General features: G+C 37.9%; 6 protein-coding genes across 7 annotated transcripts in view; 3 read left to right on the top strand and 3 right to left on the bottom strand.

The window, feature by feature from the left end:
- rnf180a (ring finger protein 180a) overlaps positions 1-877 on the top strand; it is a 4,865-nt gene extending 3,988 nt beyond the window's left edge. The window contains exons 3-4 of the mRNA XM_084138751.1: positions 243-368; positions 539-877. Of these exons, the coding sequence (XP_083994877.1) occupies positions 243-368; positions 539-741 (329 nt within the window). The 3' untranslated portion in view covers positions 742-877. The remainder of the gene's footprint in view (positions 1-242; positions 369-538) is intronic.
- Positions 878-2,041: 1,164 nt separating this feature from the next.
- Positions 2,042-8,600, top strand: rgs7bpa (regulator of G protein signaling 7 binding protein a). 2 transcript variants are annotated; one of them, XR_014609487.1, is made up of 7 exons: positions 2,326-2,617; positions 4,210-4,376; positions 5,763-5,893; positions 6,172-6,316; positions 6,624-6,694; positions 7,631-7,829; positions 8,277-8,404. XR_014609487.1 is itself a non-coding variant. In XM_084138672.1 (6 exons), the coding sequence occupies exons 1-6, from the start codon at positions 2,477-2,479 to the stop codon at positions 7,720-7,722; spliced, it is 747 nt and encodes a 248-aa protein (XP_083994798.1). In that variant the 5' UTR covers positions 2,042-2,476; the 3' UTR covers positions 7,723-8,600. The 2 variants fall into 2 exon arrangements, 1 of the variants encoding a protein (XP_083994798.1); XM_084138672.1 differs by having other exon boundaries at positions 2,042-2,617; positions 7,631-8,600.
- Positions 8,601-9,996: 1,396 nt separating this feature from the next.
- On the bottom strand, positions 9,997-23,933 carry c7a (complement component 7a). Its single transcript, XM_084138671.1, has 18 exons — positions 23,809-23,933; positions 23,555-23,613; positions 22,738-22,846; positions 18,111-18,252; positions 17,886-18,021; positions 17,626-17,764; positions 17,324-17,467; positions 16,089-16,332; positions 15,875-15,991; positions 15,522-15,688; positions 15,107-15,335; positions 13,995-14,166; positions 13,790-13,877; positions 13,558-13,690; positions 12,431-12,619; positions 12,204-12,294; positions 11,870-12,054; positions 9,997-10,656 (listed from the first exon to the last, which is right to left on the bottom strand). Exons 1-18 carry the CDS (start codon positions 23,812-23,814, stop codon positions 10,472-10,474), a joined length of 2,535 nt encoding a protein of 844 aa, XP_083994797.1. The 5' UTR covers positions 23,815-23,933; the 3' UTR covers positions 9,997-10,471.
- Positions 23,934-28,195: 4,262 nt separating this feature from the next.
- On the bottom strand, positions 28,196-46,803 carry plcxd3 (phosphatidylinositol-specific phospholipase C, X domain containing 3). Its single transcript, XM_084087451.1, has 3 exons — positions 46,457-46,803; positions 35,644-36,352; positions 28,196-30,938 (listed from the first exon to the last, which is right to left on the bottom strand). The coding sequence occupies exons 1-3, from the start codon at positions 46,557-46,559 to the stop codon at positions 30,782-30,784; spliced, it is 969 nt and encodes a 322-aa protein (XP_083943577.1). The 5' UTR covers positions 46,560-46,803; the 3' UTR covers positions 28,196-30,781.
- Positions 46,804-49,975: 3,172 nt separating this feature from the next.
- Positions 49,976-107,366, bottom strand: oxct1a (3-oxoacid CoA transferase 1a). Its single transcript, XM_084087452.1, has 17 exons — positions 107,100-107,366; positions 105,769-105,877; positions 105,002-105,092; positions 91,211-91,346; positions 90,899-91,048; positions 90,640-90,746; positions 88,345-88,409; positions 78,838-78,941; positions 78,624-78,738; positions 73,986-74,080; positions 73,475-73,523; positions 73,264-73,336; positions 70,317-70,392; positions 60,332-60,421; positions 54,915-54,995; positions 50,662-50,763; positions 49,976-50,466 (listed from the first exon to the last, which is right to left on the bottom strand). The coding sequence occupies exons 1-17, from the start codon at positions 107,196-107,198 to the stop codon at positions 50,431-50,433; spliced, it is 1,578 nt and encodes a 525-aa protein (XP_083943578.1). The 5' UTR covers positions 107,199-107,366; the 3' UTR covers positions 49,976-50,430.
- A 750-nt stretch (positions 107,367-108,116) lies between these two features.
- On the top strand, positions 108,117-115,896 carry rimoc1 (rab7a interacting mon1-ccz1 complex subunit 1). Its single transcript, XM_084087453.1, has 6 exons — positions 108,117-108,427; positions 110,008-110,117; positions 113,714-113,860; positions 114,125-114,256; positions 114,342-114,456; positions 115,015-115,896. Exons 1-6 carry the CDS (start codon positions 108,337-108,339, stop codon positions 115,248-115,250), a joined length of 831 nt encoding a protein of 276 aa, XP_083943579.1. The 5' UTR covers positions 108,117-108,336; the 3' UTR covers positions 115,251-115,896.
- The last annotated feature ends 822 nt before the right edge of the window (positions 115,897-116,718 follow it).

The raw sequence follows: 116,718 nt of genomic DNA on the forward strand, positions 1-116,718 counted from the left end.
ATAGTTTTGCAAGGTAGTGCAATGAAAAGTAAGGACAATTCCTTTGTTAACTCAGTGTGTGCTTTTTGACAGTGATTGAACAGAAAAGGCTCTTATTGATTGTCAAACTAAACGTGACATAAAATATAGCAGACAGGATCTGATCTGAGAGACAACTTATGAGATAGATATAATAAATATAAAATCATTGAGAGCATTAATGATTCACAGATAAATAAATTCACACATCCCACTCTTCACAGAACTGAACCATACAGCTCGTACGTTCTTCCCGAAGGAATACCTGTCTCGGAAGCAGAATTTCCAGAAAGCGTGCTGTGCAAAATGGCCTCTTCCGAGCTGCCGTAAACTGTTTCGCATTTTCGGAGGTAAAAACATGTCTTAATCTATTTCACCGAATTCCACCATAAATAAACTCTGCAGATTCAGTTGTTATTCTTCATATGGTATAATGTTCATTGTAATAGTCATTGTGCTTTGTCTTGCTCTCTGTCTTTCTTCCTCTCTCCCACTCTTTATCTATATCTGTCTTTCTTAGGCTTTCAAAGGCAGGCAAGTCCAATTGGCAGACGCCAGTTCCCTCACGGGGGCTACAGGCTTGATTCCTTCAACTTTGAGGATGATTCGCATGGCTGGCGATTTGACATGGACATGGTGATCATCTATATATACTCCGTCAACTGGGTCATTGGCTTCATTATCTTCTGCTTCTTCTGCTATTTCTTCTTCCTCTCTTTTTAAAGAGAAAGCGCGAGAAGCTGTCTGCAGTGTTTCTGAACTCTTAGGACAATAGAAAAAAGGAATCGTACTACAGCTGCTTCTGGACTATAGCCTACGTGTAGGAAACGCCAACCGATCATCACAGAGCAAAATTAATCCATGCATTGCAAAGCTTGATGATCTGTTTACCACAAAGATGATTAATGATTTTAATGAGTTTGTGGTTTGCCTAACATCTGTTTGCTTTCAATCCGAATTTTAGCCAACTGTGTGCAGCTTAGCATGGATAATCACACGAGTGGACTCTTCATTTCACTTCAAGTTGTATTCACTTGCTTTATATTTAGTGAAGGGTCTTCTCTTACATCTAATTTCCAAAGTGCAGTGCTCAGGTTTGTGAACTAAACTATCCATAACTGCCAGTCAGCTTCTAAACTATCCATAGAATATGCTGAGGATTATAACATCTAATTTAAAACCGTTCTTGTTTGTTTTTACAGTAATTCTCAATTGGCCATAATGGTTCTTTGTGTGGTCTCAATAACTAATGCTCAATTTGTTGTCTTAGATAAGCAATTAGACCACTATTATGTAAAATAACAGACTTTTGCAATCCGAGATAACTTTTTTTTTATTTTATTTTTTTTTTATTAAGTTTGCATTTGACTTAAGTAACTACTTTAATTAGCTGTTATTGTCTCCTGGCCACAGATTATTTCAGAGGAAAATGATTGATGTTATTATTATTTTATATTGAGGATATAGATTTTATATTCAAGTAATACTTTTACATTTTATGTAGGCTATTTACTTAAATTAAAAATATTAAAAACAATAACATATGAAGCAGCAGAGAAATCTTTAATAGTATAAATCTTTTCCTGCACTTTGATAAATTTCATGTCAAAAGAAAGGTTTTATAATCCTTTGGAAGCTTTGTTCAGTCCTTGTTGTTTAGACATGCTATATTGTTCTATCTCAACTATCTGCAAACAACATAAAAATGACATTAGAAAATCTCAAATGCAGTGGTTTCTCTATAGTGGTTTGCCAGATAACAACACAACAACAGGCTGCCATTAGGTCTAATTGTGCTTCTAGCTTTTTACACAATTAGGATGTATTACAATAAACAGTAGCCTATGATTCAACCACTAAAAGAACATTTCCTAATAACCAACCATAAGTAGATACTTTACTTATATTAATGTTTAATAAGACTCAATTGAGATGGGTGAATCTGAGTTGGTGAGTTGGTGAATCTGTTGCATTAGTATTCTCATCCTATGAGAGTGCAGTGTGTTCATCCACGTCATGCCTCAAGCAACTGCACCTATCAAGGTTAGAATAGCGCTCTTAGATCACCTTCTGCTACCTACTCTCAATAAACGCCATATAGAGTGTATCATTTCAACTTGCGGCACATATTAGTCTATCTCATGTAGCGAGTATTGTCGCGGGGAGGTGTTATTTCTTCGTTGAAGGGCTATACGGGGCATCAAGACATGTTTGCATCTGGTTCTTTGTTATCGCATTTCTCTCTGCTGAAGAAGACGAAACCCTGCAAGGACACTTCAGCTCTCTGCAGGAGTGAATGAAGGTGACTCGGCTTCTGCATCGTGGCGATGCGGAGAGAATCCAGGAGCAAGACACGGGCAGATCGATCAATTGAGTAATACATTTTTCCAAACGAGTGGCAGTATATTGATCAGTCAGCGTTTTATATCAGGGCAGTTTCTTCACTTGATGTGTATGCATGAGTTCTGCACCGAATGGGCGCAAAAACCGCCCCAGAACTGCCGGGACCATTTTCCAGATCGGCAGTAAGCCCCCGTCCAGAGAGTCGGAGCGCCGGGAGAGCAGCGAAGCTCAGCGTGCTGTAGCGGACTGCAGAATGGTGCGTATGCCTGCGTCATGACCCACAGCATTATTCTGCTATGATTCCTGCTGATTGTTCAACCACCATTTCAAATTCACGCAGGATTCTGCAGAAGTGCCAACATCCTAAATGTATAATGCGACACTAGGGACGTGAAAAAAAAGAAAGAAAAAGAATGCTTTGGCTTTGAGGTTTAGTGACTTGTCCTATTGTGCTGCGGTAGTTCTAGCTTCCTTTTTCTAACTGATTTTCCAGAAACAACGTTTGATTTGACAGATTATGGTTTGGAGTGAGCGATAGTCTATTTTGGGTTAAACTGCAGCACATTTGTAAAGCTCGTGTGTTGTGTTTGAGGAGTCTTTGCCCCGTTAACAGGCAGAAAGCTTGTGGCAAGCCGTTTTAACATTGACCATGCAGTTGCCTTGAATTTTTGACATTGAATTCTATGTCGATCTGTGGTGCAAGATGTTCGCTTATGACTATGTCTTCCAGTTGTTTATTAAGTGCTGGTATTATTTTAAATTGACTAACTATCCTGTATAGTTACTACTCCAGCTTTAGCCTACTTGTTGGAAGTGAATTTTGACATCTGAGCAAAAATATGCAAAATGTTTCCAAGAACAATGCAAGTTACTTGTCACTTTTACTAGTAGTGAGCAAAGACTATATATATATATATACAAAGAAAACTGTGTACTCTTATTACTTATGAATGAGAGAAAGTGCTCGCGGAATAAGTCCTGCCTTCTGAATAAAATAGTCTGGACCAGCCTGAAATATAAGCTTTTTTTAATGCTATTTGAGCATAAGAAACAACATTTATGGGATGGTTTGTGTCAGATTTCACTGGTGATTTCAAATATGAAATTTACTCATAAGCTTGCTGAACAGCTTTGGAGAATTTGATGTTTCCTCATTCAAAGAGTTAGGAGCTGTACTTGCATGACTGAAATAGCTGCCCAAGAGGCGTTTCAAAGATGGCCGCCGAGTGAAATTACTTGCCTTAAAGGGACTTTAGTCGTGATTGAATAAGTGCTAGTTACTAATTGAATAGATACTAGTCAATATTTGAATAAGTAGCCTACTAATATTAAATGAATAATCACTAGTGAAATTAAATAAACATAGTAGCCTAGTCATTACAAGCAGTGTTCGAAGTGCGCTGGTACACTTCTATATTTTAATCTGTAGCGTACCCTCACTCTTTCTCTGACCGTCCCGCCTTCAGAGGGCGATTTCAACCTAGATTGAGGAATGTAATTTTTTTCACTTAGAGCACTGATTACAAGTAGTTAAAAAATAAGCATTAGTAATATATAAACAGATACTAGTTAGAGGCATAAATGTTAAAACTGCTTGCCATTGAACGCTTATCCTTTCTACCAAATATTGATAAAAATGGCATGAGCATGTCGCCTGAGGTGCTAAATTGCCTGTTTTTGTGACATTCTCTGTTCAAAATAAAAAAGTCTTGACAAGTTGGATACATGTCATTTCGTCAATGTTTAGTCATTTTATATATCTGCTTCATACATTTTCAAGGTTAAAATGGTTTTGTGAGCCCTATATTTTCTCAGTTTGTTTGCTTTTGTTTTTCTCTCTTCCATCAGGTTGTCCAGGAGTTCAATACACTTGTGGCTCTCTATAGGGAGTTGGTTATCTCTATTGGAGAGATTTCCACTGATTGTCCCTCTCTTCGTGCGGAAATGCACAAGACGCGCATAAAAGGCTGTGAGATGGCACGGACTGCACATCAAAACCTTTCTGCAATATCAGGGTAAAACATATTTATGTACAATGTCATATTTTTTTATATATATTTATACATTACATGTTAACATATTGCATTTTAATGTGAGAGGGCCAATGAGACATTTAGCTAAACTTTAGGTGCTTTAGTTTTGTCTGAAATTAATATTTTACACTTTTTCTTCATTTTTTATCAAACAGTATTGGCATGCAGTACCCATGCGGACCCCCTAGGTGTCATGGACCCCCTTTTGAAAACCTCTAGTCATTATTAACTCATTACATCTTATAAGCACGTCACGCCATTATAAATTCGTATCATATAAAATTATTTATATACACATCATTTTACTACTTTTATAGAAACAATTTTGGTATTTAAATAGATTTAGTACTGTAGTGTGTTACAGTCAATATGACAATTTACCATAGAGAGGAGGGAACAAAGAGCAAACGGTTTGCCTAATGGACACGTTACATGATTTATCTTACATGAGTTTGGTGCATCTCTCTGTTCCAGGTAATCCAAGAACAGGAAAATAAAGTATCCACCATGTTACAGCATTCCACATGGGAATTGCCGAGCAGAAATTAGAGGCGTAGGCTTCTGAGAAATGTGATTTTCTGAGAATTGTCACTGGCCACTGAGCTAATGTGTTTAGAGCTCTAGATTGTTTGTACTTCCTTGTAAACATGCTGCTCAGAAATATTCAAACATCCTATGATTTTGCTGGGATCTTGAATATTACCATGTTTTTAATGGGCTTCTTATTTGGCCATTAAGTTTCATAAAGACAGTGTCACTTTAATTAGATCCATGACAAATTAATTTAAACTGTAGCAAAATTGGTGTTAGTGCTGTGAATCAGTTCCGTTTCCATTTCAATTCATTCAAAATTCAATTTGCATTCGATTTGCCTCATCAGTGAGAAATGTTTACAGTAGTCTCCGGTTTACATTTTAAAAATATTTTGTATTGTTATATCGGTGCATATAAATGAAAATTTCCTTGTGTTAATTTAGTGTTAAAGACATGATTATTTTTACTGTATTTTACCTACTGTACATTAAAGATTTAGAATCTACTTGGCGACAATGGCTGTTTAGTTGAAATGATGGTCTTTCAGATGTTTTAAGCATGTAAATGATGAATACCAACATATTTAATAACGTCGAAAAAATGAAAAATTCCTAAATATTTGCTTTAGCTATATAGCCCAGAACTGACATCATATGTGTCTGAGACTCATGATTTCTGTCAGTGGTCACTTGTTGTGGACTGTGAGGCGTATGAATGCAAGGATACTGTATGTAACTTGTGAGAAATTAAACATGTTGAAAAGCGCAGGGAGCAGGGGGCCAAAACTCTACAGAATCCAGATCTGAGATGCATTATTGATGCTTTTTTTCACAGCCCAGAAGATGGAGAAATACATCCGGAGATCTGCCGGCTCTTCATCCAGCTGCAGTGCTGTCTGGAAATGTACCTGACGGAGATGCTGAAGTCTGTATGTCTGCTGGGATCCCTGCAGCTCCACAGAAAAGGTAATGCTGTGAGGTCACCACACCGGTCACAGGAAATTGACGTTGATGAAGCCTGGCTTGTCAAACTAAAGAACCTTCAAGTGGCTTAAAGTTTGCAGGAGTTGATACTGCTAGTTTCTGTGATTTCTACCTGATTTGAGCTTATAAGAAACCTAAAATATGGATGTTCTGGGAGCAGGTTGACTGTTGCCAAGGGGTCAAATTTTGACATGACATATTTTGACCATTTCTATTTCTCTACACAGTCTGCCAGTGATGTCTTACTGTATGTGTTCCAGGGAAACATTATGCAGGAGGTACTAAGGTAGACGGTAAGAAAGAGGACAGCTCTGACATTCCAATCTTGGAAGAAACGTCCTCCACTCCAGCGGACTGTTCGCAGACGTACGTCCTGGTGGCCACAGACATTGAGAACATTGAGAGGTGAATAGTCTGAGCTGCTTCACTGAAGGGCCGCTTCACACAGAACACGTTTTTCCATTCCACTGTGCTACTTTTCCATTGTCTTTGAACGCAAACACGTGCTAGATGGACGTCTTTAACGGTTGTGCTCACGTCTCACATCTTTTGCGAGACTTTATTCTCGACTTTTTTTGCGAGAATAAGTTCAGTTTGCGTTTTTAACCACTGAAACGTGTTCTGTGTGAATGGCCCCTGACAGGATCTTTATCTCTCAGTTTTCTTCATCGATAACTGATTGTGAATCTGAAATGGTTCCTCAATGTTCTAGGGACATGACTGAAATGAAAAATCTGCTAAGCAAACTCAGGGAGACAATGCCTTTACCACTGAAGAACCAAGGTAATATCTCAACACTTTCTCAGTGTCGGCTTTCGGATTATTTTGGATAATATTGCAGATAAATTCATTAAAAACTTGGCCATCAAGCAACATCTTTCATCAAACAAAATCTTTCAACAATAGCAAAGTCTCAAATTGTTCATTTACTAATGTTTTGTTGTTGTTGTTTTGAAAGAAGAAGAGCCTTTTGCTCACAAAGGTTGCATTTATTTAATAAAAAGAAAAAAAACTTCATATATTTTAAAATTAAATTTATTCCTGTGATGCCAAGCTGAACTTTCAGGATCATTTCTCCAGTCTTTAGTGTCACATGATCCTTCAGAAATCATTCTAATATGGTGATTTGGTGCTAAAGAAACATTTATTGTTATTAATATTTTTGTTCAAACCGTGAGACAGTACATTTTATTCAGGATTCTTTGATGAATAGAACAGTGTTAATATAACATTTTGTAACATTATAAATGTATTTACTATCACTTTTAATTTTATTAAGCATGCTAGCTGAATAAAATAATTCATTTATTTCCCCCCAAAAAACACTGACCCCAATCTTTTGAACGGTATTATTTATTTTATATAAATAATATATATTTTATATTTATTTTAGAAGATTTGCATAGTTATCTTTAGTAAGGATAACCTTACTTAATAGGATTATTTGCCAGAAAATAATAATTATTGTGCTGATACAGTGGTTTGCACAAAAAGCACAATATTTCCATTTTGTGCACATTTACAATTTATTTTTGCAATATTCTGATTTTATTCCAAAATGAAATTTGCAGCTGAGATAGAATTTTTTTTTGACACTTTTGGTAAACTTTTAACATGTGGAATTAGAAATAATGTTTAGTTAAATGAATGTAAAACGGCAGACGATTCTTTAAGGATCGCTGTATTAATCTCTATCTGTCTGTTCTTGTATTGATACAGATGACAGCAGTTTGTTGAATCTGACGCCATACCCGTTGGTCCGGCAGAGAAAGCGGCGTTTCTTTGGCCTCTGTTGTCTGGTGTCCAGCTAAAAGCTCTCTCCCAGAATCCAGTCACAAATGACTGCATTTCCTCACAATGTGTGACACTCACCAATCAACAGTACTACTGCCATTTCTCAAACCAGTGCTTTCTTTTGGTGAGTTCTGTCCAATTTCCTACTGCTATGAGAATAAATAGTAATATCTGTGTAACATCAGTAGTCATACACACACTATATAATATTTGATCAGTGCAACAGATTTTCATTATTAAATGAATGTTTGTCTACATTATGCTTAGTAAAGAAAATGGTTTGTAATATGACTACAGCTATGTTTATCCATACGATATGCTGTGCTTTTTGTCAAGACAGGTGTTGTAATGAGGCGTTCAAGAGTGCTAATTAGAGCAAAGGTTATGATGTTTAACATTTACGATGCTTATTTTTTTTAATACTGCACAACATGAGTGAATGTGGTATCTGTTGTTTCTTTCGATCTGCTTTTTTTTTTTCTTTTTTTTTTTGCTGTTACAATATTTTTACTACAGTATTATTTAGTCTTCCATAAACCGAAATCCTGTAACCTTTTTCTTTTTGTTTCAGCCTTTAGGAGTATAAAATACCTGAAGAAGCCTTTGTAAATAAAGAATATATCTATAAATTGACATTTTAGAGATGTACATATACAATGTAAACCTAGCGCTCTGAATTATTTTTCAAAACTGTGATTCCTTTAAAGAGATTGTCAGTAAAGGATGGCATGTCTGTCCATCTGGTGTGATATAAGTCCAGATTGGAGGGGCTCAGCATGGGTCTTGCTTATTAATAACAGTTCTAAATGTGTCAGGCATGGTGAAGATACTGTAGTGTTTATGAAAAGGCACAGTGTCGTTTTACATTGGTAATAAACCTTTTTTTAATGATTTAACAAAACTGGAACTTTGTGTCTCATATTAAAAATGATATTTTATTCAGCATATAATATACCATGATGAGTTAAGAAAAGATTCAGAGATCAAATCAGTGGAATAATAAAAGTCATTATGAATTTAAGTTACTCTCTTTTCAGAGAAACTGTTTGAAAAAAATGTATTTAGATAAAAACCACCTGACAGCCATGCTGTTATCCAAGATTCTCCGAACAATCTTGTGACAGGTCACAGGCTCTTATTTCAACGCACAAACAATGTCTAAAATATCATTAAATATCACTTTTGGATCTCAGTCAGTTATAGGTAATTGGATTTGTTTGCACATTAATAGGGAGGCTGTGAAATTCACCCTTTTACTTTCTCAGAGCAATGCGAAAGCAGTAATGGAGGATGCAAAAAAACAACAACAACATAAACTTTACCAGAATAGACATGGTTTTCAGGTTAATTATTTGGCTGCAATGCCTTCGCTGGACAAGCTGTTGGCGGGAATCTGGGTTGTCAGGAGTTTGGCAAGACGTCTGGATCTGGCTGAATAGGACGCTGTTCTGAGCCCAGTAGAAGTCCAGAACAGTCGCTTTAAATTGTGCAGTAATGCTTTTTTGGTAACACTTTACAATAAGGTTCTTTAGTTAACATGAACTAAGAATGAACACTACTTCTTCAGCATTTGTTAATCTTAGTTAATATTAATTTCAACATTTACTAATACATTATTAAAATCAAAGGTTGTATTTGGTAACATTAGTTAATGCACTGTGAACTAACATGAACAAACAATGAACAGCTGATTTTTTATGAACTAATATTAAGAAAGATTAATCAATACTGTTACCAATGTATTGCTCATTGTTAGTTCATATTAGTTAATACATTAACTAATGTTAACTAATGAACCTTATTATAAAGTGTTACCGCTTTTTTGCGGTAACACTGCGGTAAGGAAGTGGATTGAGGAAATGTCTGAAAATGATTCAAAAAATGAAAGTCTTGGTGAGATGCCCATCTTTAAAAAAAGAAAGCTTCAAAATCAAAATGAGAGTTTAGCCTTAAAGGAACACGCCGACTTTTTGGGACTTTAGCTTATTCACCGTATAGATAAGTCCATACATACCCTTTTCATCTCCGTGCGTGCCGTAACTCTGTCTGACGCACCCACCGCTAGCCTAGCTTAGCACAAAGACTGGAGGTAAACAGCTCCAGCTAGCATACTGCTCCCAATAAGTGACAAAATAACGCCAACATTTTCCTATTTACATGTTGTGATTTGTATAGTCAGTGTGTACAAATAACAAGAAACCCAGAAACAAGTTGAACACTGAATCATCAATGGGTTTTTTGAATGTTGTTTTGGTTAAATGCATGAAATATGGTCTGTAATGAACACAAGCTTAAGATATTTTCACATTTATTTGACATAAAATACATCAGTAATACCTTGTGATTTTTTAAAGCCATGATATAGTTTGTTTATAGCCTAGCTTTAGCTTTTTAATTCTGGTGATTATAGGAGTTTTTTTAAATTCAAAAATCAGTTTTTATTCAAGCTGTGTTCAGATTATCATTTAGCTTATAAGATTAGCTTATTTTCTGCAATTATCCAAAAGCCTATAGAAAAATCGTATTGTATTTTTGTCGAAAGAACCAGTATGATGCTAACTTACAGTCTGGCCTACAAAAACACATCTTCACTGCTGTGCTCTATTCTTTTCTCCAGCCCAAACTTCCTGTGTTAATGGAAAATATGTCAACACAACAAAAGAAAACTGCACTTGTCACTTTTCTTTTAAAAAAGAATGCAGGAATCCTTCTTAGAGTACAGTATATATGGTTACACTATATAATTAGTTTGTGAGCCTTTTAAGTTTATGACTGACAAGGTTGAATGCTGACAATGTGGACAGTCTCTCCTCTGCATTTCCTCACGCCCGCCTCACATTCTGTCATTGTCACTGGTGCAGACGCTCCTTCCTGCTGCACACACACATGGATCCAGGCGTCCAGGGATGAACATTCCTCACTTGTCTTGCAACGGCAGCTGTTCGTTTGCTCTACAACGACATGATTGTTACAACATTTTAGTCTTTAAAAATAGCACTTTCCTGACTAAGTTCAAAAAGACATTAGCAAGGAATTTTTTTTAAAGGCAGTTTTCAATTTTTGTGGCTAGCATTACTTAAAGTGACTTTCATATTTTTTTTAAAACATGCACAATGCTTTCAAAATTCATGTTTGAGTTCTGTCATCTGTGCATTGTGCATGCTTTAAAAACTTACGATGCTAGATTCATGTTTGGGTTTATGACAGTGAGTAATTTATGTTGTAAAACTAAACATGGAAGTTTTGTCGAAAGTCAGGTCGTGTTAACCACAGACTTTATTTTACCCATAAAAAAAATAAACACTACCGGTCAAAGGTTTTGTATTATTAAGATTTTTCCGTTTTTGAAAAAGTCTCTTATGCTCACCAAGGTCGCATTTATTTGATACAGTAAAAACAGTAAAAAATGTTAATACAATTACAACTGTTTTTTATTTGAAAATATTTTAAAATGTAATTTATTTCTGTGATGGCAAAGCAGAATTTTCAGCATCATTACTCCAGTCTTCAGTGTCACATGATCCTTTAGAAATCATTTTAATATGCTGATTTGCTGCTCAAGAAACATTATTATCATCAGTGTTTAAATGTTGTTTTTGAGGCTAAATATTCTTATTGAAACTGTGATACACTACTATTTAAAAGTTAGGGGTAAGTTCGATTTAAAAAAAAATAATAATAATAATATTCACCATTATTCAGTTGATCAAAAGTGACAGTAAAGACATTTTAAAGTTACAAAAGATTCATATTTCAAATAAATGCTGCTCTTTTGAACTTTCTGTTCATCAAAGAATCCTAAATTAAATGTATCATGATTTGAACAAAAATATTACGCAGCAGAAACATTAATGATAATAATAAGAACCATTGTTAATAAATGAGCACCAAATATAACTGAGCACCAAACCAGCATTATGATTTCTGATGATTTCTGAAGGATGATGTGACACTGAAGACTGGAGTAATGCTGCTAAAAATTTATTACAGGAATAAATAACATTTGAAAATATATTAAAATAGAATATATTAATATCAGTACCAGTGTAACCTGACACTCCGATTTATGTCTGCACTGTAATACTGGTGTAAGACACAATGTCATATTTACTCAAATTCAGATATGTGCACCATTATTTGATCTTGTATTGTACAACCCCTCACCATCACAACTCTCCCAGATGGTGCAGTGTGGACAAGCAGTGGATGAGCGTTGTATCCACTGGCAGGCACTGTCTTCAACAAGGGTGTACTGGTGTCCCAGACAGCGCATGGCCTGTACTTTACACAGACTCAGTCTCTGCGACCGACCGCGCTTCACATCAGTGGCACATATCTCCAATGAAGACCTGCAAAAACACAACCATTTATTAAACGGAAATGTCGAAAATTTGTGGGTTTTGGTTTCATGCTTGTGTAGAAATGCCTTTCTGACATTTGCATGTGTTTTATGTGGCATTTGTGTTGTGTAATGCTAATGGACTGTCTGGGAACATACTTGCACTCGTGGGGTACTTTACAGACACATTTATCCTCTGCCAGGTTCTCCCACGGCTGGCATTGCACTGACACAGTGGTCGATTTAATAACTAGTGAAAAAACATTATCACATTTTCAATACATTTCAATTAATCAAATGATGTCCTTGGAAGAGTTGTCCCTTCCCTTTAAAGCTAAGTAATGTGTTTATCCACATTTTCTTCACTCTGAATTACTGTACAAGACCTGTGAGACAGCTGGTTTCTTTTGGTTGTGGTGACCAGGAGAGGCCAGCGTTGCACTGAATCTCAGCCGGACCCTCTTGGACTTTCCCCTCGGGACAGGAAAGCGAGACAGCTTCACCGATGTTATAGGCAAGCTTCCATGGGCTTCCGCTGACATCTGGAGGAAGCTGAGGTCGATCACACAGTGTTTCTGCAGACATATTATAAAACATATGCACGGTTTCTTTCTCATATCTTTGAAATGTAAAATATTAAAATGTAAATAAAATTAATTGATAAAATAATAACATTTCATTCAATAATTATAAATAACAATTGCATAATATAAAAATATAGTTATATAGTATTAATGAAACATAGTTCCCTTTCAGTCGGTCAGTCTGACGTACGTATCCTACATTCTCTAAAATGTAGGCTATAAAAAAAAAGAACTTTATACATAATCATATGTTGTTTTTTTTATATTAAATTTAAATTTATATTATTTAATATTTACATGAAACACAAATAAGCTCATATAAGCTCCTCAATAATGAATGAATCATTAAGTATTTATGAAACATGGTTGTTCTAAAATGCATGCATATTTTCAATAATAATTATATACATAATATACAATACATCACATAAAAATTACCGTTATTTTAAGTAATTATTTCATCTAGTATTTATGAAACATGGTTTCCCATTCTCTAAAATGTATATTTAAAATCATTAAAACAATAATAATTATTATATACATTATATAAAATACAGCTTTCAAAACTACAGGTATTGTAAATTTATATAATTTAATATTTATACGAAATAAAAATAATCTCAAAGAATGAACAGATGATTGGCTCACTAATGAATTAATTATTAAGTATTTATGAAACATGGTGTCTGTAAAATGTATAAATAATATTTTAAATTATAATTATAGACAATTTTAAACACATAGTAGAAAAAATATAGGTATCATATCATGCATTTACAGTATATAATTTACATTTTATAGAAAATATATAAATAATGATAAAGTACATCAGTAATGCTAAACACACCATCAAAATAAAACTCAAAAGTCCACTGAAAATGGATACTAACATCAGCATTCAACAGCTCCAAAAAGTCATATACACTCACTCTTGCACTCTGTTTGATATCGTAACCACTCTAGGTTTTCTTGGCATTTTGCTATAGGATCTCCAATCAAATGATAACCTTCAATACATGTATACTCAATCTTACTGCCCACTGGATATGCATCTTTGGGGTACTGCAATTGGCAGAAGAGAATAAAATTATAACACATCCCAAATACATATTCAATCACAGTTGAGTGGAGAACACAGGTATTTCATATAATCATTATTACCAAAACAAACCCATTAGCAAGGAAGGGTGGTGTTTTACAACTTTCCCTGGGTGTGACTGAATCATCAAAGCAGTGAGGCTCCATTGTGCTGAAAATAGGTCAAAACCAATAAGTCAGGCTTCCACACAGTGGCAGTGTTGTTGCACAGTTTCATTCTCTGGGTCTCTAGCAACTTTCAGAGAACCAGGCTAGTGACCTTCCTCACCGTAGGTAATCTAATTCCTCAGCATCATCACATGCTGTCATCTCCACAGCATTCCCAATACAGTTCCTGCCGCCCGAAGGAGCCGGACGACTGCAGGAACGGCTCCGGCTTTTCTGTCCTTCCCTGCAGGTGCTCCATGAAGTCCAACAGGCCCAGTCTCCATGAATCACTCCTAAGATACAAAGATATTAACTGGACACTCAAAAATAAGTAGTGACCCCAAAAAGTATTTAGGTACTTATGCTACACTTTAAAAGGTAACAATTTATTTTGATGGTCCACTTCAGACATACCATAATAGAATAACTATAAATAAATGTGCAACTACATGTCAACCAGCCATTAGAGTATTAGTAGATGTCTGCTTAATATCTGCAGACACTTTATTTTAATGGTCCCTCAACAGACATTCTACTGACTTTGTAGCTACGTACATGTCAACTTATTTTACTAACCCTAACCTAACAGTCTACTAATACTCTAATGAGAGTTAGTTGACATGTAGTTGCAAATTTACTTATAGAATGTCTAAAGTGGACATGTTAATGTTCATTTTTACTGCACATCCAACATTATGCATCCACTAAAAATCAGAAAAAGTGTGATTATTAAAATAAATTACAATTTATAAATTAATAAAAATTAAATGTATATACATTTATTAAAAAAATATACAAAATAATCTAACCTTTCTAAAGACGATAACTCATGAAAAGAATCACAATGTTTATTTTATTCTATATTGAAAGCCATGTTTTTCTCTCTTCATGTTATACACTGAACAGTACTCTAAAGGTGGGTAGAAAAAATATACAGTAATTTAATGTAAAAAGGTCTTTATATATGAAAATATACCTCCCATTAGGGAAGTTGCAACACATACACGGCAATTCATAAATATAAAAAAAAATTGGCGAATCAGTGGCGAATTTGTATGATTTTGTACAATCTGCTTTAAGGGTGAATCTTTATGCTTACTTTTTCATCTTTTTGTATAACTCAAATTGTACAAATTCATACAAAATCACCAGCTTGTATGAGTTGGGGGTCTGTTGCATCAAAAAGTTTGAAAACCGCTGATTTATATCATTTGTATGCAATAATTTCTGTACCTGGCTGTTCATCTTCTGGAGTCCCATGCTCACACGCCTGGCCTTTGGTGCCTGGTTTACACACACACTTACAGATATCACTGTCAAGCACACGGAGCCCGTTGTTCTGGCATTCTCTGCAGTGGCATGGGTGTTTCTCGTTGAGGTAAGTCTCAATTGCACGCTTTAAGTGATGCTTTTTCACCCCTGCACACGGGACCTCTTTCACCAGCTCATGGAGAGATCTGAGCTGAACAAATCAGAAATTCACACACATAAGAATGAATGTGCTCCTTTGCAAATAGGTCCGTTTATGGCAGGCTAACAAAGGCTCCAAGTTCAATTATGTTCTATGATTAAAATAGCATTCACTCTATGTTATGATAACAAACTTTGCAGACAATAACCATATCTTAACAATCGTTTCCAAACAAACCTTCGTTTTGATGACTTTTGGAAAGTTCTTTACTGAACCCGACCACTGCGAGAAAATCCTGCCATTCTCCAGGGGTGTGTTTTTGTTTAACATTGACAATTGTGCAATATATCCAGGAGCTCCGCCAATAATATTTGTGGTCATATCATTTTTTGTTATGCTATTATCTGTTTGGGAGACATTTTAAAAACAACTGAGTATTATTGTACAGTACACTGAGTGTTTACAGAAACTAGTTTGAAAGTATCGTAGATGCATGTATAATTTAGCACCATTTTCTGCCAAAAGTGAAAGAAAGCTTCAGTTAAGCATTTATGGTTTGATTTTGCTTTTATTTTTCCTAAATGACTTACAGAAATTTTGGAAATGTTTAGGAGTATCTTCACTGCACTTTTCTGTGGTCCACCAGATGATAAACAGCACCGAATGGGACGTTTTGACACAATGTTTGTAGTCTCTTTGCTCAGTTACTAAGTAAAAAAGAAAACAACCGACAATCGTCAATGTAATGATCTTGAATGACGAATACTCTTCTCAAGTGAAATGAATATGTGACATATCACTTACGCAATTTTTGCATGACATCTTGGCTGGCCGCCATAAATAATCTAAACTGGCCCCCAAGAGTGCCTTCTGAAATATAGTGGGTCCCAAATCTCTCCAGCACTTTGTAGTAGGCAGCATAATCGTATGCGACAGGCAAGGAGCGCAGAGCTTTCCAAAACTCCTCTGAAAGTGGCAGATATTCTGGGGCCTGGTTCTGGAACTGGGCCACGTCCATATCACTCTTCATGATCAGCAGATTTTTGGACTGAAGGGTGAACAAAGTTTCATTTTTAAATATTTTGGCATGTGTTCTCATTGACTTCAAAATATTTAAAAGCCACAGCAAATTCAGAGATTGTTAGGCTTAACCTTAAATGAATGTCTAAAACCCCAGGTTGACTGGTAACCCTTAAATCTAAATATATAATTTGTTAACATTTGCTAATGCAACAAACTGTGAACAATATTTTTTTTTGTACAAAATTGATTAAACTGTTTTTAATACACAATTAACATTTGCCTAGATTAATAAATGCAAGTATTGTTTAGTTTAAGATACCTGTCTGATAACTAATGTTAATTAATCTGACCTTATTGTTAAGAGCTACCTAGCCACATTAAGGGTTAAGAAAGACTTTTGTTTTGAAAGGGGTTAACACTGTTTTTAAAGTCCCAATGAAACAGAAGTAGTGACGGATCTTTTCTTCCAAATTGTGCATAAATTTTACATACAAATTGTACATAAAAGTGTATCGGATTATCAAAAAAGAAACATGTTGAGCCAGGACTTGGTTCTACGCATTGGTTGTTGATTGGATTATAAGATGTGGATGTTGTACTCAGGTGGAGAAAGATGAACATGAGCTGGTAAGGAAGAGGTTTAAGCAGACCGAGGCTGCATCTGAAATCGCATACTTCCCTACTCTATATAGGCGAAAAGCAGCACATGTAATAAACCACAACAATCCAATCAATACTTGATGAGCAAAATCAAGTCCCGCCCTTCATTTTTTCTTGTTCAGGAAGCCATTTCACTTGGATATTCGTCACAATAGGGAAGAAAAGACAACTTTTTATTGCAACTTCTGTTACATACCGACTTTAACACGTCACATGCTCATTGCTGTACTTCGGGCCAGGATTATTTAGGATTATAAGGATAAAGTGCGAAATATGGAACATACCCAAATATTACGTTAACCCAGGGTTATGTGAAAGTCTATATTATATAGTGAATATGTTGCAGCATACAGTACCTGTGACTGAGTCAGCTCATCATGAAAGACATAATCATCATGCCCGTAATCTGTGCCTGTTGTTTTTGAATGTTTTTCTATGTGATTGAGGTAGTGCCAAGAACTGCTATAGGATTCATCTGTAAAATCACTTTTTGCTGTGACCTGGCAAAAACAAATGTAGAAACTGTGACAAAAGATTTTTCCTTTTTTTCTTGAGAAATCCCTCAATTTTTTTTCTTGCACTGGTAACATATGTTCTTCTTTTTGTATCTAATCAGACTTTTTTATGTTAGTATAGTAAATTGTGACATTTCTATTGCCTGGAAAGTGTATCTGAGGACACTTTGGGGAAGTCTATATAGGTCCATATGGTCTCCACTGAAGGTCTTTCTACACAGTCCTCCAAAGCTCTTAGTGTTGATAACTGTTCCTCTTGCCTCTCTCCTCACTGCATCAAACCTATAGTGCAAACATACACAATCATAGTGGCATTAGAGATTGGGGTGTGTGTCTGTGTTTATGTAAATGCATTATTGTATTGGATATGGAATCAAGCAGATGACAAATATCATTACATTACCCTTGACCAGTGAGCTCTACGTTTGGTGGAGGTTTTTGCAGGTCACAGATCTCTTTACTGTCACATTTCTGCTCATCTGAGCCATATTCACAGTCATGATCTCCATTGCATACCAGAGACTGGCTGATACATTTCCCTTAAGATAAATAAGTAAAAAGAGATGTCTCAAATAACTTTGTACAGACTTTTAAACAGGTAAAAGTGGAAATGTATCAAAATAATTACCGGACTGGCATCTGAACCGTTCTCCACAGCCCTCCTCTAGGGGACAGACCTTAGTCGATATGCAGGATTGTGTGCGAGTTGAGCTCCCAGTGCAAGGCTGACCACCAAACTGAGAGTAGACTGCAATGGAGCGGGTCTGTGTCTGTAATGTCCCCAGAAAGTGCCTCCAACATGTCAGTATAATAATGCATTTTATTTAAAGGCGCCTTTCATAACACCCAAGGTCACCTTACAAGCAAACAAAACAGTAAAAAAAAAACTAAAAAACAATAAACAAAACCCATTAGCATCACAAAATACAACAACATAACAGCACACATGCATCATAGATACAGTAGAATACAGTACAGGCTAATAAAAGCAGGTAATAAAAAAGCCTGGGTAAAAAGAGGCAACTTTCGTTTAAAAGCATAATTAGAATGGAAACGCCACTTTTAAGTTTGACCATATTTTCGTTTTCAGTCAAATTGCCTTTTGAATGGGAGTGCTTGGGGCACTACTATGATAGCATCAGAAATTGCTATTTTCAAAACACTAAAAAAAGTAGTGGTCGACCGATATTGGTTTTTTGATGGCCGATGCCGATATCTTAGAGAGCAGGGTGGCCGATGGCCGATATAAAGCCGATATTTTTATATATATATATATATATATATATATATATATATATATATATATATATATATTTATTTATTTATTTTAATCAATATTTAATAAATTATAAATAAATTATAAAACAAAATTTTAAAATAAACATGCTTTTATACTTTAGATGGCAACTTCTTAAATTTGCAATCCTATTACAGTATTTTTCACAAAGTAATTGTTTAGAAATATATGAATATGTGAATAAAAAGAAAGTAAACACTGTAACAGGGCTCTCAGTATTCTGGTAATTTCGTGCTGGTAATTAGCCTGGGAAAACCCAGACTACTTCCGGCGAATTTCAATTCTCTCTTCAGGATAGTCTGGAGAAGAGCCCATTCAAACTCATTACTGTGCCGCCGAAATCGCGGCACCAATCAGAAACGTTGGGGGAGGGATTTACATGATGACGACAGCGCAGCGACGCTGAAGGAGTTCTCACGCAGTGAAAAATACATTGCGGAGCAGAGAGGAGACTGACAACACGCTGGCAGACAGGACAGAGCAGGCTACTTTTCGGTTACGTTTGATATTAAACATATTAAACAAAGTCTCAGCTTTCAAATTTGTTAATTTTTTTAAAAGAAATTTAAACAATAAATACCGTTTTGTTGCTCTTTAATGTGCCGTGACAGATCGCTGTAGAGCATCAGTTAAAGCTGTTCTTGTGAACCGATCATCTCTTCCTTCTAGTTAATTTATAGCCTCAAATAAACATGAACAAACATAAGAAGGAATGTTGTTTTAACCACGGAAAGGCGTCAGTACACTCCGTTTTTCAAGCTCAAATCCTCCTATGTTAATCTACTCTCCTAACTGCTTTGTCGGACAAAATGGCGGATGGCGAAGTATGATTGGTCAGATCACCTGTCAATCAAGCTGAGCTACGTCGGTTGGTGACGCCCCTTTGGAAATGATTCGTCTACATAGCTTCCCCAGACCCTTCACTCAGTTTCAACTGAGAAGGGTCTGGTTTTTTAACCAGGCTAGCTGGTAATCATATTTTTTTCAAATAAAGACAAGGTAACGCTAATTTTACATATACAGCACAGTGAAAACGATATGAATATGACACAGTTGGCAACTGGTTATATATCAGCATATTTTCAAATGAAGGATTTAAAGTTTTTCGATCGCGTCTCCTGTGAAGCTGATCTTCTGTTCGCATTCACTCACTTCGCACGGACCGACCGTCACTCGCAGACAGTAATGCACACTTCACAAGATATCACAGTTGGATTCGATTAAATCTGCAAGGTTTGTGAAATTAAATGTTTATTAGATATTCAGAGATTTGTTTAAATGACGTAGATGCGCATTTGCTGAATGTTGACGGCAAATGAGAAAGTATTTTAGCCTGATTTTTTGCCTTTTCTGTTACAATATAAAAGCAAACGCTTTACTTAACTTGCTTCGCATAAGTTACCATTTACTTTCTTTGTTCACCAGTTCTGTCTAACAAAGTATTAGATATGACTGACAGAGATCGTAAATTAATGAAGACGGAGAATGTGAGTGAGCGCTGTTTGATCTGACATCATCTGAGGAGCTGCCGTTCTCTTCTGGCGCTGGTGTTCTCTCAGCGCCGCCCGTCAAAATAAAAGTCCGGAGCGCCGTCAAAATAAAAGTCCCGCTTCCAACACATCGGCCAATCAGAAAAACTTATCGGCCGATGCCGATATTTCAAAAATGCCAAATATCGGCCGATATATCGGCCTTGGCGATATATCGGTCGACCACTACTAAAAAGGCTCGCCACAACATGAAACTTTGCTCAAAGTATCACCAGGGGCTCTACACATTAACTTGAGCATTGAGAACATTGTTTGTGTACACAGAGTTTACTAAAAAGAAAGATTTTGAACAACTCACTGTAAGAAAAAATGAAGTGGACGTCGAAGATCTCAAAAATGAAGTTTATTACAGCAAAGTAGTAACAAAGTACAGACAGCACTTCGGATTCAGCGGAGTCATACAGAATGAATCTCATCCTCTCAGCTCAAACATTTATCCTCTATTTCGTTTGTCTTCCCCCTCTACATGTAAATTAAGCTCTGTTTTTAAGTGTAATTTAAGAATAACAGATTCGTCTTCCCTCTCAACATGAGGCTGAAACTCTGTCTTAAATGTAAATTGAGGATCTTTCCTCTGTGCCCACATCTTTGATGTTCTGTGAAGTCAGAACAGCAAAAGGTTAAGGTGATAAAATGTATCTGAAGTGGATCTTCTGTTAAAACAAAACGGTCAAATGTTTAAGGTGACAAGCTATTTGAAGTCCTTGTAATCAAGATGGTTGTTGGTTGCCCTCTCTGATACTATTTACATATTACTGAGATTAGATGTAATTGTCTCTATATGATAATTAAGCTCTTTTAAGTGAAGGAACATTTTGATATATATATTGGAGTGGAAGTTATTGGGAACAGAACATAATTTCTTATATCACTGTAGCTGTAGCCGGCATTTTGACAGTCAAAAATAGTCGATCTCCGAATGTGAATAAACTGACTCTGAATTTTAGTATTGCTTCTTATATGAGCATCCTTTTTCAAATACAAGGTCAATATTTATTTTCACTAACGACAAAACATCACATTATCCGTGAATTAATATGGAACTAAGCTTTAGGACCTTTCCATCTTTACTCTTCTCCCTGTTACGTTGCATTCGGAGATCAACTATTTTTGACTGTCAAAATGCTGGCGGACACAGCTACAGTGAGTTGTTCAAAATTGTTCTTTTTGGTAAACTCTGTGTACACAAACAATGTTCTCAATGCTCAAGTTAATGTGTAGAGCCCCTGGTGATACTTTGAGCAAAGTTTCATGTTGTGTCAAGCCTTCTTAGTGTTTTAAAAATAGCGATTTCTGATGCTATCATAGTAGTGCCCCTAGCACTCCCATTCAAAAGGCAATTTGACCGAAAACGAAAATACGGTCGAACTTAAAAGTGGCGTTTCCATCCTAATTATGCTTTTAAACTAATAGATTAACAAAAAGACCCTAGGTTGCATTTTGGCGACAGTTATCCTTTAAGATGGGATTTGAAAGTAGCAGACTGTCACTATTACGAATATCGAGGGGGAGAGAGTTCCATAGGTGAGGGGCAATATGGCTAAAAGTTCTAGCTCCCATGGTAGTTAAGCATATACGTGGTGACACAAGAGAAAGTGAGAATGAAGATCTTGAGAGCATGTGAAGGGGTATAAATATAAAGATCAGTAAGGTACGGAGGAGCGAGATTATGAAGTGCCTTGAATGTGAGAAGCAGAATTTTGATTTCAATGCTATACTTCACTGGAAGCCAGTGCAGTTGCTGCAAAATTCACGAGTTCACACTTAAGTCAGATAAATGGTATGTGTATTTGGCGTGCTGTCCGAGGAGAGGGCTCAAAGCTCTGTGTTTGGCCCGAACCCAGAGTACTCCTCCCGTAGTCCTGGCTGTGGTAGGAACAAGCTAAGAGTGAGGAGTCGGGGTGGTGGAGGGATGCTAAAAAACTGGTCAGAGTAGATATTGTGCCTACAAGTAGGACCTCGGTTTTATCACTACTGAGTTTTAAAAAGTTAGCTGAAAGCCAATCCTTAATTTCAACTAAACAGCTGGAGAAAGAAGGTGGAGGAAAAGATCCACAGGGTTTTGAAGACAGTTAGAGCTGGGTGTCATCAGCGTAGCAGTGAAAATGGATACCATATTTCCTGAAAATATGGCAGAGAGGGAGTAAATAGATAATGAATAGAAGCAGGCCCAAAACAGAAACCTGAGGAACACCAGTATTAACTGTAGATGACCTTGATCGGAATTTTTAAGTGTGCGACCAGAGAGATATGATATAAACCAAGACAGGGTTTATACAGATACTGCAACTGCATTTCAGCAAATGTATTCAGTGCACAAGACTGCATGCAGTTATTTAGTGTAAGATAAATGTACACTGTTACAATGACACATGTTAAAAAGGACAAAAACATAACACTCATCCCACCTGTGTTTTGGAGCAGCCATCGCAGGCTGACCAGCTTCCAGGGGACCAGGTTCCCCACTGGCAGTGCACAGGGTCAGACACAGACCTAATGGACCTCACTGACACTGCACTGATTCAGGAGCAAGCTCAATGTAAGTATGTCTTCAGAAACATCAAATATGGTATATATGTACAGTGGCCACAAAAGTATTTGGATAATTTAACATTACATAAAAAAATATCAAACCAAGTGGCATCTGCAAACAAATGATGCTGATGTATTTCTCAGAACTGACTTTGCTTTTCTCAATTGTTTTTGCAAATACCTTTTATCGGTAATACAATGACTTTTAAACTGGTCTCAAGTCAGTTCTCTTTAAGATCACAAGGGTGTATTACAGTAACCACATAGTAGTTCATCATGTTGACTATGTATGTCACAACACATTCAAATTCATTTATAATAAAAAAAACTATAGTTTTATCATGTAACCTTTTTTTAAATGTGTTTGTAAAACTTCCTTTCAATTAAATGTTCAGTTTGACATTTTGTTATGTTGTTATATGCAATAATATTTTTAAGTGTGTCTTCAGTGTCCAAAAACTTTTTGGGGCCTCTGTTTATGTACACATTGTATGTTGCATACTAACATTAAATCTCTAATGCATTTACTTTTAAAAGAAAATGAAATATATTGAATAGACAAAATAAATAAATAACAAATGAATAAATAACAAATGCATAAACAATTTGCATGTATGCATAATATGTTAGACGCTTTTAACTCCAGCGATTTAGATATTTGTTGTAAGGGCAAAGATGTTTTCAGTTACTTACTGTGTAATTGCAGCTGAAGACAACAGAGAGACAAGGAAGATCCCGTGCAGGAACACACACTGAGAACAAAGTTAACTTAAGTTTTCCTCCTAATAATTTTGTGTCATACAGTTAAATAAATAAAAAAAAATGCATTTGATAAGCTTGACAATTAAAGCTCATAATTTGTGTCAGTATAAACTTTAAACACCAAGCTTTAAAAATATGTTTTTAGTGGTCCATTAAAATGATGCAGAAAAATCAAGAGTGCTTACCTTCATTGTAATAATCTAAAGCAGCATGCGCATTTCTCTCCAAACTGTTTGTCTTTACTGTGTGCAAGCAGCATTGAGAAACACTCCCAGTCTGTGTCTTATCTTGCTAAAACAAGTCATGAGCGGGAAATGGTCATTTCTCTGCCAATGAATGCTTGTAACAACACAATCCTCATTTCACTGGAATGTGAGCGAGGCCTAGGAGATAGAAAGAGCACATAAATCTCTCTAATGACTCTAGAGGATTTATGGCTTATGCTAGGAATTAAACGGTCAGTTATGAATGTCCATTTGAGTACATAGACAGATTAAATCATGTTCGCTCAGGTAGTTGTCATGCTTCTAATGAAAATCAGACATCTGCATTGGATTCTCTATGTCACGGTACACACAATAAACACTTGATGGAGACAAAGCGCCATTTTACGGCCAATCCTGCTTCAAATGTGCAGTATTTAATACATACGACCAGTATGTCTCTGTTGGATATTCAGATGTCTTGTTTAGCAACTGGAAAGGTCACTGTTTTTAAAAGTCTCCTGATGTATCTCCTATAAGAAAATCACAGTGCTTTCCCAGCACGTAGTTGACTTTGTGAATAATAATGCCTTATATTGTCTCCGGGTCAGGAGTTAATCGGTATGCTTTTCCGCTCCTTAGACCTCAGGATCCACAGTTCCTCTGAGGATCTCATTTGCATAATTAAAAGGTAATTGAGTTTCTCAGTGAGCCCCTCATCAGCAAGCTGTTATTAGCAACATGTTCGGCGGGCAGGTAATGCATCATAAATTCATGTCAGAGTCGTCCGGTCACTGAGTCCTTGTCCCTGTTCACACACACAGAAATATATACAGTTCATCCAACACTCATTGTTGTCGTTCGGTGACATCCAAAGTTAGAGATCAGAAGAACATCTGATCTGACCATCTGTACAAAGAGTAATATTATCGTGGTGGCCTTGAAGTATTCATATTCATGTCATAAAGTTTCTTTTTCTTATTTTTTAAGATTTCAGTCAAATGTTGGATCCCATTTTTAATGGGGTCTAAGACTTTTGTACCCAAATATTTTGAGTCTGTTGTACGACATGTGGAAACACTACATGTAGAATACTCTACCATTCAAAAGTTTGAGGTCAGAATTTTTTTTTAAAGAAAATATTTTTATTCATCAAGTATTCAGCAATTAATTGATCGAAAGTGACAGTAAAATCATTTATAATGGTACAAAAGATTTCTATTTGAAATAAATGCTGTTCTTTTAAACTTTTTACACATCAAGACTGAAGTAATGATGCTGAAAATTCAGTTTTGCATCAGAGGAATAAATTGTATTCCTGGAATAAAAATATATTCAAATAGAAAACAGTTATTCTAAATTGAAAAAAATATTCCACAATATTACAGTTTCTACTGTATTTTGAGCAAATAAATGCAGCCTTGGTGAGCAGAAGAGACTAAAACATAAAAAAACCTTTTGAATGGTAGTGTATAAATACTTTAAAATACATTTAGGATATCATTCAATGCATGTATACAACATTATAAAATATATTAATAAGATGTGAATCAATAAGTCTGTTTATGGGTGTCTTTTAAAAACGTATACTGTATATATGTACTTCTGTCATGACAACTCTCGGAGTGATTGGCATGGTAATGGGTATGACAATGTTGTATGTTTGGTCTTGACGGAATAGATCTGCTGCTGCTGCTTTTATTGCTGCTGCGGCAGAGCAAGTACAGGACTTGCTACTACCAATACATACGACACGCTGCTGTGAACAAGACATGCTGCTGCTGTACAATATATTGTACATGAATTACCCATAGCAGATCTATACAGGTGGAGCTGGGGAAGGTGAAGGGTTTCTGAAGCGCGCTGCACTGCTAAGGCAAATGCTACCCAAATATTTGAAGGTTGAGCAGCGAGCTCATTGGCTACTTATACGGCAGGAACCAATCAGATGCACCCTTTAGATAACAATGTGATTATGAACAGGTGAGTAAAAGGACCTATTAGCCTGCACCATCTAGAGTTTCATCCCAGAACTTTGTATATATACATAAAAAAGTCAAATAATATTGTATCTTTATCTACTTTTCTTGAGTGCTTTGTAATTGGACTGGAAAGGAGTATTCGGTTTGTGGTTCTGATGAGACACAACTGAAGAATTAACTGTGTTTTCCAGCTCAGACTAAATCTCACAGTCAAGATTTGTAATGTGTGCCGGTTTGGAGAAACCATTAGATTATATAACAGGCAAACAAATTCAAGTAAGCTGCTTTAAATTGTGATGCATTTTGCATTCAATGTCTAGTATTTATTTAAATTGGTAACATCACTAAAATGTTTGACACTCCATCATTTATACAGGCTTTATACAGTTGCCTTTGACTTGTTCGACTCGATACGACTTGTAAATAGATGCTGTCAAACTAGGATGTACTACTGTCTAACAGGCTAATATTGTTCAGCTGCCTGTCTGAAAGCACGCTGGCATTAGAGAAACTCTTATCCTGCGCCAGTGCCGCTTTCAGAATAGGCCCATGCTGCTCGTAATTACACTGTGGACTGTGAATGTGAGGTTTATGCCCAACCTTATTTGGTAAATTGCTGGCAACTGTCAAACACAAACAGATTCAGTTGGCAGGAGAAAAAGCCAGTCATGTCCACTCCTAATCAGAAATGGAAACTTACTAATGATATCATGATTGCCTCCCACAACAGATTTTTATTTATGCCCAAGAGAAACATTTCTCTCTTTACTGTTATATGACCTCTAGCAATTTAATACATCTAGAACTATTGCTAATTCAAAATTCAAGCTTCCTCCAAATCACAGCTGCACTGATATTATTTATTTTGCATTTTAATAACTAACACTGAGGTGGCCATTTAGATTTAAAGAACAACAATGGCAAATTATCATTATAAATATTATTATCAGTATTAATCAATAGCAATCATATATTCTAAAATATAGATTATTTTAATATAATGTAATAATAATAATAATAACCCACATCAGTGGTTCAGTGAGATTCATAAATAATATTGCTTGGTTGAGGCAATTTTTTTATTGATCTTTTTTTCTTATCAAATTCTATATTTTGTAATGGAAAATGACAATCATCATTTTCCATTTCCATCATTTAGAAAACTAGCCAATAATAAAGGTTTTCTGTCTGTGAATCATTTTGAATGTTCAAGGGGGATTTTAATGGAGGATGTGTGGTTGAAGTTACAGCAAACTGGCTAAAATCATTTACAACAGCTTTAAGCAGCTTGCATATACTGTATAACATCTCCAAACGTCTCCAAGTGATTTTCAAAAGGTCAGTTGCATACCATGACACCGCTGAACAGCAGTTGTGCTGTAAATTAGAGAATCACAGTTACACCAACACTTCTGCGCAGCAGTTTACAAAATACAATCAGCAGACTAACAGCTTCGACTAGTAAGCTCACAATCAGAAAAGAGAGCACACAGTGCTCCGGATAAGTGAAAGAGAGGTTTTTCACAGCTGCGTAGTGCCATTGTCAAAACAAGCTGAGCGGACCTCTGCCAGCGATGAATAGCAGTAATTGAGAAAGCATGTAATGAGGCCACGGACTCTGCTCTCGGCATCACAGAGAGATAGAATTGGCAAACTGTACATCTCTGCAAATGTTATTTTTTCTATCGTTATTCAAATTAGCTTCTCATCTGCATTTCAATATATTTCAACAATCATGGATCATTGGATGGGAGATATCATAGAAGATGTAAAGCAAGAATTTCAGCACGTGCAATTTAACTGTATTTAAACTGTATCAGCTATGATTGTAAATTAAGGCAACAACCCGATCTCATGAGAAAACGTTACTATTTTAAGTTTTGGCAAATTAGTGGCAAATCCAACTGAATTTGGGTCGAAATTCAAAAACATAAGATTTTTTGGAAAAAAAAGAGAGAAAGAACTAAACATGAAGGTCCAACTATGCTTTGGAAACCGTCCATTGATTTCCATTATGTAGCCTAAATCGCAAAGGACCACGGTTTCAGCTAAAAATCTTCTTTGCTGTTCTACTGGGGAAAAAAAAGTAACCTACATCTTGGATGGCCTGAGTAAATTAACAGCAAATTTTCATTTTGGGGTGAACTAGCCTATTCCTTTAACACAGTCTTAACATAGCGGCTAAGTTTATGCAACTGGCCCCTGAACTAATCTTGCCTTGTCTTAAAAAAAGTCAGTTTATCTGAATTTAAGACTTCAGTCACAACATATGGCATAATTTCCTGTTTTATGCTTTTCCTCCCTGCCTGTCATGGAATAGTCACTGTATGTATGAATGGCATTTTTCATGTATTTTTTTTTAATACAGTAGATCGAGACAAAAAATTAGTGTTATGTCAAAGAAACACACCATGTGGTTTATATGCAGTATTTACATTTATTGTACACCAGTCAGAAATGTTAGAGTAGGACACATACCCATAGAACGTTTACGTACAATTTATCGACCTTGACGACTACATGCGATTTCATACTGTACAAAAGCATAATTAATGCATTTAGACAAGTCCATGCTCCAGGTTGGCAATGGGATTGTCACATTAAAGGTAGGGTAGGCAATTTTCAGAGAGGCTAGCAATAGCGAGCTAGCTTTGAAAGCATAAGATCCCACCCTCCCTTCAGAGCGTCTCCAAGGCCACGCCTCCTTAAAAACACATGAACGCATACAGCAGGGAGCAAACAAAAGTGCCTTGAGCGACAGTGTTAAACTACCTCATGTCTGAAAGCACATAACATTATAATAATATTAAACATAAACAACTTAAAGAACACTGACCTGTACCACCTGACTGCTGAAGATTAATTTTGATGTTGATAGTGTTGCCATTGAAACACATAAATTCGAGTCACAAACCACTCCGAATATAACGTCACGGCCAGGTTTCCATTTCTTACAAATTACGGTAGTTATGGCGTGAACGCCGCATAAGCTTGTTGTTTTGGTTCATAAGGAACTGTAAAATGGCTGCTATTTTGGTTGCGGTACTCGGTGACTGATGTCTGTCTAACTCTGCATAGCATGAAACGCACTGATGACGTGATGTCTGCGCGAGCAGGGTGCGCGGAGGTATGGAAATGCATACGTTGACAGGCAGGTAGGACATCGGACTGAATGCAATGATTGGACGAACATTTTATGGTGCTACACCTTCCACAGATGATACATATCCATATAAATACATTTAGACCACATAACTTAGTGATTGCTATCAGGATGTTAAGAGACTTTTAACCAGCATAATAAAAATAAATTCTGGAACAAATCACCTACCCTGCCTTTAATGAACAAGATTTAAACACTTTAAAGAACAAATAATGCTGCAGACTTTCTGAGCTGGTTTTCCAGTGTCACATGACCTTAATGTCGCAGCCTAATCTGAACAGGAAAGACAAAGGGACATTGTTCCATAATGTCATATATTGAACCAATTCAATTACTTGGCATCTGTGTGATTAAAACATTAGCATGGCCATTTATTCAATTAGTCTGGCTAATTAGAAAATGGTGTTATAATAAGTCTGTTCACACCCATTAAGTGAGTCCCTTGTGCGTTTCCCTATTTATGCATGTTTACAGCTGAATGCAAATTGTGCATTATTAAGTCATTATTGGAATGTATTGGGGATGTATTTTTGTCCTGCACTAGCAAACATCAATGGCCACTCTTTAACAGTCCACAGTCAGAGCAGTGCAAACGCAATGAATATTTACATTCACGGATATATACAAGTGTTCATTAGTATGGAAGCTTTTTCTGCCATGGAATAAAAAAGATTGAAAATATAATTGCGACTTTTTATCTCACAATTCTGACAATTCTGATATAAACTCGCAATTGCAAGATTTAAAGTCAGAATTGCAGGATATAAACTCACAATTCTGATTTTTTTCTCACAAATTCTGACTTTTTTCCCGCAATTGTGAGTTTATATCTCGCAATTCTGACTTCTTTTCTCAGTATTGTGAGATATAAACTTGCAATTGTGTGTAATAAAGTCAGAATTGCGAGACAAACTTTATAACTCACAATGGTAAATTTCTATCACGCAATTCTGAGAAAAAAGTAAAAATTGCGAGGTATAAACTCGCAATTGCGAGAAAAAAATCTGAATTGTAAGATAAAAAGCCACAATTACCTTTTTTAATTTTTATTCAGTGGCGGAAACAAGCTTCCATATGTTTGATAACTTGAAAGACAACTACAAAAATGTAGATACAAAGCCTCACTTCTTAGTGTTTATAATGGCAGAAAGGCAAAAATGCTGTTACATACATTTGCAATTTTTGGTTGTGAGTACAAACATCTAATAGTTCACTTCTTCAACATTGTAAGACCAGATCGAGGCCCCGAACTTAGCCTCTACTCTTGATGTATGTTCGGGCATGACTAATAGTGAGCAGTTACAATTCAATAGGTTTACAAGTATTTACAACTCCACAATCTTACAAGTTACTATGATCACTAGAAATAAACCTACTATAGATTCAGCATCACATTCACTGTACAAACAATATTTATTCCCATGAAATGAGTTAACGTTACTGTTACTTTCATCAGAAGCAGAATTTGGGAAACTTATTAAGGTTTCAAGCATGTGAATCAGTAACTAGTAGTCCAACAGATAGGAAGCAGAGAAACATGGGAAAAGGCCAGTCACCTTTTTCACCCAGAAATAAATTAAATCACCATCTGCCCCCATTCATCCTCAGACAAAACCTGAATTTATTCCACCTGACTGTGTCTGATCTCTGTGCTCATTCTCATGCTTTTCATTAGCCCTAAAAATGTCAGATGAACAGAGCTTCTCTGATCCACCCCCCAAAATAAATAAATAAGTAAAACTTAAAAATATGCCAAAGAGGAGAGGGAGCAAGTAATTGATACCACAAGTGATGTGGGAAATCTGGAGGTTCAGGTGTCGTTCTCGTCCTCATCATCCAGGTAGTAGTTGAGGGTGATAACAGCGCTGATAAATTCCCCCAGCTCCACAAAATCAGCCGTGATGATGTTTACTCCACTTTCCCCGGGTCGTTGAGAGCGGACCCACTGCATCATGCTAGGAAGAGCCCTGAAAGAACACACAGTCTGTTTCAATATAAGGGGATTTGTTCCCAAACTGAACATCTGTGAAAAAAATAGCTCAGCTTCAAAACATAGTGAACTGCCTTGCTACCTGCTGCTAACATAGGCTGCTGCCTTTTAAGGAAGCATCCTGACTGAAATGTTACTTCACAAAGTAAGTAAGTAAGTAAGTAAGTAAAACTTTATTGTCCCACGAAGGGAAATTTGTCTTGGGCCATCACCCATGCTGCCGTCAGTATACAATTAACATACAACAAATTAACAAACCAGGCAATATTAGTAATATAAATTGCATAAATTACAGCTCCATACCACCACTATTTAACATCTTTACAGACACTGGGATAAATGAGTTTTTGAATCTGTTCAATCTGCAGCGAGGAACTCTAAACCTCCTCCCAGAAGGCAGCAACTCGTACTCTGTGTACAGGATATGCGACGGATCGCACACAATCTTTTTAGCTTGCGTTAAAGTAGCCTGTTCATAGAGAGTCTGCAATGATGTCTGTTCTTTCACTCCAATAATTTTCCAAGCAGTGTGGATCATCCGTAACAGTTTAGGACCGATTTAGATCAGTCAGCAACTTTTATGTGTGCCATAAAAGTAGTGCTTCTCATGCAAAGTACACAGTAGACTCACATAGGATTTGTTGTTCGTCTTGAATCGTGATGCAATACTTTAATAAGCATATACTTAAGGCCTATTACATTTGTGTGTACTGTGTTAGACTAAACTGGGAATGGTCACAACACTTGCATATTGTTGTCCAATTGTCGTCTGCTAAATGATTAAATGTAAATTTGGATAAAAGTCTTTAATTAGTTTTAAATTACTACTTTAATTAGTTACTTTAACTAGTTTAAATTACTATGACTACTATAACTTGCAGTGGCCGCCATGTTGGATTTCCGATCAGCGAGTGTGGGGGTAGACACTTGGTTTCGAATTACGCCCGGTGCAGGGAGCCGGAGAAAGCCGAAAATGATCTCTTATAGTTGTTTACAGAATCAATTATATCACTTAGAATACTACTAAGATTCATATTACTATCACACGAGCCAATGGCAATTAAATGCACGGATAACGTTACATAGTCTGATTAATGAATGAAATACAACTGTTCACGAACAGAAGATTGTATTTGACTCATGCTGCATACGCATACGCAATGACAATTATGCCTACTGTAAATATAGTTACAACTACGATTAGAGTTGTTTGCATAAAATGCACTGTGAACATTCACACGTCTGCCCTGTGATAGGCTACAATTTATCTCCATAATACTATTTTCTCAACTCTGCGCACATATTTTCACTTACTTACATCAATTGCTCGATCAATATTATCATCACATATTTTACATTTTTAACTGTAGGTACCACAAATTTTTTAATATAGCTAAGTTTGTGTATATTTTACACGTAGTAAAATACTGTATTGTGCTGCTTATAAACACCAGATAGATAATGATTTATTAAACAGATGGTCTTTACTCATCTCACTTGCACAAAATAAATGCAGTAATAGAAAGCATAGAAACGCACAGGTGAAATACACTGAAAATTATATGCATTTTCTGCATCCACTCAGCCCGTACCGCAGCGTCAACGGGGAATGCATGAAAGCTGACTTGTTTGTTGTAACGTGACGAAACGGTACATAACGGCACACAACAATGAAGTGCTGAGGCTGTCACCCTCTGAAAGGCAAGTCGCCTCTCTTGAATCCTAAAAACACTCATTGTAAAAAAAAAAAAAAAAATCTTTCTGGTAATGGAACTCGGTCGGTGTTGTCTCTAGCTCTCGCTGTCTCCCACTCTCGCTGTCAGATCACCGGAAGTTTTCACCGGAAGTACTGGCCCACACACTCAAGTTCGAACGTCAACGGTCGCCATATTGTGCACGAAGCGAATTATATTACTATTAAATTACTATTATTTTAACTCGCTAATATATTCACAGATACTTTACAATACTGAATGAATGTTCTAATCAACATTTCTCTCACATCATCAGCCATCTTACATTCTGGGACAGCATTCTCCCTACTTTTATACTTTATTGTACATTTTGCATTCTCATTGAAATGATAAAATTTGCCTTAAAATTTGGTCAAAACAGGGTATCTCCTATGGAAGCACATTTCCACCACATAAGGGAAAAATCATGTTTGCTTAATCATAATTATAATTTACCAAACCAGATTTTTGTTTTCTTTTGTGGCGGAAATGGGCTTCCATAATAATGAGGAAGCATAAATTGTACGATTGTGATGCTATCTAGAGAGGCAGCTCACTAGGTTTTGTAAGTAACAAAAAAATGTATTGTTAGCTACATGTAGGTCTATGAGGGCTATGACTCAGGAGATCTCATGCTCTGCTGCTCACTCCGAGGTGATGCAGGGGCTAGAACACTTTATCAGCTAATAAGACGCCATGCTTGTCAGATTTCAGTGTGCTGGCAGAGATTGTATCATTTTACTCTCTGAGCCCCACATCTCCCCTCATCTATAATTCATTTGCCATCAGCAGAGTTGATGCAAAAAAATAATGACACAATCTACCAAAATATCACATTGGCTTTGGTCATAAAATGAACATTTATGACCAATGTGCACATTTTCCAAGGAAAATAAGAGATTTGATGCTTAACGTGTTACATGCTGAGATCACACTTCTGAATGAGTCTTCCAGTAACCAGGGTGACCAACGTTGGTGTCATCTCTGCCCTTTAGTTAATGTTCCAGTTACACTAAGCAGAAATAATGTGCAGCTCCTCACTAAATACCCAGGGGGCTACGCTACGTATGTGGAGCATGAAGGTGGTATCACAGGTATTATTACGGTTCAGAAAAGGTTACACTTTTTTAAATACCATAACAAAATGATGCTTGGCTCCATTAATGGAATCGCTTGAATTCTTCTACCGAGTTTCCTGCACTAATATTCAGTGATGACCCAACACCGCTATTAATTGAAAAAACTTTCAAAAGTTTGGTGTCAGTGAGTCCAATCCCAAACTTTTGAACCGTAGCATATAATGTGAAACATATAGCATGATAAGTAGGCCTATAGTCTGATTATTGAACAAACTTTCTTAGCCAGTTCTTTTTAGTGAATCAAAACCATACAGCGTGACCAGTACAGTTAAAATGATTCTCAAACAAATTAACCAGTTCTTTTTAGTGAATCAAACACACACAGATTTCAAGTTGTATTTAAACCTAATATACCCCTTTTCAAATTCTTGATTTTGTTTTTGGGGTCTACTAGAATGAGTTTTCATGCTTGAATGTTCGAAAATCAAAAGAAAATTCTCACATATTTTACATTATTGCAGCACCTCTCTTCCATGTCTGTCAGTAACGCTCTGTTTAGTTCTCTATGAAGCTCCTCTTTCTAAAATGTGCAACGTGCTCTGATTGGTTGGCTGGACCATTGTGTTGTGATTGGTCAACCCCTTAGAGCATGTTTTGGAAAGTCAAGCCCGTTACCATAACTACAGGTTTTAACACATTATTAACGCAACTCAACCAGGCCTCTGCCCTTTTTTTTTGCGTATGCCTTGAGTGGGAATTATTAAAATGAGGAATATTGTGATGTGTATGTTCTCGTAAGAACTATATACTAAGACTATACACTCTAAAGAATGCTGGGTTGTTCAACCCATGTTTGGATCAAATATGGACCAACCCATTAAATTCAATTTTAAACCCAACGGTTGGGTTTGTCCATATTTGACCCAAACATGGGTTGAAACAACCCAGCATTTTTTAGAGTGCATTGTAACTTTGCAGACCTTTTTCATGCTAAAACAAAAACATTACACACACAATAAGTTGTAAATTAAAAAAAAGCATTATAGGACCCCTTTAAGCATTGTTAGACTTCAGTATAGTAAATGACTGTTGTTCATAAGATTATGTTAAACATAAACAAAATAAATAAATGCATTAAATATGTTACCACATTTTTGTGTTTATTTAGTATTGTTATATGGCATACTGTTGGATTGCATCTGTAAATATAAAGACTACGAAGAGTCATTTGGTCTAGGTAAAAACACCTTATTGTTTCAAACATATTTTTTATCTAAATTATTTCATCATCTGGGAAAATATTTTTCTAAATAATTCTATCTCAAATATACTAAATTAACATTATTTTAAGAAACTCCTCTTAGAATCATTAAGAGAAATCAAATTATTAAATTCCATAACAATTCCAATTCCTAGATATTATGGTTGTGCTTAGCTACATGCCTAATGGCACACTATATCTCATTCCTGCTGACAGGTGAAAAAGAATAACTGAAGATGACAGACGCAGATGCCAATGTATTCAATGAGGGAAGTTGAAAGGCCCACTCCCAGTCATTTGAATGAGCAGAATATTGGTTCACTCTAGAATTAATGCACTGAATATGTCATTCTGTCATCCAGAGCCATTTCGAAATCTGCTTTCTGCCAAGAGTTTCATGTTTCTAACCAAGCCTGACAAATCCTGATCAGTGAAGCCCAAGAGACTCGGAGCAACGGCTAATAACTGTAATGAGATTAAATTGGGACTGTAAAAAATCTGCCTGGTGCTGATTTGAAGATAACGGAGAGCAAGATCTAATGAGTCAACACGTTCGTTGATGCCACACATTTCACAGAATGGATGTTGTAATGGTGTATAGTATCCTACCTCTCTGTGATGGTCTCCCTCAGACCGCTGGTGACACCCTTCATAACGGTGCTTGCTTTGGGAGTGAGAACCACCTGCGACACAAAAAAGGTGCCCTTGCGTCTCCGATCCTTTACTGAGGCTTGAAGGAACTGAATGAGTTTCTCAGGATCTGTGGTATTGGCCCAAGGAGAAGGCATCATCTGACCCGGCCACAGGAAAGGAACCTCCAGAGCCATTGGACTGTGATAGAAGACCAGCACTTGAAACTCTTTCTCCCAGAGGTACTTCAGGCTTACCTCTTGAGCAAACACTACCGGACAGAGTCGGTCTCCAAAGATGGTGCGCAACATCTGGACCAGTTTCTCGTGATGGAGGTTCTGTACGCCGTAGAAGTGGTTGAAGTCCAGGAACACGACCTCGCGAGCATGGGAGGCCAGGAAAGTGCTGATCTGCTCCAGGCCTTCACGTACAGTGGCGCTGAACAGGCCGTGTGCAAAGAAGAGCTCGTTGTCGGGGTCTCTGGGTTTGGTGGATATGCGGAGGTCAAAGAAGCGGATGCCAGCCTCCAGCTGGCTGGTGAAGTTCATGGTCTGTGTCGCCAACCACTTCCTCATCAGCTTCTTGGCCACAGTGCCAAACACAGAGACAAAGTTCTGCACTGTCTCCGGCTGCTCCGGCCCAACTGGTGAGGCTTCGTCGATGTAAAAACTAAAAGAGTCGTGGGAACCTGGATGAGAAGATTTCTGAGTTAGTGATATTCATTAAGAGAGAACATAAATATAAATGATACAATTTTATGGCTCATATCAAATATTCCAAAAGGGAACTGAATGGGTAACTCATGTGTAACAGCAAAAGTCACCGGTCTTTGAGAAATGATAAAGACAACATTCACTTTGCTATAGAGGAAATGCCACATATATAAGATCAATATCTTGTTGATGATTCGAATATGTTTGAATACAATCCCGATTATGATTCAGCCGTAGGTATTAACGTGCTGATATACAGCCATATCACATGACTACGTGATATTGCATTAATACAACAGTTTAACAGGACATGTGAGTAAATAAATAAGAAACAACAACGGATTGTTTACTATATTTATTTGCTTGGTCAGTGTCATTGTGGGTTTTGGTTCTTTTGTTGTTGTAGGCTGCAAAGACCTTTGAAATAACTGAAATTATTTGGCAAAGTGATATGGAACTGTAAGATCAAGACCTGCCTGGAACTACTTTACCGGTAGCTGTGTGTTTCCCTGAAAATAACTGCACAACTCAGAACGTTAAGATTTAAGCATTCAACAGCCCCGTAGTATAAGGCATAATCTTTATGTAAAATAATATTTATTGAACAGTAATATTTAAATGAACAAAGTAAAAGTAAAAGAGGCGCTATTTTTATATATGAGTCACATATGAGGTCTAAATAACTACATTCTTGCCTAAAAAACTCTTAAAACTACATTCCATGACACAACGACAGTAGTATTTGTAAAAAAAATATGGTGGATTTGCTTGACTGCCACGACAGTAGCTGCAAACGGAGTAATACAAACTGTGAAACGGTTCTAGTGCTGATACTGGGGGAATATCGCACGGCTTTACCATCACAGGAATAAATTGCATTTTTAAATATTTTAAAATAGAAAACAGTAATTTTACATTTTAAAAATATTTCATAATATCACTGTTTCAACTATATTTTTGATCAATGAGGCCTTGGTGACCATAAGACAAAAACATCTTTAAAAATGTTGTTCACCCAAAACTTTTGTTGTTTTGATATTCTGTTAAGTAGCTTAAATAGTTTAAGTTCAAGTTGAACTATATATTGAATATCTTGAAATTAAGAATCAAAACTGGTGCTTAATTTATTTAGTCAAAAAAAAAATGTATATATACAATAGCATAAAACTGTAGATAGCAGCTTTTCATCAACAAAATATTCAGGTTTGCATGCCCCCGAAAAATATTAAATTTGGCATCTTAATATTATGGAATAGCTCTCTTCTATGGTCTGGTGGACTTCACGGATATGCACAAGACTACGAATACACATCAAGTGTGCCATTTGGTGCGGGGCCATCTGCTCTAAAAATGAGGAGAACAGTGATTTTAAGGTTACTTGCTCTGAAAAGACTCAAATCTAATACTGCCTGACTATCTGTGGTACTTTTGTACAGCAGGAACCTGAGAATACATATAATGGCTGCTGCAATGGTTAAATAGAATAATGTAATAATGTAATAGCCAACACTTGCACCCTGACTGCAGCAGTGCAGCATGGGGGAAAAGCGTTGCCAGAGTCCACGAGCACGCTTTCAATTTAAATACAGAGCAAAGCCAGGTGCTATGTTTGATCTCAAAAATCAAAACAACTATTAAAATAGATGCATTGCTAATGTAATTAAATGAAAGCATTAAGCAGTCTATAGCCGGTGCGTGTGAGAGAGACTCTCTGAATATTATTTTTAATGAATAAACAATGCGTCTCTGCATCTGAAGGCAGCACTGTAGCCATCAACATTCACCATGGAAAAGAGCCATTAGTCAAACAGCTGTCTGCTCGGAAAAGACATCTCGGCAATCACCACTACAACAAAACCAGTGGAAATAATGGAGGCATTAGATGCTGCTTTAACAAGAAAGAAAGAAAGAAAGAAAGAAAGAAAGAAAGAAAGAAAGAAAGAGAGTGAGTGAAAGAAAGAAAGAAAGAAAGAAAGAGTGAGTGAAAGAAAGAGAGTGAGTGAGTGAGTGAGTGAGTGAAAGAAAGAGAGTGAGTGAGTGAGTGAGTGAGATAGAGAGAGAAAGAAAGAAAGAAAGAAAGAAAGAAAGAAAGAAAGAAAGAAAGAAAGAAAGGAAAATTTAGAAGAATTTGAATTACAACCCTCAGAGATTTGCTACCATTTCAGTTCAATGACAATCTGTCTCTATTATGACAATAATGTGTCATTTATCTAATGAATGTTCATTAAACAGATTGGCCTGGAAATATACAGACTTTGTTTCTGTCAAATTCAGATTAATGAGTAACAGTGAATGTCTCATTTCCCTCGACACAGGTAATGCCTTCTGGTTCGTGGAAACGGAGGGAAGTCTCCTCTAACACAATTTCCATGTATGTCTCATTGGATCAGAAACTGTGAAGGAAGGTAAGATGTCAGTGTAATGGTAAGATCAGTTTTTATGAAAATACGCAGCACAATATACATTACTATTTTAACATGGTTTTCATTCATTTTCTCCAAACACAACACCTATAACGTATGTTATAAAACATCCTCTTTTATTATATTTTTTAAACAGGAGGATCATTTTAAAATTGAATGAATAGCAACTTGTCTTTTCACCTTAACTCGTGCAAACCTTAAAGAAAACCACATCTTAAACTCTGCATGGTTGTTTAACAGAAGAAAACAAGGTGAATTTCTACAGGTCTTAACAACTTCAGCTCCATAAGGTCCCAGTGTATTTATTTAGCTTTTTAATAGCTCTTCAGCTAAATGCAAAGGAGTGTCTCCTATACGAGATCCCTGCTTTGAGATGCACTAAGCTATAAATTATTTCTGGGAAAATGGATCATTTAAAAAAATGAAAGAGACTGATTGGTCTCATGTTTCACCTCTGAACCTCAGAGAGGAGGAACATTAGAGCAGATTAAAGACTATTTTCTGTTTTTGAAACATGCAATCCAGAGATGATTATTGAAACAATAAATCTTGTTGTGTAGAGAGGACACAAACCTGTCTACAGTTGTTACTGTTTGAATATAGTGATTTTTAAATACTAAATAAAAAGCAAATGATACAGTGAGGAAAATAAGTATTTGAACACCCTGCTATTTTGCAAGTTCTCCCACTTAGAAATCATGGAGGGGTCTGAAATTGTCATCATAGGTGCATGTCCACTGTGAGAGACATAATCTAAAAAACAAAATCCAGAAATCACAATGTATGATTTTTTAACTATTTATTTGTATGATACAGCTGCAAATAAGTATTTGAACACCTGAGAAAATCAATGTTAATATTTGGTACAGTAGCCTTTGTTTGCAATTACAAAGGTCAAACGTTTCCTGTAGTTTTTCACCAGGTTTGCACACACTGCAGGAGGGATTTTGGCCCACTCCTCCACACAGATCTTCTCTAGATCAGTCAGGTTTCTGGGCTGTCGCTGAGAAACACGGAGTTTGAGCTCCCTCCAAAGATTCTCTATTGGGTTTAGGTCTGGAGACTGGCTAGGCCACGCCAGAACCTTGATATGCTTCTTACAGAGCCACTCCTTGGTTATCCTGGCTGTGTGCTTCGGGTCATTGTCATGTTGGAAGACCCAGCCTCGACCCATCTTCAATGCTCTAACTGAGGGAAGGAGGTTGTTCCCCAAAATCTCGCAATACATGGCCCCGGTCATCCTCTCCTTAATACAGTGCAGTCGCCCTGTCCCATGTGCAGAAAAACACCCCCAAAGCATGATGCTACAAAAAGTTCTATTTTGGTCTCATCTGACCACATGACTTTCTCCCATGACTCCTCTGGATCATCCAAATGGTCATTGGCAAACTTAAGACGGGCCTTGACATGTGCTGGTTTAAGCAGGGGAACCTTCCGTGCCATGCATGATTTCAAACCATGACGTCTTAGTGTATTACCAACAGTAACCTTGGAAACGGTGGTCCCAGCTCTTTTCAGGTCATTGACCAGCTCCTCCCGTGTAGTTCTGGGCTGATTTCTCACCTTTCTTAGGATCATTGAGACCCCACGAGGTGAGATCTTGCATGGAGCCCCAGTCCGAGGGAGATTGACGGTCATGTTTAGCTTCTTCCATTTTCTAATGATTGCTCCAACAGTGGACCTTTTTTCACCAAGCTGCTTGGCAATTTCCCCGTAGCCCTTTCCAGCCTTGTGGAGGTGTACAATTTTGTCTCTAGTGTCTTTGGACAGCTCTTTGGTCTTGGCCATGTTGTTGGATTCTTACTGATTGTATGGGGTGGACAGGTGTCTTTATGCAGCTAACGACCTCAAACAGGTGCATCTAATTTAGGATAATAAATGGAGTGGAGGTGGACATTTTAAAGGCAGACTAACAGGTCTTTGAGGGTCAGAATTCTAGCTGATAGACAGGTGTTCAAATACTTATTTGCAGTGGTATCATACAAATAAATAGTTAAAAAATCATATATTGTGATTTCTGGATTATTTTTTTTTACATTATGTCTCTCACAGTGGACATGCACCTACGATGACAATTTCAGACCCCTCCATGATTTCCAAGTGGGAGAACTTGCAAAATAGCAGGGTGTTCAAATACTTATTTTCCTCACTGTATAACCATACAATAAAATTCACAATATGACACAGGACATCTGTTATCAATATCACTGAATGGCACCAAGTTGCCTTGTTATATTGTCTTTATGCGGATATGGTGAAAGAAGACATGAGTTATTTTCCAATTTGATCTTTCAAAATCTCCCTGGATTGACTGTCCTACATCACATATTGCAGCCCAGTGAAATGCTATCATTCTAAAAACAAATAAAAAAATCTTACAGTAGATTATATTCAAGGGTTTACTGTGAACCTTTAGGCTGCTCTGTGAGGATGTACCTACTTATCACAAAAGATTGGCATGTCACTGTCAACCACAGTGGGCCGCCTCACAGTTCAGCGGGAAATAAAGTCATCATTACAGGAAAAAGTGCCTCTTTTTTTTGTCCAATGGTGACTGTGCTTTCATGTCTGGTCACTTAATCGTTTCCATTTATCTTGTTTATTGAGACATGGCAGGCTAAAAATCCTCTCTTTTGGGTCTAAAGTGCAGGATTAATGGATGAACAATTGGATGGATAGACAGATTTAAAGATGAATCAGACACAAGTAAACGGTGCCTTCGAGGTTTGAAGCCATTACAACTTTTCATGCCACTAGTGCAACTTTAGATAAATGAAATCATTTTGTATATGCGTCTGCGTCTGTCAGGAAATAAATAAATAATCCCTACACCTCATCACAGGAAACATTTTGGGTATGCATTTCTGACATCAAGAAAAATGCTATGAAGAAAAATGAGAGATAGGACAAACGAAAAATGGGTAATTAAAATAATTTTCAGAGAACGATTATCTGCAATAAAGATGTGCAGTGAGTTTGATGATTTTTTTGGTCTCCAGCTGAGCATGTACAATCAGTCAAAGTGAATATACTTAAAGCGTTTAGCCAATAACTGCCTATGGATGCTGTTCATGGACAGGAAAAAGACTTGGCATAGCTTGGCAGACTAGTTTCTGATGACACACTCCTGCTGCCTCAAGGTCAAATGCTAGACCTGTCAAGAACACTTCTAACATACGACTGCAGTTGGATTACAAAACCTCGGTGAATCTCATCAACAAAAAGCTGTGGTTAGTGATGTAATCCCTTATTCCATTCTTCATTAGTGAATAGGAGGGATTACACACCATGTATGAAAAATAGGGCAAGATAACTAACAGGGCTCCAGTGTCCTTCAAACATTTTTACTGTTCATACAACAACCACAGAAAGTTTGATTTTTAGCTATATTCTGATTTGTTGATATTAAAGTGATTGGTATATATCGATATCTATGTAGATATATAGATATATAGATAGCCTATATCTATCTATCTATCTATCTATCTATCTATCTATCTATCTATCTATCTATCTATCTATCTATCTATCTATCTATATAAATAATAAAAAATAAAATGCATTACATTGTGACAGTAATATAATGTTACAAAATTATTTCAAAAAAATATTACATATATATTCTGATTTGTTGATATTAAAGTGAGTGGTATATATCTATTTATATCTATATCTATATCTATATCTATATATATATATATATATATATATATATATATATATATATATATATATATATATGCATTACATTGATCAAAAGTGACAGTAATATAATGTTACAAAAATATTTCAATTTTTTTTTGGTCTTTTGAGATTTTAATTCATGAAAGAATCCTGAAAATTACATATTTTCATTGGCTGCCACTCAAAAGCTGATTACATGATTAAAGGGCAGATATGCATGAAAATATGAGAGCCATAGCATGAATCCCAATTATGGCTCTCCATAACAATCCATAACACCAGGGTTCCATGCCTATCTCTGAATTGCAACACTCTGCGTACTGCTTTCTAAGCATACAGGTGGCCGATAAAGCAGCGGTGTCCTGCTTATTCTGTGGGCTTGACACTTTAGCATAGTGCCTCTCTCAGCACTGACACAATTCCTCTGCCGCCAGTGAAGGTGACAATGGCAACTGTAACAGGGTGATGACCTCATCAAGCCAGCCATCCAGAAGAGCACAAGAGTGTAAGAGCAAGTCAAAAGAATTTTTCTAACAGGTACGTAGGTTCATTTTGTACCTAAACTCTGTTCAATGTCTACAACAAAAGGATAAATGCATTCCCTGGTGATACAAATCCGCACTGGCATTTACAATATGCGGGCAGAATATTCTGTTCAGTAAGAGACTTGTTTGCCAATAGAAGAATGATTCATGTTTTTGCAAATATGTGGAGGACGACTAGCTGACCTCCAAAATACTGCCAAAACCGATGCTACAAGTAAACAATGTTGAGTTCCAACAGGAGGATCAGTCAAATGTTTAATCTGAGGCGAGGTTTGAGAGGCTACAATGATTTCTTGAACCTCTTCGTTTGGAACGACTATAAAAAGAGTTCCGATGGAGGAAATAAAAGACACACTAGATTATCTTAGCACAAGCACTGACCTTCACGCCGCAGGAGGTGGCAGTGACAGTTTTTGAGTGGCAGTGCTTAAAAATATCAGGCTCATGGATGTCCTTATAATATGTCCACAGGCTGACTTTGATGACGTTTGAAGCAGAATCTTTCAAAAACGATTGTACGTGAAAGGAATTGATTTTAGAAATACATTTTTGGCTGAGAGTTCAAGATTTACTGATAAAGATTCAAGTCAACGTGAATGGCTATTTGTAATCCATTTTTCTATCCATTGAGAATTGATTGGATTGTGAAAAGTGGGAGTTACCAGAATGGAGCCAGACCAAACAACATGTTTGGTAGAAGGAAATTGATTTTGACGATAACTTCTAACTGTTAAAAACAGCCTGGTATTTCAACTAAAAAAAAGTAATTATTGATTAAATAATTAAACAGTGAAATTCCAGGTGAAAAACTACATTACCCATTATTCTGCATATATACCTTTAAATCAGTAGTTATGGTTATATATAGTTATATTTCTTTATTGTTTTTCATTTATGTCATTCATAATGCTTCTTGGATAGTTCGTTAAGTACACAGTCTTGTACCTTTGTTTTTTTTTGGTCTGATTTTCTAATACTTTTATGCTTGTTATACTTTTAAACAAGACCGCTAATATAGGTGGGCACTGTTGCACTCAATTGGTTAATATTTTAGAATATTTACACTCAGACTCACAATGGCATAGTGATATCAGAGGGGAAAAATATTCGGAATAACATGCACTAAAATAACACAAGAATAACACAGAAGACCAGGAACATGCATTAACAAAGTAAATAGGTTGATTTTAGTTTCATGTTGCCTGTATAATACAGGCATTATGCAAGTTTATAAAAATAAAAAAAAACTATTTTTTTCTGAATCATGCAAACCTCCAGTAGCCTGACAGTATGACAGCATGAAAGCAAAAATGCCTCAGGCTGAAATAAAACACTACTGAAATATTCATGAGACAAAGGCGAAGGATCAATGGTCATGTTTTAGGAATTGATCCTGAGGAGCTAAAATGACCATTGCTTTCTCTAATTATAAAACTGAAAAACATTATCTATATTTTGTTTTGAGTTAAGCAAAATCAAGCTTGACTAACATTATGTCAGAGCAGTTGATGAATGAATGGACGGACAAAAGCTTTATTGTGGTGTTAAATGATAGACAGACAGACAGATTTGATTTGATAGATTGCTTGATTGATTGATTGATTGATTGATTGAATACGAGCCCCTGGGCAGGGTTCAATGGATATCTTATGTCTTCAAGAGTTAATCTTAACTGTGCATTGTGAGATCAACTCAAAAGCTCACAGATTTGCAAGATATCTGTGTGGGAGTGGTACGTGTTCAGAATTTTTACTCAAGACATAATTCGTTTAGAGCCTTTTGATAAACGGCTGCTACACTACAACTTTCCATCACCCACCCACAGCCTTGCTGACAACACTGTTTTACAAAAGTTTTACAAAAGAGTGATGGGACAAGTTATCCTTATGGGAAATACTGCTTCAGTGCTAGTCCTGTAATGATGAATCCAGACCAGACCAGTATCAGTGGCATGAGGTGATTTTCTTCACTGCAGCGGTCCATACAAATGATGCAGGTAAGTTTGCTTTCATACAGTACGCTGAAGTCAGAGCACTTACTGCACAGTATGATCAATAAAGCATAATCCCAGTTGCACATGGTGGAAATCAGTGACATAGACGTTAATCAGGGTTTTAATCAGAGCTTTCTGGGCTGATTGCTCCAGCCTTTGGTGCAGTTCAACAACCCATATACCACTATATAGGCCGTAACACCAGTGCCTTACAACAGCAAAATATTCAAACTTGTTCCATGTTTTAAAATGCCTTTGTATGGTGTGAAAAGCCTGCATGAAGGTTCAAACAGATTTCTGCAAGTATTAAGAATTCAATCACGATTAGTCTCAACAGAAAATATTGACATACACTCAACAAGTGATGAATCATTATTGGTTGTACCATGAACATGGGCAACGCCTGTATGCAAACACATCTTGCATCCTCTGAGTCCAACATGCATTCCAACATGTTTTTATTGCTCTACACTTCAGGACAGCGTCAACAATCACAGTTCCTATATAGTCATAACATACATGCCATTTAGAAGTTACTCACAATTGCAAGTTACGCACAATAAAGTGTTTTATGGAGAGTACAGCCTGTGAGAAAAGTTTAATGGTGTATGATGGAGACTGAGAGTATACTGGCATTGAATAAGGTGTTTTACTTTCTTAAAAATAAAGGTGGGGGGTTTCGCACCGAAGCCATAGAAGAACCATTTTGGTTCCCCAAAAAACCTTTCAGTGAACAGTAAAAAATAAATAAATTTTATAGGTCCCAAGGTTCTTCATGGAACCACAAATGGCAATAAAGAACCTATTTTTTAAAGAGTGTATTGTTTCATGGTATTATGGAAATTAATGCTAATGAATAAGGTGTTTAGTTTTTTTTAGACTATGCCTGTCATTAAGATGTGAAAAAAAAGAAACAAATAGTGACAAAGAAATTATTTCCTGCATTTTTTTATTGATTTATTTTGTTGATCATCTAACTACAGTATGGGTCTATACATAATCTGTGTTATTTCGTAATATTGTATCAAAGGAAGCTGTGGCACATGTGTAATGTGTCTCTTAATCCGTCGCAGAGACGGATTTCGAGCCTCGAGCAACAAGTGTCCTATTTAATTTATGCCACACGTTTTATCATTATTATAAACTCGCTGGATTGGAGCAATATTAATGTCGACAACCTATTAGTCACACAATAGCTTATGTCATAAGCAGAACCCATTTTATGTAATGAGCAGAACACTCTCACTGCGATGTGTTTTGAGCAAGACTTGACGAAAATAACATACTAAAAAAACTTTTTTAAAGGGTCAGTTAAGTCATTCAAGAACCTGACCCCAAGCGTCATATTTTCATTCATAGCCTATATCTGCAGCAATTTCTCACCGTTCACAGTTACTATAGTCTACGCGCATTTAATGGCATAACGAGGCTTACCCGGTATGGCGAGGTTGGTAAGAGGAATACCGTGCAAGGTATCCGGTAAACTTGACATCCAGTCCGCATAACGGTGCTCGCTCTTCCCCTGAGACGAAGCCATGTCGTCGGTTCTCCGGTGCTCAGTGTCCGTGCGTCGCTCGGAGTGCTCTAGTATTCAGCGCCCGCGCTCGCGTGAGTTCACAGCACGAGCATCACCACACCCCCGAGACGGCGCGCGCCGCACATGCATCACAATTTCCCCAGATTTCTGGATTTAAAGAGCGTCTTTACAAACATATATAAGCTCGTTGCATGTAACAGGTCTAAATGATTCCCTCTCATGTGTCTGCTGGCTGGGTGTGGGCGCAATTAGATAGCATGTGGCGCGCGCAAGGCTCGTGCGGATTTCATTAATTCATTTGATGTTGTTGAACAACTAATGTTTGTGTCGAGGAACAGGGCGGGCGAATCCTCCATCCGTGCATCACACACATTCACTCTTTCAAGTTTAATATCAACACAGTCGCTGTACATGTTTGCAAGACTGATTTGTGAAGCAACAAACGGTTGTGCAACAAGTGTAAACAGATGCGTCATACAAATGACAAAACAACAAGCTTAAATTGTAGAGCTTCAATACTCTCAAAAAAGATGATACAACTATTCAAATAGGCTATCCAATTTTAAGGAGATGTTAGAAAGACAGTCTCGGTCACCTTTCACTTTCATTAGGCTAAATTTAGAAAAGATGCAATGAAAGCAGGGTCAGGGTGAAGTCCCTTTTCCTTTAATGCGAACTGACAGAGAAACTTGATTATGATGAGATCATCTGTGGTTAACCAGGAGTTCCGTTGTCTCAGACTAATATTGCAGGAGGACATGTAAAGCAGGTTAATTCAATAAACAGGAATAGACATTTTATTGTTTGTCATGCACTGTTGCAATAATGCAGTAATGTTTTTACATTACTTAAAAAAAGTTGAAATCGCTTAACTTATTTTAAAGTTATATGAGATTCAACTTGATTTAAGTCAGTTTTAATATAATTTAAGTTGAAATTACTTCATTTATACTTAATTTGAAGCAGCACCATAACTTTCATAAAGTTAAGTGTAGTTATTCTTTATTCTTTAGTGTAGTTTTTTATAGGTTGTGTTTGTTTGTTGTTTTGAAATTGGATAATATTGGCTTTTCCTTCAGGCCACTTGCATTAATGGATGTGAAATGTAACAATTAGTTGAGAAAATTTACATAAGAGTATATAAAATATACTTGCATGTCCACTGTGAGAGACATAATCTAAATCTAAAAAAAATCCAGAAATCACAATATATGATTTTTTAACTATTTATTTGTATGATACAGCTGCAAATAAGTATTTGAACACCTGTCTATCAGCTAGAATTCTGAACCTCAAAGACCTGTTAGTCTGCCTTTAAAATGTCCACCTCCACTCCATTTATTATCCTAAATTAGATGCACCTGTTTGAGGTCGTTAGCTGCATAAAGACACCTGTCCACCCCATACAATCAGTAAGAATCCAACTACTAACATGGCCAAGACCAAAGAGCTGTCCAAAGACACTAGAGACAAAATTGTACACCTCCACAAGGCTGGAAAGGGCTACGGGGAAATTGCCAAGCAGCTTGGTGAAAAAAGGTCTACTGTTGGAGCAATCATTAGAAAATGGAAGAAGCTAAACATGACTGTCAATCTCCCTCGGACTGGGGCTCCATGCAAGATCTCACCTCGTGGGGTCTCAATGATCCTAAGAAAGGTGAGAAATCAGCCCAGAACTACACGGGAGGAGCTGGTCAATGACCTGAAAAGAGCTGGGACCACCGTTTCCAAGGTTACTGTTGGTAATACACTAAGACGTCATGCTTTGAAATCATGCATGGCATGGAAGGTTCCCCTGCACACCAAGGTTTAAACCAGCACATGTCAAGGCCCGTCTTAAGTTTGCCAATGACCATTTGGATGATCCAGAGGAGTCATGGGAGAAAGTCATGTGGTCAGATGAGACCAAAATAGAACTTTTTGGTCATAATTCCACTAAACGTGTTTGGAGGAAGAAGAATGATGAGTACCATCCCAAGAACACCATCCCTACTGTGAAGCATGGGGGTGGTAGCATCATGCTTTGGGGGTGTTTTTCTGCACATGGGACAGGGCGACTGCACTGTATTAAGGAGAGGATGACCAGGGCCATGTATTGCGAGATTTTGGGGAACAACCTCCTTCCCTCAGTTAGAGCATTGAAGATGGGTCGAGGTTGGGTCTTCCAACATGACAATGACCCGAAGCACACAGCCAGGATAACCAAGGAGTGGCTCTGTAAGAAGCATATCAAGGTTCTGGCGTGGCCTAGCCAGTCTCCAGACCTAAACCCAATAGAGAATCTTTGGAGGGAGCTCAAACTCGTTTCTCAGCGACAGCCCAGAAACCTGACTGATCTAGAGAAGATCTGTGTGGAGGAGTGGGCCAAAATCCCTCCTGCAGTGTGTGCAAACCTGGTGAAAAACTACAGGAAACGTTTGACCTCTGTAATTGCAAACAAAGGCTACTGTACCAAATATTAACATTGATTTTCTCAGGTGTTCAAATACTTATTTGCAGCTGTATCATACAAATAAATAGTTAAAAAATCATACATTGTGATTTCTGGATTTTTTTATTTTAGATTATGTCTCTCACAGTGGACATGCACCTACGATGACAATTTCAGACCCCTCCATGATTTCTAAGTGGGAGAACTTGCAAAATAGCAGGGTGTTCAAATACTTATTTTCCTCACTGTATATATATATCAGCAGGAACACAAATAGTTGGTACTGATTGAAACGCTGCTGTCATTCACCCATCGTGGGAGGGGCGTCGATATTGTGACGTCACAATATCAAACAGCTTGATTTGAGACAGGAGGAAACATATAAGAAGATTAAAAAAAAAACACTGGATGGATTTTTATCATTTTATGATGGTTGTGTACAGGCACTGCCAACACACATTTCAGTACAATCAACTTGTAAAAGTGCATGTACCATTATATGACCCCTTTAAACAATATTCTTGTTATTCCAAATTACAGATTTTGTGGAAATGTAATCATTGTCATACAACTCAGACAGCAATTCAAAGACAATAGACTATAACATTGGTGTTAAAGTGTCTGCTAGCTAGCCTACCTCCCTAAGCATCTAAGGCAGTTACAGAATGGAAATAATCAATAACGTTACCAAAAGAACTTAACCGTGTAAATAAATAATCATTAGCTTACTCTTAACTTATAACTTTCCTATTTCAAGTTGTTACAACAATTTCACGTGAAGTCTCCGGTGCGAAGGTAATAGGGAAGAAGAGAAACACTGCTTTGCGGATAGGTGGAAGTTAACTGACGTCATTGTGAAAAGAACCTATTCTGCTTAACATCTTTTGTGTTCCACTAAAGAAATTAAGTAATAACTTTAAAACAATATGAGGGTTTAACAATAAACTGCAGTACATGAATATAAAAACACAAGATGTTTCATTAATGATGTTTCATTAATAGACATTTATTGCTTAGTTCAAATATGTACACACTGAACAGAACATTTAAGGCCTTAGACCTGTAAAGTTAAATTTAATGGCAATTGTGTTTTAATTATGAAATGTAGATGGATTGTTTTGTGTGATTAAACACAATACTTCTTGTTTAACCTATTGACAATATTCTGTATTCAATATTCTAACAAAACATTTGCTTTTACTAAATAAATTGATGTTGCTAAAACAACAATTATTCAGGCTATTGCACATTCAAGGACTTTATTTGAACAGATGAAGTTACTGTGATGGCTCAATGGCCTTTTTAAATATGCGTTTTAAATATGTGAAATGTCCTAGCAAATCTTCAGTTGAAGACCTAAAAGTAGTTGAGTTGGGGATTTAAAAAGTGTTTGGTTTCCGTCTGCAGTCCGAACAAAATTAAGCATTTTTCCGAAATGTGTTAAATTTGCTGCATTGCTTTTAAGTTAGGAGAGACCTGTTTGAAGAAAAAAAAAGAAAAAAAAAAGAAGTCAAAGTTATGAACTTGTATTCTGGATGATGATTCATTAAAGCATTAAAGGGCTTTATTTGTTGTTAAATGGATTTTTGGGCAATGGATACTACATAAAGTATGGTGCAAAGTGTTCAATTTTATTAACTGTTTGTGTAATTCATCAGTTGTGTCATTCACCTCGAAGTCTGTCCCGGTGCATTTTTTAATGTCAGCTGGTGTCAGACCCTCCCAAACCTCAATCAGGGTTAAACCTTTGTTCTTGTCCACATCGAATACCGCCTGGAGAAGAAAGGACAACAATGTGACCATGACAGAAGTGCCATCAAATGTGCAGCCATGTGTAAATTAACTCTTCTGACCTTGAGGATGTGGTTAGACAGGGTAGAGAAATGCAATGTAGTGAAAAAAAAAAACCCCACAGAAAAGGCACTTTGTGATGTAATGAAATAAAAACATGTTTCTGTCAGAAAACCAAGGAATTTAAACCTGGAAATAGTTCTGATGAAAAAAAAGGAATATTACATATTTCCAACTTTGCACTATTTCTTGGTCACTATTAAAGTAATTTTGTGAACTCCTTCGTACAGATCGTCAGATGTTCTTGCTTTCACTGAACCTCTAGATGCTCTTTGGATCAAATCATGCTTGAGAAAATGGTCATATATATATAGTCTCTGTAGTCTCATTACACCCAGTACCTGTGGAGCACAACCTGCCATGGGCAGAACGCTTGCTGTCGCTTCACCTTGAGCCTGCTGTCTCTGTATCCTCTCTTCCATCTGAATGAGAGGCTCTAATTGCTGGAGGATTTGCTTGGGTGTGTAACAATGCAGACGATAGCATTAATCTACCTGCCAGTGTCCCAGCCGTAAACTCTGACAGTCCAAAAAATGTTTCTCTCCTCAGAGATATTGTGCTGCATGATTGTTTTGTTTTTTTTCAACAATCAGGGGAAGGCAAATTGAACAGTCAAATATGGCAAGATGGATGGCGTAATCACATCACAGCTTGCCAGCAATGTTTCTATAAAAACTTCCATTGCTGGAGATATGCGTGCTGCTGAGATGACAAGTTGCAAATTGGCAGAGAAAGCCACTTTTAGATTAATATTCATTCTAGGAAACAATGTTTGCCCTGTATTAGTTACATTTCTAGGACAACACATGAAGAGCATCTTATAACAATAAGTTCATTAACTAACATATGAATCACATACGGTTAAGTTTCATTCATTGGCTTGAACAGTTGCTCTTTCTTTGTAATATTTTTGTGGGAGGTTCAAAAAGACAGCTTAACCCTCATGTTCTTCTGAGAGTGACTTTACAGTCTTTATGTTTGGGGTCAACAGTAATTTTGAAATGTAGGGTACAATGGGGTTAAAGGCTCCACTGGGTAAAAGTCTCCTTTGATTTTATTTTCCTCTAAACCACTAGACGGCACAAAAACTTGCCATAGCACTTTCCAAAACATCTGCTTTTCAAGATGCACGTGGAAATGATCTGATCCTTCACTGAAAAAAAAGATTTTTACTGCTTGTTCAAATTGCTTAGTTAAAATGAGCTTAAGCAAAACAATTGCTATACATTTTGTCCTAACTTAATTTGATTGTGTTCAATCTGCTTAAATATATGTAAAATTTAATTTTACTTAATCCGTTTGTGTTGGATTACATGAATGATTTGTGATGCATTAATTAAAACTGGGTGGTGCTTGTTAGTTCCCAGCATGCTTTGCATATGGCTGAATTAAGAGAGAATCAATGTTGGAATTAAGTGTTATTTTATGTGTTTTTGAGGAAATGAGAAAAGGGGAAGACTTCATAGTGTGTAATTGTGTTTAATGTTCAATTACATTGGAATTATTTGAACCATTTAAATTACAGTGAGTTACCATTGTGGAGAAGAGTGGAACATTTGGTTAGGCTGTGGACTGATTCAGTTATATTTAACTGCTTTGGCTGAAGGAGCATGTAACTCTTAGCATTTAAGATGCTAATAAGTGTAGTAATTCAATATTACTACTAGCTATGGTCTTGTAATTCAAATGTGAGACACTAAAAGATATTAAATCTTATAGGATGAATGTATATATGAATTTGAATACCTGAATCATGTCAGGGAGTCTTCTGAAATTCACTTGAGACTACTTAATTGGGTCACTTAAAATGATTACATTCCATGATGTTCAAGTTACATGAACAAATTACGTTTGTTTAACTTAATAGATTCATGTGGGACCGACGTGCACTATTAAATCACGTAAATCCAACACACTTTTTTTTTCAGTGTTGACGCGATCGCGGGCATCAGCGCAAAGTTGATTCTGTGCTAATTTGATCTAATATTTAATGTGTTTTTTTAACAGTGTTGTAGATTTAAGTAGCAAACGAGATTCACTAAAAAATTAGTGAATATATTTTGAGACAAATGTCTTCTTAAGGATTTTCATTTTTGAAGAAGAAGAAGAAGAATATGTAAAAGTATGGTATTAAAGGCGCCCCTGCTGTTGGGGCGAAAGGCACAATAATTAACATGATAATGCTGACTTTTCCATTTCAGATAGTAAATATCATATATTAAGTTGGGTGTCCACCTTAGAGATAATCACCATATTTATAATAATGAAACCATCATATTTAAAAAATATGATATTAATCATATCATATAATAAAATATGATTTAATGTTACTACTGTAAATCTATATTAAATTATTATAGGATCTCATTCAATGCTTTCAGAATCATTAAAATAAAATATAATCAAATATTTCAATTAAAATATTTCAAATAAATGTTCTTTTGAACTTTCTATTAGTCAAAGAACCATTTAAAAACCACAGCACAATAATTTTCAACACTGATAATGATAAGAAATGTTTCTTGAGCACCAAAGCAGCATATTATAATGATTTCTGAAGGATCATGTGACACTGAAGCTTTGCCATCACAAGAATGTGTTACATTAAAAAAAAAAAAAAAAAATTAAATATATATATATATATATATACATACACATAAAAAGATAAGTAATTTTAAATTATAATAATGTTTCATGATATTACTGTTTTTACTGTATTTAATCAAAGAAATACAGCCTTGGTGAACATGAGACATATTTTCAAAAACATAATTTTTTTAGTGTTATTCAACAAAATAATAACCAACAACAGGGTGTAAATTACCAAATGAAGATGATAACTAAATAAGTAATATGATAACTAAACTATATACATTATATATATTACAGTTGTTGTATGGAACAGCCATCAGAAAATGTTAACGTGCAAATTAATCTGTAATATCCGAGACCCCAAACAGACAAAATATAACATTTTGTTATTATGATACTTAGTGGCTTTTTCTAATCTTAAGAGGACTGATTACAAAGAACTGATTATAATTTCAACTTGATAACATTCCTCTGTTATCATGTTGAAATTATAATCAGTTCTTTGTAATCAGTCCTCTTAAGATTAGAAAAAGCCACCAAGTATCAAGCAGATACTTCATGTTTCTTGAGCTACTACAGCAGCCTTGGGGTCTCGCAGAACATGAAGGTTAAACATCCGAGCGGTTCTTATTACCAGGGCTGAAGCACAGCTTGTTAGGCTGACAGACAGGGGCTATGTTAAACAGCAGGGTGGCATGACAAACACAGGCTGAATAGAAGGTGGTGGCAGTGTAGCTGGAGAGCTCTAACCTTTATAAATGTTGACAGAATCCTTTCATTAGAAACCACGTTGTGCGACTGTTACAAAAGCAAACGCTGGCAAAGCATATAATGAGGAAGTAGGGGACAGAGAGAAGACTAAAAGGTAAGGAGGGGAGGAAGGCAGGTAAGACTGCTGTTCTACAGTTCAGTGATAACACTGGTGAGACGAGAGGCCGGCTCGACGAGTGCCAGCTGTATCATTCAAGAGCCCCTGGACCATCTCCTAAGGCTTATTTGATGAGATGAGAGGACAAAAAAATCCTTACTCTCCACAATCCAGCTGTGATTTTCCCAGCTCTCCGATCCTTGGCCATGTGGCAGGGCTGATAATATTATTAAGTAACATTCACATTAAAGAGCTCTGTGTTTGAAAAAATATGTTGATGTGTAATGCCGCTCCGATCAGGAGATTTGATTAGGGTTGGTCCGATAATTAGATTTCCATTTTCTACTGCCTATGTGCAGTGTCATAACAATTGGTCATGTCCCTTTATGTCTTCGCACATAAGTTAAGAGAAAAGAGCAAAGCCATTTTCAAAGCTTTTCACTGTGGTGACTGAAGTTTAATCCGAGGCTGATTCGGTATATTGATGAAGTGATAAGCTGCTGAATAGATGACATTTATTCTGTACCAGAAGAGACTGGTGTGGGCTGTTAATTAAAGCAGTCTCCTAATGCTAAAAGGGTAAAAACCATGAATGTTTTATACCAAAACTCACCTTTTCTGTGATTATACGGTCCACACACTGTTTTCCGGTCAGAGGCAGATTGCATTTCTCCATGATCTTGTGTTTATCACCCTACGAAATACATCAAATAACAAAACAAAGACTATAAAATATACTGTAGAACAAATCAAAAAATAAAATGTCTTTCAATCCATATAAATAAATATATAAATTGGGCTGTCAGTAGATCATTTTTTTAAATTGTGATCACAACCTTTTGTGCGTTTGATGAATCATGAAATTAAGCATACACCATTTATCTTGTTTAACACGTTCATTTGTTCATCATCTGCTGTATCCATCAAAGTAAACCAGGTGATTCTCACAAAACTGTATTTTCTGCTATCTGCTTTCAAGGTAAATTGAAGTGTCTTTCCAAAAGAACAGCAAATAACCAAATTATGCATACCTACTACAGTACACGGATTCATGTAGAATTACTAAACGCAGCAACATACTCATGATGACAAATCAAAACATTATCCTGAATGTGTGTGGAAACAACGTGAATGTACTGAAATGTGTTTGTGCATAAATACAATGTGCGATCAGTGAGTCAAGAGTGCACATACAAGGTTTGTTTGTGCATCCACATAACGGACTTACTGTAAAGGGACGGTCACTGCGCTGTTCGTTCTATTGACTTCCATTCAAACGCATGCGAATGCGTCAGACCGGAAACGCAAGCTCATGCGAAAAGTTTTTGCATTTCGCTGCGTTCCAAAGTTCAAGTTTGGTGAACTCTGTGCTGCGAATTCATCCTCATCCATCAAAACTTTACTAGCGAGACGCTGGTTTGCTTTATCCAGCCAAGAAACGTAATTTGCATATCTTCTGGCCAGCGGTTGGATGTTTTGACGTTCCGTTCAGTCTGTATTTCACACAGCGCAATGCTTGAGTGCTCACACTCTTCAGAACAAAACACAATCTGACAGAGCTCCCGTTAAAGGGTTAGAATAGACATTTTCCGCCTACCAGGGTTACAGGTGCTCGCGCCATTGTAGATGCTCAGTGATAAACTCCAGACTTCTAAGATTATGCTAATGATGCAATTTCACATGCTTCAGTAATTTATTTGTCCAGTGGTATGATTCTTACTTCAACACGAAGGATCCCGGGTTCTAAACTAGACTTCTAAACAAGTCTTCTAAAGTTCGAAACGGGTTAGACCGCATACAGTCTATAACTTTTAATATAGCAAGCACAATTGCTAACATACACTGCCATCTAAACTATTTTAAGGATTTTGAATTAATCGCATGCGTTAACTTTGACAGCCCTAATATTAATACATAATAATGAGGACTGTCGATCACCAGGGTCAGCTAAAATTCAAGATTTAAGAATTCACTGCCTTTCAGTTCATTAAATGGAATTGTCAAGATAGATAAGAAGTCAATTTTTAGTAATTTAGTAATATAATAGTAAAAAAAAAATACTTGGATAATACATTTTTGTACATTTTTAATTTACACTACATTCCATTTTGATTATAAATTTGAATTTCAATTCTGCATGGTCAATTTAGAATTTAGATTTAGAAATTAAAAGTAAAAAAGGAATTCTCAATTGAATCCTGAAATTAAATTCATCCTCCACTCAGCCAGTGGGTAGGCTACAGAAAACACTCAAAGCTAGCTGTGTTCATCATTGACCGTAATGGATACACTGGCCCAGCCGACTCCATGTTCTTTTGGATCAGGAGATAATAATTAGATAGTTGATGGTGGTTAATTCTACTCATGTCCAGAGAGCTCATCCCACCAGGGGCAGGCAGCTGGCCCTGTTAGCCTTCCCACGGGGCAGCCACTGCCAGCAGAGGCAAGGCAAGGGCAGCATGTGAACAGCAGCCATATCTTTCTATGCCCATCCCTCTTGTCTTTCACTCCATCTCTGCCTGGGCTAATGCGATCTGAGGAGTGTGAAGGGAATTATGTCACCACCTTCATAAACGAGACTATTCGCGACCCTTGAACAAATTTAAGCACATTTCACAGATGGAAACACTGAACTCTGACAGATTATTGAGCAACGGTGTCATTTATGTTCAATAGGGTGTTTTGATGATGGACATAGCAAAGCATCCAAATCTATGCTTGAATGTTTTTTTTGTTTTTTTTCACTAATTTTATTAAAACTTGAAGATTTCATTTGAGGCAGCTTCTTTACAGCATGTGAGTTGAACTGAAAAACTGCAAATGCACTGGATATACTACTAAAGCTGTACCTAAAGAACTGTTTAACGGAATAGTAAAGAGCACCCTCGCGTCGTTCCAAACCGCATGCTTTCAAAGGTTTTTGAAGAATCTTTACAGAGCTCATTCCATTCAATCACAGTTCATAAGACTGTCAAGCTACAAAATGGCACCATAAAAGCAGCAGAAAATGTAGTCCATGTGACTCATGCAGTATATTACAAATCTTCTAAAGCCATACAAAGCTATTGAAAGGCTTCAAAAAATTTGAAATATAAAGCATGACACCATGTCTACACCGGACACCACCGTTTCCACAGTTAGAGGCTGTCTACACTAGACGCGAAAAAGCGACCATTGCAAATCCATTTGTTCTTCGTGTCAGAAGTAGCGCAATCGCTTTAAGTACGTCTGAAATATAACGGGGCATCAGTTTACTGTCAAGAATTGGTGGCATCCAGTGTAGACAGGATCGCAGATTATAATGGGCTCTATTTGCTTTTGTCGCATCGCACCGCTCGCGACTGGTGACAATGTGTAAGACAATTTTATGATACTTTCATGATGCTTTCTTGTAGGGATTCACCAATATTAAAACTGTGGTCGACACCTTTAAACCTATAGTTATTTTCATGTCATGGCCAAAAATTTATAAATTAACACTATTAAAATTCTATACTATTTTGTCTAAATACATTAAAATATTTTTTTTCAGATGTTACTTGGTGTAAACAGTGGCAGATACCATTTGTACCTCAGTGTATTGTAACAACAGTGTGCAATAATAACAGCATTTTCAATTAAAATTATATTATTTATTAAAATCATAAATGGATGCTGAATTATTGGGACATTACTTGTCCCTGTCCCTCTTCCTCTCCCCTACCCATAACCCTACCAGTTAAACACTTGATTCCCACTATTATATACCCGTTAGGCACTTTATTTCCACTTTTCGAATATTTTCTTTGTTTTATTTAAAATGAATGCCTCTTCGAACTGATATGCGATGGAAAAAGGCAGATTCGAACTTCGGTCAGTCGTGACTAGCGCCAACAACCAGATTTCTTTTCTAATTTTGTCTGGCTCAATCAGACAATGGTGGGCGGAGTTAGTATATATACCCTTTGCCAACAAGAAGGGCTATTTATTTGCACTTTATGTAAATAGACACTCAGAAAAATAAAACCCTAAAAAATAAAATCAATTATTTTAAATGCTAAAGGTGAATTTAGGCATTATAACATTAAGAATTATATGCAGTATGAAAAATGGATATTCATTTTTTAAATTTGCTAAAGATTATGGTGTATTGTGTAAAACATTGTTTAAAGATGAACTTTAAGTGAGCCTTAATCTAAATGTAAAAACAGAGGAAATGAGAATGCAAATATCCAATATCTTAAGTCTCTAAACCAGGCAATAACCAATAAGGTTACCGATGTGTTGTGCATCCCTAGTTTGTCTGTTTGTTTTTTGTTGTTTTTTTTGTGCTGTTTGGAGCCCCTGGTAACTATAAACTGTATGGCAAAAAATATATTTTGTGAGTAAATAATGATAGAATATTCATTTTTGGGTAACTATCAGATTGGAAATATATGAGGCATATACCACTGACACTGTCTGCAAAGCTGAAAGCTTCTCAGAATAATGACGCCTCTCCAACTGTCTGCTTAGGGAAAAGAGATTCTGTCACTCACAGGAAATAATGATGCCCTTCTCACAGGGAATACGTGCCATGCAATGAGAATCATTAAAACTGATTGATGCAATCATCACTTCCTTCTACATTTAAAACAAACTACTCAAAGGAATTACAACAAATACCACATTGTATCTTCGCAAAATGATGTTCAATGCAATATATTTTGGTCTTATACCTTTAATCTTCAAGAGCTGATTTGCCATCCTCTCAAGGGAAAGAGACATCACTTATTTAACCTTTCTAAGCAGTGTTCCAAAAGTGCTGACATTTAAAAAAAAAAAAAGGGTTTAAATTGGGATTTCCGAGGTGGGGAAAGAGTTCCAATTTAGTGGTGATTCTGGTGACCTAGAAAGGTACTACATGACATGGATAAATATACAAATATGACTAATACCTATATGATGTCGGTCCAGTGGTATGATTCTTACTTCAACACGAAGGATCCCGGGTTCTAAACTAGACTTCTAAACAAGTCTTCTAAAGTTCGAAACGGGTTAGACCGCATACAGTCTATAACTTTTAATATAGCAAGCACAATTGCTAACATACACTGCCATTTAAAGGTTTGGGGTCAGTAAGATTTTTTTCAAATGTTTTTTGAAATAAATCTCTTATGCTCACCAAAGCTGCATTTTATTTGATCAAAAATACAGTAAAAACAATAGTATTGTGAAGTATTATTACAATTAAAAATGACTGTTTTCCATTTTAATCTATTTTAAAACTTAATTTTACTCCTGTGATGCAAAGCTGAATTTTCAGCATCATTACTCCAGTCTTCAGTGTCACATTATCCTTCAGAAATCATTCTAATATGCTGATTTGGTGCTCAAGAATTATCAATATTAAACAGTTGTGCAGCTCAATAATTTTGTGGAGACCGTGATAGACTTTTGTAGGATACTTTGATGAATAGAAAGCATTTTTTGATCAGCAGTTTGCATTTCAACAATTTAAAAGTCTTTACTGTCACTTCTGATCAACTGAATGCATATTTGATGAATAATTTCTTTCAAAAAGAAAAGAAAAACATTTGAAGGAAAGTGCATATATTGGAAATGACACACTTTTAGCAGTATTATACTTTTTCAATTTGCTACTGCTACGAGGAAAGCATAAATATGTAATGAATTTTTGTAATGAAGGTTCTTTTTGAAGTCGTCACTAAGTCACTGGAGATGGAATGCGTGTACTGCCGGAATGTCATTCTGGATCATTCCGGCCAAATTGAACCCCTGCTTATAACAGCACCAGACCACTTTATTGTTTGTTGTTCTGCTTGTCTTAATTAGAAACATTCCAGAATGGCTTTCAGTTGCTCTGTGACATGCTTTGCAAATTATTCCAAAATAATACGGCTTCTTTTGGAACTAATTTCATTAGCAGAGCACAAATAGGCATCCACATTGTGTCTGAAATGCAAGTTACACTATTATTTACAAACTGCTAACAAATTCAAATGCAATATAGAAAGCCAGCATAACGCAGTCTCATATGATTACACCTACCTTAGCAGAGTGCTCCATTGTAACAACCACTTTAGTTCCAGCACTGGCCACTAGATCCATTGCCCCTCCCATGCCTTTCACCATCTTACCCTGAAGGGAACATACAAAAAAGATGTTGCAAGAAATGAGCAACACACACATGTACTTCAAAATACATTGTTACGTTACAAACACAGAATATTTCAGGTTGTATGAAACAAATGAGACAATTAAACAATTAAAATGAAATCCTACAGTGGTCTATGTGTTTTAGTTCAATTCAAGGTGGACATAAAACCTCGGTCAGGTTTGTTCTGGAGGAGATTTGAAAGGGCATTGTTGCTAGGAAACCATAAACCTGATTACCTATGGCTGGAGTCACTTAACAAAAGGGCCTTTTCAGTGACGCTGATTTTATTGCTTTTTCACAAACATGCATGAATGCAGACACATGCACAAACACAAACTGGGCACACGGATGCTAAGAAATCCATGAGGAGTACATGTGTTAACACAACGTCTGATAATGACACTTGTTTTTGCCTTGTAGATTTTACTTCGGTTTTGAATGCATCAACACAACATTTCCTGCTGTCCCTGAAGCAACACATTAAGCCAATGCCTAAATATTCTGCCATTCCTCTACGAAAAATGAATCTTTTCCAGTGCCTTGACCGTTCATGCTTACTGGTCCCCTGTAGTGTCATTTTACAGCAATTTCCAAACTCTATTTTATAGGCTATGGGAATTCATTTAAGAAAATGTCTTCTGCTGTTTCTCTAAGTATTCGGCTTGAGCTCAACCAGCATGATCTCCTTCAGTCTCCAACAGAGACAGACACACTTGAAATGCTTGAGTAGAATCTCAATAAAGAGAGGTGAATATAAATCTAATACCTAGTCTTGATGGGTTTTTCCTACTACAGGTGTCGGATACGGTGGAATGCCTAATAAAAATGTATATTATGAACAATATTAATAGAATTATTTTTCATTATAAGTCTCTTTATATTAATGGCAAGATATCACAGGATCCTAATATGTGGCAAAATTATGATGATGTCCTTAATAGACCTAAATACAGGTTTATGAAAAGTCATTCCTGTTTATGTGCTGGGCAAATCTTATGGAGTTTTTACACTGCATGGTACGGCTCGGTACGGCAATGTACGGCTCGCTTCTCTTTTCCACTGCGTGGGAAGACTCAGCACGGCACGGCTCGGTTTGCTTTTCCACTGCAGTTAGTACCGCTTCAAATTTGGGTGGGATTATAGACTGATCGTTATAGTTGCGCCACCTACTGTCGTGACATCATCCGCTCCTCCTCTCCTTGGCTACCAACGAGAGGAACGTCTGCACCTCGTCTACTGACCACGATTCAGCCATTTCTTTTTTCAAGTTGTGTGTTACAGACATTTAAAGCAAGTTGTTTAAAAAAGTTGTGTGAACAAATGATACTGCGGTGGCTGTTGCTGCTAGCGGGTTTGGTGTCTTGTTTTGCAAATCCAATGATGCTGGTAGTGACGATTCTCTCTGACCAATCAGTGATCTGCAGTGTTTACACGTCACATTTTAGAACCGGTACGGCACACTTGGAACCTCAACCAAGGTGGTACTATTTAAGTGAGCCATACCATGCAGTGGAAAAGCGCCAAACAGTGAGCCGTACCATGCAGTGGAAAAGCGTCATTGGGGGGTTTCACACTGGGCACGTTTGCCACGGTCTAAATCTGAGTGTATTTGTTTTAGGCACCCCCGCAGCGATGGTCTGGTTTTACACTCCCTCGATTCTATCAAACCCTGGTGCCTTTGCGTTCATCTCACGTCATCACAAACATGCATTGCGAAGAAAACAGAACTCTGGTGAACGACACTTGTGTACTGTATGTGTGTTGCATGGAGGCAGCTTTCTGCTGCTTGCAAACGAACTCTATTGTGGAGAAAGCTGACTGCGAGCCATTCATTTGCAGCTCAGATTGCGCTCACTCTGCACGAATACACTGCACGCTCACTCTTGCTTGTATCCGAGGTAAATCATCACCACTGTCATTCCTTACGTGTGTTTTGTTGAACTAATGACGTCATCATCAGCTAAAACGCATGGACATGTTAAGGCTGGCCCACACTAAAAGATTTTTAATATGTGAGAGACCACAAACATAACGATACAACAGTTTTGTTCCTATATTGAGTAGAGTACATGCCACATACTAACAGATTCAATTCACAAACAACCAGATTTCTCGACTGTGAAAAAGGGAAATCTCGAAAAACCTCTTGCGGTTTCCAAACGTGACTTTACAGAGTAAACAAACATGGCGGACAATGGGCAAGAAGAAATGGCGATAGTGTTTGGACTGCTTTTTACAGAAAGTTTGCGGGAAAAAAGAAAAAGGCTTGGATGAAGTCTTCCGTCAGCACGCTTTAGATAGAAATTAGAAATTTAATAGAAATGTTCAAAAGGTAATAATGTTGTAATAAAAATGGCAAAAGCACAACTAAATTGATAAAAAAAACTACAATTAAAATGAACACAGAAAATATAAAAATAAAAGCTAAACACTAACAAATATTAAAATATTAATAAACACTATAATAGACAAACACAAATTTTCACAAATTTCTCAATTGTTAATTGACAGATAAGTTGCAGATCTTCAGTGTAGTTCTTCAAAATCTTTCACATGCATGCGGTTTACATTACAAGCTCAGTGTAGTCTTTAAAGTTCAATGTTTCTTTTGAACTGGCATCATTTTGTTATATTTCATTTTTTATTAGTATTTAAAGACTAATATTAGTTCAAAACTAGTTTTAAGCAGTATTTTAATTGCAATCCAAATTAATTTTTGTGAGGTATTCATTGAAATGTATCTTGATGTAGTTGCTGATACATATGCCCTACATATGGCTTTCTTACAACTTAATAACAATAGAAAATAAGTGGTGCCATATGGTTCACAAATTACATCAAATGACGTAAATGGATATGCAACTTGAACTGTCATTTTGTCAGATGATGAATCATAATGCATTAACCAGTAAAAATGGTCCAAGAGTCTATCTCAAACCACCAAGTGCAAATCAATCAATCAACCGTCAAGCTCTTATCATCACTGTTGGCTGTTACCACAGAGAGCTTGACAAGCATTCAAATAAATAACTGGGAGCAAAGTGGAAAGGAAAAGGTCCAAGTGCAAACACCTGCATGGGCTTTTTTTTTTTCTTCATTTATGCAGTCTTTGAAGGAGGCACATTCTGGGAGGAGAGCTGTTTACACGTTGGGAAAGTGCCACATGGAAGTGCTGTGTGGGTGTGTGTGTGTGTATATATGTGTTGAGGGGATTTTTCACATGAAAAAAACCCGCAACTTTAGTGGACAGCAGACTGAGTTTCCATGACAACTTATCAAATATTTCCCCTGTAAATCACACTATCCTTGAATTTCATGCCTACTGATGAAGACAAGAAATTATGCCCTTCACTTCAGGCAATTTCCTTTTGTCGGCTTGCGTCCTTATCCGCTCCTCTAAACTCATTCTCTCCTACACAAACTGGCTGGACATTTAAATGTGTGGTGATTCAACAGTGGCTGGCGTTAATGCCGTTTCCTAGACAACAAATGAAGCGCCAGTGACAGTGTGACAAAAGGCTGTGTAGTTTAACAGAGCTGAACATCTGCAGACAACTGAATAAGTCTTCATATCTTGAAGGACCTGTGAACTTTCATGTTCTTTCTTTTTTTAAACTATTAACCAGAAACATAACCTTTTGGCAAGGTGGCTTGCCTCTGTGCAGCATATAACCTGCTGTCACTTCCTAATTATATATCAAGAAGTCCAAAAAAAAGTAGTTAAAAGGCATAAAATAAATTTATAAATTAAAATAAATTTCCAAAAATATTCCAAAAAATTAAATTCCATCTTCATTAACCTCATCATGCTCCAAACTTGACATTTTCTTCTGTGAATCGCTAAATAACATAAACTGATTAGCCGCAACAACAAAAAAACACCTGCCTAATATCGTGTAGGTCCCCCTGTGCTGCCAAAACAGCTCTGATGCGGACTCCACAAGACTCTTGAATGTGTCCTGTGCTATCTAGCACCAAGACATTAAGGGGCTATCGAGGGGTGTACCTGGTCTGCAACAACCTTTAGGTACATAAGTGGAACATGTCAAAGTAACATCCACATGCAGCCATCCACTTGATCTAAAAGAAAACTTGATTCATCAGACCAGGCAGCCTTTGCTTATTCAGCGTTTATTCATTGCTAAACGCATTGCATTGTTTATTCATTGCTCACGTGCCCATTGTAGGCGCTTTCGGCAGTGGACAGAGGTCATCATGGGCACTGTGACCAGTCTGCAGCTATGCAGCCCCAAACGCAGCAGAGAGTGATGCACTGGGTGTTCTTCCGCCTTTCTTAGTTAGTTCATGCGTTCATGACCTCAAGGCTAGATTATTGTAATGCTCTACTGGGTGGTTGCCCTGCATGTTGAATAAACAAACTCCAAATGGTACAAAACGCAGAAGCTAGAGTTCTTACTAGAACCAGGAAGTATGACTATTTTAGCCCGGTTCTGTCAACACTGCAGTAGCTCCCTATTAAACACTGTATACATTTTAAAATCTTTTGCTAATTATTTACAAAGCACTAAATGGTTTAGCCCCCAGTATTTGAGCGAGCTCTTAAAGTCCTTCACGTCTATTGCGATCTCAAAATTCTGGCCAGTTGATAATCCTTTTCCTATTTAGCTCCTAAACTTTGGAACAGCCTTCCTAGAATTGTTCGGGAAGCAGAAACACATCTCTTTAACCTTGCATACACATAATGCATAATCAATTTCTATTATTCAAATAAGTTAAATGATTGTTAGGTCAGCCGGAACCGGGAACACTTCCTGTAACACCCGATGTACTCGTTATATCATAAGAAGAATGGCTACTTCTATTATGGCTAATATGGCTAATATTACGCTAATATTAGTCTCTCTGTTTATCCCGAGGTTTACAGCCGGTAGTCAGCCAGATCCGGGCCGGAGGACCTGTGCCTTGACACAATGCATCCCTGAAGTGTCAGCAGAGTGTCAACTAGATTAGACAACTAGACCCTGTGAAGGCTTCATCGACATGACAGCCAGTGGCACTGATCCTCAACAAATCCATCTCCATACTGGCATGATGAATCAGATATTCAACCAGATGGAACTGGATTAAGTATTTTGAATGTTCCTATCCAATCTTACTTCTCACCTGTAATGCTGCCTGAATCATAATCTTGTACTGTTCGTTTGTTGGCCAGAGGATTTTACAATGGAAATGAATCAACACTGAACTTACTTAGGCTGGACAATGACACTATTTTCTTTTAGAGCTGCTGTACAGCCAAAACAAACTTTGTTGCATTATTTATATAAAAGTGAAAGTGAAAAGCGAGCACATTCAAAAGCTAAACTGACTCTCTTTGTAAAGAGAGAATAAGCTCTTTGACAGCGCGTTCCTCCTTCATCCCTGGTTTTGGCACCAGTGTAACACAATTCGATGTTGTGGGAAGAAGGAGGCGGGAACCGGCGAACATTCAAACACTTTTAATAAAATAAAAAAATACGAAAACGAAAGTAAAGATGGCAGGTCCTCACGGTCGACTGCCACCACACATAATAAAGCAAAACCGCAAATAAAATAGTCCAGGCCTGGTCCTCTCTCGTCCTTCACGATCGTCGCTCCTCCTTTTATTCTTCCGCTCCTCTGTGAGAGATACGAGACCGGTGCGTTGCACAGGTGTCGCTCATCAGCAATCACGCCACCGGCCCCACACCGTTCTCCCACGACCCTCGTCCTGCTCACAATGGCATGTGTCAAATTGACGTCCACATGAATGGCCGGACTCAGGGTTTCCCAGCAGAGCATTGTCCAGAGCATCCCACTCCCTCCTTGTTGTCCTCCCACAGTGAATCCTGGTGCCATCACTTCCCCAGGTAAACGGCGAGCTAGTACACAGCTGTCCACGTGATGTAAAACAATACGGGACTAATCGGACCAGACAACTTCTTCCACTGCTCCAATGTCCCATTTAGACACTGTGTGTTGACATATTCCTCCCATACCAATCATTAAAATTTTGTATGACTTGTGCTACAGTAGAGCTTCTGTTGGCTTGGACCAGACGGGATAGCCTTTGTTGCCCTTGTGCATCAATGAGCCTAGAGCACCCAACACCCTGTCACCCGTTTGTAGTTTGTCCCTCTCAGACCACTTTTGGTAAATTCTCACCACTGCTGACCGGGAGCAACACACAAGCCTTGCCGTTTCAGAGATAAAGCCGTCTCAGTCGCCCTCCCATAGCAATTTGGCTCTTGTCAAGAGTCAGATCTTTATTCTTGCCAATTTCTTCAGCATCCAACATGTTGATTATGATAACTTATTAATAACTTATTTAATATAATATTTTTATATATTAAACTTACTAACTTATTTAATATAAAAATTTGTCAAGATTAAATAAAATGTTAGCGTGATATTTCTATGTAATTAACTGTACTAAATAATGCATTAAATTGAAAGCCATGAACCATATAAAAGAGAACAAGATGCAGAGACTGAGCAGCTTATGTGGCCTTAAGTTCTGTCAGGAAATGGGTAATTTGAAGTGGACTATAATTTTGCGTCTGGGTTTGCTGAAAGGCTGTATGAGAGCCATTTCTGAATGAGGGTCAAGAGTTAGAGAGTCCCAACTCAGGTTTGTGCACATGAATCATCTTTTTACAAGAGAGTGTGTGGGTGTTGGGATGTGGAAGCAAGCGGGACTATTTCAGCTAGTTCAGAACATGTTCGACCCCCATTTTTTTGCATCAGTGTTGTACATTATAATTAAAGGCACATCGTGACTATAAAGCGAGGAATTTTTCCCTTTTTCATGTCCATAAAAAAAAAAGAAATAACAGCTTCACCATAAAAAAACAAGCAAAATCCTTCCTTTACCAATGAATGCCAACCAGTTCTTCTGAGAGCTCAAGGCTGATGTACATTTGTTTTTGGATTAAGCTGTCCTGGAACATTATGAATGCTAATTCAAAATCCCCTTTACCAATGCTTTAGGGGCATTTTCTGAGGACGCAATAGAGGCAGTGCGTCCTCCACAATCAACAGCACAAAAATAAAAATGAAATTTGATAGGTCAAAGTGGCAATTCACACTGCATGTGTTTTTGCACTGAAAAACATGAGACACTGGCAGTGGAATGAGAAAAAACAAAGCACGTTTTTTTAAAAGTTAAACTTCTTTTAACTTGAGTGCTGCTTCTTTAGAACTCCGTGTCAAGCGCAAAATGCTGCACAAGATGCAACATGAATTCTGCTGTTAACGTTCAAATGAATGCATGCATGCGTGACAGTTGACTCTCTATGTTCAGAACATTACCACAGGAATTCTGGTGGTGGTTTGGAAAGTGAGTAATGCATTGGTGATCTGTGTTTTAGCAACATGTCAGCTTGGTTAAATTAAATATTAACCTTCATACCTGTCACCATCATAACACCTGTGGTGCTTACAGAGGATTTGCTGACTAATGGTCTGAAAAGTGACAATTAATAATAACAGCTGAACAAGTTACCCACAAAAATCTCCCCAAAATAATAGCTCAATCTGCCACACCGCTGAGGAGAAGGAGAGCTGCTATCAGTCGATGAGCAGATGGAAGAGGAGGGGTTGAGTAATGTCCCCGTTCCTCTCTTGATAATATGAGTCTTCCAGCTCCAGGCCCTCTGGCTACATTACAGTCTGTTGTCCTTTTAGTCTTGAGAGGTGGCCGGGGAGCCCACAGTAATTGGAGGGATTATTGTGATTAGTCTGCCAGGCTTGTCTGATTCATTAAGAGTTTAAAGGCTAAAGACAGCTTAGAACAGCACACTCTGTGGCACTGCATGCAAATCAATTTATCTTTGATAATGTATCCTGATGTCCGCACAGATAGCCACTTACCTGAACATATGTTCATGAGAGAAGATGGATGGATGGATGGATGGATGGATGGATGGATGGATGGATGGAACTCGTTGAAGCTCTATTATAGGGGGACTGTAGCTTGATTGGTACAGCAAGGTACTAGCAACACCAAGGTCAGGTGTTTGATTACACTTTGTGTAATTTGATTACAAGTGATAAATTGTATACTCTGAATGCTCTGCCGCTGTCACTTTGGATAAATGCCTCTGAAAAATGCTTTAATTTAAATGTTATCAGCTCACAAATCCGTATGTTCGCCATCTCAGACACATTAACTAGCACATGTTTCATGAGCGTAATCTCTTTATATCAGTGTATGTTTCACATTTTGGCCTTATCAAAGTGCAAGTGAGGAGACTTAAAAAAAGCAAGGGACACAAAAAAGAGACGGGGAGGGGGAAAACAACACTGAAAGCAGAGTGCAGCTCATGGTCCATGTGTGCCAGTTTGCGAGAAATAACCTTCAAGCAAACTCGATAAGCGAGACGCGCAGAGGGCCGGGAGGCTGGGAGGCATCAGTCAGTGACAGGGCGAGGGCCCTGGAGAACTATAAATAACCCTGCAGAGATGTCTGCATGCAGGGCAGCTGTGTATCGACAGCCCCTCAACTGAGAGCAGGACCAGACGCCACAGGCGACAGCCAGCTGAAGAATGGCTCCAAAAAACCACAGCCAACATTGACTCTCATTAAGCCTTGGAAACCCTTTTAATAACCTAAAGGGAAGCAATGACTTTGGATTCAGGCCAATATAGCAGGCTAACAGACATGCAGACAATACTTGGATGACTGTAAGGAGTAGTACTGAACAATGTGAACGCAAGTAGACTAATAATGGGAAGGAAACTGCTTTGACATGCAGTGAGTCTGATTACCTGGAGCATATGTAAGCGTACACTGTATACTGTGCAATTCATTTGTTGAGTTTTACTAGTTTTATTTATTGTGGTTCTTTTAGTGGTCAAAGAAGTAGTTCTCAACTGGTGGATTGTGTCCCAAAAAGAGCCTAAATAAATACATAAATATACACACACACTAGATATATATATACATTTATGCTCAACAAGGCTGCATTTATTTGATCAAAAATACAATATATATGCATGTTTGTATGTATGTGTGTGTGTGTGTGTGTGTGTGTGTGTGTGTTTGTATTTTTTATATTATATACACATTATAGGAAAACACATTATATTAAAGAAAGTATAATAATAGTAATAGTAATAATAATAATAATAATAATAATAATACATTTACAAATATGGTTACTTTATTTATTTACTTTATAAAGTTACTTTATTTATTTAAACAGTACCTTGTTGGGTCATCACTAGTAAAATCTAAATGTAAAATCTGGATCCTGAAGTAAAAAAAAAGTTAAGCATCTTGTTATGCAAAAGAATTGTTACGCAATTGTTATCCCAAATGTTACAGTATAACTTAAACTCTTCATGGGTTTGTACAAGTGCTACTCTACCTCAGTGACAACTTTTTTCTGCTTGAAAGGAGAAGATAAAAGCTGTAAAATGAGATAAATCTGTATTTATGCTTCTCAAAGAACATCATCTTTTGCATAAATCACTTCTGATTTCATGCTGTGAGTTCTGTCATTAGCTGCTCATTGATTTCCATAAAACAAAAGGAAAGCTCTCGAGATAATTTCAGCAGGAGGCTGGAAAATAGATGCAGATGGAAAAAAGGGAAAGAACTGGAGCTGTTCTATGATAGTCTTGAAGTTTGGTTTGATTCAGCAATGAATGTATGCGTGATGAAACTATGAATGAACCTTTACCTTTTACACAAGTCTCTATCATAAAATACTTGAGAAGGACACAAGAAAATGTATTTACAAACATATTGTACTTAAAAAACAACATGCAGTAGTCAAAATGTTTTGTGTGTGTGACACAAATGGCTGGACTGAAGCAAGTAACATTTCAGCTTCACTCTGCCTGGTCAGTTTGACATATTGTACCAATAAGTGAATGAAATTGTGAACTTGCCGGAATCATCCAGTTGGCCAAATCTCCATATTTGGATACCTGCATGGCTCCTAACATGGTCAAGTTGATATGACCCCTAGAGGAAACAAAAAAAGTTCTTAAAGTTCACTCAAGTTCATTAAGTTTTATTGTCAATAGAGTAGCAATGAGAAGCACTGCACAGAATGTCAAACGAAGCAGCTTTCTATTGGTCAACGCAGCAAAATCGAGTGACCAACTGAACCTTTCACGAAATCTGAGTGCGGAAATCTCTCAGCAAATTTCCACATTGCGCGCATTCCTATTGAAATAACTGGATTTCTCGCAAGAAAACTCACAAACAACAGTAAACGTGACTGCACGTTTACTCAGGAGTATCGTGGCTAATAAACGGAGCAATTCCAATAGGGTCCTCACACCATCGGTGCTCAGGCCCTAAATATTTAGACAGATGCAGAGTTAGGCACTTAAACTAATCTGTTTGGTCTCACTAATTAATATAATAGAATTAAAAAATTATATTTTTTTGAATGTGGAACAACAGAATTCGGTTTCAAAGCTGTAAAGTCTGTAATAAAACACTGAGAACCGGGACATCCTCATAAGAACAATAACAGCCACTATTTTTGTTATGAGATCATGTCGTTCGGTCATGGATTTAACAAATGCAAGATTATTACTTAGGTCATTGCTGACAAACAATTGAAATAAGTAGTTCACCAGCTTATGTTAGGGTGAACTTCAGTACTTCCTTTATAACTAGTAATTCATGCTCAATACACCCTTGATTTAGGCAAAATTGGCAATTTCAAAAGGCCATCCAAAAAAAAAAAAAAACCTCAACACTTTCTAAAAGACTAGACTAAATCATTTGAGTAGTAGACCTGTGTGTCGAAAAGTCAAGCCTATTGGCTTGAAATAGTGCACCACTAAACCACTGGATTGTGATGGCCTTATTCATGCATCTACAGACAGACTGTAAGTGGGTGGAAGTGCTCTATTCTTAATGTATGTGCTGTCATGACTCCCCTTGTGCCGGGTACAGCAAAGACCCCATGACCATTCACTGTGCTCCCTATTGCACCAGACAATTAAGGCCTAAATATACGACCGCTGCTGGATTCACAGACGGCGAACACAGAAATAATTCTGAGGCTTGTGGGAGGGGGTGGCGTTAGCTGCCTGTGGAAAAATCGATAAGGCTCATAAAACATCAACGGGGAGTTTTCTAAACGACATGGGACTAATGCTTAACATACAGTTATGCAAATAACAGCATTATTAAAGATAAATTTAAATTTTTGACACTAAAACAGACAGCTGGAATAAAGAAACAAACAAATAAACATGCATATATACATTATATATATATATATATATATATATATATAATGTATATGTATATACATATTTATATACATACATATTTTTTATTTAAAGGGGTGGTATAATGCCCTTTTCAGTAGCTGTAAATAAGTATTTGATGTCCCCAGAGTGTGTATGTGAAGTTTTAGCTCAAAATACCCCACAGATATTTTTATATAGCAAGTTAAAATTGTCATTTTTTGAGGGTGAGCAAAAACGCACTGTTTTGTGTCTGTTCCTTTAAATGCGAATGAGCAGCTGCTCATGGCACAGAGGGCGGAGCTTCAAGAGCTTGCACTCAGACAGACATGCACTGAAAATTTCAAAAACATTTAGCCTTTTATGTTCAAACCGGATTCAGACAATGATGGAGAGACTCAAAAAGAAGTGACAACATGTAGAATGCAACAGGACATTTCTGAATGGTTAGTTGATGAATTTATGTAGCTTATGTATGGGTCAAAGTACTTATGTCGTGTAGTCCCTAATCTTCTAGTCATTGATTAGCATATTCTGTCTTAATAATCTATAAATCGTGTTCAGGGGGCGGGGTTTATGTAAATTATAGGGTTGGTGATGTCACTAACCCTGGAGGAATGTTGTGTAGTCCCTACCAGCCGTTTGTTGTAGTCCTTAAAAAGCAATTTCTTTAAAAGCAAATATCTCCCTTTGCTTTGAACTTTGAGCATTGTAACTTTGCAGATGTTGTTTATGCTTTAACAGCAACATTACACACTAACTAAAGTTAAAAAGTGAAATCATAATCAACCACCCCTTTAACTCATCCTGAAATAAAAAAAAAAAATTAAGTTGTTATGCTGCCAATATCATTGTTTTCAAATTATTCATTTTAATAATAAATAAATAAACTTTTATATTATTTTTAATTAAATTAGACAAAAAGAGAAATATTTTCTCAGTGGTCTCAGACTCTTTGTGTTAATACAGTACACTGGGAAAATCAACACATGAACACTTGGTGTCGTCAGGAAATTGATATTCACATACACAGGATGCAGAATTACACACTCCCACACTTAAGACCAGCAAGAGTCAATTGCTTTATTGACAGCACCGCAGGTTTCTCCGTGAAGGCCAGAACGGCACCGAGAGAGACAAAGCACCTTATTTCCGGCCGTCTCACCCTACTGAGCAGTACAAGAAGCATCCAATTAAAGTAGCCACCTGTTTTGACAGAGCTGGAAATGTCAGCCAACGTGCCCAAAGGCGCAGTCAGCGTCACGGCCGACTCATTGCATATTCTGCCTCCGCTCCATTCCACACATTCATGATTAGCACTCAGAAAACAACCCTTCACCAGCTGCAAATCAAGCCCTTACGCCCCAAAACAGTAACGCCACTTCATTCAACACAGAAAGTCACATTTCTTATCGGAATGTCTAAGTGAGCTCTTCCAACCACAGCTGGTTTCTTTAAAAGTTTTATCATCTGGGTCAAAGTACTCAGCCTGTCTGAGGACCAACCCACTGAAAATAAAGTCAACTTGTGAAAAATGTTTTGTGGAAATGGTTACAAAACACTGTTGAAAAAAAAAAAAAAGCCCTTATATATGATTGAAGACTAAAATGTGATTTGTCCTTACCCTCTGATCATGGCAAAGGATTCGTCGCTAGAGAAATAGGCTGCTCCAGGAAGAACTGTGACAGTTTCTTTACCTGAAAGGGTATGGGTGAAATGGAAAGAGCTTTCATTAAGTGTTTTGAATGGACAAATTAGGTTATTAAAAAGGCATTTTATGCAATGCTAATGCTGTATAACTGTCTATAAAAATGAAAGTGAGGGATAATTATTACCAGCATTGATAAGATCCGCATCAACCTCTTCCACTGTTGGGTAGGGGCCCTGAATTATATAAAAAAATATAATAAGTAAAATAAAATAAAATAAGTACTCATTACTTTTATGATGCGTGCAAAAATCACTTGGCTCATATTAAAAAAAAAAATACAACAACAGCATTTATAGTTAAATGGAGACAAGAATTTAACTCTTGCTTCATGTAGACAAAAGACATTTACACAGATCTAATGGTTTTATGTCTACACTCATTATTTTCTATTTTATATATGATAGCATAACAGTATATCGGATAATGGTAATATTTGCCATTAATATTTTTCTCATATAAACTACAGATGCAATTAAAGTGTACACTTAAAAACAACTAGATTCAAACAACTCTCTCATTAAGTGAGTGTTTTTCTCTCATTAACATAATAATTAAAATCATAACAGATGGTTTTTCAATAATGTTTCTAACTGCATTTAGCAAATTCAATACAAATCTGTCAAAGAAGAGCTTACCAGCCCCAGAATGCCATTTTCACTCTGCAGGTGGACGGTAATATCTGGTTTAATGAAATTACTTGCCAGCATGGGGATCCCAATGCCCAGGTTAGCTAAAAAGGTTATCAAACTGCATTAAAAGATTATCATGAGAGACACACAGGAAATGTCATTTTAGTAAACAATAAAACCATTGTTGCTTCCAATAATCTGTTAAAATTAAAGGAAAAGCTCCCCCAATTGCAGTATGTTTTTCACACAAAGCTACCATATGGCTCCAAAAGACTTGAAATATAGCACGCAAGATGTGTGAATTGGTTTTATGGTACTTTGAAAGCTTCAGTCCTCATTCATTGTAATTGCATGGCAAATAGAGGCCAGTAAAATTCTTAAAATTCCCTTTTTTTTGTTAAAAAAAAAGTAATATAGTGCATATTTTGCATAAAAAGAAAAAGTAAAAAAAGTAGTTTTATATTTCTCCAGCAATGTTTATTTCAATATGCTGTTGGAAATAGAGTGAAGCAGGAATGACGTAGCAGTTAAATAAGCTGTTACGTGTCTTGAAAAGGCAGTTGCTAGCAAGTGGCTAAATGGGACTACAGAGGCTGTCGAGGAGATTAAACGCCAAAAGATAAGCTCAGTCCGCTTTTACAGCATCATTATGCTTATAATTGTGCTCTTACAAACTATTCTAACTCAAACGTTCTGGGAAAATGTTTTTAGATAAAAACTAAAAAGAGCTGTCGGAAGCTTAGTGATGGTGACGTTGAAGTGGTGCCGACGTTTATAGCTTACCTTTAGCTTTTTACTTCTGGCGACTGCATTTAGGCTTCTACAGTGCATCCGCAAAGTATTCACAGCGCTTCACTTTTTCCAGATTTTATGTTACAGCCTTATTCTAAAACGGATTAAATTCATTATTTTCCTAAAAATTCTACAAATAATACTCCATAATGACAACGTGAAAGAAGTTTCTTTGAAAACTTTGAAAATGTATTAAAAATAATAAATAAAAAAAACACATAAGAATACATAAGTATTCAAAGCCTTTGCCATGACACACAAAATTGAGCTCAGGTGCATCCTGTTTCCACTGATCATCACTGATTGAGATGTTTCTACAACTTGATTGGAGTCCACTTGTGGAAAATCCTGTTGATTGGACATGATTTGGAAAGGCACACACCTGTCTATATAAGGTCCCACAGTTAACAGTGCATGACAGAGCACAAACCATGCCATGAAGTCCAAGAAATTGTCTGTAGACCTGCGAGACAGGATTGTATCGAGGCACAGATCTAGTGAAGGGTACAGAAAAATGTCTGCAGCATTGAAGGTCCCGATTAGAGGGTGACACGGGAGTGGATTTTCAAACCTCTCCCGTCCCACTCCCACAAAAAAAAATCCTGTCCCGTCCCAATCCCACGAAAAAACATCCAATCCCGTCCCAATCCCAAAAGAATGACTCCTATTCCCTCCCACTCCCGTGTTGTGTTTTTTTGACCGGAATCTGTCAGTTACAGTAAAAAAAATACAGTACAGATAACAGCATAGCACAGTTTATGTTACTTTATTGAACTGAAAGCCAGTTTAAACAATGCACATTAAACACATTACATTTCATGTAAATCATCCATGCAAACACACACAGGCACAAAAAAAAAAAAATGCGTCACAATAAGTGTATTGTGATTGTCACTAACATTTTAGTAACTAAACTGAATTTTATTAGGTTTAGTGACAACATGTTACAATGTTTACATGGTACAATTTCTGGTAAACTACGCTTTTTTATTATTTCAATTCAATTCAATGATTGTGATTTGATTTGATATTGACTCATTTGGATAAATATTAGGTAGGCTACACAAGATAGGCGTTATTTTTTCTCAAGAAAAAAACAACAACTCACCTAATGCTGTAAACATACAGAGAGCCCTATCAGCTGGTAGTAGGCTATTATTTAAGGTTAAAAATAACTCAAATTAAATATAATGCGTTTTTTTTTTTATTATAATAACAACTTTATTTAATGATATAAGTAAAAATATAATAAATATGTAATATAGAACACATATTTAGCAAAATACTCTCTATAGCTATTTTTTTTTCTTGCCAACTACGTGCTTATAGCCTATATTATGTTCATTAAATGGCTTTCCTGAGGTAAATGTGACATAATTGTTCTCCAGATATGTTACTGACCTTTTCACGCTGATGAAAAACACTGATTGATCGATATTATGTATGAGGAGTATACATTTCGGTAAGTTGTAGGCCTACTATCTTTCAGTGTTCATTCGTGTTTTTTTTTACTATTAGCTAGAGATGATCGGTTCACATGCGCTAGGGATCTGTCACGTAACATTTACAAGCGCCAAAACAGTATTTATTGTTTGAATTTCGTAATAAAATTGACAGAATCTGAGAGCTGAGATTTTTTTATATCATAACTAACCTGCTCTGTCTAGTCTGTCGGTCTCCGTGTCCTCTTTGCTTCGCGATTTTTCTGTGCGTGAGAAAATGGATGTGTGGCGTGAGAGCGTGTGAAAAGTGTCAATTGCGTGTGTCTCACGGTGAATGCGTGAGAGTTGGCAGCCCTGTCTTATATTATTGATGGTTGGCATTGTATACCAACTTGGTGCATATATTACAGCCACCAACTGGTACGGGTGTGTGGAGCACGTCATTCACTTTACCAGCCACACCAAAGCAAACAGGAGAGCATAAAGAGAAAGGGCAAATAGAATTTAGTTCAAAATTTAAATATAGAGTTTATTTATAGAAACTGTATATTTGTGTATAAAGTTGGGTATCATAGTTTTATTACGATTCCCGGTCCCGCCCACTCCCGTTGACATTTTTTCCTGTCCCGTCCCAATCCCGTGATTAATAGTGATTTTGTTTTTTGATTTTTGATTCCCGTGACCCGCGGGATTCCAGAAAAAATGTCAGCCTCTAGTCCCAATGAGCAGAGTGGCCTCCATCATCCATAAATGGAAGAAGTTTGGAACAACCAGGACTCTTCCTAAAGCTGGCCACCGGCCAAAACGAGCGATCGGGGGAGAAGGGCCTTAGTCAGGGAGGTGACCAAGAACCCGATGGTCACTCTGACAGAGCTCCAGTGTTTCTCTGTGGAGAGAGGAGAACCTTCCAGAAGAACAACCATCTCTGCAGCACTCCACCAATCAGGCCTGTATGGTAGTGTGGCCAGACGGAAGCCACTCCTCAGTAAAAGACACATGACAGCCCGTCTGGAGTTTGCCAAAAGGCACCTGAAGGACTCTCAGACCATGAGAAACAAAGATTGAACTCTTTGGCCTGAATGGAGAGCGTCATGTCTGGAGGAAACCAGGCACCGCTCATGACCTGGCCAATACCATCCCTACAGTGAAGCAATGTGGTGGCAGCATCATGCTGTGGGGATGTTTATCAGCGGCAAGAACTGGGAGACTAGTCAGGATCGAGGGAAAGATGAATGCAGCAATGTACAGAGATGTCCTAGATGAAAACCTGCTCCAGAGCGCTCTGGACCTCAGACTGGGGCGACAGTTCATCTTCCAACAGGACAACGACTCTGGATCGACAGGACGACAGGACAACAGGATCACAGCCAAGATAACAAAGGAGTGGCTACAGGACAACCGTAGCCCAGCCAGAGCCCAGACTTGAACCCGATTGATCATCTCTGGAGAGATCTGAAAATGGCTGTGCACCGACACTCCCCATCCAACCTGATGGAGCTTGAGAGGTTCTGCAAAGGAGAATGGGAGAAACTGCCCAAAAAATAGGTGTGCCAAGCTTGGTGCATCATACTCAAAAAGACTTGAGGCTGTAATTGGTGCCGAAGGTGCTCCAACAAGTATTGAGCAAAGGCTGTGAATACTTATGTATTTATTTTTAATACATTTGCAAAGATTTCAAACAAACTTCTTTCATGTTGTCATTATGGGGTATTGTTTGTAGAATTTTGAGGAAAATAATAATTTAATCCATTTTGGAATAAGGCTGTAACATAACAAAATGTGGAAAAAGTGAAGCGCTGTGAATCGTTTCCGGGTGTACTGTAAATTCATAAAAGTCGTGTTCATCTGTGATAATTATCTTGATGGACAAATTAGTATCATAAACTTTTGTAGATCACAGAGCTTGTTTTTTGTGATAATCCAAAAACCTATGGAAAAATCCTATTGGGTTTTTGTCGAGAGAACCAGCTGACTGCAAGTTGGCCTACAAAGTGACGTCATACCTGCACCACTCAATTCTTCATTGAATTGTAGTTTTCTTTCCCTCACTAAAACCGTTAAGTACACAGTCTTGTACTTCTGTCTTTTTGTCTGATTTTCAAAAACTTTTTTGCTTCAAATCAAAGTTTGTAGTGTTGTGATTCACCTCATAGCTGGTTGGCATGGTTCACAGCTTATAACTCTTTAATGAAAACTTCAACACAAAAAATCCCTATAGGAAAAATGAATGGAAAAAATACTTGTGGGAGCGGGCGCTAATGCACTCTATACGTTTTGATCAACGTGAGGGTGAGTAAATGATGACAGAATTTTCATCTTTGGGTGAACTATCTCTTTAAAGGATAAAACAATGGTCCAGTGAGATTAAAACGATAAATGTAGGTGACATGGTCGGAAACACTGTACATACCGTACATCCCGTCCTCAAACTCCAGCGCAGCTCTGCGAATAATCCTCTCTCTCACAATATCAGAGTCTTTTTTGGGTTTGGGATTTTCAGCCTGGCCTTTCTTAACCGTACGCCTCTGCAAAATGTCAGACAGAGGGACGGCAAAAAGATGACAGAGGATAGATGGATAAAGGAAAACTGATAGAAACGAGTCAGACAAGTCACGCCACCTCACCTCGATCCGTTTCTCGTAGAGATCTCCCTTGACGATCCTGTGGACGTAGACGCTGGGGATGTGGATGTCCTCTGCTGCAAACGTGCCCACATCTACAATCTCCTCTACCTGAAGACAGAACATAGACCAGCTGAAGGTGACAATGAGATTAAGATCTCATGTTTCTTTGTAATACAGATTGGCAGAACTGTTGACTAGCCATCTAACAACTGTCTAGTTGTTTAGTGGGGTAATAAGTTTTTCGAGATTTTTAAGTACCTTTCAATCTTTTGTGCAATGGCTAAAGGGGGTGCTGCAACCTCTCAGAGACAGTTTTAGCATGTTGCTAGCATGAAGGGCAAAAAAAGATAATAAAAAAAAAGCTGTTCAAGTGGTTTTAACTTTCTATTTATCATTGTAAATCTCAGTTTCCACAAAATTATTAAGCAGGGCAACTGTTTTCAACATTGATAAAAATAAGAAATGTTTCTTGAGCAGCAAATCAGCATATTAGAATGATTTCTGAAGGATCATGCGACACCGAAGACTGGAGTAATGATGCTAAAAAAATCAGCTTTGCCATCACAGGAATAAATTATATTTTAAAATATATTAGAAAACTTAAATTATAATAATAATTCTAAATATTACTGTTTTACTGTATTCTGGATCAAATAAATGCAGCCTTGGTAAGCATAAGAGTAGTTTCAAAAACATTAAAAAAAATATCCAGACCCAAAACTTTTGAACGATAGCGCAGTTTCACACATCCAACAAGGAACACTCAAAATACACATACTGTTTCAAGAAAATTGATGAAATAAGTCTGGTAATGGACACTGGGCCAGATGACAGTTCAGTGTCAGACATTTCTTCACTGCTCTGTATCATCATCTATCATCATCTATCATCAGCTCTCTGTCTGCCATCCATTACAGCTGACAAACATACCATATACACTGTAGGTCAAACTGCCCTTGAAAATTTTGAAAATGCCTTCCATTGTGTCAGATGTAAGAAAAAGCTTTTATTCTGAATTCAGAGATATATAGATATTGCCCTTTTCAGTTGCTTTTCCACACAGCATTGATATGGGCAGCTTTAAGGACCCTTCAGGGAACAATAAACCTGTCACACATAAGCAGCCTGATTGAGGAGGGTTTGCCCTGCAAATGGGAAAGCGTAAACCTATCTCTCTTGGGAGACTAGAGGATATGAGCAAAGGGAATTGTGCTGACAGCTACTCGAGACTTAAACTTTCACAAACTTTCCAAAACCACTAATCTTGAAGTCAAGAAGTTTATAAAACTGGCTGAAGGGACACTTTTGCATATAAGTCAGGATTTATCCTCAAAAGGAGATGTCTAGCAGAATGTTTACTTTGCTCTTTTTATAATCATCACCAAAATCGTCATCAATTACCAGAAACTCCAAAAAGCATTTCATTTCAAAATTAATTTGTGCATATTATAATATTTGAATATTCAAATTTGGCAAGAAACACAAGAGCTAATAGCATACTTGTGATTAAAGGTGCATTGCGCAACATTTCATGTTAAAAATACCCGTTTTTCTAACCCATACATGCTTAAACAATTGCCTGATGGGCTGAATGAGCCCTTCTCTGATCACTGCGATTGCCTCTATAATCCTGTACAGTAAAATAAATAAGAGGGATTCGGGACGGAATTTGAGACTGGGCGTGACGTCATGCCCGTTCACGCTCACATGGCTATGTCTGGCAGGTTTGTGTATTCGCCGCCATTCTCCGTATCAGCGAAGACAACTCGAGCGACAAAACTTTAGTCAACTTTCGACAAAAGTAGAAGATGGATTCAAAGAGACCGGCTTGTAGTTCATTCCAAACCCCAACGCAAACTCCACGTAAGACAAAGAAAAGAAAACTTTTGTCTAGTGCCACAGGCGTCGGAATAAGACGAGAGTCAACATCGGGAAGGCTTTCAACAAATGGAGAGATCTCCGGTCTGCACACACTAGGAAGCGCCCGCGCCCTCAGATCACTTGGACGTGGCTGTGTACAAAAGGTAAAAACGATATAAATACTGTTCGTTGGAATCTCCGGTCTGCTCTAGGGCTCAAACGGGATCCTCAGTTGGCTTTTTTCTTGATAAAACGGTAAGATATAGCCCAGTCTCTAATGTCGGATACGGCAAATCTATGACAACAAATGATGTAATAATCTAGGAATATTACCTTGAGACATTTGAGTGTACTTTGTTGACCAACTGTGTATGGTATGATTATTATTTTGAGCTTTTACAAAGTAATAAAGTAATAACTTATAATGTTCATGAACGTGTTTCCATAATAATACAATCATAAGTGGATACAGTAAACACATAAAACAGTTCAACATGGAGATAACGTAGATGGAAACAAAAAACGAAGTTTTCTACTACCCCCGTTTTCCCCTCACACATAAGTGTGTAATTTACTCAAATGCCTTTCCTTTCACATATTTAAAATGACTTGCAGATTTATAACTTTATTACCTCTGAAGACATTATGACTGTAAACAAAAGATTTGTGCGGCTGATGCTCCTTTGGTTATGAACAGCTCGTGCTCGTGCGTGTGGTCCATGAGCGTGCACACCTCTGGTTGCAGTTTCGCTTGTCGCCAGAGGGGGCATAGTTCTGCAAAAACTCAGAGACTTGCGCATTGCACCTTTAATATTTAATTTCGGCAATTTTAATATTTGCATATTCAAATTTTGCATTTGGAACCAATTACAAGATACACTGGAACGTAGTGTCTTTAGTAAATCCTGACAGTAGATTTTAACACCAAAATAAGGTTTGAGCTGGCGTGTCTAGTATGGAGCTTCTAATACTCCAAACTTGTGATTAAATGGAAATTTTTGCTATTTTCATATTTGCATATTCAGATCTCTCAATTGAACCAATGGCATTTACCATTATTAATAACAAACCTGGTGTGGGAACACCTTTCACTGGACAAGATAACTTATAAACTTTGTTTGTTTCATAGAACAGAGAAAATCATTTTAATTTCGATTTTTGGATGAACTTTGTGATCAGTAATTGTCAAGTATGTCTCATTTTGCAAAAACACGTTTTCCTCCACATCGTCCCATGTTGAATTTCGCTGTTGTACCTGTTGTGGTGTTGTGTATGATAACACCACAAAGCCCCACACGCAGTTTCACAGGCAGCGCCGCTGAGAGCTAAGAGAGCGGCTTAGCGCTCCTTTAAGGAGCAAAAATAAGCTCTTAAAATACTGAATAAAAATCTGAGACTCAGAATAAGGGCTCAGGGGAGAAAACAATTTGCCGAGAACCAAATCGATGCGCCCAAAGCACGTTTAAGCCCTGCAGATGTGCACAAACAGAGAACAAAAGCCAGGCATCCCAAGTATCCGACAGACCAGCGTGACTGCAGCTGTCAGATCCAATACATAAAGGGAAATACATATTTCCTGAAATTGGTCTATTTTACAACTGTGTCCTCTACATGCGGCACCATTAGAGAGGGCAAAACGATGAACCTAGATTGAGCGGTGTTGTTGTCATGGTTACCGCTGGTGGCATTTGCCGTTTTATCACTAGCCCGGGCTGTGCAGGGCACAGAGTGATTGAAGGGCTCAGGCTTCCAGACGGCCTAAGGGTTTAATGCGGAGCACAAAATGAAATCTGTAGGAGTTAACAACACTTTCGGAGAGTTCGGTGCCTCATTAACCCTTCACATACACAGTTACCATATACAGTAGGATTCAAAACAGACCATATTGGTTAAAGGAACAGTACATCCAAAAAAATTACATCTGCTATTATTTGTTCAACCTCAAACCAGTCCAAATCTGTATGCTGTTATTACTTAAATTATGATTCGTTTAAAGAATAATTAAAATTTCGGGGTGAACTGATCCATTAAAGTGACAATAAGAGAGGTGAATAGTGCTTTCAATTGCTGCATATTATATTATTATGCTAACATTTGTTAAGTTAAAGGGTTAGTTCACCCAAAATGATTCCATAATTTACTCACTCTCAAGCCATCCTAGGTGTATATGACTTTCTTCTTTCAGCCAAACACAATCTGAGTTGTATTAAAAAAATATCCTGGCTCTTCCAGGTTTTTAATGGGAGTGAATAGTAACTGAGATTTTGAAGCCGAAAAATACGCATCCATCCAACATAAAAGTAATCCATACGGCTCCAGGGGTTAATAAAGGCCTTCTGAAGCAAAGTGATGTATTTTCTAAGAAAAATATCCAAATTTATAACTTTATAAACTATAATCACTTTCTTCCGGTAACAGCCGTACGCAGGTCGAGTTGCGGCCGAAGAGTAACGCCTGCCGTATTGATAAACGCGGAAACGCAGAGGATTGAGCAAAACGAGAATTTTTAAAGAGAAATGTCACAGGAGCTTGAGTTTGTTGCCCGCTAGAGGCGTCTACTCACACATAAGCTTACGCTACTCCAACATCCTACGTCACATACGCGGAACTCGAGACTCCCGTGAACGCACAGACCGACGTTACCGGAAGCTAGTGATTACACTTTATATAGTTATAATTATGGACATTTTTCTTACAAAAATGCTTCAGAAGGCTTTTATAAACCCCCTGGAGCCGTATGGATTACTTTTTTGATGGATGGATGCACTTTTTTGGGCTTCAAAATCTCAGTTACTACTCACTCCCATTTTAAAGCTTGGAAGAGCCAGGATATTTTTAAAAATAACTTTTTATAACTATAAAATAACTATAATTTTGTTATATCATATAAAGTCATTGAGGGTGAGTAAATAATTTTTGGGTGAACTAACCCTTTAATATTAATAATATGAATTACTTTATATTATATAGCGTTTGGTCTTCAATGGAAATGAAAATAAGCTTGATGTCACATAGAAAGAAGGAAAAAAGGGATACAAAATCCTTGAGGGATACAGAGGAACCTTTTTTTCCAAGGTTTGTTCTTTTTTTGGACTGTGAGCCTTGTCAAAGCCGGTTAAATCTGCAGAAGCTGATGGGCACATGCTGTTATGAAACAGTTAGTGTGTCTCGATCAGAAACATGAAGTGAGTGTATGCTACATATCGCTTTGAATCTGGCAGGTAGCTAAAAATGATTAAGTGTTTATTTTTACACGTCTCACTTCATATCAAGTGCCAAGCATAAGCAACTGACGGCACACGAATAAACGGTAATCTTCAAAAATAGATTTGTGTAAGCAAGCATGAGACAAATCCAAAAATCCAGTGAAGGCATGAACAGGACTAAGCTAACAATGTGACATTTTCTAATAAACACAAAACAAGGTATGTTTGAATGTGAGGTATGTGAGGATACATTTTGTGTAGTAGTTACAGTCTTGTAACTGTAATTTTCTAAATGTAAAAAAAAACACATTCCTTCTCCAGATGTTTCAGCTCAGTATGAGTATGTTAGAGGACACCCAGCCTATCAGCACCATGCACCTTGAGGGGCCGCCAACCCGAGGCTAAATACAATTACCACTTCACTCAAGTGGCCCTCAAGGGTAATTCGCACCTACTAAAGAGAAGGGGACCTCTAAAGATACAGGTACGTTTTTAAAAATGTATTTATCGACATGTAGCACATTTTCATAAAATTGCTGTAATCTATGCCAAGAGCTGTGATAAACCAGAATTCAGCCTTTAAATAAACTAACATAGCAATCTACAATATAAACCCAGTTGATTATCATACAGTATCTGTACATACATACATACATACATACATACATTTTTTTTCCCCATTAACCATCACCCTCATACAGTATATGTATGCATACATTTGAAGGCCATTGTGTAATTCGCACCCTGGTCCTGTCCAGTAAATGTGCAGAATAATAACAGAAAATCTTTACATAAAGAAATACTCAAATATTCTACTAGGAGATTATTTGTTTGAAATAGGACTGGAAAAAAATCAACACTACAATCTACTGGCTTCACATTAGCAATATCCCTGATCTCGCTCACAACGCCCCAGCTGTCGCACTTGCACTGGTAATTTATGTGCAACAAACCAAAAGGATAATCAGCGTTTAGAAATTGGACAGAGGGAGGAGGAGAGATAATACCTTTGAGGACGAATTTAATCAATAACCAATTAGCCCCATCCTGAAAAACTCATTTCATGCAACCTGTCATTTCAACAAAATTTGAAAAAGAACAGATCGGTACCTTTACAGCCAATGTGACTAGCAAATATGGCCTTGTTTGAACTAACTGCCCTCGCATCCCACAATGCTCTGGGCCTCATTGTACCTGCGATAACAGGATAACTGGAATATGCCACGGATCTGCTGCGCAGGCTTCTGTCGCCTGGCAACCAGCTGGCCGAATTGATTTCGCCTGCTTTATTATTTTTCTTAATCTGCATTTCCTTTGGTTAATGCGAATGATCAGTTCTTTTTAATTCATTAGGAAAATGGCAGCTTTACAGACACACAGCTATCAGATATCCTGTTAATTAGGACGCGGTCTGTTTTATAACAAGAGGAAATAAGGTGGCTGTTTCCTCTAGTGGCATCAGTATTTCCAGCGCCTGGTTCTGACAGGCAACAGGAACGCTTCTCTCGAAACGCTGAGCCATTGGCAAGCCTCATCAGTCAGCCAATTGAGAGGAAATAATTCAACGTGGCTGCTGCATTTGGGCAGATTATAACTGGATGATCATAAAACACTGTCTCCCTTCCAAGCAGCTAAATATGGCCTCAGCTACTTTGGAGTGAAAATCAGATGTCAGAAAGTAAAGGAAATGCTGAAGCTATAAAATATAGTGCACTCCACAGACAAATAACATATGAAACACACACAAAAAAGGGCTGAACCAAACGACAGTCTCTTTGAAGTAAAACATGGGACAGAGTTTAAGCTGGCTCCAAGCACTCCGTGATAAGCTTATTAAGGACTGTAAGGATGATTTTCATATGCAGGTAACAGGATGGTTCTGTCTGGGAAAAGAGATGTACTTGCAAAAACCACTATGCTCTCAAAATGCATTTGCACAAGATTTCCACTATATTAAACTAGTATAGTCTTCAATTGACTACTTAATTGATTTTTAATCACATTAATTACATTAAATTTACATTAAACAACAAAATTTGCTGAGAAAAAAGCCCTAAAATTAATATAATTCAGCGACACTTTTGCAGACAAGTAAAGCATTAAAAGGACATAGAAGAACATCAATAATGTTAATGCTGCCTGTAATAGCAGCTTGCTCCTGTTTTTAATTAATGCTAATTAATATGATTCTAATTGCATGAAAATTATTTTTAATAAAAATGTACAAAATTAAATATGTGAATCATAATAGGATTATAATATATTAATATAACAGTAGTAGCTGATTTCATTAATCTCACTCGTACCAACTGTATTTTATTCATATTAATTAATAGAATTCCAATTGCAAATTAATATTGTTAATATATACAATTAAAATATTTATTTTTTTTATATAAAAGAATTACAATCATAACAGGGTTATAATATATTATAACTGTTGTTTTAATAATTATTGTAAATAAACATGTTAAATCAACAGCCCTAGTGCAAAATGCAATCAATGTAATGCAATCGACAGATATGAATGCGCATCCTGAAGTGCAATTCAAGAACTATTTGAATTGCAGTTTTAGAACTAATACAGTCATAGATAATATACATAAATAATTATGTACATCCATCTGCTATTTGTTCTGTTTACTGTATCAAAATAACAGTAGTGGGTCAAAATAAAAACTTAAAATAAATTTTTTTTTGAAAAAAGTATCTTATGCTGTATTTATTTGATCAAAAATACAGTAAAATCAGTAATATTGTGACATATTATTACAATTTAAAATAAGGTTTTTTATTTTATTTTAATTTATTTTAATATATTTCAAAATGTAATTTATTCCTGTGATAGCAAAGCTGACCTTTCAGAAATCAGAAATCATTATAATACGCTGATCTGCGGCTCAAGAAACATTTCTTTGAAAACAATTGTGCAGCCTAATATTTTTATTAGAAACAATGACAAAGAGTAGTGTGTTTAAAAGAGCAGCATTTATTTGAAATACAAATCTTTTGTAACATTATAAATGTCTTTACTGTTATTTTGGATCAATTTAATGAGTCCTTGCCGAATAAAAGCTTATTTTCTCCTTTTTTATTAATTAATAAAAAAGACCCCAAACTTTCGAACAGTAGTGTATATAAATAGACTCCTCCAGTAAACCTTTTAAAACAGATGAGACAGACACGACACCTGTAACCCAAATGACTGTTTTCTTTTCTCATCCCCAGACAACAGGGATGGCAGTGAGTCAATCTTTATTTGGAGTGAGTTGGCACCACAAACAACATCTTAACCAGTCAAACAAAGGCAGAAAGCAAGATACACACTGTTGCTCAGCACTCAGCCAACTGATTCATTCTCCTAGCAGGATGGCTTTCATCACCAGGTGCACAAACATTGAAAAAGGTCTTTAACCATTACGGAGTGTTCAGAGAACTGATAAGCTTATCTTTAGTGGGACTGCAATAACCGTATTGTCAGAGGATACTGGCTGCTAATAACTGCTCATATTGCTGTGCAGCCACAATAAAGATTGAAAACCGGACAAATAAAAGCTCTAATGCGCTGATAGCATCCGACACAATTGTAGCAGAAGACAATTAAAGAATCTGAGTGGGCTAAAAGTCTTCCTTCCTGATGATAGTACTATTGGTAGACAGATAGTGAAGTGTGAAGACGTTACAGAAATATCTGCTCAAACGGTTCAAATTCAGTAGTTATTGTTTCACATTGTAAACCATTTCAAACCAAGGTTGCAAGAGAAAGAACAGTGCTGATGGAAGATCAGATTCATTAATGGAGTTTGTTCATGGCGACTGAAAATGCCTTTTGATAAGTCTTTTGTTCGTAGCTGCGCGTTTTGAACAAAGGCTTAGATAAAAGCATATTTGATATGCAGGCAAGTGTTTGAAAAGCGCTCTTGATAGAACGGAAATGAAAAAGGAGTGAATGGGGGGGAAAAAACTTCAAAGATCTAGATGAAACCAACTATTTATTTTGTGATTATGTGAAAAACAATAATGAAATGAAATGCAGGAGGGGGGAATTTAATTTATAGGATGGACAACATGATACATGCACAAGCTTGTAACCTGTAATAAAGCATCCAAACAGGATCTGACAGAAGCACATGGGCAGAGGTCGTGTGTGTCACACGTGGCTGCAGTAACGCAGCGCACGAAAGCAGTCTTTAATATAATAATCCAAAAAAGTATACCGGAGAGGCTCTGGGGAAACCACAACCACATAAGGTAGATGACACAGAACTAAATAAACTGAGGGCTTAAATAAACACAGAGACTGTTAATGTAACACACAACACCTGGGTAACTCAATTAATGACTATGGTAACAGACAAGGTAAGGAGAAACTGGCAAACAGAAAACAATGAGGTCTGAACCAAACTAAACAACTGCATAACCCTGACAATATGGAAATTACCTACCTCCACAATTGTGATCTTGGCTGCCTTGCACATGGGCTGGTTGAAGTTTCGCGCTGTTTTCCTGTTAAAAAAAGTTTCAAATTTTTAAAACCAACTTCAGACATGTAGAGCTGAGGTGGAACTGTATGTATCAATGTGTGGAATATTCTTTCCTCTAATTTCGAGCCACTGATAATTAAATATGGTGAAATGAGCCAGAATGACAAGCTATTAAAAATTAATCCAGAACCATTAACAAAAACAATGGTACCACTTTATTTCAATAGTCCACTTCAGAGATTCTACTAAATACAAGTAACTGTGTAACTACATGTCAACTACCAGTCATTAGAAACTTTCTGCTTAACATCTGCTCTTTATTTTCATGAGTAACTTTGCAAGTACATGTCAACTTATTCTAAACGTATTAGCCCTAATAGTCTACTTATACTCTAATGAGAGTTAGTTGATATGTAGTTATTGAGAGTTAGTTGACATGTAGTCGTTACTTAAAGTTACTTATAGTTAATAGAATGTCTATGGTGGACTTTTGAAATTAAGTGTAACCAAAACAACTTAGTCATCATCCATACTGGTGCCATCTTCCTAAGAAAAATCAACCAAAGCAGAACAAGTGTACAATTTTATGGTAAAGGAAACAGTGCACCCTTGTGGTAAAACAAAATACTACACTTACATGTATGTAACTTTGCAAATGTAAATGAGCAATAATAATGTCCTCTCTGTTCAAATCTTTATTGTTTTCAAATCAAATATAACACCATTTTTACCATACACAGCTATTTTATAACCCTTTTTATATGGTAGCATACCTTATTTTAAACTTTCTATTCATCAAAGAATCATGAAAAAAGGCATGACGGTTTCCACAAAAACATCAAGCAGCTTTAACTGTGTATAATACAGTGCCACTAAACGGACATGGTGAAGGAAAAATGATATGAGATGAAGGAAAATTTTATTTGTCAATACTTTTGTGTTCATTCGGAAAAAAAAAATCGTTCCCCCGAGAAACTTTGTGACTGCAAAGTTTTTTGGGGGAATGCCAACGTTTTTGCGAGGGAACGCAAAAGCATTGACTTGTTATTTTCCCTCCCATCACAGATTTTTTCCACCACCATGTCCCTTTAGGGGCTCCGTAGTTTTTAGCATTGATAATAATAATAATAAATGTTTCTTGAGCACCAAATCAGCATATCAGAATGATTTCTGAAGGATCATGTGACACTGAAGACTACAGTAATGATGCTGAAAATTAATACGTTTAAGAATAAATTACATTTTAAAATATATTAAAATAGAAAATAGATATTTCAAAGAGTAACAATACTGATATTACAGTAATACTATTATTGGTAATATTAGCAATAATATGTCAGTAAATATATTTAATGTATTTAAACACTTTTAAAAATCTTACTGACCTTAAATCTCTGCATGTTAGTGCATTTAAAACTAATATTTTAAAAATAGATTTTTCTTCTTCTTTAAAGGAACACTCCACCGTTTTTTCATATTAAACTATGTTATTCCCTTAACTAAGACGAGCTGATGCATATCTCTCTCGTCTCAGTGCGTGCACTCAATCGCTCTGGCGCGCGGCGACACTTTGATAGCACTTAGCTTAGTGCTATTCCGCCATACATTATAGTTATCCTATTTACCCACTTAGAAAAGCGCCATGTTTTATTTTATGTCACCATACTTGGTCGTGTAACTACTCGTGTAACTGTATTTCAATAGGGAAAACGTGGAGGTGTTTGGTCGCTTCTAACTTCATCTCTGTTTGGTACCTAATGAATGAACTGAGCTAAGCTAAGTGCTATCAAAGTGTCGCCGCGCGCCAGAGCGATTGAGTGCACGCACTGAGACGAGAGAGATATGCATCAGCTCGTCTTAGTTAAGGGAATAACATAGTTTAATATGAAAACACGGTGGAGTGTTCCTTTAAGTATTTTACCACTATTTTATATCATTATCTTCTGTGGGTTGTATAATGAATGAAAAAGACTGGGTTTGAAATTACAGCTATTTTAACAGTTTGCCTTGTCTACTGTGTTTAAAGTTTTCTCTAAAATAAGGTACTGTTTCTAAAAGTGTCTCATGTGGCCTTGCCTTCAGTGTGGGTATGTGCTAAATGGAAACAGTAAGGTGAGAGAAAGGAGCTATTTTCAGGTTTGGGCAAAACACCAACCACACCAGTGAACATGTGATACTGTTGGGTTAAGGAAAACAAATTCCAGTCCGTCTACAGTAGAGCTGAACAACCTCAGAAGAACAAGCATTTGTACCTGAAGATGACATTTCCTGCCCTGTCCGCTTTCCAGGCTTTGATCAGCGCAAAGTCACCCGTGATGGCTTTTTCCATGATGAAGTGCCGGCCATTAAATTCACGCACCTGAAACATGACAGCGGCAGAACATAATAGATCCTATGTCTATTTTTACTGATCATCACACTCACAGATATTAATAGCAATCAAATCTCATCTGAGACATGAGCTGTATGACTGCATCCTTCAGTAAAACTGGAAGATAAGCGACAGCTGACCTCTCTGGGTTCACTAGCGATGGCAATGGTGCCGTCCTTGTTGTATTTGATAGGAGAGCCTCCCTCTTGGATGAGTGTGCCATAGCCTGTGGCAGTGAAGAAGGCAGGCACACCTGCGCCACCGGCCCTGATCCGCTCTGCTAGCGTGCCCTGCCGTCAACACAGTACAATGGGTAAACAAAACCTTCCTGATTGGATATTTTATGGAAGGATGGTACTATAAAATCTTTAGCATACATATACTGGGCAATAAGCCATTGAGAATAAAGGTAAAGTGTTTATTCTGAAGTTATGGGTAAAGGATGGTTTCACCTGTGGGGTCAACTCCACCTCCAGCTCGCCACAGAGATACTGCCTCTCAAACTCCACATTCTCCCCCACATAAGATGAGATCATACGCTTGATCTGTTTGGTCCGAAGGAGCAGGCCCAGGCCAAAGTCATCCACCCTGTTTAAAACATACAGAAGATCGAAAACTATAGCTAAATATGTCCTTCTGCAATATATATTCAACCAATTCGGTGCATACACAACTAATTTATTTTATTATCACTTTATTCAAAAACACTTTCTATTAGATGTTACCCAGCATGACTGTAAAAAAGTATCACTCTCTATTGACGGCCATTCAAAGGTATCCATGTCAAATAAATAGTGAAACATACTTTTCCTTATCTGCTACTATTGACGTCACAGATCAGGACAGTCACTAGAGGTGAGACTGTGTGCGTACTTGGTGAACATCGGCAACATCACGAATTCACAATGTCTTACAAATTAATCATTCACACGATTCATTGTCTTGAGTGAGTAACCACATGGCATTTACAGCTCAAGTTGATTGGCTCAGTTCAACCTGGCTGGGAAACTGACCGCCCATGAACAAAACTGCTAGATTTCAAATTGTATTCCTAGGGTCCTGCACCGTTCAAAAGTTTGGGGTCGGTAAGATTTTAATGTGTCTCATAGGTTCGCCAAGGCTGCATTTATTTGGTTAAAAATACAGTAAAAACTGTAATTTTGTGAAATAGTATTACAATTTAAATAGCTGTTTTTTTATTTTTAATATATTTTGAAATGTAATTTATTCCTGTGATGGCAAAGCTGAGTTTTCAGCAGCCAGTCTTCAGTGTCAAATGATCCTTCAGAAATCATTCTAATATGCTGATTTGATTATTATAAATGTTGAAAACAGTTATGCTGCTTAATATTTTTGAGGATACTGTGAAGCAGTTTTTCAGGATTCTTTCATGAATAGAAAGTTCAAAAGAACATTTATTTAAAAATAGAATTTATTTGTAACAGAAAATATCATTACTGTCACTTTTGAACAATTTAATGCATCCTTTCAAAATAAAAGTCTTAATTCTTTCAAAAAAGAAATGAAAAAAAGTGAAATGAAAAAAAGAAACAAACTTTCTGCTGCAAATCTTGATTGTTAACCACTAAGGCACACCACCTTCAGATAATGTCTAACTGCAAACAAACAAATATACATTTCCAGAAAACCAATGTCCAATTTAGGTTGAACTATTGTTGGAAAAGTAGCACTTATTCCCTAAATTGGTCTAAATCCAGTGTCCAATGATCATTCTGTAGCAAACAGGTCATTAAAATTCAGAACACGCAAGAATACAATACAAAGGACACAAAACTCCTTTTTACTGCAAGAAACATATGAAACGTCTTACAGCTCTCTCAGACCTCCTCAATTCGGTGTGTGCAGTGGCTTGGCACAGTTACAGAAGCAGTGACTCAAACCTGATTTTGTCATTCATTAACAAATAGCATGACTTATTGAGAATTGAAAGGCACCGAGGTATGAAAATGTTGACTAGCTATCCCATTTATAAAGGCAATCAGTGCAGTAGTGCAGATCTGGACATTTTTAACACTGTTAAAACCAAAGGCTTTCAGGTGAAACATGAGGGGGAAAATGTTTGATGAAAGTTAGAGACATTTTATAAGTTCAAGTATATTTTCTAGGTTAATTCGATCAACAGGGAGCACAGACTCTTTATGTCATGACTCGTTCACTGGACCGAGAAAGGTTGCAATTAGATGCATACTGTGTCATGTCATGTTCTCATTAACTCTTCTAATGTGTCTTTTTCTCTTTTCCTCCCGCCAGATAAGTGGAAAAGGCTTTTTTTGTGTTTAGAGACTAGTTTTAAGAAAAGTTATCAAGGCCATATACTGTATGTGCTTAGAATTTTACTAAGGTAAAACAAACTGATTCCAAAATTTCATAAAAAACACAAAAACATAAGTGACATTACTCAACAGTCAACACAAGTTAATAGTGAGTCACTTACATTTTAGACTGTTGTCAGTTACTTGAATATATATATGCGTATGAATGAAAAAAGGTCAAATCAATTCAAAATAAACCATTGTGTATTTCCAAGCAACATACAGCAGTGTTTTGTTCTTGAATTAATTTACTTGAGAAAATTGTTAAAATGAATGATTAACTGATTTAAACAGGCTGCATAGAAATAAGTCTCTACTAGTAGGCAAAAAACAGAATGTGAAAAGTGAAGTAAATTCACAGCATTCATAAAACAGTAGGCAAAAAGTACCTAAATTACCTACTTCTGACGAGATTCTGAAGTGCGCATTCAAATTGACACTTTGCTATCCCATGAGGCCATGGGTGAGGAATTGTGAATGGCAGTGAAGTGATGCAGCTGCCATTTACACGTTAGAATGACATGATAAATGCAGAATGTCCGGATTACATTCATACTATACACATTCATACTATAGAACATGCATTTTTAACAGTTGTGAAGTAATTACTTATTCAAAAGACATCAGAGAGCATGCGATTTCAGACGTAGTCACATGCTTAGATCCTGAGTGAATCAATGTTGTTAAACGAATTAGTTGAATTAATGATTCGCGCCCTCCACACCCTTCTAACCGTCAAGATGGGTGTGGCCAGAGTGTATATAAGGAGGGCTCAAAGGCTGAAACTCTGATTTTCTTGTCTTCAGCGAAGCTCTTCGCATCGCTGGATCTTGAGAAGCCGCCGCCATCGAAACCAGCGACCAGCAAGCTTAGGACAGCGCCTGAGGAAGCCGGCCGCCTTCGCCGCCTTCAGCCATCCGTGCCTGCTACGCTATCCGGCGACATATCCTTTTATTACTGCTGTGTGTGTTCGCCCTGCGACACACACTTTCTCTCACTGTTCTAAAAGAGCATGAGGCGTTTTTGTCAAAATGCCTCGTTTTTCCTGCGGCTCGTGCCGCGCCCCGCTCAGCAACGGAGACCGCCACCTCTTCTGCGCTCTTTGCCTGGGCCGCGAGCACGCCGCCACCGCACTCTCTACGGGCGGCTGCCCCGAGTGCGAAGAACTTTCAATGTCGACCCTGCGGGCTCGACTTGAAGTTTTCGACCAAGCTGTCGCTCCGCCTGTCCCTGCCGGGCCGCACAAGAAAAGCGCCGCTCGCAGAGACCACCGGAGACTGATGTGACTGAGGAGCTCGCCGGAACCTCTCCCTCGAGCTTCTCTCTCGCCCTCTCCGCCCCCCCTCTCGGCCGCTCAACCGCCGGCTCTCGCCCGCGCCGCGTCAGGGGATGAGGCGAATGAGATAGACACCCTCCCTCTGTTCGAGCCGCGCTACTGCGCTGCTCACAAGGGATGGCAGAAGCGGACGGTCTTGGAGCTCTCTTTACGTTACAAGAAAGCTACTCCGTCCTCGCGCATCACTCACCGGCGAAAAGGAGAACAGAGTATTTTCGTCCCGCTGTGGCCGGACTTACCTCCATTTCTCATACATTTCTCAGTCCCCTCTTAAGTTCAGGCGACTGGAATTGTTCATATCGCAGTATACGAGCCTGTTATAAATACACGCACGCCTGCAAGCAAACGCCGTCACAAGACATGACGCTCTCTTATATCCTCGCTCTAACCGAAAGCTAATGTATTCTCCCCTGTGGCTCAGTGGCGGAATCTTAGGCTTTCGCGCCAGAGACCCGTGTTCGATCCCGGCTCTCGCGGCAGTTAATAATTTATGCTGTTCGCTTCTCCGAGCTCGCGGCCAGCTTTTCTTACATACAGAAAGCGAACCCGCTCTCCCCCTTGTTGGGCCGCACAGATTGCGCCGTTCACAAGGGATAACAGAGCGGACGGTCACGAGCAACGTTCAGCGCGCGCCTCACTCACCGGCGAAAAGAGGAGAGAGAGTGTTTTAGTCCCGCTGTGGCCGGACAAACCGCCAATTCTCACACATTTCTCAGTCCCCTCTTAAGTTCAGGCGGCTGGAAATATTACTATTGCAGTAAACGAGCCTGTTTTTATACACGCACGCCTGCAAACGAACATGAGGTCGCTCTCTTATATCCTCGCGCTAACTGAAAGGTAATGTGTTCTCCCTGTGGTTCAGTGGCAGAATCATAGGCTTTCGCGCTAGAGACCCGTGTTCGATCCCGGCTCTCGTGGCAGATAAAAATTTATGCTGTTCGCTTCTCCGAGCTCGCGGCCAGTTTTTCTTACATTCAGAAAACGAACCCGCCTCTCGTACCACTCCTACTCATGGTGCTCGAGTATTTATGAGCGTCTAAACACGAGGGAAGAAAAGACGGTTAAGTCCCACTGCGGCTGGACCACTGTCAAAGCTTCACGCTCTGTCAGTCCCCGTTGCCACGGCTACTGCAGATGTTTACTTCGCAGTCAACGAGCCGGTATATCTACCCGCTCGCCTGCGCGCAACCACCGTTCTCACGGCGACCCAGAGAAATCTCAAATGAGCATAATGTCTGGTTGCACGGCTCACGCCGTATGTGTTTCAAATGCAGTGAATGTGCCCACGTTTCCGTGTTCACCCCTGCACACAAGCACTATAAATCCCGTGTTTCTCACAGAGCCCACTCTCACAAAGCAGGCAGAAGCCGCTCGAGTGTTAAAAGTAGGTCACGTGTCCACCTCACCGTGCCCACACCTACTCACTGCCCGCTCTGTCACACGGCCTCTCACGACCGGTCATGTTTTAAATGTAAGTCCTGTGCCCGCCCTCGAGCGCTCACACATACTAACGAACATTTCGCCCCCGACGCCGCCCTCGCGTGTCGCGCCTCACACTATATGTTCCCCGTCCAAGCCACCGGGACACTGTGTAAAACGGCCAGCTATCGCTGCGTACGATCCGCCGTATCTAAGCACCAAGAGCGCGCGCGCTGCGCCCACCCCTCCGTTTCGAGCTCTCGAGCCCGCGACGCGCGGCGATCAGAGCCCGGAGGCCATTCTGCCCCTGGCTTCACACTCAAAAGCATGGGAAGCTATTCCAGGCGCATCAGAATGGGTGCTAAGCACAGTAAAAAAGGGCTATACTCTGCAGTTCGCTCGCCGCCCCCTGCGCTTTCAGGCGCGTACCGAGACGAGAGTGAATGGAGAAGTAGCACATCTACTTCGAGCAGAAATAGCTACACTTCTGTGCAAAGGGGCTATAGAACCGGTTTCCCCTTCTATGAACGAGTCGGGCTTTTACAGCCGTTATTTCCTCGTTCCCAAGAAGGACGGAGCTCTCAGACCAATTTTGGATCTAAGACGTTTGAACAAGGCTCTTATGAGAAGACTGTTCAAAATGCTCACAACCAGGCAAATTCTCGTGCAAATTCACCCGAGGGACTGGTTTATATCTCTCGATCTAAAAGACGCGTACTTTCAGATCCAGATAATACCCCGTCACAGGCCATTCTTGAGATTCACCTTCGACGGTCAGGTATATCAGTACACCGTCCTGCCTTTCGGCCTGTCGTTGGCACCCCGTACATTTACGAAGTGCATGGACACGGCTCTCGCTCCCCTGAGGGGTCGGGGAATGCGAATTCTGAACTACTTGGACGATTGGCTAATTCTAGCACAGTCAGAGGCCGAACTCATCGCCCACAGAACAGTGCTTCTAAGCCACCTGGACAGCCTGGGGCTCACGGTCAACTGGACCAATAGCTCATTAGTGCCCAGTCAATCAACCTCTTTTCTGGGTTTGGATCTGGACACTGGCAATGACGGCCCGCCTGTCGACACAGCGCGCGCGCTGCATTCGACACCTGGCCGCGTCCGGTTGTATGGCTTCAGCTGCAGCAGTGCTTCAGCTGGGTCTGTTACGTATGTGCCCGCTACAACGCTGGCTGAATGCCCGAATGCCTCACAGAGCCTGGGCTTCCGGCGGCATTCGAATCAGAGTGACTCAGAGCTGCGTTTCAGCACTGAAGCCCTGGTTAGCGGCCGACTGGTACCAGCGGGGAGTGACAATGGGAGCCATCTCACACCGCAAAGTTATCTCGACGGATGCTTCCACCTCAGGTTGGGGCGCTCTTTTCGAGGGCAAACCAGTCTTTGGCCTGTGGTCAGACCAGGAGAAATGCCTCCACATAAACTGTTTGGAGATGATAGCGGTCGAGAACGTGCTCAAGCGCTTCCTACCATTCATACAGGATCACCATGTGCTAGTCCGCTCGGACAACATGTCCGTGGTATCCTATGTGAACCGACAGGGCGGTGTCAGATCCAGGAACTTGTGCAAGCTGACAGAACGCCTTCTCGTGTGGGCTCACCGCTCGTTGCGCTCGCTGAGAGCCGCGCACGTGCCGGGCCACCTGAATGTCGGTCCAGACAGACTGTCCAGAGACATCATTCCCCCGGGAGAATGGTCCCTGCACCCCCAGACAGTCCAGTTTCTCTGGCGCCTATTCGGCAGAGCGGAGGTCGACCTCTTTGCATCGAGAGACAACGCTCACTGCCCGAAATTTTTCTCGAAAAGCGAGGACACGCTGTCCCAGCCTCCCGCTGTACGCTTTTCCCCCGATCTCCCTGTTACCACAGGTCATTACGAGGATCAGGGAAACGCACCACCCAGTGCTTCTTATAGCCCCGCGTTGGGAGAACCAAACCTGGTACCCAGAGCTAGTGAGGCTGTCGCACTCATCCCCATGGCCGATCCCGGTGAGAAAGGATCTCTTCTCTCAAGCCGGTGGATCGATCTGGCATCCCCATCCAGAACGATGGTCTCTGCATGCATGGGTAATCAACGGATACCAGTTGACCTGCCAGAAGGGGTCGTGAACACGATCACACAGTCTAGAGCTCCCTCCACGAGACGGCTCTACGCGTCTAAATGGTCGGTGTTTTCTAAATAGTGTGCTACTAAGAGCTTGGATCCACGTGCATGTGGGGTCCCACGGGTGCTCTCCTTCCTACAAGAGCTGTTGGACAAGGGCAGGTCCCCTTCCACGCTCAAAGAGTATGTGGCGGCTATTGCAGTGTTCGCTGAGACAACGCGCGGCCAGGCAATAGGAAGGAACGAGCTTATTATCCGCTTCCTCAGAGGGGCTAGACGGATGAATCCCCCGCGGCCCCCCTCGGTTCCTATTTGGGATCTGTCCTTGGTCCTGGAGGCCCTGAAGGCTTTTCCCTTTGAACCGCTTGAATCCGTGGATTTAAAGTACCTTTCGCTCAAAACCGTTTTTCTGATAGCTCTGTCTTCAGTAAAACGCGTGGGGGATCTGCACGCGCTATCTATTAGCCCTGCATGTCTTGAGTTCGGACCGAAGGACTCTAAAGTCATTCTCAGACCGAGACACGGGTATATTCCCAAAGCGATTGGTACCCCCTTTAGGGCACAAATCATCTCCCTCTCGGCTCTGCCAATATCTGATAACGGGGACAGTGATAACCTCCTATGCCCTGTAAGGGCGCTGAGGGTTTACATCACGCGTTCCGCCACTTTCAGGCGGTCCGAGCAGCTCTTTGTTTCTTTTGGCGGACGCACCAAGGGTCTCGCCGCCTCGAAACAGAGCCTGTCCAGGTGGATAGTGGACGCGATTGCAGCAGCTTACGCCTCCAAACACCTGCAGTGTCCTTTGGGTGTCAGAGCCCACTCCACTAGAGGCATGGCCTCTTCGTGGGCCTGGTCCAGCGGAATTTCTATTCACGATATTTGTATGGCGGCGGGCTGGGCCTCCCCATCTACATTCGTGAGGTTTTATAACCTAGAAGTTCCCGCCCTGCAGGCTAAACTGTTATCAGTATAAGTGGCATGTATGCTGCCCAGTCGCTTATGCGCAGACTACGTCCACATACTGGTTATTTTTCTGGTTGGCACCAGGGGAAGGATTCTTTTCCACAAATAGACCAGTGTTTCCGCTCTATTCCCTTTCCCTATACGTGTTTATGCACTGTGTGGGCCCGCGCTGCCGGCCACACCATTTACACTGATGTATATAGACCGGCTATGCCGCTCTATCTTATATGTGAAGTGAAGTGCTTGGTACAGGTGTTGGCCCGACCGGCCACCTGTTTCAACGTTATGTTTTTCCCCGGTCTCCCTGGGATTCATGTGTTGGATGCTCGGCGCGCACGGCGTTGACAATGGGTTCCCGAAGCGTAAGCTACTTACGCAATACGAGAGAACCTCTCGTAAGAGAACGTACTCGGTTACCTAATGTAACCTCGGTTCTCTCTAGAAGAGGGAACGAGTATTGCGTAACCTGCCGTGACGCGCCACGAGCTTTGCGCTTCAGACTATGAAAACCAGAGTTTCAGCCTGTGAGCCCTCCTTATATACACTCTGGCCACACCCATCTTGACGGTTAGAAGGGTGTGGAGGGCGCGAAGCGCCCTCAATGGGTGTGACGTCACGCCAGGCTCACTGGTAGGCTTAAGCAGTTGCCGCCTGGCAGCCAATGAGCACGCTTATACAGCTTGCTTTGGTCTGCCTGCCGCTGCACTGCGTTGACAATAAATGCAAAATTAAGGATAATTTTTTGGCTTCAGATCTCAAAGAAAGAAAACTTTCCCGAAGCGTAAGCTACTTACGCAATACTCGTTCCCTCTTCTAGAGAGAACCGGGGTTACATTAGGTAACCGAGTACGATTTACAGTTTTTTTGGAACGCATAAGCACAGACAAGCAGAGTGATACAAACAGTGATTTTATATACAGTGAGGAAAATAAGTATTTGAACACCCTGCTATTTTGCAAGTTCTCCCACTTGGAAATCATGGAGGGGTCTGAAATTGTCATCGTAGGTGCATGTCCACTGTGAGAGACATAATCTAAAAAAAAAAAATCCAGAAATCACAATATATGATTTTTTAACTATTTATTTGTATGATACAGCTGCAAATAAGTATTTGAACACCTGTCTATCAGCTAGAATTCTGACCCTCAAAGACCTGTTAGTCTGCCTTTAAAATGTCCACCTCCACTCCATTTATTATCCTAAATTAGATGCACCTGTTTGAGGTCGTTAGCTGCATAAAGACACCTGTCCACCCCATACAATCAGTAAGAATCCAACTACTAACATGGCCAAGACCAAAGAGCTGTCCAAAGACACTAGAGACAAAATTGTACACCTCCACAAGGCTGGAAAGGGCTACGGGGAAATTGCCAAGCAGCTTGGTGAAAAAAGGTCCACTGTTGGAGCAATCATTAGAAAATGGAAGAAGCTAAACATGACTGTCAATCTCCCTCGGACTGGGGCTCCATGCAAGATCTCACCTCGTGGGGTCTCAATGATCCTAAGAAAGGTGAGAAATCAGCCCAGAACTACACGGGAGGAGCTGGTCAATGACCTGAAAAGAGCTGGGACCACCGTTTCCAAGGTTACTGTTGGTAATACACTAAGACGTCATGGTTTGAAATCATGCATGGCACGGAAGGTTCCCCTGCTTAAACCAGCACATGTCAAGGCCCGTCTTAAGTTTGCCAATGACCATTTGGATGATCCAGAGGAGTCATGGGAGAAAGTCATGTGGTCTGATGAGACCAAAATAGAACTTTTTGGTCATAATTCCACTAAACGTGTTTGGAGGAAGAAGAATGATGAGTACCATCCCAAGAACACCATCCCTACTGTGAAGCATGGGGGTGGTAGCATCATGCTTTGGGGGTGTTTTTCTGCACATGGGACAGGGCGACTGCACTGTATTAAGGAGAGGATGACCGGGGCCATGTATTGCGAGATTTTGGGGAACAACCTCCTTCCCTCAGTTAGAGCATTGAAGATGGGTCGAGGCTGGGTCTTCCAACATGACAATGACCCGAAGCACACAGCCAGGATAACCAAGGAGTGGCTCTGTAAGAAGCATATCAAGGTTCTGGCGTGGCCTAGCCAGTCTCCAGACCTAAACCCAAAAGAGAGTCTTTGGAGGGAGCTCAAACTCCGTGTTTCTCAGCGACAGCCCAGAAACCTGACTGATCTAGAGAAGATCTGTGTGGAGGAGTGGGCCAAAATCCCTCCTGCAGTGTGTGCAAACCTGGTGAAAAACTACAGGAAACGTTTGACCTCTGTAATTGCAAACAAAGGCTACTGTACCAAATATTAACATTGATTTTCTCAGGTGTTCAAATACTTATTTGCAGCTGTATCATACAAATAAATAGTTAAAAAATTATACATTGTGATTTCTGGATTTTTTTTTTTAGATTATGTCTCTCACAGTGGACATGCACCTACGATGACAATTTCAGACCCCTCCATGATTTCTAAGTGGGAGAACTTGCAAAATAGCAGGGTGTTCAAATACTTATTTTCCTCACTGTATATATATACTCTATATATATATATATATATATATATATATATATATATATACTCTATATATATATAGAGAGAGAGAGAGAGAGTACTGTGCACAAGTCTTAGGCATGTTAATATCCCCCCCCCCAGATATTTATATATTTTGCTGTAGTGTGTCAGTAGGAAATATCAGTTTACATTTCCAAACAGTCTTTTTGCCATTAATTGTAATAATCCAGTGAGATTTGTGTATGCACAAGGAGTCTGACAACAGCCGGTATGATCTGATCTGTAAACTGATATTTCCTACTGACACACTACAGCAAAAGATATAAATAACTATCTTATTATCGGGGGGGGGGGGGGAAGGGGGGGGGAAGGGGGGGGGGGGGGGGGGGGGGTATTAACATGCCTAAGACTTTTGCACAGTACTGTATATATATGTATATATATATATGTGTATGTATGTGTGTATGTATATATATATATATATATATATATATATATATATATACACATATATATATACACATATACACACACTGCATCTATACATCAGCACTCTCAAAATGCTCTTTGGACAATCAAATCCATGTAACACTTCTTTTTAACACGATTATAAAGCCGCAAGGTGTAAGTGCATTTTAGGGATGCACCGATACCACTTTTTCCAGAACAAGTTCGATACCGATACTTTAATTTTTGGTACTCGCTGATACCGACACCTTTATTTTCAATGCATTTGTATTTTTTAAATGTATTGGGCTGAGAAACCAAAAGAATATAAATCATATTAGTTGGCTTAATTTGTTCATCAAATATATATTCCCTTCAGTTATTTTCATGCTTAATTAAGCCTGCTAAAATGTACTGTATTAGCTTCTGTATCTTTCACTGTTCATTCTAATGTATATGCTGTATATGCTCCCACTGAGCCAAATAATGAGAAAGAACCAAATTGCTTACCACAGCTATGCAGACGACACACAGCTCTACTTAGCCCTATCGCCTAACGATTACAGCCCCATTGACTCCCTGTGCCAATGCATTGATGAAGTAAACAGTTGGATGTGCCAAAACTTTCTTCAGTTAAACAAAGACAAAACTGAAGTCATTGCGTTTGGAAACAAAAAAAATGATGTTCTCAAAGTCAATGCATACCTTCACTCTAGGGGTCAAACAACTAAAAATCAAGTCAGGAATCTTGGTGTGACTCTAGAGTCAGAACTTAGTTTCAGTAGTCATGTCAAAGCAATAACTAAATCAGCATACTATCATCTGAAAATTATTGCAAGAATTAGATGCTTTGTTTCCAGACAAGACTTAGAGAAACTTGTGCATGCTTTCATCACCAGCAGTGTGGATTATTGTAATGGCCTCCTCACTGGCCTTCCCAAAAAGACCATAAGACAGCTCATACAGAACGCTGCCGCCAGGATTCTGAGCAGAACCAGAAAATAATATGAACATATCACACCAGTCCTCAGGTCTTTACACTGGCTCCCAGTTACATTTAGGATTGATTTTAAAGTATTATTACTGGTATATAAATCATTCAATAGCCTAGGACCTCAATACATTGCAGATATGCTCACTGAATATAAACCCAACAGATCACTCAGATCATTAGGATCATATCAGCTAGAAATACCAAGGGTTCACTCTTAGTCTGCTTTTAGCTATTATGCCAGCCGCAGCTGGAACCAGCTTCCAGAAGAGATCAGACGTGCTCCTACAGTAGTCACTTTCAAATCCAGACTCAAAACACTTCTGTTTAGCTGTGCATTTACTGATTGAGCACTGTGCCGTTGTTCGTCCGACTTTTTGTACTGTACTGTATTTTATTTAATTTTTTATTCTTATTTCTTCTCTGTAAAGCACTTTGAATTACCATTGTGTATGAAATGTGCTATATAAATAAACTTGCCTTGCCTATTGCTCTATCATATTGTATCTATCATTTAATAGCACAGCACATATTTAGAGCAGCTTCTGCTGGGCTCAGTGCTGAGGATTGGGTTTGGGATTTAATGTTCATTTGTTTGATTAACATTAAAACACAGGAGCAGGTTTATTAGACTGCTCTTCCTTTAAGACCGAACGTATGGATTCCATTTGAATCTACGAATTCCGTCTACGTTCACTTGAGATATAACCGACTTTGTTTACTAGGATACTCGCCAAGACGGGCGTTTTTACATAATTTTGTGTGAATTCATCCGTACAAGAATTAAATTCACTATTCACGCGCTGTCTGAGATGATTCTGTGCACACGCATGCTTGGACCCAGTGTCCTCCTCCTGTGCAAGCAACGCATGCTAATGCCTAACACTGCTGTGACGCAGGTTTCACATTACAGTCTCACTGAGCTTCTCTGTGGTAGACTGGAAGTTTTATTACCACAGAGATTCAGAACTCACAGAACAAGTTAAACACTGCATTCAAGAACAGTAGGCTTCAAACAGTCCGAAGGAAGGGAAACAAACTTCAAGGGAAAATCGGTGGGGAACTTTCTATCTAAAACGGGTCAAAATTTCCTCTGAGGTTTTCCAAAAACTAACTCTGGAAAAAAAGCCAGATGTATTGAATTAAAAATGGCACTTTTATGAGTTTGATATGGATGACTGTTTTAAAGGAGTTGACATAAATATATTTTATTTACACACATTTATTTTGTTGGCATATTTAACACACACAGTATCCTATTTAAGCCTAACTAAAACGATTAGAATGAACTTTATCGCTTTCTTCGACCATCTTCAGCAGCAACCTACACTGGCTTCACTCACTGGTCACGATGGAAATACAAAAAACTCAAAATAACATAACTGGCCCACTCTCAGAGATTACGCAAAGATGTAGTCATAGACAACCAACCTGGGACAATGCCAGCACAGAAAGACCTATACATAGATCAGCGGCAAGTCACATGTTCAGAGCAGCTGCACCATAGCAGCAATAAACCAAACGTCAACGTCCAATAAGACAGTAAAGACTGTATAACTATACATTTAGAAAACATTTACTCTTTCTAAGAAGGAATCTTTCTCATTGATCTCCTTGTGCACGCTGTGTTCTGTATTTACCAGTAGGTCTTGACCAACTTGCAGATTAGACTTGGTCAAACTGGTAATCTCTTTCTATTTGTGGTCAGTTGCGCACACATTCTCATTGTCGTATAAGTGATAAATTCTTGTAATGACATCTAGGGGACAACTGATGCTATGGACCTGTACTTAGTGACCTCAGAAGATGTTTATCAAGAGTGACTGCGATTGTTTTTGTTATTTTGCCATCTTTCAAATTTCTCCAGATGGATTTTAAATCTCAAGTCACAGAAGTATCCTTTCTGATTATGCTCAGACTTTTACACAATCACGGGCTGTGTGTTAGTTAGTTCTTGACATTTCTTGGTATACTTCAATATGCTGTTTCTGTTGTTTGAATGTGTCAGGAAGAACAGAAGTTCAATGTTAGGCCTATTGGTGGGGTACGATAATAAAGATGGTCGAGTTTAATCCATTACTGTTTTTGGCTGGGTTTAAGCTGTTGTTTACTTCTGAAAAGGCTTACCCTGCATTATTGCTGACTGCGGTCAGGCTCTTCACTCCAGTCTTCAGCAAACTGTTTATCAGGTTCTCTGGAATACCACATAGGCCAAAACCTGTGAATGAAGGAAAAGGATAGCAAAGAAAACAAAAAATATCATTTATCAGGGATATGTCAATAAATGTTGTTCTGTACTGAGTTAATATAATAATTAAAAATAGTATTAATAATATATTTTTTTGGAAGGAAATTAAAACTTTTATTCAGCAAAGATGCATTAAATTGATCAAAAGTGACAGTAAAGACAATTGTGTTACAAAAGATTTATATTTCAAATATATGTTGTTCTATTCATCAAAGAATCCTGAAAAAAATGTATCATGATTTGAACAAATACATTAAGTAACACAACTGTTTTCAACATTGATAATAATAAGAAATGTTTCATGACCACCAAATCAGCATATTAGAAAGATTTCCGAATGATCATGTGACACTGAAGACTGGAGTAATGATGCTGAAAATTCAACTTTGCCAACAGAGAAATAAATTACGTTTTAAAATATATTAACATAGAAAACTGTTCTTTTGAATTGTAATATTTCTAAATATTACTGTTTTTACTGTATTTTTGATCAAATCAATAAAGCCTTGGTGAGCAGAAGACACTTCTTTTAAAAATGTTAAAAAACATACAGAACCCACACTTTTGAACGGTAGTCTAAGTAATAACTAAGCAGACAGTTACTGATTAAGACTGAGTTTATGATAAATCATAACCCTTGAGTTACCTCCCACAAGAATGGTTGCTCCGTTAGGAATATCTTTGACGGCATCTAGGGGGTCCGAATAAAATCGTCCGGACCGTTGACGTGATGTGGAAAAGTAACAGCCGCATGTCTGCCAACCAGAGACATAAAGTAGAATGAATGAAACAGGCTGGACTCACAGAAACAAACACTCCAGCAAGCACTTAAGCATGAATGAAACAGATTTCCACACTTGAATGTTAGCTATTTACAGTGGATTCCTAAATTATGCATAGAAAAGTGAATTGTCAAATAAGATTCGTTTCCACTGTCAACTAAAGCAGTTTGATTTTCCCATGCTGACATTCACGTGATAAATAAACCTCGAGAGTCCAGCCAAGCAATCCATTTCATCTTTATTTGTTTATACAACAGTGTGTGTTTGACCTCACAATTGCTCCAAAGGACAAGGAGAGGAAACAGCTGACCATTTATCACTCTGTCTCAATAAATAATATCTGTTATGTATATATAGAAGCCTTGAGCAGTATTACCAAACAATAATCAACAAAAATACTGAGTTAAAGGAGAAACCAATATGACCAGTGTTATTCCTTGAAACAGTGATTCAAAGGTTTCTGCTCTGTCTGTATACAGAACAACTCCATGAACCTCACAGCCACATGACACTAGCATGAGACTGTCATAAATATATGACTACAAAACCAATGCGATCTTAGTGGTCAGGGCCTGGAGAATTCTTATCCTTGTTCTGAGAACTAGTTATAATAGCAGTCTAGTTCACCTGTTATGTGATGTAATGAGCCAAATGGTGAGTGGAACAAAAGGCGGGGAATGAGAGTTGGGTTACTGTTAGCCAATGAATAGTGTTTGCCGTGTTGTCAATGTAGTTGTCAAAATAATAATAAAAAAATAAAAAAAACAGAATTTCCATCAAAGTTTTTGATAAAATATGTGGTAGATTATGCCTCAAGCCAGAATTGCTTAATGACCTTGTGTTTCCAGTCCAACAATAATATAAATATATGAAACGAAGTGACACAAGATTACATGCTGATTGTATTTAATGTCTTGCTAAAATAAAAACGCAATGCAGCACAAAATGACCACTTTTAGAAGACTCTAGCTATATGCAATGGTTTTTGACTCCAAGAATATGTAAGTTTTGTCACACATCATTCAAACACAAGCAAACACATCATGTATAGAATTATGCATAGCTTCCTCATACGTCTCTCTTCGCCCTGCAATGGGTAGTAGGGTTTAAAAAAAAAAGACAAAATAGAAGCACCGACACGTTCAACATCATGCAAAATTTCGGATGCACCGTCTTTTTGCTTCTAAACACTGACCTTGCCAACGGAGAATCTCAAGAGGTTCGTCTTGATCGTCGCTGTCACGTTCCTGAGGATCACATTCTCCGCTCTAGTTAGCGCTTTAAGAGTCGCCATGTCTGAAAATTACAGGCCTAATTTTGTGTATAGTGAATGATGGTGACAGTAATGCCCTCGTTGATCTCAGAAAGGCGGGGATGAGGTAAACGAAGGAGTGTCGGGGGCTCGATTTGCTTATTTGCATTTAACTCTCTCGCTGCCATCTAGCGATTTCCGATTCATTCTAATGAGTCGGATCTTTTTTTTTTATGTGTCGGTCGTTCACCAGACAGGTCTGCATGATTCATTTCCGAATCGTACTGAATCTTTCGGAATGGTTCCAGATTCAACAACGCATTTGAATTACCAAGAATTGTTTTTAGAACATGACCGACTCTCAGTGATCCAGATAAAGCGAGTCAGTGAACAGAGCAACAGTATTTGCTTCGAGCGTACTGCATAAATGTTCCACATAAAACTTGCTGAAAAATATGTTTACAGTTATATTAATAACAGTTTTACACACATACGACAGTCTTTAAATAGCATTTAAACATGGAAAAACACATTTTCAGTCAAGCACTCAAGTAAATTAATTGTAGTATTTTTAATGTAAATGGAAAATTTGTTTAGGTTCTAAATGTGTATACACTGCTCATCATTTTATTTCAAATAGTAGGTTTTTATTCAAACAAATATAGTTCCAATATAACAGAGAAAGAAAAATAACAACAATAACAGCCAGGCCGAAAGAAGACTTACAAAAATACAATAAAAACAAATAAAATAATACAAAATACATACATCAATAAAATGATAACTAACATAAAAAGTAACTGTGAAAATAAAATAAATAGTCGCTAATGGAGAATCATGAAATAAGCACAACGGCACGTGGTGCATAATTACGTCATAGCCTGAAATAATAATGAATCTATCTTTGAACTGGTTCTTTTAACTGAACTGTTCAAAAGAACCGATTCGCGGAAATGAATCGGACTTCCCATCATCACTTCTGCAAACAATAATTTCAATTCACTGTTATCAAACACCGATTATTGTGGGGGTAATTTGGATAAGGGTGGACAAAGTAAGCTTCTGTTTGGATGTAAGTGCCAGGGGTACCATTTATGAATGAAATGAAAGAACAAAACATCCCAGTAATCCTCCGCACGTGAGCAATCGCGCGCTCGTCACGTGACTGTCGTTTGCAGTCATGGCCGACGACTACAGACGAAGCGTCGAGCTGGAGAGGAGGATTTTTGAGTTAGATAACAAGTGTGCCACACTTCGAACCGAGAAACCAGGTAACCGGGAATCGTGGCGTCAAATGCGTAAAACCAGACTCTCGTTATTAAAGAAAGTGAGGTTAGTTGGGTGAATCAGCCCGTTGTTGTCATCGTTAGCTAGTTAGCTTAGCAGCTCTGCGTTAGCATTCCTGCGAACCACAACAAATATTTCCATTCCCTTCTATAACCCCGTTCATACGGGGTATGTTTGACTAACTAGTTAACAAGAACGTCGTACAAGTCATGCTAACCCGTGCGGTAGTTTAAAAGGCAAAGCACGTTTTTTGTGTGCTGTAAATTTTCAAATGTTTGACTAGCTAGTTAGATGCAGTTTGCATGAAGTGAATTCGCATGTGGTCGTGCAGTTTACAGAACACAATGATGCATACATTAATTTAAACATTGTATACGTAGCTTTAGTTATTTTACAATGTGATATTATAGGTGTAACGTTAGCCATAACTAGCATATCTTTCCAACGACATATAAAAAATTGTGCAACACTAATAGGAATGTAACGGACAATCAATCTCTTTTTAGCAGTACTTTGCCTACTTCAGTCAGGTCAATGGTCATTTTAATATAAAAATAGTCACTTAACAGTCATAGATATAGTCTGAAATATCTGAAATGTTGCAGATTGCTGCACTATTACTGTAAAGGCACTGGCGTTTTAGAACCTGTCAGTCATACGTAGTTTCTTGTCTTTGAAGTCACCATGAAATCAAAATTTTAAATGGCATTTTATGTATTATATTTATCATTATTTATTATAAATGATTCGTGCACATCGTTATTTTTATATAAATTAATGTGCCCTCGTAATCTTTATTCAAAATAACTTCCCCTTCCTCTTGCAACAACATCTCTTCCCTTCTCTGATGATGTGTTTAATGGCATGAAGGCGGGACAACCTGTCACTCACATGAGATCACAGCAATAGCAAACCACAACCATCCAATCAACTCCTGATGGACAATATCAAGTACTGGCCTGTTTTTTTTTTTTTTTTTTTTCAGGAAGCCTTTTCATACGTCACTATAGGGAAGAAAATACTATCGCAGCTTCCGTTTCATGTCGACTTTTCTTCCCATTATCTAAGTGAAAAGGGTTCTTGAACAAGGAAAAAAAAATGTAGGGTAGGCCTATATTCATAATATCAAATTATTTATAAATCATTCATAATAAAATACTGCAATATTCCATGAAAATAAGCATGGTGACTTTAAATTATTCTATTGAAGTAATATGATTCTCGGCAGGCTAGGTGTAATCAGAATAAAACAGAGCAAATTACCCAAGAGTTTTAAAACAAGCTCTTTTCAGTCAGAGTGCAGAGTTGTTTTTACAGAGCTAGTTTCCTCTGTCATTGTGACATTAAATGTTGCTATTTGTTGTTTTGTACCAAAAGCTGTCCTTCAGGTATCTGATTACAGATTTACGTTCATTAAAATGGCTAATAAGTATAATATTTTCATTTAGGACCGAAGTTTTGCCAGAACAATATAACCTCAGCTCTTTTTCTTATACCTCCAACTGTAAACTATGTTGTTGTATGCCCTCTATTATATATTAACGTTTTTTTTTTTCCTTCCTAGATGATGACTACTTACAGAATGCCTCTTCCATACTAGACAAGTTGAAAAGCTATTATAGACATGGAGGAGAGAGCAGCAGCCTCCCTAAACTGCTGCAGGATTATACACAGGTACTTCACATAACACATCTCACCCTGCAGAATTTCCATAAGCATAGCCTAATCATGCAGTTAATAACATGAGCATATTGTTTTAATTAGTATTTGAGTTTCATTTTTTCATCATTAAATTTCATTTGTCTTTGCTATATTGTATGGCACAATTAAACTGTAACCTTTATATTGTCAGCCTGCCCCAATCAAAAATGTACAGTTCTTGTTAATCACTTTGCTTTTATTATTACTAACAGCTCTCTTTAGGTGTAGCTAGGTAGCAAAGTAGTCAATTATTATTTTAGCATATTTAACGGTATCAGATTTTTCACAGATTAACCTTCATGTTAATTTATTTAACAAAAAACTTGAACATTAGCATTTTCTTCCCAGATTTGACAGGGTCTTTGCAGGTCCTTAAATCAGTTTGATTAAAAGTCTTAAATAACATTTTAGGGGGTCTAATGACCTAATGTGATTTATTAAACCCAAGTTAAATAAATGATAAAACATGGCACTGTTGCACATTCTACAGGCTCGCGGTTTCAAAGTAGTTCACAATCATTGAATGCCGCCCATTTATGCCAAGTGATCACACATTACTGTTGAATTATGACATTGTTTACATAATGGTGTTTATATTTTAATATGGTGTAGATAATCGTAAGTGCATATTATCTCGTCTTTTTGAATGAGCAGCTGGAAGTAGTAAAGCATAAACATTTCAAAATAAGAGTCCCAGTGTTTTGGGGCTTGTTTATTGTTAAAACGTTCCACATTATGCAACTTTTTTTTTCCTCTGGATATTATTTGTATTTTGGGTATGCAATTAAGTTCATCTGGCATTTCATTTCACCCTGTCACAGAAAGGAAAGACTAGAAGCATTATTTAACATTCATTAAATGTAAATGTAGTTTTTCCTAGTATCAGTACAACAATTTGTTTGTCTTTAAACATATGGTCTAAAGTTCCTTGACAGATGATCTGGTATAACATTACATACAATCAAATGTACTGATAAAATAGATGTTCAGTGACTTGTGCTAAATAATGTACGATACAGTCATGTAGTTGTTTGTCATGTAAGGATCTACATGTAGATATGTTAGTTTGTCTTTCTCGCGTGTCTTGTATACTTATTTCTACCTGCAAAAATGTGATATGTTATGGTCATGTACAATATAGGTGTCTGTCATATGTATACAGATAAATTTGCAGGTCTGTCCGTTTGTATCGTGTAGTGTATCCTTCAGTCATTCTGAAAAAAAAAGTGTTATTATATCATGAACTTTGACTTAAACTTCGACATTTAATTTATATGTAATCTTATGTTAGTGCATAAACTTCAATACAAATGTATATATTGAATAAAACATGTCTTAAGTATTTTAAATGTGCAGTTACCATGTTTTGCCCCAGCCTGTTTGAGTAAAAAAAAAAGTATACATTTTATTTGTAGAGGCCTTAAATGGTTAGACTGGGTAAACCCAGCCTGATCTGCCAGCGATTTGATTTCGCCCTGCGGCTCAGGCTGGAAACCTGTACATTTATCTCTGCTGCTTCCTTTACAAATTTGCGGGAACCAATCACAAACTGGCTTATCCACCTGGCGTGCTATTGGCGTGTTTAATCCAATCCAATTCCAGAGCCGTTACGGCTCTGTCCAATTCCTTTTAACCTATCGACGATGCTCAATGGCTTCTTTTTAGCAAACAACTCGCTTGAGTGGGTGTAAATACCACTAACTTTCATGTTTTTTTTTCATAACCTGCAAAAATCGCTCGATTCCATTGCTGCTTCTGCAAACCGCTGATCAACACGTTTGGTTACACATTTCCTGCCTGGAGTTTTCGCGTCGCTCTGCAAAGTACGTCACCCGCATCATTGGTCTGATTGGTTGAAGGACTATCCAATTGTGTACAGAGTCATTTGAACTATGACCGTCGATCACGCAGTAATGCACTCTTGTCTATTCTTGTGCAGTAGAAAATACAGAGCAGACTCCCCAGACCAATGTTCAATCTTAAAAGATTGAGCTTGGTCTGGTGATAGCCAGACTAGTGTTGTCACGGTACCAAAATTTCAGTATTCGGTACCGATACCAGTGAAAATCCACGGTTCTCGGTACCAATTTCGGTACCAAAGTACTAGAAATCGATAAATTCTTTGCTGATACTTCCTCGTCATCATGGAGAGCGCAGTTCGCACCGTTTCAAAAATAGTCGATCTCCGAATGCGAACGAACTTACCGTATTTTCCGGACTATAAGTCGCTCCGGAGTATAAGTCGCATCAGTCAAAAAATGCGTCATGAAGAGGAAAAAAACATATATAAGTCGCACTGGAGTATAAGTCGCATTTATTTAGAAATTTATTTCACAAAATCCAAGACCAAGAACATACATTTAATCTGGAAAGGCAAGTTATTTAACTACACAGTAGCACACAGAACAACAGGCTGAGTAGGTGTCCGGTGTGTTAACGCAACACATTAACAGTTATTCAGCTACACAATAGCATAAAGAACATATACCTGGGAGGCTGAATAGGCTAAATTAACATAAGCCAGGGAGTCCAACAAGCAAGTTACCAGTAAACAAGTTCAACAAGCTCCCGCGATCTCATTCCACATCACTGAATCCATTAAATTTTCTTCATATGGTGTCGCTTCTGAATAACTCCGCCAACTAGAGCGCCCTCTCGCGGCTGTAGACGGTAATGTTTTATCTTGGTTCATCTCAGTCTGAATTAATTTTGATATATAAGTCGCACCTGAATATAAGTCGCAGGGCCAGCCAAACTATGAAAAAAAGTGCGACTTATAGTCCGGAAAATACGGTACTCTGAATTTTAGTAGGCCTATTGTTTTTATATGAGGATCCTTTTTCAAATACAAGGTCAATATTGATTTTCACTAACGACAAAACAACAAATTATCCGTGAATTTATATGGAACTAATCTTTACAAGCTTTTCATCTTACTCTCCTCATGTACAGTAACGTAACGTTGCATTCGGAGATCGACAAGTTTCTCCTTTCCACAAGCGCTTTCTCTCCCGTGGCGTCTGTCGTTGCTATGCAAACATGAACATAGGCGCTCCTGGAAAAACCATAGACAGTATATAAATGGGAAAAACGAGCGCGCCGCGTCGTTCCTAATATGAGAGATTTGGAATAACGAATCTGCAAAAAACCTGCTATGTGAACGGCCACTTATGGCAACGTGACATTAGCCTAATCCAAAATATTTCCATAAGTGTCTCTTTCCTCCTTTCTTATCAACAAGTGGATTTACAGCCACCACATCAGCAGCACCGCCGGTCGCCATGTCTCAGCGCTTTAATAAAGAGGACGCGCAACTGCACGCGCTCAGTGCATGCATGCACATCAAGGAACCGGGTTTGAACGGGTCCTCGGTACCACCGGTACTTAAGAAAACTTGGTACCGTGACGTTTACATTTTTTTAGTACCGACTTGGTACCGAAGTACCGGGTCTTTTGACAACACTAAGCCAGACTATTAAATAGTCACATTTCATTTTAAAAACTCTGCAGATACCCTGATTTTGATGCAGTGGCTCACATGGCCCATTGTTTTACCCACATTTCTACAGGTTGTCTTGGACATTACATTCTATGAGGAAAACAAACTTGTAGATCAGGAGTTTCCTGAGGACACTTCTCCTTTCAAAATCCAGCAGTTACTACAGGACTTGACAGAGCCAGAGGTGTTAGCAGGGCGACTGGTACCTGCTCAAGAGGTGTTGTATTTCTCTATCTGTAAAAAATCTTTTCTTGGAACAGTTGGTTTTATTATTTGCTGATGATTTTCTGAGTAAGACTTTTTTTGCATTTTGACTTTACAAGTGGGTGTTCAGAATAATATTCTTTACTCTTAAACACACACAGCATACGTAATTGATCGCCCACAGGCATCTATTTTCAGAGCTTAATTGGCATAGACTGAAGAAGCAGAGCAAACTCTTCTGTGAGTAACTGTCGTGTGATGCTCTGATTTGTCTCAGGTGCAGTCTGTGCTTGGACTGGAGCTGCTGGAATGCCTATACTGGAGGCGTGGGGCATTATTATATATGTACTGCCACACACTACACCAGCGCAAGCAGTGGATCAAGAAGAACAAAGCCACATTCCTTAAGGTTCTTTCCCCAACCTCTCACTCCACAGTGCCAGTTTTAGTGGCCATGAATTGAGTAAGTGTTGCAATGCTCCGTGTCTTCACAGTGTCTTCAAGAAGGTGTGCGTTACCTTATGAGAATGTTGCAAGTGAGGAACTCAGTCAAGCTGAACGATGGCGTGGTTTTTCATGACTCTGCAACCGCCAATTTTCTGGCAGAAGGTACATCTTCGCAAATGTACTTTCTGTTCTAGAACTGAAAGTCGATTGATTGATTTCTGTGGCGTTTTGTTTGGAATTTGGGAACTGAAAACTCTAGACATGCCAGTTATTGCGTATGCACTGACTTCAAAATCTGTCTCTGCAGGGGCGGATTTTCAAAGCACGTAAAGATTAACAGCATTTTTAACATCTCTAGATACTGGGTTATCAGTATCTTCAAATATTTGTTTAATTACGAAGAGATTTCCTACCGGAAAGATGTGTAGCTTGTCAACTTTATTCCTGGTGCTTGGATTAATGTATAACAACCAATATTTCAGTGGTTTTCACTAGTTCACGCATTTCAATGTGATTAACATTTGCTATATAAGAATAAATTACACAGTTCTTGAAGTCATAGTAACAGAAGTTAATGGGCAAGATGTATTGAGATTTGTTCATTAGTTCATCTTATAGTTTTGTCAGGTGTCATTTTTAGAGAATATCAAATTTTATTTTATAAGTGTGTTTGTATTTATATTCTTGACTAATTCCATTTTTTCCCCTTTCCCCCAATAGGTATCTTTTCTGATACTCACTTGCTTACTATGATGTACATTGGTGAGATGTGTTTCTGGGCAGTGAAATATGAGGACTGCAGCATGGACACCACAGAGCGCAAAGAGGACAGGCTTCATTTCCGAGATATTGGCACACAAATTCTCCATAAGTACGTGCTGGCATGCGAGGGGCCACTTCAGGGTCAGGGCTGGAACACGGAGAATGCCAAGGAGATCCTTAGTATTTTACAGTAATCCTGGAGAGAGCTTTTAGGAGAGGAGGTTCACAAAATGTCATTGTTCTGAAGCTAGCAAAAAAAAAAAAATTAAACAAACAAAAAAGATTAAAAAAGAAAAATACTGAATACAAAAAAGGCACTTATCTTCCGGTCCAGATTTGCTTTCTGGATGTGTGTTTTCGCTGAGAATGTGGAATAATACTTCTAATGTAAAATATAAACAAATAACTATTTGTTTAAGGAAACAATTATTCCAGCTGAAAAACATCAAACAACTTTTTATTTATTTTAATTTTTATTTATTTATTTTTAGTTCATTACATTTATATATGTCATTTATATATGTTAAAAGAAATGGTACAAAGGAGGGGGAGATGCAGATATATGTTGCATATTTAAGTATTCGTGACCATTTTTAAGTATGGACCTTTTCTTTTTAATAACATCTTTGTATATGACACCTCTTCTGCTCACTTATTCAAAGTTACATCTTTACTGCTTTCGTTGACCAGATGTAATGTTCAGAGATGGGAATTTGGATATTTTGATAGTATACTTTTAAAAATCTAAAAGTTATTCATCATTATTCTTTTTAAAAGGAAGTTCATTTTTTGTTTTTTATGTCTTCATTGAAATAAATTTTGGGTTAAGAAATGTTGAAATGTGAATGTGCGAGTGATATTTTGGTTTCACATGCATTGGATGTTGTTACACCAGAAAAGTTATTTGGAGTGTTAATAGATAAAGGTAGCTGATTGCCTTCATGTCCCCAGTGATTATCAAAAGGTTTCCAGACAAATCTCAAGATGTATCTGTATTTTATAACCCTTATTGCTAATCTTGTAATGTTAACATAGTAACAACTAACATTCTTAAAGCTTCAAGGTGAGGCAATTAAAAAAGCATTATGGTTTAATTAACAGTCCAGCTTGAGAGTTCTGAGAAGTGCAAACACTTTTGGTGCTGGTGTAATATTCATAAGACAATATTTATTTTAAAAACCAAGACGTGCTTAATGTCATCTCAAGCTTACATTGCTGTCAGTTTTGGGGTAATTAGCAACCCTACCTAATGTTAGTGCCTTTTACTGGTTAATATGATTTTGTTGAATGTGTACATTTGTTTGAAGTAAACACACAAAAGATGACTAATGGGTGGCTGTGATTAACATTAAAACTGTGGGGCTTTTTTTTTCTCCATGCGCATTTTCCGAAAACATCAGACATACAATAGTTGCTCTGTAAAGGTATACTTAGTCAGATCGACTCAAACTTTATTTCTAAAGCATTTTCAACACCACAATGTGGAACCTAAGTGTGCTACAGAAAGAATAAAAACATAGAACCAGTAAAACATGTTATACTGTACCACACAACAACTTACAAAAACATTTTTGAATGCCAAAGAAAACAAATGAGTTTATAGCGCACTCTAAATTACACTAAGTGTTGGAGATGGTTTTACAGACAGAGTGTAAATGTCAT

This window comes from Abramis brama (genome assembly GCF_963993115.1).
Source record: "Abramis brama genome assembly, chromosome: 16".
Lineage (NCBI taxonomy): Eukaryota > Metazoa > Chordata > Actinopteri > Cypriniformes > Leuciscidae > Abramis > Abramis brama.

Coding starts and splice junctions, on each gene's coding strand:
- rgs7bpa (XM_084138672.1), top strand. CDS start 2,477: ATGAGTTCTGCACCGAATGGGCGCAAAAACCGCCCCAGAACTGCCGGG. Junction 4,377..5,762: donor AACCTTTCTGCAATATCAGG/GTAAAACATATT, acceptor TTTTTTTCACAG/CCCAGAAGATGGAGAAATAC. Junction 6,317..6,623: donor GACATTGAGAACATTGAGAG/GTGAATAGTCTG, acceptor TCAATGTTCTAG/GGACATGACTGAAATGAAAA.
- c7a (XM_084138671.1), bottom strand. Junction 17,765..17,885: donor GTAGAGCTCACTGGTCAAGG/GTAATGTAATGA, acceptor TTTGCACTATAG/GTTTGATGCAGTGAGGAGAG. Junction 13,878..13,994: donor GAGGAATTAGATTACCTACG/GTGAGGAAGGTC, acceptor ACCTATTTTCAG/CACAATGGAGCCTCACTGCT.
- plcxd3 (XM_084087451.1), bottom strand. CDS start 46,559: ATGGCTTCGTCTCAGGGGAAGAGCGAGCACCGTTATGCGGACTGGATG. Junction 36,353..46,456: donor TACCAACCTCGCCATACCGG/GTAAGCCTCGTT, acceptor CTTCTCATCCAG/GTTCCCACGACTCTTTTAGT. Junction 30,939..35,643: donor AGGGAGACCATCACAGAGAG/GTAGGATACTAT, acceptor GTGTTCTTTCAG/GGCTCTTCCTAGCATGATGC.
- oxct1a (XM_084087452.1), bottom strand. CDS start 107,198: ATGGCGACTCTTAAAGCGCTAACTAGAGCGGAGAATGTGATCCTCAGG. Junction 105,878..107,099: donor TGAGATTCTCCGTTGGCAAG/GTCAGTGTTTAG, acceptor TCTGGTTGGCAG/ACATGCGGCTGTTACTTTTC. Junction 88,410..90,639: donor GCAGGAAATGTCATCTTCAG/GTACAAATGCTT, acceptor TTTTTTTAACAG/GAAAACAGCGCGAAACTTCA.
- rimoc1 (XM_084087453.1), top strand. CDS start 108,337: ATGGCCGACGACTACAGACGAAGCGTCGAGCTGGAGAGGAGGATTTTT. Junction 108,428..110,007: donor ACTTCGAACCGAGAAACCAG/GTAACCGGGAAT, acceptor TTTCCTTCCTAG/ATGATGACTACTTACAGAAT. Junction 110,118..113,713: donor TGCTGCAGGATTATACACAG/GTACTTCACATA, acceptor ACATTTCTACAG/GTTGTCTTGGACATTACATT.